At 47.5% G+C, this 144,179-nt stretch overlaps 3 protein-coding genes, 1 long non-coding RNA gene and 2 pseudogenes across 4 annotated transcripts; 4 read left to right on the top strand and 2 right to left on the bottom strand.

Moving 5' to 3' along the window:
* The first annotated feature begins 41,588 nt into the window (after window positions 1-41,588).
* LOC144128004 (uncharacterized) lies at window positions 41,589-47,000 on the top strand. Its single transcript, XM_077661049.1, has 2 exons — window positions 41,589-41,875; window positions 44,936-47,000. Exons 1-2 carry the CDS (start codon window positions 41,797-41,799, stop codon window positions 46,849-46,851), a joined length of 1,995 nt encoding a protein of 664 aa, XP_077517175.1. The 5' UTR covers window positions 41,589-41,796; the 3' UTR covers window positions 46,852-47,000.
* A 2,832-nt stretch (window positions 47,001-49,832) lies between these two features.
* On the top strand, window positions 49,833-52,595 carry LOC144129535 (uncharacterized). Its single transcript, XM_077663686.1, has 3 exons — window positions 49,833-49,953; window positions 51,762-51,888; window positions 52,035-52,595. Exons 1-3 carry the CDS (start codon window positions 49,833-49,835, stop codon window positions 52,348-52,350), a joined length of 564 nt encoding a protein of 187 aa, XP_077519812.1. The 3' UTR covers window positions 52,351-52,595.
* A 3,494-nt stretch (window positions 52,596-56,089) lies between these two features.
* LOC144128002 (uncharacterized) lies at window positions 56,090-84,699 on the top strand. Its single transcript, XR_013313655.1, has 5 exons — window positions 56,090-56,225; window positions 64,108-64,288; window positions 64,384-64,502; window positions 73,964-74,132; window positions 84,635-84,699. It is a non-coding gene; the product is annotated as an uncharacterized LOC144128002 (long non-coding RNA).
* On the bottom strand, window positions 57,031-58,282 carry LOC144127657 (uncharacterized; annotated as a pseudogene).
* A 44-nt stretch (window positions 84,700-84,743) lies between the features above and the next one.
* Window positions 84,744-106,365, bottom strand: LOC144129534 (coiled-coil domain-containing protein 102A-like; annotated as a pseudogene).
* A 5,784-nt stretch (window positions 106,366-112,149) lies between these two features.
* LOC144129533 (uncharacterized) lies at window positions 112,150-136,922 on the top strand. Its single transcript, XM_077663685.1, has 8 exons — window positions 112,150-112,228; window positions 118,268-118,502; window positions 120,409-120,574; window positions 128,088-128,191; window positions 129,109-129,271; window positions 131,107-131,307; window positions 134,988-135,137; window positions 136,716-136,922. The coding sequence occupies exons 1-8, from the start codon at window positions 112,150-112,152 to the stop codon at window positions 136,920-136,922; spliced, it is 1,305 nt and encodes a 434-aa protein (XP_077519811.1).
* Window positions 136,923-144,179: the final 7,257 nt, after the last annotated feature.

The following is a 144,179-nucleotide window of genomic DNA, read 5'->3' as shown; positions in this document are numbered from 1 at the left end:
TTGCTCCTGAGTCACACAAGTCCCACCGGTGGCACCACCTGCCATTGCGGGGCAGTGGCATATTCCTTAACAGCTGCACTGTGCCAGGAGTTGTATGAGAATTCCCAAGGGTCTGCGAATGTAAAGTATAGATGCGAAATCCAAAGTGATAGCGCCCCTAATTCGCATTTTGCTTAACCACGCAAATCGACCGGCCGCGCGTTTGTGTGTGTGTGTGGTGCAGAAAATCCCAGCGATGACAAAAAAATGTATGGTGACATCATCAAGAATCCGTATTACGCACATAGCAAGCCAAGCACCGCCTTTTCCGGCAATCTTATATACGTCATTCGTCGTGAGAATAAACGTATTCCGTGAACTCTTCCCTTACACGTGGTGGAGGTCCGCCTTGAATTCCCCGTATCCTCCCTCGAGCTGCGTTGCGGTCGCCGTTTGTCTACTGTAAACGTCATGTCACAAGAGGAGAACGCATACGGCCAGGGATCCTCCCGCTCGCCCTCTGCTGCTCCCGAAACTTGGACCGTGAGCAGCCGTCAACGCGACCCTCATATGTTTGCTGGCCTTCGCAGCGACGACGTCGACGACTAGCGTGACCACTACGGCCGCGTGTGTTCGCACAACGGCTGGGACGACTCAAACTCCTGAATGTGTCCTTCTATTTGACTGACGTCGACCGCACGTGGTTCTTAAGTCATGAGGCGAATATTCCAGGCTTGAAGTTTCAAGCAGCAGTTGCAACAGATTTTTGGCTCTCCGGCTGTTAGGTCTGAATTAGCCAAGAAGAAGCTCGCTGACCGCATCCAGCGCCCTGTCGAGTCTCACAATTCTTATATTGAAGATGTATTTGCTCTCTGCCGGTGTGTCAATGCCACCATGGTCGAGGCTGACCGTGTTCGCCACATCCTCAAAGGTGTCGGCTCTCTGGCGTTCAATTCCCTTGCCGTCCAAAACCATACGTCCGTCGATGCCATCATCGCGACCTTGTCGTCGTTTGGGCAGTTCATAAATTCCGCCTCTACCTTTACGGTCGCCACTTCAGGGTCGTCAGGGACCATCACGCATTATGGTGGCTGTCTAGCCTCAAAACTTTGACTGCCGGCTTGGCCGCTGGGTTCTTCGTCTCCAAGAATACAGTTTTGGTGTCACCTTCAAGTCCGGTCGAACGCACCGAGGCGCCGATGGCCTTTCTCGGTGCCCTCTTCTGGACTATTCGTGCCATTCTTCAACACCGCCTTTCATCTGTCACAGCGACTCCTCAACGTCGCAAGCTCTTGTGCACCTCGTCACCCTCCCCTGCTTCGCATCTGACGATTTAAACGATCTTGAGTCGGATCAACGCAACAATGCGTACTGCTGCTCCCTAATCGACCATCTCACGGGAGCTTCTTACCCTCGTACCGCCCGGTTGCGTCAGCAGCTTCGCCAGTTCAAACTCGAAAAAGTTGTGCTCTGCCGCTACGTTTACAGCCCTGATGGCACCCGCTGGGTTCCAGTGGTGCCATTCACACTTCGCTCCCGTATTTTGGAGGCCCTCCACGATGACGCGACGACCGGTCACTTAGTCTTTTACAAAACCTATTACCGCGTCAAGAGCCGTTTCTTCAGGCTGGGCCTTTCCTCCAGCGTCGCTAAATACGTTGCACCTTTCCCACTCTGCCAGCGCCGAAAACGGCCGACTTTACCGCCCACTGGACATGTGCAACCTCTACCATGCCCCACCACGCAGTTCACCGTCGTCGGCATCGACTTGTATAGCCCGCTTCCACTCTCTACACGAGGCAATCGATGGATAGTCACTGCCATCGACCATCTGACACGCTACGCCGAGACCGCAGCCTTGCCTGATGGCTCGGCACCGGAAGTTCCCACCTTCTTTCTCCAATTCATTGTACTGCGCCATGGCGCTTCTCAGGTGCTTCTCAGTGACCGCGGCCAGACGTTCCTTTCGACCGTTGTTGCCGAAGTTCTGCAAGATTCTTCTACACTTCACAAGATGACGTCCAGCTACCACCCCCAGACCAATGGTCTTACTGAGCTGTTCCATCGCCGCCTGTCTGATATGATTGCTATGTACGTCAAACCTGACAACCGGAATTGGGACGCAGTCCTTACTTTAGTCACTTTTCCCTACAATTCCGCACTGCAACGAACCACTGCTTAAGCCGCAGCGGTGGCTCAGTTGTTATCGCGCTCGGCTGCTGACCCGAAAGATGCGGGTTCGATCCCGGCCGCGGCAGTTGAATTTCGATGAAGGCGAAATTCTAGAGGCACGTGTACTGTACGATGTCAGTGCACGTTAAAGAACCCCAGGTGGTCGAAATTTCCGGAGCCGTTCACTACGGCGTCCCTCATAGTCTGAGGCGCTCTCGGACGTTAAACCCCCATAAACCAAACCAAACCGAATCACTGGTTACTCCCCGTCTTTCCTCGTTTACGGCCGTTCTACCCTTCTCGACGCCTCTTTCTTCTCGACGCCTGCGAGCTCCTCACCGTCTTTCCCCGAACAATTCAGCTGCCGCGTGGCCCGATGCCACCACCTTGCTCGCCTGAACACTCAAGCCTGCAAGGAAGATCGCAAGAGTCACTACGATACGACGCACCGCGTTGTATCGTTCAACCCTGGAGACGAGGTTCTTGCTTTCTACCCCCTGCGAACGCCTGGTCTTTGCTACAAGTTTCAGTCTCGTTTCATTGGTCCCTATTTGGTGCTCAACCAAACTTCACCAGTTAACTACCGCGTCACTCCTGTTGATCCTCCTCCGGACAGCCGTCACCGCCGTACTAAAATGTCCACGTTTCCCGCCTGAAGCTTTTCCTTCGGCGCTCTGCATCAAACTAATCGCTGCCAGACTGGCCGCTTCTGACCGCGAGGGTAGTTGTTGTTGCATTCGTGACATCGCACAAACCCACGACGAGGGATTGGCCAGGGTTCAGTAAGGAGAGCCCGAAAAAGAGGGTAAATTGGTGCCAAGCTAATGATTGTGCCTTGGGTGAAATATCAGAGTAATTAAAAACTAAAGAAAAAACAAAACATCGGGAGAGAATATCTGTAAACTGAATATATGAAAATTCCCAAACCATCTTTTAAGCGCAGAAATTTTGGATACAATTAGCAAGGGATTCTGCGGGTAGTTAGTGTTAGCACTTTATGCGCCTTCGTCGACGTCGCCTCTCTGGCTGCGTCTTCATTTTCTTTCACCTGTAAATTCCCATCGTCATCGCATGGCGCTGTTGGTTGGGACACGTCTTTGGCAACGGGTGAGCATAAACGTCTATAATATATATATATATATATATATATATATATATATATATATATATATATATATATATATATATATATATATATATATACGTCCGCCGCTATGGTCGAGGGTAGCGCTGGTGAACACTCTCAATATTCGCGTACACCAAATAAACATAAATACCCACGAGAGCAGCAGATTGGAAAGCCATCGCCGTAGCTCAGTTGGTAAGAGCAGCGGACGCGATATTCGGAGGTCGTGGGTTCGGATCTCACCTATGGCATGGTTGTTTTTTCTGCTGCTTTATAAGTAATTTTCTTTAAGCGATTTATTAATCTAAGTAATATTATCCCACTGATAAGCACAACACATAAAAAAAATTACGTTCCCCTATGCACCTTGGTTTCGGTGACTTTTGGTTCCCTTCATAAGTATATATATATATATATATATATATATATATATATATATATATATATATATATATATATATATATATATATATATATATATATATATATATATATATATATATATATATATATATATATATATATATATATATATATATATATATACTCGCCACTGGTCGGCCGCCTCCATTTGGCGCTCGTTTTCCCGACAATCGTACAAAAATTGAGAAGCAACCATATGTCGCACAACGTTCCGGGTGGTCTGATACGATTTCTCGTTACATACAGCTTCTGTGTGCTAGTACAATGTAAGGAAATATTCTTAGACCGTGGTGCTAGTCAAGTTGGAGGCTAGCTTGAGACAGGGATTCGAACAGACGGCAAATGCACCTGCAATTGTATGACTTCCCATACATTCGTATCAAAATTGTGATGCAACCGTTCGTCGTACAACATTCCGGGTGGTGTCATACGCGCGCCTGTATGTGTGCTTGTAGGTGGGTGTTAATGCACAAAAAGACAGTAATGCTTTCGCATTCACACACGTAAGCAGTCTTAAATATCTGTGCCGATTTTTTTGTTTTTGCTCTAAGCTTTGGAAAAATGGTCCTTTGCCAGAAGCACCAATCGCCAACTAATAGATGGCAGTTGCATCGATTGCATCGATTGATTTCCTTGACTTAGTGGGTGTCTACGAATCTGCACAAACCTTCTGTATGGTAGGCGACTTTGTTTTCCTAGTACCATGACCGCGATGACACTTCATAAAATTAAACTGACTGTTCCTGATGCTATTGTTAGTGAATTCGGTTTGTGGTTTAAACTAATCACAAATTTCACAGTAACTCAGATCGATTTGTTAAAGATATTTAATAATAATCTTTACATTGCGTCGCTAGTTACTTTGCGTTCATGAAATCTATGGCTTAAGTGCAAAAGGCTTGCATTGAGCAGGAAATTGCCCTTTTCCGAAAAGTTGCTACATGAACTGTTAGGCACCATTTGGGTAATATTAATTTTGGAGAGCCTCTCCCAACCAAAACCGCCGTGCTTGCACATTTTGGCTTTCTCAAGTTCGCGTAATCACCGCGTCAATAATTATCTCAACAACTTCTGGAAACAATCGATTGTTGCCTGCAACTAAAAATTATTTGCTATTAAACACAACACAAGAAAACTTTCATTATATATGAATAGAATTTAACGCGTCAGAACATTTTGGTCTATGGAACATGACATAGTGGAGGCCTCAGCATGAAGTTTGGTCATCTGCGGATCTCTGAGGTTATCGCTTTACGCCCCATTTTATGAATTTCCGCTTCCGCGGAGTGGGTCGAGCCCACGAGGTTGTGATCATCATCCGAACGGCATAGCCACTCAGCAGCCTCAGTGGGCAAATGATGATGATGTTTTTTTAGGACGCAAGGGCAGCTGTCGACAAAAGAGCGCCAGGACACAAGCTGTATTTTATTTACACAAGGTGGGATCGAAGATCCAACTTCCAAGCATTTCACCCCAGATGAACAGAGCACGAGGCCAGTGGAGAGCTTTTATCCATCGGAAACCGGTGAGGAGCGGTGACACTGGGGATCAAACCCCGCAGCTCCAAAATGCGAAGAGGACGCTCGACCGACTAGGACACCGCTGCACTACTGGGAAAACGACTATAAATGATGATCGAAAAGCACACGCATGCGGTTAGCCTTAACGAGTCCTTCGCTACTAACTTAACTGTAAGTGTGTGCCACCCCGAGGAAATTATAGTTTTCTGAGATTTCAGCGGTTGCCTGGTGAGGTCGCACGCGAGGCTTAATTCCTGATCTTCTGCAAAGCCTATACGGGTCCTTCAACACATTTTGAAGATTGTTATTAAACTGGCCCTCTCGTTAGAGTGCGTCGTTGTGAACTTCTCAGCCGAGTGTCACATGTCCCGCACGCTGAAGAGAACTCAAAATAACACTCACAACTTGGCTTGCCCCTTGCTGAGAATTTAAGAACTCCCGCCCTAGCTCCTTGTGTAACGCTTATACGCGCATAGGCTTCGCAACCTCTATTCGGCAGACACCTTCAAGGGCCACATGAACGTCACCCAGCAACTCCTACGACTAGAGAATCTAAGATAACTAGCAAGCGCAACGCTTCCGCGTAGCCTATGTAATGCCGGCCATCCGGCCAATCATGTCGGCCGTGATGCGAGCTAACACTGTGCGAAAATACCAACGACAGGGTGACTTTTAATTATTTAGTTTTGCTTATACCTACATCGACCGTGGATATTTATTGCAGAGGGATTACAAACATTATTTATCGTTCGTAAAAAGAAAAATAAGTACAAAAAGAAGTTAAAAACACGGCACAAACAAAAATAATGCAACTAATAAACAGTGAAAGTCACAGAAAGCAGACGTCAATCAAGGCTAAGGAGAACATGGTCAGTGGAACACTGATTACAGTTTCGGCCAAAAGGTTCCATTCATTTGTCACAAAGGGAAGAATGAATGAGCGAAAACACCTCTTAAAATATTTTCGACTGATCATTTATAGGAAAAACATAGTGCGGAGCCTTCATATAAATACTTTTTTCTATACCAGTGTCATCATTAAATATACTGTTGAAAAATTTAAACCTCCAAAAGTTTCTCCACTAGTAGAAAGGTTGCCATCTAAGCTCTGTTTTAATGTTTGTTATGCTGGAGCCAAAGTTATAATTGTCCATAAAGAAGCATGCAGCGCGGTTCAGAATACGCTATAGCTACTGAATACGATATAGCTAATGAGCTTCTGCGTATGCGGGTCCCTGATTGGAAATGGAAGCCAGCGATTACGTTTTATAATGAGAGAAAGCAGAGTGGGCATATGAGTCAGTTAGAAAACACGAAAGAAGGAGGAAATATGAGAAGAGGATGCAGAGTTAATTTCGATTTCCTATAAATTCGTATCTACAAAACGCATTCGGAAAATTGTTGCTCGAGGAAATTTATGAAACCGCGACTTTTAGAGCGCTCTTTAGAAGCATATTTCAGGGGCCCCTTTAAAGGCAGTAAAATGTACAGGCCATGGTTAGGGCTCTGGCTACTGAGCCGCAGTGCCCGCGTTCGAACCTGGGTAATCTTTCTTCTTTCATTTCCACCTTCCTCCCTTTCCTTACTGCGCTCTTCGGGTGTCCACCGAGATTTGCGAGACAGTTACTGCGCCACCTCCTTTCCTCAAAAACGAATTTTCAATATCAATTCTTTTCGTTTTTTTTTCGTGACCCGACCGCGGCGGCTGCGGTTTTATGGAGGCAAAACGCTAAGGCGCCCGTGTGCTGCGCGACGTCAGTGCACGTTAAAGATCCCCAGGTGGTCGAAATTATGCCGGAGCCCTCCACTACGGCACCTCTTTCGTTCTTTCTTCTTTCATTCCCTCTATTCCTTCCCTTACGGCGCGGTTCAGGTGTCCAAAGATATATGAGACAGATACTGCACCATTTCCTTTCCCCAAAAACCAATTATTATTATTATTTTTCGTAATGTACTCTCCACAGAAATTATAATAAATTATTATAAGTGTTATTATAAGTGTATTATGATAACTGTTTGGTTGGTTGGTTGGTTGGTGTTTTTTTGGGGGGAAAGGAAATGGCGCAGTATCTGTCTCATATATCGCTGGACACCTGAACCGCGCCGTAAGGGAAGGGATAAGGGAGGGAGTAAAAGAGGAAAGGAAGAAGAAGGTACCGTAGTGGAGGGCTCCGGAATAATTTCGACCACCGGTGGATCTTTAACGTGCACTGAAATCGCACAGCACACGGGCGCCTTAGACTTTTTCCTCCATAAAAACGCAGCCGCCGCGGTCGGGTTCGAACCCGGGAACTCCGGACCAGTAGTCGAGCGCCCTAACCACTGAGCCACCACGGCGGGTTAACTGTTTGCTGCGAACAAGGTTTTTTTTTCCTGTTTTAGTGAGTGAGTGCTTTAATAGCGTTGTTATTTACTTTTGCTGTATGTATACTGCCAATCAGCTTATTTCTTGTTATTTTGTCCTCATTAATTCACATCTCTTATGTACATTGTATTCTGTATTCTTCTCCTAACATTCAAGGTGTTTTTGTTCACTCATTATTTTGCATTTCCTGACGCTTTTACTTAGTTTTATATGTTGCGAACTGTTTGTGTTTGTTTTATGTTATGTAGAACTGTACATCGCCGGACCAAGTGGAAGCTGCGAATTGGTGAAATGGAGTAGCCGGAGCCTCTATGCAGCCCCAACCTCTCCTTTACTGTTCCTCACTGTTCTTTACTCTTACTAATAATAAAAAATACATGAGGAGTGCATCGCATGGTATCTATTGATAACTTGTGTTGTATTTCCGCAGTGCAGTAGTGCTGTTTCTAAACGAGCGGTCAACGAGTGTATTCTTTTTAGTTTGGTGCCTATTTAGTATTTCAAGTCCACTGCGGGCATTTCAGGGCAGGTAAAATATGTTATACAATATATAAAACTTACAGTTTCTTATCTTTAGGAACAGAGTGGGCATGGAACAGCAGCAGCAATGCAGCAACGACCAATGTTCTTCTGTTTCTTGGTGCAGATGCTATCTTGGAGCGGCCTTAGTCATGACTCGAGCGACCGGCAGCACGTTCCCTGCCTGACATCGACTGAGCGCCCCGTATCGCCTCTTCGGCTGCCTGTACAGTTCAAGCCCGACTCGCTACGAATGAGCGAATGTTGCCCGACGCCACCGGAAGAAGCCATCGCCTTCAAGTGGTCTGCACCTTTGGCCGCGCAATCCCCATCGTCACAGTCATCAAGTGTATCGTGCCCATTTAAGCACTGGCAATCACCGAGCGCCTTCAGTGGGCATGGAACAGCAGCAGCAATGCAGCAACGACCAATGTTCTTCTGTTTCTTGGTGCAGGTCAGTTCATGTCCTTCTTTGCACTGTAAACGCACAAGTAATGTCAACCTGCTGCTTGTGCCATGCCCAAGCGTATTCATGTGCATTGTCTGCGAATGTATATATGTGCTGAAATTATTGCTCTTAGGTGGCGACATTGAAAAGAACCCAGGGCCCCCTAAAAAAGATTCTAGCCTGTCCAATGATGACGTAGTCACTCTGTTAAAATCTTTAAACGAAAAAATTGACAAGAACCATAGCGAAATACTCTCCCAGCTCAATGAAGTTCGGCAAACACAAACTAAGCATGAGCGTCAGATGGCCAGTATGAACGATAGGCTTGTTGCCGTCGAAGAAAAAGTAGCTGCCTCGCAAGCCTCCAGCGCCTTTGACATTACCCAGGAAGTGTCTGAGGCTGTACAGAAAGAAGCAGAGGCGTTTCATGAACGACTCGACGACCTCGAAGACAGGTCACGACGCGATAATCTACTTTTTCACGGCCTCCCTGACACGCAAAATGAAACATGGGATGAATCTTAAAAGCTTGTGCGTGAAAAGCTTCTTTCTGAAATGGACCTTGAGCTACCCAGCGAGGCCATAGCACGCGCGCATCGGCTGGGTAAATTTTCGAAAGACAAATGCCGTCCTGTCATAGTCAAGTTTACGAAATTTAAGATCCGAGAAGCCGTGTTTACTGACCGAATCAAAATGAAAAATGCTGGGATAAAGGTTACGGAAGATTTCTGCTTGTCAACTCGCAACGCACGTAAAAAACTTTTTGACTTTGGACAAGCAAGTGGAGAGAAGTACGCTATTCGTCAGAACAAATTGTTCATAAAGAATAAGTGTTACATCTACATTTCGGTATCAGATAGCATCTGTGAATATCATATCAATAACCAAGCATCCCCACGCAGCCCTGATAGTAGTGCCTTGCCTGCCGATCTTTCTACCGCGTAGCTACCTGCTCGTGGTCATGAGCTTCCAAATGACATATGTGTTTTGTTCTCTAATATTCGTAGTGTTGTTAACAAGCGTGATGATCTGTGTACTATCATCGACACGTGCGATGCAGACATTCTGGTCCTCACCGAAACCTGGCTGAATTCAAAGATTTCTAATGATGAAATACTAAACTGCGAAAAGGATTTCATTACTTATCGATGTGACCGTGGAGACAGAATAGGAGGCGGTGTTCTGATAGCGGTCGCTGATCATCTGCATTCTTCACACGTGTCACTTGTTTCTTCACTAGAAATTGTATGCGCCTCTATACGCATTAATCATCGAGACGTAATCTTCTGCACATGCTACCGCCCTCCAAATGCTCCATCGTCTTTCTGTAGTGAACTTCATGATGTGCTCAATTGCATTTTAGTTAGGTATCCTTCTTCGCCAATCTTTTTACTTGGCGATTTCAACATGCCAAAAATAATTTGGTCTGGCGCATTCCCTTCCACTCTGAATTCGTCACCTGACACGATTGGCTTCATAAATCTGTGCACTGACTTCAATTTTTCTCAGCTCATTACCCAGCCAACCCGTATCACCACTACTAGCGCTAACATTCTTGATCTTGTTCTAACTACGCTTCCTGAGCTAGTTCATTCATTGGCATTTCTACCAGGCCTCAGTGACCACTCCTTCATCCAGTTTGACCTTAAAGATACTAGCACACGTGTGCGACCTAATCCCAAATATATCAGTTTATTCAAAGGCAAATTTTCCGTCGATTAACGCTGAACTCGAAATCTTCTTAGGAGAGTGCATGCCAAACTTTTTGTGATGCGCCACCAGCGCCCTCAGCTCTAGCGGCGGCCTGACGCTCGCTCAGGCGGGAGAAGCAAGGTGAAGAAAAGGAAGTGAGACGCGGGGCGCGGCGCGAACGGCACGAGGAGACGAGCTCGAGCAACGGAGCAGGCGAGGTCACGGCTGAACGGCTTCCTGAACCCGGGTGACCAGGCCTGGGGAAGCCGTCCTCGCCCAGTTCTGCTCAACCAGGAGCCTGCTGTCTCGTGTCTCCTGCCTGTCGCTCGCTGCCTCGGAGTGCGGGCGCCGTGCCGGGAACAGGCAGGTGCTGCCTGCCCGGAGATCCTGCCGGCCTTGCTGTGGGATCGTGCCTGCCGTCCCGTGGCTGGGACCCCCTGCCGTGAAAGGGTGCCTTCCTGGCCGTGCCCGGGTGCCCAGACCTGGGCGGCCGTCACCTTTCTGGTGCGTCGTCAGCGCCACCGGTGCTGGTGCTCCGCGCCCGGCTTCCGGCCGCAGGAAGAACAACCCTGCGGAGGTACCTGGCCCCGGCGCCTTTCCGGCGACGGGCCGCGGAACCTCACACCGGAGCCACTCATCGACCCTCGGCCGCACAGCTCCATACTCATCAGTGACTGCTCTCCTATATTAAGTAAACCATTTTTGTTACATCTACGGACGTGCACGGTCTGGGACGACTTTTCTGGATCCTCCGGGGCCCCACCTCGGAGGACGCTCGAACCTGCTGGGGGCCTTTTCCCCTCACACTTTTATAACCGTACTGTGGAAACGAACTGGCACCTTTTTAAAGAAAAAGTTCATTTTCTCGTCCAAAAACACATACGTTTACGCGTCATATCAGGCAAGCAACGTTGCCCGTGATTCACTGCCGCATTATAACGCCTTTTAAGTAAAAAAAAACGAATTTGTCGTAGAGCGAAAACCACCGGTTGCCCTGATCACTGGGATGTGTATCGTGCCATATCATCTGAGTATCGAAAAGCCTTAAGAAACGCCAAGCAGGTTTTCTTCCAGAGTACGCTTCCGTTTTTGTTGATTGATAATGCCAAAAAATTTTGGAACATCATTTCTGGTCCCAAGCATAAAGCAATAGCTCTGAACGATAGAAGCGGCGCAGCCATTCCTTCATCAGAATGCCCTCAAGTGCTAAACGACGCCTTCTCAAATACTTTTTTACAGCAATCATCTGTTTCTCTGCCCTCTTTTCAGCCTGTGCAGAATCCATTACTGGACCCAATTGTGTTTGACAGTCTTGGTATAGAAAGTCTAATTAATATTCTCAAAATTTCTTCGTCTTCGGGAATCGACGACATAAATTCTAAATTTTTAAAGAATACAAGTGTTTATTTTTTCATTTACTTGTGTGCACTGTTTTCGCAATCTTTGAATTCAGGAAAGCTACCCGGGGACTGGAAGGTGGGTAAGGTGGTACCAATATTCAAGTCTGGTGATGCTCATTGTGCTCTTGATTACAGACCCATATCATTAACGAGTGTCCCGTGTAAACTGTTTGAACATGTCATTTATTCTAATCTGGTTAAATTTCTAGGAAATCATTCGTTTTTTTTCCCTCATCATCATGGCTTTCGTCAATCATTTTCTTGTGAAACGCAACTCATTTCCTTCACCCATGATTTATTTGATGCATTAGACAAGGGATTTTTCATTGACTGTGTATTTTTAGATTTCTAGAAAGCTTTCGATCTTGTTAATCACCAACTACTTTGTTTTAAGCTCGGCAAACTAAACATCGACCCAAACATTCTTTCATGGATCGAGAGTTTTTTGCGTACCAGAACTCAATTCGTCACTGCAAATAACGCTGATTCCTCACCATGCTCTGTTACCTCCGGCGTGCCTCAAGGTTCCGTGCTCGGGCCGCTATTGTTTCTAATATACATTAACGATCTACCAATTTCTATTAACTCCACAATTAGGCTTTTCGCAGATGATTGCGTTATTTATCGAGTAATCAAATCCGCTTCAGGCTCATCCTTACTTCAAAGTGACCTAAATAAGGTATCTAGTTGGTGTAATATTGGCTCATGAGACTGAATACTAACAAGTGTAAGGTCATGCGTATTTCACACCGGTCTGCTAACGAAAATCTTATTCCCTACAATATCTCAGGTTCTCTCCTTGAGCAAGTAACCACATATAAATATTTAGGGGTTCATATAACTGCTAACCTTTCATGGCAGGCACATGTTGATTATATTGTTAACATTGCTAACCGCATGCTTGGCTACTTGCGTCGTAATTTTTTCATGGCTCCATCTTCTTTAAAACTGCTACTCTATAAAACCTTAGTTAGATCGAAATTAGAATATGCGTGCTCTGTGTGGGACCCGGGACTTGAAACTCTTATTAATCAGTTAGAGTCAGTACAGAATCGTAGCGCCCGATTTATTTTGTCTAATTTTTCCCGCACTGCTAGTGTAACTACAATGAAAAATACTTTGAACCTTCCTAGCCTTTCCCTTCGTAGAAAACTCGCGCGAATACTAACTTTTCACAAGATTTACTACCACAATCATCAGCTAAAACGGGATCTTCTATTTGAACCATCGTTCATATCACCTTGCATGGATCATCGCCACAAGGTACGTATTCCATACTACCGAAGCAATGCATATTTTAACTCGTTTATACCCAAGACGGCGAGCGATTGGAACCACCTGCCCACCTCGGTTGCCGACATTTCTGACACCTGTTTATTCAAAAATGCCGCGGAAAACTATGTGTTTGACTAGGCGGTTTTCTTACGTAATCTGATTTGTATTTTTTTCAAGCTTACGTTTTTTCATTCCTTGCTGTATTACATTACATTTTCCATTTACTTTTTGTTTTCATTTTGCTGCATTGTTTGTACTTTTTATCCACTCCCTTCTGTAACGCCCCACTGGGGCCCTGAAGGTATTGTAATAAATAAATAAATCCTGTTCTCAATAGTCATCAACACGGCTTCCGCAGAGGCTGCCAGTGGTCCCAACGCTATTGTAAACTGTACATGTAATATGCGAGGGCTTAGATGAAGAATGCTAAACCTATATATCAGTTGATACGCAATTTCAGCGGAGTGCAATTTAGGAAACACTAGTTTAGTAAAGTAGAATAATGATTTTCTAATGCTCAAGAAATATGAGAAAAAGCACTAATCATGAGCTGCTCAATTTTTCTTCTCCCTGCACCTACAGCGCACGCACGTCGCCCATTGGAGGCTTTCGCCGGGGCGCATCCCACAAAATGGAGAGCAGTTATTTCTATCCACATCGATCCAACCGAGTCGTGCGGCCGCCGATTCGTTCATGCGTTTTGTACTTCGATAAATCTTTAAAACAGTCACCGCTAAGTGTATCTTGCTCATTTTGACCAGTGACCTTAGCGCCATTCAGAGAACCGTACAGAGACAAACGGCTTCAGTCGCTCTTATCGCGCCTCTCGTTCAGCAGCCCTCATTTCCACGTGTTCGAATTGCGTCGTGCGTGCGATAATGCGTGAATATTTGCTTATGAAACGCTCCCTTGTCGAGCCATTCGTCATACACGCGCGAAAAGCACCTCCCTCTGCCCGCAGCTTTTTTTATATAAGTTCGCGTCATCATTTGCATTGAAAATGATGGATGGAAGGCGCCGCGCTACCGTAAATCAGCGCCTATGCATAAGCTGAATGCGTCATAAATCTCATGCTAAGGTTATGTTCATTTCGATGGAAGGCGGGCTTGTGCTATAGGTGCGGCTGAGGAGTGCGCCTACGTGATAATGACAGCTCTAATGACAGTGTAGAGTAACTGATGGCAATGCACAGAGTGAGCACCTTTATTAATACCTTTGTCACCGCTTTTAACATTCAACCGTTCACATTCTGAACTAAATCGTAGTTTCTTAATTAAAAGACTAAGAAAAATATTGCAGTTCATTTTATCTCAAAGGGGCTCTGGAAACCCTATGAGGAGAGCACATCTACTCGCTCAATCACTACACTATGTCGTCACGAACACTTGAGCCAAATAATACACTTCTACACGCAGAAGAGGACCCACAATCAAGCGCGAAAGTTGGCGAGCCCTTCCCGGCGACTTTTTTATGCTCGCACCCTCCTCCGTCACTCGCACCTGCGTATACAAGTTGAGAAATCGCTATTGGTTAGATTCGTTCATACGTTAGGCAGCTACCGTGGCAGCGTCCAATAATGCGTGTAGGCAAGGGCATCCGCAGAAATGTTTGCAAGCGGGGGCCCTCGTTGGTTTTTGGCGCCGGAAGGAAGGGGGGGAGGGGGGGGGGGCAGCGGTATGTTGGCTGCAAAAAGGCCCAATTTGCGGAGTAAAATACACACACGATTCAAAACATGATACAGACATGATTCAAAAATTCAAAGAGAAAATTAATGCGTGTCTCTGAGAGATACAAAGGAGTTTATTAGCGAACAACTAATTAAAATTAATGAACAATGCAAAAATATCCTATCACTTCGTGTAGAAGAGTGCTCAGTCTTGCTGCATGCGAGTTCTCGACTCACCCGAATTGATGACCAGCACACTGCACATCATGTTCAGAAACACGCTACTACAGTCACTCAGTCAGTCTTCCTTGAACAGCAACTGCAGATGCCTCGGATTTTTCTGGGCGAGTTGCTTGATGACAAGGGTGATAAAGTCATTTCTGTGCTTCATTACACGCTCTCGGTGCATGCTCATGATACAGAGGCATCCAGCTTGTCTTTCATCATCGTTCAGCGCAGTCATACTTTCACTCTCCTCATTCTACTGAAGGAGCGTTCGACCGTAAAGGTAGTCACTGGCAAAGCCAGAGCCACCTCAATAGCTTTTGCAACACCGGGAAGAGTGTCTTGGCCTGATGTACAAGCTCGCAGTAAGTTATTTCTGATGGGTCGCTAGTTTTGTTGCACCACATCTGGTACCAAGAGATGGCCTCTTCCTTGAAGTTGTCGATGCCGTAAAAGCAATGGGGTTCTTCGGCGAGGGCAGCGAACTCAACACGGCTCAAATCATTTTTTATGGATGCAGCTGGAGAAGTTTGAAGCTCCTCTCATTTCTTCCAGAAAAGCAGCGAGCTAAAGAAGCAGTGAGATAGTCCAAGCACGGCACATATACTGACACACGGTAGTATTGCTCCGCCGACCGAATCACGCAGTTGTCTCGGTTGGCCTGACGAGAGACTTGTCTTGTTACAGATATCAGCACATTTAAGTGATTGGCTGCCTCCCTTGCTGCATTCATGATGTCAGAGAACTCCTCTATAGCGTTTCGTCCGGTAGCCGCGAAAAATATGTTGCAGCTCAGTGAGAATGGAAGTCCATGGATACACCTTGCAGAACGTTCGTAACTGGTTCGAGCAGAGCTCTTTACATCGCTTCAATGTGCAAGCAGACGATGAAAGATGAGATTGTTGTTGCGCTGTGGAGGATGTGAACTTGTCTAGTTGCAGCGTTCGAGCATGATTCCGTTGACGCGAGCTCCTTGAGTGCTTCGACTATAACCACGTAATGGAGAGAGAAGATTCTAATAGACTTGCATTTTGCCGACCATCTTGTCTCACACAGAATCGGAATGTTGAGCATCAATTTTCTCCGGAGCACGCTCAGCGGAAGATGTTTATGGTTTGTTTGATTATGTCAACTGTTTCGAATTTCAGAGACGTCATTCTAATCGTTGAGGACGAGATTTAGTTTGTGACTTGTGCAGTGGAAAAAAGTGCCTTCGGGAACTGTTTCTGTAGTATTTTGCTCATTCCAGCTTCTTTTCCAGCCATTGTAGAGCATCCATCGTACCCCTGCTCAAAGAGGTTCGAAAGAATCAGCCCGGCATTCGCCAAAAGCTTCAAGATTGCTGCGGCGATGCAAGGGGAGTTCAATTGCTCCAGCCCTACAAGTCCCAAAAACTGTTCTAAAACGCACACTTCGGCTCCCGTTTTGTCAATAAAGCGAACGCCTATAGACGTCTGCTCTTTTCCTGAAATATCGGCCGTTTAATCAGCAAGAACAGAAAAAGCAAACGCTGTGTTAGCTTCGGCAACTATCTGCTCTCTCAGAATGTCGCCACAGATTGTGATCTCGTACTGGACGCGGACAGAAGTGTACTTAGCATTGCCAGGAGAAGAAGCGAAGTGCTCCTGAAGTCGAGTATCTCCAGCGTCTACCCGAAAGTCAGGGAGATCTTTGAAGACTCCACTGTAGGACTGCTTGCCGCGAATTGGCAAGTCATGCGTCGCGCAAAAGACAATGATGGAAACTGTTGGAAATAGTTTCTCACGATTTCTTTCAACTTGCTCGCGCAGTGCTCTGTTCAGCTACTGTAAAACGGGCAGCTGCTTGCCTTTCATCTCATCCATAAAGTTCTGTGAGGCAGTCATTGCCTCCTGGCGTCATTGGGATTTTACGTGATCCCTGCACCCCTCGTGCATTTTTCTTTAGTTACTGAAAGCGCGCTCGATAAAACTACCTTGAGTACCCCGGTGAACACGCGGAGGAAAAGCGACGCAAAAACGACAAAGGGCGCCTTTCGCCGTCGCTGAGTACGCAAGCCAAGAGGCGTAATCTCGCAGCCATTGGTGGCGAAAAGGCCCATGTCCATGTTTTACATCCTTCTTAAAGTCGTATGTAACATTTGGCGACCATGGCTTAGTACGAAAACGCAACTTCAAAAAGCCCGCAATGCCAGTGAGTTTAGCTTTGCCTAGAAACTCTCCTAAGTAATATTCTTGAGGCAAGTTAGTTGCTTTCTTGCTGTTGTCACCGGCCTTCAATCCCGAGCAAGAACAAAGCGAATCGTCTCGGCTTAGTGCGTGACTGGAGCTCGCTGTTGGTGGAGTTCCTTCCATGGAGTCGACGACATCAGCTACTGTCCGGTGATGAAAGCTTGCATCACTGTGGTCAAATGCTACACCGTTGCCACATATATCACACCAGAATCTTTAGGGGCGCAGTTGAATAACTCTTCGTCAGACAACCGCTGACGCTTAAGAAAGCGTCGGATGTCCATCATTCGGGACCGCGTGAGACAAAGCTGGTTATGGAGTTCCTCGTGGTTGATAGTGTTAGAAAATATATACACCTTGATTGGAAAAACAATTGAGCGCATACGTTGAAAACAAAACAATGGCTTTATATACAACGAAAACTTATTTACAGGATAAATGCGCGCTCGCGGCTTCATACACCTCGCTCGATCTTGCTCGCGCATCCGCACAGTCGAGAAACCGCACACACTCCTCGCCGCTTCTCGCTCTCTCGTCCACTATCTTTGTTCTCAGCTCCGTTGACAACCGGCCACTTAAAACACTGAACCACAAACAAAAGCTAAGGCGCCCGTGTGCTGTGCGATGTCAGTGCACGTTAAAGATCCCCAGGTGGTCGAAATTACCACGGAGCCCTCCACTATGGCCCCCCTTTCTTCCTTTCTTCTTTCACTCCCTCCTTTATCCCTTCCCTTACTGCGCGGTTCAGGTGTCCGCCGATATGTGAGACAGACACTGCGCCATTTCCTTTCCCCAAAACAACCAACCAACCACAAAACACAGAGGCGCGCACTCATGCAAGAGCTTACTTGCCGCAATGTCCCCGTGTGCGCACTTTGGGGGTGAAAGGAACGCCGCGTGACTTCCGAGGGAAAGGGACACTCGCCATTAGGGTCGCAAAATTTGTTTTGTGTGTTTTATAGGGTTTAGAGTCCCAAAACGACTCAGGCTATGAGGGACGCAGTAGTAGAGAGCTCCAGGTATTGTCGACCACCTGGGTTTCATTACCGTGCACTGACCTCGCACAGTAGATGGGCGCCTTCTGCATTTCGCCTCCATCGAAACGCAGCCGCATCGGCCGGGATCGAGACCGCGTACTCGGGCTCAGCAGTCGAGAGCACTACCCGCAGCACTGCCGCGCCGAGGCTCGCAAAATGTAAAGCAGGCACTCACAGAAACAAACGTATACGCACGGAAATGACGTCATGTAAAGGGCGCTCGATTGCAATAGCGTTCATACGAGGTGTATGGGTCGCGGATCACACCGAATATTAGAATAATGGCAGTAACGTTAAATGCCACATTGGAATGTTATATTAATATTGAACACTATTAAATAATATTATGTGCTATAAAGAAGGCATTAGTTCAGCATTGAGAGTAAACATTAAGATGGTGATTTTTTAATGTTAATATATTTCTAAATTTACCATCCAATGTTATATTATGTGCCAGAAAATTATTTGAATGTTCCAAATGATCACTGTTTTAATATAGTCCTCTAAACTTTAGTACAATGTGGGAATCATAAATATAAACAAAAGTGCAATATGTTTTTCCCAGACCTTTTATCACTGTTCCTATAGTAAATATAATATCCGACTAGCTGTACGCTGCAACTAAATCTCTTATAATATGCCTGCCAGTCATGCATTCTACGCACAGCTCAAATATTTTTTAGGAAGTTTTCATCGTTACCCATTCGTTAATATTACTCACCAGCCACGCGTTGGTAACGAGTGTGTATAGGCTTGACACGATAGTACCCGTTCGGAGGCGAATGCATGATTTGCATGCTGTGCTGCGTGTGGAGCTCAAGTGCCACCCCCGTAGTTTGTCTTTGAAATGTGTCAACTTGTGTACCGTCACAACTGGTGAACCCGCATGCTCGTGGGAGGCTACTTTAACATTTTCGAGAGCATTTATTTGTTATTGATTTTTATATAGTGTTATAAAACGTTAAATATATAACGTTGCAAAAATATTAGAGAAAGTACATCAGGAACTTGCAATTAGCTCTCGACTAAAGCAAAAAATAACATTGTTATAATGTTTCGGTCTTACATAGGATCAATATCAGTGGATATGGTGCAAAGGTGTGGCGGGCAGTAGCTTACGATTTTTTAGCGCGCGGTAGCAATTGCCTCATCTAGCTTGGAATATGTTTGTCCTTCCTTTCCTAGTTTTCTCCTATCATTTTTCTCGTGCCCTGACTTTGTTGATGATCATTTGTGAATTTTCAAGCTAGCATCAAAACATTATATAGCCATGTTACTTTTTGTTTGGTCGAACATTAATTGAATGTTCTTGATGTATGTTTAAGGCCGTTGCTTGTTTGGGCTACATTCATATGACGCCTACCCCGCAGTAGAGCGGCGCCACTTTGCCGGAAACGAGCCTGCCAAGGATCCACCCAAAGGGTTTCTCATTGTACAAAGATGCACGTGCTGGGAAACACGTGACCGTGTCGGCTCCTCTTGTGGGACGATGGCCGGATCATTTACTCGCTGCCGGCGCTCTGCGAGGCCTCTCACGCCGGAGGGGCACTCAGCCAATTGCACATTCATAACTGCTGCTGCTTCGGTGGCCGGCGTGCGAACGTATCCTGATTATAGCGAGCGACGAAGGCGAAAGCAAGATGCCCTGTGCACTGTCTGCCTCTGTGTCGCTACCTGTCTAGAGATGAAAGAAACAGACACCCATCTCACGGCTCGAAACACGTGGTCGCCCGTGCCGCTGTATGTCTGCGACAGGTCGCCCTTCAGCAGAGCTAACGACGGCGTCGTTTGAAAATGGCTTAACGACGCGTACCCGGACGCGGAACTTCGCAGGTGTGACCCAAAGTGTGGAAGCGGGGCTGCTTTCACCCTTTTGGCTGAGCGCGCCGCCGCCCCTGGCATGCGGCGCTTTCCCCTACATTTTCGGCATTGACGCAGCCATCACTCACGGTTCGAGTGATGAAGCAAGTCGCAGTAGCACTCACTGCGAGGATGACGGCGGTGATGTGCGGGGGGGGGGGGGGGTGGGAGGGGGGGGGGGGCGGGTGGCCTCAGACAGCACCATCTAAAAAACTTAAGGCCTGCTGGCTCTTCCTTCCCCCTCTGAGCTACGTCATCCAAAAGAGGCCTACTTAGAAGTACCGTGCAGCACGTTTCGAAGCTACAAGCGGTGTAGGGGTGTTGTAGTTGAGGCCAGGAAGGTATACAATGGTTAACCCCACTTATTCGGAGAAGTCCGACCGATCGGACTTCACCGAATAGGTGCGATCGGTTCCGCAAACTCTTGACACTCCTTTGATTACCTCAGGGGAAGCAAAGTCGTGGTACGTCGCGAAATGCTTCCGAACGCACTTTTTTCTGTACGCTGACCGTGCATGCAGAGTCTATGCATTGTGCTGCGCTTGCGACTGTGTGCCTGTCGAGATGATATGCTAGCGCCTTCATTGGAGCGGAATGTGGATTACGTTCTTGCCAGGGTATGTCTAACAAGTGCTGCGTGCCCAATTGCGGGATTAATTGCAAATTGGGGCCCAAACTTCGCGCTCTCAAGTTTTTTTCCAAAGTGAAGAACAGAACGCCTGGATTAGGGCGATACCACGAGCAAATTTCGATGTGTCACCGCACTCCAAGGTAAGATGTTTGGAACGTCTCCAAATAATAGCTAGTCTCTTCTGAGAACAGGATAGACTTAGCGCTGTATTATTGAAAATTGTCTGTAAACTAGGAAGCTTGTTACAGTTGTAAGCAGCGAATCCAGAACTTCAATAGATAGCTCTCTTGCTAAGTTACCGCTACTATTTAAACAAAATTGAACTGCCCTCTAGGTTTGCGAACTTCGCTCGTGCGAGAGGCCAGTCACATCGACGAACTTACAGAGACCACCACACCTGCGCTGCTTTCGCACAGCCACAATCCCTTAAAAGTTTCCCGAATGCCCGTCTGATCTTTCTAAGCCATGCACCTCAATAAGGGATGTCCTCGACTCGAAGCGAACGCGTCTGCTGCTTTGAAAAAAGCGCTTGAAGAGTCTTCCCAAGTATTCCGCAAGAGTAGGAAGTGGATAAGATTCCAAAATTGACATAATATGTAATCAGCAAGCTACATTCTGGCATATTATCCAAGGAAACGAACGGCTTACTTACTGCACATATTGAAGACCAAGCCCCAGGCATGAAATATCCGGTTGCAGTAAAAGCTGACTTTATCATGACAGTTTACTTTGTAAAGACGCCAATAATGAAAACGGGCACCAATTTCTCCACTCCATCTGTAGTAAAATAGCAAGAAATCGGTGGTGGAGCTACTTGTGAGCATTGAGAACAGCTGCGTCGACCCCAGTTGAAGTCCCAGATCTGCGAACGAAGACATCTGCTTTATATGTTGTAATTAGGTGGACGGCGGAAGTGTATATGTTTGTCTTGAGACCAAAATTATAATAAATAGTTGTGTCCCCAATAATACTACATATGCAGCTGTGAAGCTAATCGAGTGTGTTTCATTTCTCATTATAGCTGCGTTCCAAAAAATTGTAGGCACAGAAATAAGGAAGGTAAAGATTTTAAAACAGAGGTAAAGCTGTTTAAAGGAATGTGCAAGGAAAAACGTTTACTGAGAAAGACGAGAACGCGACCGAGTTGCTGATATTAGTATCTGTAAACAACCTTTACAAAGCTGGTTAATGGCTATTGCCTCTAAATAAATGCCTCGTAAAGTGCCCGCTCTTTATTCTAGCGTTTAGCAGAATGAGAAGTGTGGATGGATCAATGGAAGCTTATTTCTGCTTGGTGATCCCAGCCGCGATTCCACAAACTCCACCGTAAGTGGCGGCGACTGTGGGCCTCTTTTCGTGACGTCACGGGAGGAGTATTCAGGCCTCAAATTCTCTAGAGGGTGTTCGCTCCGATGCCTTTTCAGGAAAGAGGGGTCTTGTATTTTGTCACGGAGTACGAACATACTGCATCCTGTATTAGGTTTTACTTTGCTTTGTGTTATTGGCCGGGGTCTGGGTTCGAGGCTGTAGTGTGGCGGCCGCTTCGAAAGCAGGATCTGCTCGTTGTCGGTCCCCTCTCCTCCCTGTTAAGTCACTGACTCGCTTATCATTAAGAGAGTCCTGGTGTTTGCCAGCGCCCGTTCTCGAAGAGTGCCGGCTGTGTTTTACGGCCGTCATTTCCCCTCTTTTGCTGTTTCATACGATCTTACTCGTTTTCTCCGAAGCCTAGCTGCGGCGTTCCTTTATACCTGTTTTCACTACAGTGCGGAAAAAGCACGCGGGCCTCCATTTTTGGTGTTTCTCTCGAACACTTTTTATACATGAGAAAAAACGGCGCCTCCTTCCGTTTTCTACGGCAAATCATACCGCACACGAACTGCAGCCGTTTTCATGGCAGTGTGGCTCTCTGGGTGTTTACACAGTAAAAATTCGTCCGAAGCGCTTGACAATCGTGTTCATAACCAGAAAATGAAGCAAAGCATAGACTCCTACGAATTACACTCTTCCATTAATAAAAAAGCTTATTTAATGGACTACCCTGTATTGATAGGTAGCCATACACAAAATTTAGTTGCGGTTGCATTATTCTGGGACCAAAATAATTATGTGGTCCTATCTTAATTCGTTGAAATGGATCGCATAATGACACTACTGTCCTCGGCTTTCAGTGCGTTTCAAGCGTACAAGATTTTTGAGGGGCGGATATATATAGGCTATGTTTGGAAGGCGGGGTGGTTGAAATTTCGTAATTTCGGCAAGGAGTGTCTAAAGCAAATGTGACGCCACGGGAAGGTGTCACACTTTTTATTTTATTTTATTTTATTTACATAATACTGCAGACCTCATGTGGTCCAAGCAGTAAGGGCAGATAACAAGGCATATTTACAAACGCCATAAAGTTATTACATAGACAAAAGGTTTGACACGTGACACAAATGAACGAAATTAAGTCAAAGGAAATACATTGCACATCAATCTGCACTTCAAAATTCAATGCTAAGATTTCTTTCAAAACTGTCACTTCAGACAATCTGTTCAGGCAGTGCATTCCAATCGTTTATTGTGCGCGGAAATATGAGTATTTAAACAAGTTTGTTTTCGGAAAATATGGTGTTACGGCATGGGTATGTTGGTGACGGTTTTTTTGTGTAGTTGAAGGTGTAACATAAGGTGAAGAAGAAATTTCAAACATTCCCTGGATGAGTGAATGAAGAAACGTTAATCGAGCAATTTTCCGTCTTATATGAAGAAGTTTAATTTCGTTGGAGGCCATTAAAGCAGATGGGCAGTCAGTTCTCTTGAATTTATTGTAAATGAAGCGCACAGCCCACCTTTGCACGTTTTCTATTTTTGCTATATCTTTTTTGGTGTACGGGTCCCACACTATAGCCGCTTACTCAAGTTTGGGCCGAATAAGAGAGTTGTAGGCTAATAGTTTAACGTGACTGGGTGCTCCTTTGAGCTTGTGTTTCAAAAATCCAAATTTTTTTAACGCACATTAACAAATGTAATCAACATGGTCCCTCCAGTTAGGCTGTGAATTTATTAAAACGCCTAAATATTTGTATTTTTCGGCTTCCGAGATAGTGGTGCCGCAAGCAGAGTAACTAAAGTGGATAGGACGTTTCTTTCTTGTCTTGCGCAAAAGCACAGTCTTATCAGAATTGAAGACCATTCCTGATCTGTCACACCAGGCCACAATTTCGCGGAAAGCATCATTCAGTAATATTTGGTCAGCCACAGACCTTACTAGGGTGTACAGCATGCAGTCATCGGCAAATAAACCAATTTTAACATTTCTATCAATGGAACACACAATGTCGTTTACATAAACCAAAAATAACAGTGGACCTAGTACAATTCTTTAGGGCACGCCAGATGTCACTGGAAGCAACGTGGAAGAGATGCCACCAATATCCACAAACTGCGTTCAATTTTGTAGGTAGGAAGCAATCCAGTTTACAAAGGTCAAGGGCACGCCTATTAATTTCAGTTTTTCAAGAAGTTTATTATGGGGAACTTTAACAAACGCTTTTTGCTGAAGTCTAAAAAAATTATGTCCAGTTGTCCATATTTATCTAATACGGAACTAAAGTTATGGATAGCAGTAACCAATTGCGTGACAGTTAAAAACCTTTCCTGAAGCCATGTTGAAATGAAGACAAGCATCCTTTAGAGTTTAATATTCCAAGTGTGTGGTTAGCCGTTATGTGTTCGATTAGTTTGCAGGAGGTACTCGTCAAAGAAATCGGACGGTAATTGCTTAAACAGGCGCGGTCCACCTTTTTATGCACAGGCACAACTCTGGCTGTTAGCCAGTCGCGGGGCAATGAAAAAGACGATAAGGACAAACAGAAAATTTTTGTTAAGAAATGAGCTAATGAAACAGCATAACGGCTTAAGAGGGCGTTTGGTATGTCATCTGGACCATGCGAACTTTTGGTATCTAACTGGAGTAGGGATTCAGCAACGCCTTCGTAGGATACAGTGATTGATTCTTCAGTTGGAAGGTCAAACAATGTTCATTGGCACTTTCTTCAAAAAATATAGAATAAAACTAGGCATAGAAATGCGTAGCAATTGATTGAGGACACGTAATCACGTTGTTATGCACAGTGATTTGATTTATTTGCTTGTGGGAAGTTCGAAGGTGGTCCCAAAATTTATGGGGATCATTTCGCATAAATTGTGGAAGACTCTCTGTAAAGTAATGTTTTTTGCTGATTTAATGCTTGAATAAATCTCTTCTTCTAAAATAGCTAACTGACTAGAACTGGCGTTCCTAGCTTTTTTCAGCAGTTTAAACCTTCCATTTTAGGTGAACAATGCGCCGATTTATCCAGGGATTTGCTTTCTTTAAGCGCTTCTTCTTATCGGGTATGAAGCTATTGATACAATATTTACAGTGTTCCTTGAACTTGTTCCATAACTGTGATACACTGGTTCCCTCAAAGCTTTCATAAGCCAATTCCAAGTAATCAAGGGTGGATTCATCCAGTGCTTTTGAATAATCTTTTACGTTCTTTTTCTTTGCTTTTTCTATACGTCCGTAGACTACAGGTAAAGATACGACTACTAACTTGTGATCAGATATCCCGTCATAAACAGATACTGTGTAATCACAATAAAAGCGTTTTATGAATACTAAGTCTAAGATTGACTCAGTAGAACCATGCATTCTAGTTGGTTCGGGGATTATTTGCTGAAGGTTGTGGGACAACATTATATCATATATAGCGTCAGCATTTTCAGAACATCCAAGGTTTTCGTTAGACCAGTTTATGCTTGGCAGATTGAAATCTCTGCAAGTATCAAATTTTTATTTCTGTAGTTGAACAAAAACCCTGCAGCTTATGCAGATAGTCCAGGTCTGAATTAGGGGGCCTATACAGTGCACATAAGATGAAAGTAGCCAAGATACGAAATTTTCAGAGCAAGGCTTTCATGGTTTTCTGGTGAATTTAGAACTATAGCGGAAACATTCGCTTTTAATAAAATAGCTACGTCACCTCCTCGTGACCCCCTATCACGCCCAAATACAGTGTATGGTGAAGGAAAGATGCAATCATTAGTGATATCACAGTGAAGCCAAGTCTCAGTTATAACAACTATATCATGGCTGTGAGTAAACAGAGCGATCTCAAGGGCAGTTGCCTTGTTCACTATGCTTTGGGCATTTATGTTTAAGATACCAATGTCACGAAAAGCTGGGTTATCTAAGGTGGTCTGTCAATCAGAGTTACTAGAAGAGAGAGAAGAAAGGCTAATCCGTGGTTCAGTTGAATCGTTCCAAGCGTACATGCTGTTGCCGATTTTGAGCTTGTCATGAACGAGATAAGCCTTCTTTCTATCCTTCCTTTCGGTTTTGAAAGTTTCCCAGAGCAATTTTCGTTTTCTTAGTGTCTCCTTAGAATAATCATTTTGTATGGAAAAAGCCGAACCTTTAAGTTTACTAACATTTGCACGCAGGGCCTTTTGTTCATTAAAATCTTGGATAAATGCGATTACAGGACGGTTTGAGTTGTTATTTGCTTTTCCTATTATATTGATACGTGGAAGCTAGAAGCAACAGTAGAAAGAGCAGAGGTAACCTGCTACGCAAGGAACCGATGGCTTGGAGTAGACTCTCAGCACACAAGCGCGCACCTCAGCGTCGTCTTCGTTACCAACCACTTCGTCGTCCTCCCAGCGTCCGTAGCATGACCCCCCCTCGCGGCAAAAGCACCGTCCCGGTGCGCACTACACAGGCCAGCTAGACGGCGAGTTGTAAGGTTTGAGGCGGGACACATGGACGATGTCGGTGCGGGGTGCAGCGGCCGGAGATGGCGGATGTAGCGGGGTGATCTCGTACGTCACCGCGGTCACCGGACGTACGACCCGATAAGGGCCTGTATATCGGGGGAGCAGTTTTTCACAAAGGCCCACACGGCGGGAAGGGATCCAGAGTAACACAAGGGAGCCAGGAGAGTAGGTGACTTCACGACGGCGACAGTCATGTCGTTTCTGATTGACTTGGGAGGCCGACAGCCGCTGGCGGGCGACAAGACGGGCAGCGTCGGCGCGAACAATGGCGTCCCGAGCGTAAGGACTCGTGGAGGCGGTGGCGGGCAGTACACTGTCGAATGGCAGCAAAGGATCGCGGCCAAAGAGAAGGTAAAAAGGGGAGAAACCGGCTGTATCGTGACGCGTAGAATTGTAGGCGAATGTAACAAATGGGAGGCTAATATCGCAGTCGCGGTGATGGTCGGAGACGTACATGGAAATCATGTAGGTGAGGGTGCGGTTCAGACGTTCAGTGAGGCCGTTCGTCTGCGGATGGTAGGCCGTGGCGAATTGATGACGGACGGAGCAGGAGCGGAGGAGTTCGGCGACCACTTTGGAAAGAAAGCAGCGACCGCGATCGGTGAGCAGGTGACGGGGAGCACCGTGGTGGAGTAGGACGTCGTGCAGTAGAAAGTCACGACATCAGTTGCGCAGCTGGTTGGGATCGCTCGAGTAATAGCGTAGCGCGTGGCGACCTTAAGGCAGGTATTGAACAACTTGCTCCAATCGAACAGCATATGAATTCGATAAACCAGTCATTTTCCAAGCAAAATCAAAAGCTCACTGACCTAGACGATCGCAGTCGTCGCTCGAATTTGATTATGCATGGCATAATGGAAGATACCTCTGAAACTGAAGAGGAAGGTGGTTTCTGAGGTCTTTGAAAAACACCTTGGTGTCTCAACGTCATCCATTGCCCGTATACATATTGCTACGGACGCTGGGAGGACGACGAAGTGGTTGGTAACGAAGACGACGCTGAGGTGCGCGCTTGTGTGCTGAGAGTCTACTCCAAGCCATCGGTTCCTTGCGTAGCAGGTTACCTCTGCTCTTTCTACTGCTGCTTCTACCCAGCACCTCCACCTCTGCTACGGTGTGTTGGTATGGGGAACTTCGAGAACGAACTGCAAGTTCTACAAAACGGATCATTTGAATATACTACAATGGCTGCTATGTAAACCTTGAAACATCACCGTTATTGCAACGCTATTCTCTGTTTCGTGCTGACAAGATGTTCTATAACAAGCTTGTGGTTTCCACACATAAGCAATAAATATTCCCTATAAAACAAGCAGTAATGAGATAGCTCGTTACCTTCTACGGTGCAATATCAGACACGTTCCAAAAAAGAATAAATTATGGGAAACACATAATTATTTAAACTTCACAGAAATAATTAACAAGTTTGGTGAACTGTTGAACTTCAGTGCCTCAGAAAAAATCTTAAAAAAGCTGAGTGCCTTATTACTTGCCACCGATACTTGCTTTTGCTAATAACTGTTGCTATATTGCCTGTTCATCTCTACGTATGTTTATATACATCCTGATAATAAATGTACATACATTGCATTTTTGTTATTGTAAATGTGTTTTCTGTTTTGATTAAGGCAATCAACATATATCCTAATCATTTCGTTGCTCTAATTGTGCTCTGCTGTTCGCTAGGTGCCTTTATGTACACACAACTGAATGCACTATCACCGCTACTGTAACTGTGTACATAAGGGGGCTGGGACTTTTGTCAGCTTCTCTGCGCCTTTAGTCCCAGTCTCTCCTCTCTTTATCGGGAAATAAAGCTCTTTCAAAGCTCTTTCAAAGGTGCGCGTATCTTTACTTCCAGTGTGCTGTTGTGAGAACACGTGTATATCTTAACAAGAATGAAGAACAGTCTGAAAATGATATGCTTAAGTAGTTGGCTTTGTACTTTTTCCTCTTTTTTTTTCATGTCTGGGTTGCCGTATGTTCTCGTACTCGTGAAAGAACCAATGTGAGTTGTATGTTTTGTTATCCACACTTTTCATTCTTAGGTGTTTGTTGCTAATATTATGTCGGGCTTTTAATGGTTTGTTACCGTTTACTCTAATATTTTTGCAGTCTGGTTATTAATACTGTTTTTCCTAAAGCCTTCTACATAAAACTTGCTACTCTTCAATCAAAATTACTCACAAATGTTCACTGCAAATGTTCACCTCACTCCCAAATATTCCCCCCAATCCCCTCTGCAATGCTTCTGCGATTGAGGGTATTGTAAATAAATATTGTGAATAATTCAAACCGAAGCAAAAGTTTGCTGTAAGCATTAATCCAAACGTGTTGCTGAAGTTTGGGTGCTCCCATGAATGTATACCAAAAATTTTACAGCCGTTGGCCCAACAGCTCTTCCATTCATGATATCTTTGTGTGTTCTGTGCTACAGGCCTCTGTGCCTTCAGGAACATGAAACAACGTCTCATGACGAATATTCAATAAATACATGCCTGACGGGATACATACATAAACAAAATTACGATTATATCATGGTAAAGCATAAGAAATTTCGGAGCTATGTGGCTGCGTGGAGGAAAAAAATTGATTTTGACCCAGCAACGAAGGTGGAAAGCAGCTGCCCGGAATGCAGCTCTTATTGCACAGTTCTTGAAAAGCTGACTACGTGGGAGCATAGGGAGTACTCTAAGACTTGCAATAGCAGTTAGAATGTACGATTGGTGTTTTTTAATTGAGTAGAAGAGAAATGACCATCACATCGTACACAAAGTCTCACGAGGATATACAGATCACAGGATAAATGGTGCAAGGAGTGGAAACTGAACTAGGTGGACACGGACATAGGTCAGGTGGGGCGTCAGTTAGTCCGGTCCTAGTGTTATTACAATGAATCTCGTTCTTAAGGCAAGTCACTGTGTACCTTTGTTGCCACCCCACCATGCTCTCTCTCACTGCTGTTCATTTCTTCTTCACTCACTTCAATCTCACATGCCCACTTCATTCAAATGAACGAGTAAATTATCCTTTGCCACACCGATGTGCTCAAGTTATATGGAATTTTCAGTTGCGTGCCTCGGGGTGAAGTTGATGGTCTATGGTGTCATGAGAAATGGGTGACAGGCGTCGCCCGTACCTCGGTGCTTCTCGTACAGCATACGAGTACGTAAATTGTAAAGAATTCGCCTGTCATGGATGGATCCGGACTGCTGCCAACTCCATCATACAATTCAAGGTATGGTCTGGTGAATGCCTGTGAGTAAATTACCTTGACATGACATACAAGAAAACTATACATGTTAAAAACTAGCGAGAACTCTAGAAGAAGCGGGAGAAGAGGTTCGTGGCTGGGTTGTCTGTGTGCATTATACACAATTGGGACATAGACATATCACGACAAAAGAAGAGGTACAGTATACATGAATATGTGTGTTATACTGCACACATATGTATGTCTGCTCTGCTCTACTGTCTCTGTGCAGGGGTTGAGGATCTTTCAGGTCTTGATTTCAGCTTTTACCTCGGCTTCCACTTTTTTTATGGAAATGCAATACAGTGAATTAGGTGAACTCAAGCATTTTGCATTGCTAGTTGGTTTGGGCTTCAGACAATCGGGAAACATAATGCTTACTTACTAAATTCACCACTGCTGTAATGATTATACCTGTATTTAGCCTGTTGCCACTGTGGCGGCTGGATTCACAAATGAGGGAGAAATATAACGAGCCATAGATGAAATACGTCACTGCCGTTAGCAATTCCCATGCACCTCTTGTGGCTTCTCATGGCCTTATTGCTACGAAAGTGTTCCTTGTCTCATGAGGGGCGTTGTCACATATATTAAGGAGCCTAAATTAAATTTTAAAGGAAATGTTTGAAGAAGACGACGTGGATTAACCGAAAAATAAAGAAGATGAAGAAGAAGCATTCGGTGAGGTGGAGAGAGATGATTCGAAGAGAAACATTCGGTGAGGTGAAGAGAGATGTTTGGTAGAGAAGCATTCGGTGAGGTGGAGAGAGATGATTGGTGGAGAAGAGATAAGAAGAAGACGACAAGCCTTACGTGTACTAAGGCCAAGGCTATAAAAGGGCGAGGGAGAGCGAGGCACGGGGGAAACAGCAGTGAAGCGGAGGCTCCGGCGGATCAGGGACGCATCGGCTGGAAGAAAGCGATGCCGGCTACTGCTCCGGACCCGCCGCGGTGGCACAGTGGTTAGGGCGCTCGACTACTGATCCGGAGTTCCCGGGTTCGAACCCGACCGCGGCGGCCGCGTTTTTAAGGAGGAAGAACGCTAAGGCGCCCGTGTGCTGTGCGATGTCAGTGTACGTTAAAGATCCCCAGCTGGTCGAAATTATTCCGGGGCCCTCCACTACGGCACCTCTCTCTTCCTTTCTTCTTTCACTCCCCTCTTTATCACTTCTCTTACGGCGCGGTTCAGGTGTCCAACGATATATGAGACAGATACTGCGCCATTTCCTTTCCCCCAAAACCAATTATTATTATTACTACTGCTCCGGTGAGCTCGCGTTCTACGGATTCGTATCGTGGACTTCCTGCCGTTCCTGAGCCCGTTCCGGGCAGTCAACGGAGAACGCTACCACCTGCTATGGCCAGGGGTGTCTCCAGCGCTGTTGCCACCCATCCGGGTGGTGCCCCCAACACCAACAACACCGGCATCACCTACACGAGCGCTTGGACCTGGAGCTTATACGACGCAGCCAGCGACGCCGCCAGCGACGCCAGCCCAAGCACGTCGAACGCCACCTCGACGCCGGATACTGGATCCATACAGCGCCGCAACCGCACCGTACCAACCGTGAGCACGAACGCTGACCACGAATAGTAGAACGCTAGTAGTAGACGCTGGTAGCAGTGTGCCCGGGTCGTGTGTATTTAGTCTGTGTTTTGTGTTAGTTTTGTTAGTTTTGTGTTCTGGTGTGTGTGTCACGTAGGGTGTATTAAATGGGCGTTTGTGTGGGTGCTCCCGTCGCCTAGTCCATTCTTTCGGTCCGAGTGTCCTCCGGGGAGATCCGTGACAAAGATATGTGGCGAGCCTGTGCCAGGATTTATTTCCTTTTTTTCTTTTATGCGAAGCATACTAGCCGCACAATCGAGCTCTTCCTTGCTGCGCCGCGCGCGGCCGCGTAGCTACCACTTGACCTACATCGGCGCACCACGTGATATGACGTCACAACAGCTGTGAAAGCTGGGGCTCAACTCGTGCGCTCACTTGCGGACGCGCAGCCTCTGCCGGCGGCCTAACTCCCGCTCCTACCGCTAGGAGATACTGACGTCACGCAATTGTATAAAAGGCGACGCACTCATTGAGTCAGTTGAGCAGCGAGATGTCGGCCAGGGAGAGGGCGGCTCGCCAGACCGCAAAGCGCAAGTTACAAAGAGCCACGGAAACGGGAGAAGAACGAAAAGTACGGCTTGCCAAGCGACGTATGCTTCGCATCCTAGGCTTAACCATAAGCTAAGCCAGGCCATTTTTGCTTTGTCTCGGATCTTTCCGACTTCTCTACGGCAGAAAAGATGAATTTGGAAAAGACATTGGAACTGGCGCTCAAGCTGGGGTTAAGCAAGGAAGAGGCGATGTGTCTCTATGAGGAGGAGGGAAAGAGGCGGAAAGATGAGGCAGATAGGCAGAGAGAGGAAAGGGCGCAAGCACGCCCAGACGCTCGCGAAGCTGATGAAAGAGCTCGCGAGGCAGAAGAGCGAGAGAAAATAAGGATATAAATGGAGATGGAGTTTATTTTGTGGAAACAGGCGCATGTCGCGGGAGGAAATGAGGAGATCACGGACAATTATCAGCGTTCCTCAGCGGGTAGAGAATTTTCTAGACCAGCCAGAATTTCTCCAAGGAAGCTGATGGCTCCTTTCGATGACAAAAGAGATGATCTGGATGCATATCTGCAACGATCCGAGAGTATAGCTTTGGGGCAAGGCTGGGAGCGCAGTGAATGGGCCACGGCATTGAACCTGTGTTTAGTCGGAAAGGCACTGAATGTGTTTGGAAGGATGCCTGCTGCTGATTCCATGGACTACGAGAAAGTAAAAAAGGCACTCCTCCAAAGATTCAGGCTTACGGCAGAGGGTTTTCGTGAGAGATTTCGCACCGCGAAACCCGAGGATTCGGAAACCGCTAAGCAGTTTTCCTGCAGGCTGACCAACTATTTTGATAGGTGGTTTGATATGTCAAACACAGAAAAGAGTTTTGAAGGGTTGCGTGACAAGCTGGTCACTGAGCAATTTTTAGCGTGCTGCAGCGCAAAGCTAGCGCTATTCCTGAAAGAAAGTTGTGTTCATTATAAGAGTTCGCAGACACTGCAGACCAATTCCACGAGGCTCAAGGGCTCAGAAATTTGAGTAAGGCAAAGGAGGAAACCCAAAGGATCCTAGAGACAAGTGCGGCAAAACCAAGAGCATATGGCGGCGCATCTAAGGCGCCAGTAAGGTGTTTTCGCTGCGGTAAGGTGGGGCACCGTGCAGCTGGCTGTCGAACTAGTAGCGCTGCCCAAAAATCACAGGTTCTGTGTCAAGGTTGTAAGAGGGGGGGGTCATACTCTGTATGAGTGCCGATACAGAACGCAGGACCGAGCTGAATGCGTTGTCGACTCTAGGGTAGAACTTGTCACGCCACCCGACGTTCCACAGCTGAAAGGAGAGCAAACGCCACTGGAAAATGAGGAAGTGAGTGGATTACCCAAGTCGGTAGCAGCAATGCCGGTGGTGGTTGGGCAAATAGGGGACCGTCCTATATTAGTGCTTAGAGACAGCGGCGCTAACACAGTCTTGGTTCGGAGAAGCCTGGTGAAGGACGAGGATCTTACAGGGGAAGCGTCGGCCGTCACTCTTGTAGATAGCACAGTAAGGTACATTCCTGAAGCCAGGATTCTAGTGTCCACACCATATTATACTGGGCAGGTAGTGGCAAAATGCTTAGCCCAACCCATCTACGATCTGATCTTGGGAAACATTACGGGTGCAAGAAGTGTCGAAGACCCCGATCCCGAGTGGAGGATGCTCGACGTTGAAGGACACCCAAAGGAGGAAAAGTCCGCGAGAGCTCAGACGGGTGCAGTCAGATTCTCGTCGGTAGTGGAGACAAGAGCTCAAGCGACAGCCCGAGCAACGCAGCGTCCGCTCTCTACTCCTGTTACGATGTGCCTGAGCGTAGCACCGGGCGAAATTGCAATTAGGCAAAACGAAGACCCGAGCCTGAAGACCTGCTTCGAAAGAGTCGGGGAAAAAGTGAAAAGAAAGAAGAGTCGTAAGTCATTCGAATATCAATCGGTAAATGGTCTTCTGCACAGTCAATGCATATATTAAAGAAGGCGGGTCCAACTGCTGGTGTTACCGAGAGATATGCGATAGACCGTGCTACGCTTAGGACATGACGCCATTATGGCCGGACACCAGGATGTTCAAAAAACGCTCTCTAGGATCACCGAGGAGTTCTTTTGGCCGGGTGTTCAGAGTAACGTTAAGCGCTTTGTTCCCTCATGTGACGTGTGCCAGCGCACAGTTCCGAAGAGAAGAGTTGGTCCCGTACCTCTCGGAAAGATGCCAGCCATCGACCTACCGTTTCAGCGAGTGGCTATTCACATTGTGGGGCCAATCTCTCCAATATCCGCCAAAGGCAATAGATATGTGCTTACTCTGGTTGACGTGGCCACTCGTTATCCTGAGGCTATTCCACTGAAAACTATTGACAGCATCCATGTGGCGGAGGGTCTTGTGGAAATGTCTTCGCGTTCGGGTTCCCAAGGGAAGTTTTGAGTTACGGAGCTCGAACTTCACATCGGAACTAATGAAGGAGGTTAACCGCCTTTTGTCAGTAAGGCAGTTACTGATGACTCATTATCATCCCATGTGTAATGGGCTTGTAGAGCGGTTCAACGGCACCCTCAAAAATATGATCAAGAAAATGTTCCAGGAGAGACCTACTGATTGGGATAGATATCTCCTAGCTCTTTTGTTCGCTTACCGTGAAGTACCACAAGCGAGTCTTGGTTTCTCGCCCTTCGAGATGTTATATGAAAGAACCGTTAGAGGGCCACTTACAATACTCAAGGAGCTGTGGGCTAATAAGGAGATTGAGTCAGATCTCAAGACAACGTACACATACGTTCTTGAGTTGCGGGAAAAGTTGGAAGAAACATGCAGGCTTGCACATCAAGGCCTGGAAAGGGCGCGCGAACGCTATAAGGGCTACTATGAAAAGAAAGCCATTCACAGGAATCGGAATCCGGGCGACAGGGTTCTCGTCCTGCTACCCACGGATCATAATAAGTTACTGATACAATGGAAGGGACCGTACCTTGTGACGCGGAACAAAAAGGACAATGATTATGAATTATTGATAGATGATACTAAGCAGGTTTTCCACGTAAATATGTTGAACAAGTATGAAGAAAGGGGCCTCGTACAGTACGCGCCCAAGGTAGCGTGTGCGATAGTGGCCGACGAGACAGGTGATGTTGCCGAGGTGCCCACGTGCAGTGGGAAGAAAAATGCAGGAGGGGATGAGGTACTAACGAAGCCCAATATGAATGAAGACAGACGATCATAACTCTACTCCAAATCTAAGGGGAGACGTTTTCGGATGGGCCAGGCAAAACGGAGGTCATATGTTACAAATTAGACATGTATACAGATAGAGCTAACTGAGCAGCTGTAGGTATATCTGGGATGTATCTGTTGAAGTTGCTGTGTTAGTGTATCTCTGAAATTTATCTTGTCGATGTTGTTGCTGTTGTTGGTGTTATGTGATTATTCAAGGGAGTGTGTTGTGGACACCAACATGTTTATTAAGGACTCTGTACGGACAATGGCACTGATGTGTTAGTGTTCTGAAAACGCCGTTTGGTGTGCTATGTTTGTGGTGCGCTCTTGGTGTGTGCTGGACATCTGCGGTGTGGTGTGCGCTAGGTCCAGAGTCATCAAAGTTAGTCGGTTGGCTAGATGGCTTGAAGATGAGGATGACGTGAGCAGTTTTTCATGGAAAAAGTCTTGAGAGGAGCCTAATTAAATTTTAAAGAAAAGGTGTGAAGAAAACGACGTGGATTAACCGAAAAATAAAGATGAAAAAGCATTCGGTGAGGTGGAGAGAGATGATTGGTGTAGAAGAGAAGAAGAAGAAGACGACGACAAGGCTTACGTGTACTAAGGCCAAGGCTATAAAAGGGCGAGGGAGAGCGAGGCACGGGGGGAACAGCACAGAAGCGGAGGCTCAGGCGGGTCAGGGACGCATTGGCTGGAAGAGAGCGACGCCGGCTACTGCTCCGGTGAGCTCGCGTTCTACGGCTTCGCATCGTGGACTTCCTGCCGTGCCTGAGCCCGTTCCGGGGAGTCAACGGAGGACGCTACCACCTGCTACGGCCAGGGGTGTCTCCAGCGCTGTTGCCACCCATCCGGGTGGTGCCCCCAACGCCAACACCGGCATTCCCTACACGGGCGCTTGGACCTGGAGCTTATACGACGCAGCCAGCGACACCGCCAGCGACGCCAGCCCAAGCACGTCGAACGCCGCCTCGACGCCGGCTACTGGTTCCATACAACGCCGCAGCCGCACTGAACCAACCGTGAGCACGAACGCCGACCACTAACAGAAGAACGCTAGTAGTAGACGCTGGTAGCAGTGTTCCCGGGTCCTGTGTATTTTATTCTTTCTGCCAAGCTTCAAGCCCGACTAAACCAGGTCGCATTCCGCAGCCCGTCATGCATGCTGGTGTGATTGTGTGCGCCACGAAGGCTCGGTAGTCCAAGCGTGGTAGAGGGGCACGAAGTGAACGCTTTGTGGTATGTACGATTTAAAAAAATTATTTCCAAACTACAAGGTCTACGCAGAGCTTTAAAATTTGATTCAAAAACACACAAAGACCACCACCACAGATTTTTTGCACTCGAATATGCCCATCGAAATCACCTCAGGGTGCCTTTAAAGATTGGAGGGGACACTCAAGCGCCGCCTTGAGGCTGCGACGCGAAAGCGTAATGAGTTATGGATACCCTACCTTGACCAACTTGCTACTCTTGTTTATTTATTAATTCTTCGGGGATTTTTCGCTCACGGCCACCGTCTTCGACGCCGCGTTGGACGCGCGGAGCGGCAATCCACGTAGAAGCACTGCCAGGCGCTTTGCGGAACCCGTGGGAAACGCGTTGCAGTCGTAGTTCGACGGCACATTGTTTTCGACAAAACCGATGCCACGAACGCAAGCATAGCTGCCGCGCCGAACGAACGGGCAGCAAGCCGCAAGCTTCGTGGTGAATGCGCCTTGGATGTGCGCCGAGTTGATCGCGGCTCACCGCGTGATTCCCGCGTCCCCGCACGGCCCCACTGCGCCCGAACGAGATGAGCGGGAGGCGTTGCCTTCGCGCGCTGTGTGTTGGGACAGTGCAGTAATAGAGTTCACTAAAATGTCTAGTACACCTAGCAATGGTGTACATTGCGAGAAAGAGGAGGGAGTGGTTTTAGTGGGCGCCGCCTGATGGCGCTACGTGAGAGGCAAACGAAGATTAAAAGGAGCCGGAACGTACTTTGCTACTCGCTTCAGTGCGACTTCTGTAATTTGCATGCTCATAATTACTAATATGCGCCACACTACATATCTCTAAACCACCCTTCTAAGACAACACCGCATTCACTAGGCGCGTCTTTGTTCATTCCAAAATATGGAGCTGGCATGGCTGAGAGGCAACAAAGGCAAAAGAAAAAAGAGCTTGGCCAGCGTGGCGGAGCGGTTAGCGTGCTCGTATCGCACTCCGGAGGCCCTGGCTCGATTCCCCAACTCGACCAATTCCCTACTCGATTTTATCTATGATTGCTTCTGGGATTTTTCGCTAACGGCCAACGGCGCCGACGACACCGGCTTTTCTGCGACACGGGGCTGTTCACGCTGTCGCGTGAATATGGGTACGTATGTGTACAGCATAACACATAAATGAGAAAGCCGACAGGATAAAAACGTATCACGTCACAACAAAAACTCGGTGGCCAGTTTTATTGAGCCGTTCATCAGAAACAGCTCAGTAGTCATCACAATTGCCCGATGATTGTGATGTCTTACGTTATTGAATTTAATTCACAAACACACCACTCATTTTTGTGAAGCTTAGAGTGGGACGTGAGCGGCCCGGTGTCGTGTGCGTGCCCCAGGAAAGGGCCGAGAATGACCACACGAGGGTCACCACATGTTTGTTCACATTACCCCTACCCACCCCCAATAGTTCGTGGAGCATCTGGCTCGCCTCGGACCAGCTGCAAGATCAGCTGCCCCTCGTGCGAGAAGCCCGCTACCACAAAAGCTGCAAATACAGTGTTCTCTATCTTCCTCTCTTTTTGGTCATCACCCTTGTGCTCCAATAACAGGCGCCGCTTTCTTTCACTTTTATCCCAACCGTGTGCTTTTGCATTTCTCCGGAGGCAGTAATTCTCTCAAGGCGTACGCAGCCACTCCTGCGTCTGCTATAGGTTTAGTAGATGCATGACATGTTGGGAGAACATGAATCTATCCTAAGCGCTGAAATTGATAACACTTCTTATCCATGTGCCTAGATCCATCTGTTCCTTTGCATCTGCTGGTGACCATAAATATCAGGGACGAAAGAGACGCCACAAACTGATGTGTGGTGCCTGTTTTGTTGCTGCTCAACCATTGTAGCAGTAATGGTATTTCGTGGTAGAAGTGGCGCGAAGGAGGACAGCAGGAAAAACAACAACGCGACACGAGCACTGTTGTTCTTCCTGACGTCCTCCTCTTCCGCGCTGCTTCGATCACGAATCCAATTCAACTTGCCCAGTTTCCCACCTTGCTGCGGTAATTGTAAGCTGTGGTTTTACGGTACAGCAGGCATCACAGCTCTGATGTACAAAGGTGGAACCAGCGAAATGGACTCAGGACAAGAGGAAGTAGGCACACACACAACAACGTTATTGAACTATTCCTCTGATGCGCCAGACGTGGAAGCGGAAGAACTTGTGACATCAAATTTATAATCCCTTTAAAAAGCCACTGATTGAAATCTAAAATCGGTGAAGGTGTTTGATAAAGCGTCAGACATCTAAACCGTTGGCGAATAGACGTTATGGTGACTCGAGAAGAGAAGACATGAACACCAATGGTATTCCATGCTTCCAAAAACAATTTATGGCGGCAGTAGTCTAGGGGTTCGCAAGATGACAGTCTCTCTGTGTTGCGGCAAGTTCATCTCGGCAGTGAATGCACAAATATGTGTTATGGCTTTTCATTAAGTCGCTATGTGCCAGAGCGGTGTACCCTGTGTTGCTAGCTTTGTGCACAAACGATCCTTTACTGAGGCGATGCGCCCGTGGAGGAAGACCCTCGGAATGCGGTGAAGACTCTTGCCTGCGCAGTCAAGCTTAAACAGCGAGACCGCGGCTGTGCAGATGATCATCTCTATTTAGCTGGCTGACAGCTTAACAGTTAGCGCGTCAAGCTAACTGTTTTTCGTATTGAATGCAATACCGTCAACTTTTTGCCACTGTGCACCTCTTTTTATCAGCATACCGACGCCACGTCTGCCTCATCGGTGCCAAAGTGCCTCACCCGCGCTTTCTGCACGCCTTTTTCATTTACAAAGAGCGACCGCCGTTTCATGCTGAAGGATCCTGCAAATGTCCCCACAACTGCACTCGTGTCAAACCGCACTCGTTATAACAGACTCAAGGCTTTGTAGTGGACCAGTCTTGTGCCTCCTCAGGCGTCTCAGTACGCGTCCGTAGCATCGCCAACGTGTAAACGTATCCAACGTGTATCCGTGTGCTGCTAATATTGTATAATTTTATTCGTTTGGTTTTGTTTTTTGGTTTTATTCTTTTCGTTTATTCTTTTGGTTTAATCTTCTGGTATCCGTGTGCTTTTAATATTGTATGATTTTATTCTTTTGGTTATGTAACAATGTAAATTCATTCCTGCTTGGGCCTAGCAGTGGCCTGTAGTATTCTGAAATAAAGAAAGAAATAAATAAATAAACTAAGCAGTTGACATTTACTTGCACTTGGCCGTCCAGCGTTACATCGTATCAGATACAGAGCCAAAGTGCCGCAAGGGTGCAAAGTCGTGTGTCAACGTAAAGTCGGTGCATTATGTACATGATTCAGCTACAACAGAATAGTGCAACCCGCAAAGGCAAGCGGAGCCCCTCTCGACATTTTTGGAATGAGACGCTATAGAAAAGCTTGCTTTCGACTTTCTTAACCTGCTGAGGCCTTGCATCTTCTATGGGAAATCTCTTATGAACAACTGCAGAGTAAACACACGGTAGTGTGCCCCTAATTTCAGCGCCTTCGGTGAGAATGCATTTATGCAGCAGGGGGTGGCGCCCAGCGCTTCGCGGGTGCATTGTCAATTTCTTTATCCACAGGGATATTCTCGTTGAGTGGGTAGGCGTTGCCATCACTGTGGCATACTAATGTATACCACGAAATGACCATGAAGTCTGAACGGCATAGGTCGCGACCAACACGTTCTCCATCCCTGAGAAAGTGGTACGACCGAAAGCCCTTTCCCGAAATTGGAAGGAAATTGAACGCTGTTTTTTTTTGAAGCATCAACATAAGGCAACAAGCGACGGCGAAGAAGCCGGCAGAAAGCCCAACAGCGACCTCGAAGACCTGAACAACTTTCGACAGCCTTTAAATAATAATGTTCTTTTTTAAAGCTTCCAGCTTCCTCTGAGCTGCTGAAACGATCTTTGCTACGACAAGGGCGGCAGCGAATGAGCATGTGTTACCAAACTGGAAAGGATGGAGGGTGAGATGCACGATCTTTGTGCGCAGTTGTTTCGGCGTCCGTAGAAGAGAGCATCTGACTTGCTAAGTTTTGCATGCATCTGTGGCCGCGCTTTCGCATCCGAAATGTGCCGAGTGTTGACCGTATATCACCGGACGCGGCACGCCAGTGTTACGTTCCTGTCAACGCGGCTGCCCTGACTTCTTAGCATTGATTCGGCAGCGCGCAAAAGCCTTCCGGGCCGGAAGAGAAGTGGTGGCCGAGCAGCGTTCGTCGAACAGACGAGCCCCTCCGTCGTGGCGCCAAGTCGCCTCGCTTCCCGGAAAACGAGGCAGCGAAGGCCAACCTCGAGAGTCGCATGCAAATCTTCCCGTCGTGTAAGTAGTTGGGAATCAAGATGCACAACCGCCGGCTGCGAGGGAGTGCCGTTGGGCGAATGCGAAGACGCTGTTTGGCCGCCCCTAAAGAGAGCTTATGCCGGCCGCGGTCAAGCTCGCGATCGGCTTCAATGCAAACATACGTCCCCCAGCTGCGGTAGCTTACAGCGGCCAGGAACTACAGCGGGTCAAAGGACGTCCGGCAGCTCACGCCCGCCATCGGCGACGATGCTCGGAGGCGGCAGCGGCGCGTGAGATCGTTATGGATTGACAGGCTTCGTTCCCACTCGTGATCCGCGGCCGGAGCGCCTCGCGCGGTCGGGGTCCGAGCGGCGCTCGCTGTATTTCAATCAGCACCGGACCGCTGCCCACTGGCTGCTTACTAGTGTTGTTCACTCGACGCGTCACGACTTGCGAGCAGCGGCAACGAAACTGGCCGCGTGACTGGAGAGTGGCCACTTCCCAATACGCGCCGTACGTCTTAGCGGGCAGGGATCGATTGTTCTGCTTCCACGAGAAGAACAAAAGTAAAGAAAAACCATAAAACTTAAAGACACGAAGACACAGTGCAGCTTAGGAAAGGGAGCAAGAGCACTCTGGAGTCCCGAATGCACTGTCCAAAGGTTTACGCTGTCCGCACTACAATAGCGTCCCACCCACTTACCGCGGGGCGATAGCGGCGCACGTAAGACTGAAGCAAAGCCGCAATAAAAATGCGATGCCCAGGTATTCTCAGTCAAACGGTGATACCCCGTGGTGCATCTAATTGCCTCAACGTCCGCCAGTTTATAACCTATAGCGCCAGGGGGTCTGCTTGCCCCCGCCATCCCGGCCCGCTACTCGAATATTGAGCACTCAAACTCACGGCTCGTGCATGGTTCCAGAGTGCTGCACGGAACTGAAGGCTGCCTTTCTCAGAGGCCGCTGCTCTCGCCCACCCCTCGCCGTGTGCCTAACAGCAGGTTGCAGCGCAGGCTTGGCTTGTCAGCTTTGTTCGCGCTTCCCCCCCCCCCCCCCCCCCTCCCCCAGCAATCCACTTCGGCCAAGCTGCTTACGTGCCGGGTCGTAAATCGAGCTGCCTCCTCAAAAACAAGGCGCCGACCGGACAGCCGCTACGTAGTCCGGTGGATGCTGATTGAGCTTGGCAGGAGACGCTGCTGCCTGCGCTTCCCGATTCCATGACACGCCGCCCGGACGCCCAGTGAGACCTCTTGGAACGGCCGCTGCAGGACACGGAGCTGCGAGACCTTGTCGCCCACGGAAGCCCGCATCAGGCACGCGGAGGTTTCCGGACGCTTCGACAGCATGGCGACGTCTGTACGTCCGCTGGCCCTGCTCGCGGTGTTGGTGATCGGTGTCAGCTGGGACCGCCAGACGTACGCCAGTGAGTATCTCGTATGTGTCGCGCCGCTTTTCATCCCGGAAGTTTTTGTGAGAGGGAGATTTTTTTCTCTGTGTGCAGAGGGATAAGAAAATGATGTTTGTGGCTGATGCATAAAATGCAGGTGTTGGGCAAAGCGCGCCTTCTTATGCAAGCGAAAGAAAACGCCTCAGGTCAGGCGTCTGTTCGCGACCAGTGCCATCTGCCAGGACGATTTTTTCAGGAGAGGTGTGCAAGCCTTCGACCTTCGTTAACAATGGGTATATAACAACGCAACCCATAGGTATCAAGGTGTATAATCTTTTTTAATCACTACCTTAATCAAGACGATGGCTAATTGATTCGATGTCCTTCCACAGACTCTAGTTTTCCTGGCCGGTTCCTGCATTCTCGAAGTCATTTACTTCGGAAGCCATTGGGACACAAGCACGACTAAGGGGGCACAATGTTCAGATGCACAATACTCGCAATACATAGCCTGGTGACTGCGGATAAATAATAATAATAATAATAATTGTTTTTTGGGAGGGAAAGGAAATGGCGCAGTATCTCTCTCATATATCGTTGGACACCTGAACCGCGCCATAAGGGAAGGGATGAAGGAGGGAGTGAAAGAAGAAAGAGAAATAGGTGCCGATGTGGAGGGCTCCGGCATAATTTCGACCACCTGGGGATTTTTAACGTGCACTGACATCGCACAGCACACGGGCGCCGTAGCGTATTTCCTCCATAAAAACGCAGCCGCCGCGGTCGGGTTCGAACCAGGGAACTCCGGATCAGTAGTCGAGCGCCCTAATCACTGAGCCACCGCGGCGGGGTGCGGATAAAAGTCATGGTGCTGAATTCGAGCGACGAGACCAAACGAAAACACGCAACATGCTGCTTCTCTACTGTGATGCTCAAGACATCATCACTTTTCAAGACCTGCTGAGAGTCAAGGCGCGATACAAGATAACAGCCCCGCCCAATCATTTGTTCCACTGGTGACACGAACAAGGGAGAAGAAAAATTAAGATATAAAATTTTTCCACCAGCTGCAAAATTTTTGTAAGTTCATCTTCTGCAACATTCTGCTAGCTGTCGGACTAGCGCAATCGCAGATATCACCGCAGAAATTAAGCGAGGAGTGGAAAAGTGTACGAACAACAACTCTACATTTTTCCTCGACCTATGGTATTGCCCGTCTACTCCGTCCCTCCTCACTGCTGGAACATCAAGCAGAGTCTTGCCTTCTTCCACGTTATGCAGTCCGCAGAAACAGTGAAACGCGTAATCATAAGTGTTTTGCGTGCGAGCATAGGTGGCACTGCGTCCTCTAAATGATCGAACCATGTTCATAAAGTGTCCTTAGGACTTTAAGTTACGTGTTAAGCAGCGGCTCACCTTACAATTTCCGCAGAATCGTTTATTATTTATTTATGAAACAAGATAGGAATAGCACTAAATAGGTGACCCAGCAGCATAACTCTAGTGGACGAATTACACATATATTTCCGCTGTGTGAAGCCACCGCGGTGACTCAGTGGATATGGCTCTCGGCTGCTGACCCGAAAGACGCGGGTTCGATGCCGGCCTCGGCGGTCGTATTTCGATGGAGGCGAAATGCTAGAGGCCCGTGAAATGTGCGATGTCAGGGCACGTTAAAAATTGTCAGGTGGTCGAAATTACCTGGAGCGTTTCACTACAGCGTCCCTCACAGCCCGAGTCGCTTTGGAACGTTTACTCCATAAAACCAAACCAAACCTTAAGCTGTGTATTATTGCGGCCGCGTGTAAGGAAGTCTGAAAGTTTTCTTTGCAATAACCTTTTTCGGCTTCTGGGGACGAAAACAGCTGTTAGAATCGAAACGAAAAAGTTTAAAATCCAGTAGATGCCGCAAATGGAATGTTTTCGGTTGTCTACTCCAGCTTCTACTCCCCACGCGGCATCATCCTTGTGAGCAAAATGCAGTACGATGTGCGTCACTGTGCCACCTGTGCGGGGCTGAGTGAGCCCCGCTCGTGCGCGCTGTTGTGCAGAATTGATTCTAACCTCTTGTGGTTAGAATGCAAAACGACCGGAAAACTTGCTCTTCGTGAGAAATAGGACGTGGTGTTATGCATGTCTATCATCTCCGAATTTTGCTCATCGCAGAATTTCAATTCCAGGATGGTCATCGCTGTATTCCGCAGACGGCGAATGTTGACCACAACTAATATAAACTTTGTAGGCTTGGTAAAATATTTGAAGCTTTATGCACACAAGGCCAGCTACTTCTTTTTCTGAAAACAAGAATTGACGGCGCTGCTTCAGCACATACCAAATACTGTCCATACTCTGATTCTAGTGTCACAAACGTGAGGAGCAAAAAGACATACGCCCACGAGGTATATCGCTCGCGTACGTCCTTTGTCCGTTTCGCGGGGCGACTTGCCATGTGGCATAAATGGGCCTAAACTGCGGCTACAATATAAATCGTGGCACCAGTAGCGAGGCGGCCTTAATGGTGGGCACAGGACACGAACGAAAAGGCTCAATGTGCGCGGTTTTTCGTACGTGCCTCCCATCGTTGTGCAGCGGCTCATAGACCTTTTCAGAGCGATTCACAGAATTACCTTTGCCCTCCTGCAGGATAGCCAGTCTGAATACGCCTAGTTAAGCCCTCTGCGGGCCCTTTCTTATGTCTATCTCCATGCATGTGTGTTTATATTTCCCAAGAAGGAATACACCGCGTCGTTGGTCTACAATACCTACTTGTTTATTCTTGTTTTCATTGTTTACATCCCATTCAACCACTTTGAACATAGTGGTAACCCATGCAGGAACGAAAGCTAAGGAGAGGCCCTCGCTACCCGAGTTGTATGATAAAAAATGTACTGGAAGTCACGCACCATAGTAGCATTGGGCGCAGCGACCTCGTCTGCTTCATTCTCTTATCTGCGCATGCGCAAATGCGCTGAGATGGCGGCTAACTATAGGGGGAGCCCTCTAGGCCGTCTTCAAAAATGTGATGTAACTGCCTCTCCTTAATTCTTTCCTTCCTCCACGGTGGTCACCACTCGCTCTGGTTTGGCTTTTACGCAGGCGGCCAGTTCGTCAAAGGAGGAGGAGTCAAGGGTTCCGTGAAAGGCGGCAGCGGGAAAGGAAGCTCCCTGCTCCACAATGAGGAGCTCGGCGGTGGCTTCGCAGGTAGCGGAGGTACCAAGGGCTTCTCCTCGGTGAAAGGGTTTTTGGGTGGCACCAAGGGCGGAGCGGCCATGACCAAAGGCGGTCTTACATCTCTCGGCACCAAAGGCAGACTTGGGTCCCAGTCCCTAGAGAGCAGCATGGCAGGGAAGAGCTTTATGGCGAAACAGGCCCTGACCTCCGGTTTCAAAGGCATGCAGGCTTCAGCAAGCAGCCAACAGGCGAAAGGTTTTGTCAAAGGTGGCCTCGGCCTGAGCGCCCAACAAAGCCAACAGTTTACTGATTTAAAAGGCGGCAAAGGAAGCAGCACGTTCAATGGAGCCGCGGAAAGCCAGTGGAGTAAAGGATTCGTTAAAGGCGCTTCACAGGGCAATTCGAAACAGATCCAACAAAACCTTGGATTAAAGGGCACTAAAGGAGGCCGAGAACTTTGGAGTGGAGGGTTGACCAAAGGAAGTTCTTCGGCCAGCATTAAGCAAATGCAGCATTCAACTGAGCAGAGTGGTGCTAAAGGAAGTGGCGGCTTCAAAAAAGGCTCGGGAAGTCAGTGGGGAAGCAAAGGATTTGCGAAGGGCAGCAACTTTGGTAGCGCTGAGCAAAGCCAGCAGCTAGTCAGCTTCCAAAATGGTGGTACCAGCCTGAAAGGAGGCCAGCAAAGCCGTTTTGCTAAAAGTCCGTCTTTCAACAGCTTCCAAGACAAACAGCAGGCTTCCGGAACTAAGGGTTTCAAAGGTGGGAGCGCCAGCAGGTTCCTAGAACGAGAAACAAGCCAGGAGTCGAGGCGAAGGACCAGCAGTGGGGCCTTCGGTCTAGGAGGCGACACGCAGCAGTCTTGGATGCAGAAAACCTTGACGAAAGGCGGCGCCGGGGTCGCCTTCAAGAGCCACGCCTCCCGTTTCAGCAGCATGTCCGGTGGCGTGCAACACACGCAGCATTCTAGCCTGAAGCATTTGGCGCATCAGTCGCATCAGACTCACCAGGCTCACTTCTCCTCTTTCAAGGCGGCAGGAATCATGAAAGCCGTTCGCTTCCAGCATCAACCGGTTCAACAGATAGGCTTCGCGCAGAAATCGTTCAGCGGCCGTCGGTGGGGAAGCAAGCGCGGTTTCGGCACCTCCGGGCAATCATTCAGCAGTAAGTTTCAGCAGACCGGTGGCAACGGCTTACTGCAAAAACAGCGGCAAGTTCTGAGCTCGGGCCAGCAGAGGACGGCATCGTTCCAAGGCGCCAGTGGCAGCGATCCGTCGCAGCAGTTCCAGCTGGGAACTGGCCAAAGCCAGCAAAGAACTCTGCTACCGCAGCGTGGCAGTGATGGACAGCGGAGCAGCGTCGGTAGCGCGCTAACAGGCCAACAGAAGCGCGTAGGCCAAATGAGCCAAAGCACCTTTATGTCCCGCATCAGCAATATTCGGGAGGCAAGCCAGGAGGCAGTTGGCCAGCAAAGCCAGTCTGCATCTTTATTGAAAAGTGAGAAGTCGCTCATGGGACAGCTGAAGTCGCCGTCACAATCCATCCTCGCCAACGCTCAGTTGTCCCAGCAGAGGTCTTCGGTTCAAGCCAGCCAAGCTTCCGCCGTTGGAGCATTGAGTGGGCAGCTTTCCGGCAACCGTGCTTCCTCTCAGCAGTCAGCCGCCATTCCCGGCTTAAACTCCGCCGCGCTTTCGCAGCAGAAAGCCTCTCAGCAGCTGCAGCAAACAAAGGGGGCGGCTTTGAAAACCGCCTTTTCGCTGGGCTCATTAAACTCTGCGTCACAGCAGAAGTCGGCGAACGGATTCCTTCAACAGCAACAGCAGCAGCAGCAGCAGCAGCACTAACAGTAATGCCCATTATACGGGTGACGAACACAAACGAATGCGATCATTTTCTAGGCTGTTCGAGTGCGCCTCTCTACACCTTCTCCCCCACACCTCGTATCATAGAGGCTACCTTATTTAGAAATAAACTCCTGTTTTCAAATGTGCAATAGAGACTACAGTATGTACGTATATTTGTAAATACCTTATGCTAGCAGGCACACTGTCGCAGTTAAAAAAAGAATGTACAATAAAAGATGCCGTAACTTACCTTATTTATCTTAGAGTACCTATTAGGTATATATACGGAAAAATACTTACACTCTAATAACAATAAACCCCCAAAACCCACTAAATGGTGGTGCACACAGGATGCTATACCCATTATTTTTTCCGTATTTTACATTAACACGGTCTCTTACACTCATGCGTGATGGAGTAAATGATGTTACTGAAAACTGAGTTGAAATGTTTTATGCGCCCTAACATGAATGCGCCTAATGTGAGTAGCAAGAGAGTAAGTTCTCCTCTAGAACACTCCCGTTCACAGATTGTAGTGCGCTAGAGGACCGCTCACTCCATTTTTTTACTCCTTTCTGTTTACAGCGCACGGCAGAGCGCTATGGCCACTTTTCGTTAGCGTCACGGCGAAGAAATAAATGGCACTGGGCGGATCCAGGCGACGGAAAACATCGTGTTATCGACGTCGCAGCTCGGAGCCGATTCATTTGAGCTGACCAGGGCCGTGCTAATATTCAGAATTTTCGAATACTGAGTCCAATATCTTCTCAATTAGTTCGTCGAACGGATCAAGTCGTGAAGTTCAAATTTATTCGAAACGAATAGAAAATGTTCTCACAATTTCTAATACAGTTGCAAAGACTGTCATGAGTTTCGAATAAGGTAAGCCGTAGTTGTCTTTGGTTACTATTTCAAAAACAGGGCGCACTCCGGCGCTGCACGGCATACTGCATGCGCGATCGGTTTGCGCCGTGCGGGATGCAGCATTCAGCGCCGCGACGCCACCCATTCATGTTTTGTTTTGTATTGTACTGTATTTTATTGTATTGTAATGTATTGTATTATATTCTACTACACTGTGTTGTATTGTATTGTATTGGGATTTATGGCGCATAAGCAACTCAGACCATCATGCGCCAAGCGCATGGTATAATTTCTTTCGAAAACTGGGCGTTCTCAGCGGCAGTTTTTGTCCGGACAAGGAGCCCATGGAGCCCAACAAATCAAATAAAGACCTCAGCGTTCTTCTCAGGCCTGAGAAAAGGGGTGAGGTGCATGACGGAATGCGTCAAAGCATACGGTAAGAATTTTTAGAAGTTATACTTTGTGTGATTTTGCATACTTACTTTAATTTCCTGCAACTGTCTTTTCTCCTTCGTCTTTTTCTTCCCCCATCACTTGCCCGCGTGCAGAGTAGCAAACCGGCTATTTTTCTGGCTAACCTCCCTGCCTTTCCTCCTCCTCCTCCTATAGTTTGTGTGATATTATAGTTTCTTAAGATCGCTGCTTCTTTCAGGCGGCGATCATAATGCTCATATACGACCTTCACGTTTGGACGACGCGGCAGGGCTCAGCCAGATTTATCTAACCCTGTTTTGATGTCGACGCCAACGCCCAAGCATACGCCAACGAAGAGGCTTACAACTACGGTGAACTGGACACAGTCACTAGACCATATGAAGCAATATTGGAACTCCCAAGAGACCTCAGGATGACCTATCCCCTCACCACAAAGACCTCAGTAGAAAGTCGGTTGCCTGGAGACAACTGCAAAATAATACATGCCCCAATGCGAGTCTACTCAGCAAAATCTATCCGACAACATATAAAAACAAATGCTTGCTATGCAGGGAACACCCAACGCTTTAACCACGTCACACGGGCCTCTCAAAAAGCACAGGCAGCGCCAGTAAACAGCACACCAACACCAAAGCAGTGACTGGCTGCGCTGTCCTCCTCGATGCCTTAAGAACAGCTCAAGGTGATCGAAAGAGCTCGCAAGACGGCAGACGCCACTGAGGCCCTCGTCTGAGGGCCCCACTTTCACCGAGAGAATCCCTTCGCGACAATAAAGTTCTTCACTCACACTCACTCGGAGACCATGGTTCATGTGTAGCACTCGCCCCTTTCAGGATGTGGCACAAGTTTGTTTTCCGCATGCAGGACATGCGGGGTTCGATCCTAAGTGCCGCCTAGTACCCAGTGGTGTAAAAATGGGTACAAGTTTTCCCGTGGCCTAGTGCTCGGCTTACTTGGGGTGAAATGCTTGGGAAATAAGTCTTGAACCCCAGTTTCCGTAGACAAAAACACCATGTGTCATTGTGCCACGCTTTGGCCAAAGCTGCCCTCGCGCCATGAAAATTCATGTCATCGACAATTTTTATATTGTCGTCATGAGTATAGCAAATATACATCTAATGTGGTTGTTAAAGTTCATATGTATTGACTTTGTGTCGCGTACCCCCTTGTAAAGATCAACATTGCGCCTTTAGACAGCTGTAGTGGTTATTCCATAAGTTATAGCACCGTACCGAAACGCCGCCGATAGCACTTCTTTTTGGCAAGGCTAAAAGTTCTGTAAGAATGCTCACTACTTGTGCGAATATCCGTAAAAATATTCGATTTGGTTTCGCAAATATACTGTTGTCAATCCTCGCAATAACGAAACAGTTTATGACGAAATAATGAATATAACGAAGGAATAGCGATTCCGCTTAGAGGAAGGCCACGTATTTTATCTCATTTTTACGAAGTAAACTTTTCGTAGAACAGGGTATAATGAACCACAAATGAATCCTCTCTCCAAGCGACCCTGCCGATGCGATGTAGCTAACTGCAGTTCTCCCGCTCTCCAACCTCCTCACTGCACAAGGCCAACTGTGGTGGTGATGGTGAAAACTGTTTAGCGAAGGCCGAAAAGAAAAGAAAATTATGATGCAGTCGCTCCGTGAGTGGCCTTCTGGCTGCTGGCTGTGGCCTCCATGTCATGCCTGGCGGCGACTTCCGTATATAGCTCCGAGTTGGCCACTGCAGCCTCCAACAGCTGCGAACTGTTTAGGTGCTATGAAGCGGGGGAGAAAGTGCCGTACATGAACGAAGAATGTGAGCATAGTCTGCTCGGGGATGGCTGCAGAGCGTGCATTTGGGTGGGAAGGCACCGATGTGAATAAGGGCAAGACGGGCAGGAGAGAGGAAAGTGTGGGCCTGTAAATGTCACCACATGCTTTATTGGAGCCTAGAGAGGGAATTGTGAGGGGGAGGGAGAAATAGTGGGAGGCTGCGGTGATTAAGGGTGATGTCGTGGAAGGTGGTCAGGAGGTGAGGTCACGCGTGTCCATCCGAGTGGAGGGGGCCAGCTCAGTCTATCATCTCAGAAGAGTCTCTCAGAGTAGTTGGATAGGACGAGAAGGGGAGGAGGAGTGTTCAAGGATGCTGAGCGCAGAGGAAAAGCTTAGACCCTTTGCAAAGTTGCAGACTTTTGTCCTGGAGTCGCTGAATAACGAACTGGTCCGGGGTAGCAGAAATGGCCAGGACAATGGCTGTTTCCTCTGCGGCAGTGGAAGGGAGAGCAGGGATGATGCAGTAGTCCTGCCGTCCTGGACCAAATGATGTAGTCATGTTTTATAACTATCAGTTTGGATCAGTGTACCGCTGTAACCAGAAAGGCGGTGGTGTCGCTCTTTATGTAAAGAAAGATATAACATTCGCCGTCGTACCAAAAGACACGGTAGTCACAGATAATTATGAACTGCTCATAATTAAGAACACTGCCTTTACAATAGGTGTGCTATATCGCCCAACTTCTGGATCCTTACAAAACTTATATATGTTCTTTGAAGACCTGTGTGAGAACCTTATGTGCCTAAAGAGCCCAGTTGTCATAATAGGAGACTTCAGTATTAATCTGCTGTTAGCAGACTATTCACCTTGCAAATTAGTGCAGATTGCACAGTCTGCTGGCCTGGGTGACGTGTTCAATGTGGCTAACCGTATAACCGCAAATAGCGAGTCACTAATTGATTTGTGCTTTACCAGCAGTACATATCATGACTCTCGAGCCGGAGTTCTAAAGACGGGAATTAGCGACTACTTGCCAGTGTTCTGTTTAGTTCCGATTAATAACAAAGTTCCTGAAAAAGATTTTCTCCGGCGGCATGTCAATGATCATAGCATACTTGAATTATGTAGTCTGCTGACAGGTACAGAATGGAACGATGTTATAAACTCTGAAAATGCAAATGAGGCATATGATTTCTCTGACAAAATAACTAACTTATATTACAAAGCTTTTCCTATCAAGCCAGTAAGAAAATATCGAAAAGCCAGATAATCATGGATCAGGAAAAATATCTTTTTATGGAAAAATTATTATACAAGAACTCTTTTCGGTGTTTCGGACCTGCTTAGTGATGTCTGTTGCGCTAGGGCTGTTCTTACTCCCGATGCTTGGACCGCTGTATCAGCGATCATTTTCCATCGCGATTGAAAGTCGGACCTCGGTCGAGGGCTCGTTCACAATCGGAAGTGCCCACGCGAAGGGTTAGAAGAAAATCGTTGCGGATACTGCGATCTACGCAATCATTACGACAGTGTGCGATCGCTGCAGAGTGAAAGTTTATCACTGGTCCGTACCGCATATAGGTACGGCCTGGAAGAAAACCATGGAGACAACCATTGACAATAGTCAATGCTTTGTAAACAAAAAATTATTTTACGTCAGCTCGCTTCCGCAAGGGATTGAAGCTAGTTAAACAGAATTTTTCATGGACGATATGTTAACATGCTTGCCTGCAAACATATATATAAATAACTGTCATCAGCGAGTTTATTTTTCTTGTATATTTTTCTACTGCGATATATTTCTCTTTGCCGTTTTATGACTGCAACAATCTTTACACTCTGTACGCAAGCCCAGACTAATACGCCACGGAGCGGACTAAATTACGGGAGCTACTGCTGTGTTTCATGGTGCGGGAACAACGGGCGAAGACAAAGGAAGCCGGGGACGAAGCTCTTATGGATTCCTCGTGACAGCATGTGATTGACGCCTTTTATGTGTACTTTAAAGAAAATATAAAGCAGTGCTGCCAATCTCTTGTTAGAACCGGCTACTATGCGCATGTTTTTTTAGTCAGCCATTGAAGCGAATAATTACAGGTTATAATGCGTCATAATTCTTCCAGGTCGAAGGCTTGGATCGAGTGTGCCAAGAGGGGCGACCTCTTCGAAAAGTCGCCGACCCAGCTGTACGCCACGTACCGGAAGTACCGCATCCATTTCACCGCAGATGACTTCATGGACACCGGGATGACTTCGCTGAAGAAGGCGGCTGTTCCTACTATTCAGCCTACAGGATACTCGGATTGTCAGCTCGCTGAAGGTAATTTTCAGTGTGCGCTTGTGTATTTCAATGCTAGACAAAACCGCCAGGGCAATGAAGCTTTCACTTGTCTTTTTCTAGCTACGATTTATGATTACCACAGGACCCACTCGATGTAATCCCAGCGATTAAAACGTACATTTCTCAATAAAATATATAGAATTCGCCTTTTCTGGCATGTATGTACGTTTCATCAATAGAAACTTAGACAACATTCGCTTCGAGGAATCAGTGTCTGGCAGACAGCTGGATAAATTTAAAGTCTGATGTCTTAATGTTACTCATCGTTGCCAATAGAAAGTTCGTCTACATATATCCGTCACTAAGTTCATTATTGCGCCGATCATTCATTACATCCTTCCTTCCCTTTGCTAGTTTCGATAATTTGTAAAGATATAGGCTTAATTCTGTGCATGTAGTTCAATCCTTGTAGAAAGTTGTATTTCTTTATTGTTCTAGAAGGCAACTGCAGCCTTTTTCAGAGACAATTTACATTGGTTGCCATTTGTCCATATTTGTCTAGTTTTTGAACAAGAGCGTGCAGCACGAATGTAGATTTTTTTGCGTGGTGGCCACACCTTGACCAAAAAATCGCAATAATCGCCTTTTACGAAGAGTGCGAGCTTACTATTGTGTTACAATGATGTATTGAATATGTTGTGCTTGTATTTCTGAACAGCCTATGAACCTATCGCTTAAAGCTGCCGATGTGCAGGAATCGAGCCACTATACGCGCCTTTTTAATCCCTTATTTAAGTCTAGCTGTTGACTAGTCCTGTTGTGTTGTTCGCACGGGTGATGTTTTGGATGACAAACACGCAGAGCTTATGTGCAGTATTTTTTTTTTCTGTGACATGGTGCCACCGGCTTTACCAAGCTTCTTTCTTGTTGCTCTTCGTATTATGATGTATTTCATAAAATGTGTGTGATCCAGTATTCTTTTCTGTACAGTTCAAATTGTAAATAAGAAAAAATAAACTCTGTGTGAAACCACTCTCTTCCCTGTCGGCAACTGAAAGAGGCGGCTCAATGACGGCGCAAAATTAAATAACAGCTCTTATTGCATTATACAAACCTGCATGAACTAATTCAGCTTGCGTTAGACGATCAGTGCTCGCGTGGGTGACAGCGTATTGAAAAATGTCTCCGTAGCGTCGCTCTATTGGAATTTCTGCATTACGCAAAGTTTTCGATACAAATGTATATTGAGGTCGGGAAAGGAGGATAACAACTTTGGTTCATCCGCGGCCATGAAAACAACTGACAGCACAATTCCAGGTCGAGAACACTTTACTATAGTAATGTTCGCATTGCGCGGTCGTGCGCACACTTGTCTTGAGCGCTGAAACCGCGAGCTGCTTTTATGACAATCACCGCTGCCTGGTGGGCCCAACACGGCCTTTAAAGACGAGGAGTTGATCGTATTTAAATACGTTCCACAGTAATGCGCATGCGCGACAGCATCAGGTTTCAAGCCCTAGGACTCTCTTGAATGACAAAAGTGTTCTCTGCGCGGTGGGTCATTTGAGCGCTCCAAACAGGTTTGTGGACGAGTGTATAAGTATCAAAATGTGGGAACAGCAGGACAATGCTACTGTGCCGGCAGTGATCTCAAGACCAAGTAGTAGATTACAACGCGGAGATGTGTACCCTACTCGCTTCCCTTAAGAGGGCAGGAGCGCGCGCCACACTGTTCACTTCAAGACACGGGAAAGCCAATCATATAAGAAGGAGGCTTCGCGCCTCCTCCAAAAATTTCATGTGGACTGATCTCGACTTGTGGTAGTGACAGCAGCAGCGGCTAACTATCGTGGGCGATTGTGTGCGTGGCGACGTTGATCTGCCAGGCCATGGATCTGAAGATCAATAGTCCGCAGAATGATTGCAAGGCCAATCCTGTCAGTAACTTACAACAACCTCATCTCAACTCACTCAACCAAGCAGTCGAAACCACCTCCACGCCTGCGCTGGACAAAAAGCGGCTCGCCGCCTTGCATGAGCTTGGCAGCAGTGAATCAGAATTGAGATTTAGCATAGCGCGATTTGCAACCACGTTGAGGCCAGCCAATTGACTCCTTGACCCAACCAGCCGGCGGCTCATCACCACTCAAACGAGAAGGCGGCTGCCCGGAAGTGAGGCACATGTGCAAATGGCAGCCGCTGAAAGATCCTACTCTCTAGGGGGCACTTCCCGGCCACAAGTACTACAACCTGCCGACCGTGTCAGAAAGTATCGTTGTTTGCGAATGTGTCGATCCTTCAAGGAGAACTTTTAAATTGGTGCTACACGGGTATTAACAAAACTGCGCCATTCCGTAATACGGTCACTGGTGGCGGAAAACAAGCTTGCCGCATTCAGTGTCACACAAACAGTAGCTGCAAAACCAGTAATGTGATTCAACTTAGCTGTGAAACTTCAGCGCGCTTCCCTAGAGAATTTTAGGAGCAAGCAAACTGAATTAGCACCTAGAGAGCCCAAGAAAAACGAAGTAGCAGGCTCAGAACGGAAACTTGCTAGGCTGCGTTTTCGCAGCTCACGAAAACGCACTAACGCGCTCCTTTCAGTTTTAGCATCACGCACAATCTATTCTGTTTCAAGATTTGTAAGCTTTTATGCAGTGTGTATAAAATATTTTTTTCTTGAAAGCTGAATGCATGGATGGTGTTATGCGTGTGGGTAATTACGCCAGAAACTTAAATTTTTGAGCATATAGTCCTGCCTTCCATACTTGAACTAGAATTACTTGAAATTGGTTGTAGGATGCATTCCTAACTGACTGCAGCAGCAACTACAGGCATGAAGAGCTGTGTAATTATTTGTTTAAAAACTTTTAAATAGTTTCACAGATATTCTGGAATAAGAAAGAGTGCGTTAATTTAGAAAAATAATGCTTAATATTTCAAGTCATCATGTTGAAATACATGAGTTCTGAAAATTTTCAAAATACCACGCAGTAAGCAACAATTTCTAGCTTCAAGAGAACTCTTTAAAAGAGATTGCGGATTCAAAACAAAACCGTGCACTTATAGGAACAAAAAGCACGGAATTGTAGGCATGGAATTGTATAGGTTTACGTCTCGAACAGCACATAAAGTACGAAACACACCGTACTGGAGGGCTATGGCCAATATACACTAACTGAGCTTCTTTAGTGAGCGCTGCCATCGCACAATACACGGCTGCATTTTGCTTTCACCTCCTCTGAAATGCGGCAACCACGGCCTGGACTTCAACCGCCTTTCCTACGTACTATGCTTTTCAGTAAGTGTTGGAGTAATTGCTAATCTTCATCATCATCATTAGTTCTGATTACTCCCTCTGCAGGGTGAAGGCCTCTCCCGTGTCTCTCCAATTAACCCTTTCCTTTGCCACCTGCGGCGACCATATCCCCGCAAACTTCTTAATTTAATTCGCCCACCTAGCTTTCTGCCACCCCCTTCTATGCTTGCCTTCTCTTGGAATCCACTCCGTTACCCTTGAGGTCCATCGGTTATCTTGCCTTCGCCTCACATGGCCTGCCCAAGACCATCTCTTCGTCTTGATTTCGTCTATGATGTCTTTAACCCGAGTTTGTCCTCTCACCCACTCCGCCCGCTTCGAAATGTTGGTCGCATGTGACCCAGATGTTTCGCTTGTTATTACATCAACCTGTACACGGTGTGTTCTTGACACGGTTTGCATGCAGCATACATTTGTAAACATTGTAAACACTTTAGTGTCTATTAAAAGGCACATGCGTCAGCTACATCAATCCTGTCCTGCACTAAAACCCAAGAAAGAGGCTATTTTCAACCCCCCCACGAGCCTACTCCCTCACGTGCCTCGCATAACAGGACGACGAAGGTGAAGAACGCTAAAGTGCGCGTTATATTCTTTAGTCACTGAGTTGCAAGCTTCATATATCCCGAGGGAAGTTGATAACAAGCATTTCTCAAGGACTTGTGGTTGCCACCCCGTGCTCCGAAAGGAAAGAAGGACAGCCGCGGAGAACCGGTAAGCTTGGTGCGTCTTTTCAGGGACAGATCAACAGGGGACGTGGACGAACCATTGCCCCCTGCAGCGACCGATGTCATTGTTACAGAACTGATTGGACCGTGATTGTCGAAAAAACTGTTTCTTTCTGTTAGGCACGCCAGCCTCTGGTGACGATGAATTTTCAGTAATGGTGACAGTTTGAATGTGCATGTCTGTTAGCTCATGCATTTTGTTCTTGGACAAACGGCTGTTAGTTTAACCTATAGTTCTGAAAAATGTCGAAGATATTATGTGCAGAAATTAGCGAGTTCTGAGTTAAAGGCCGAGTAATTCTGCTTATATAGTTTTAATGTTTCTTGGCATTTTAGGTTGTGCGAGTTGCCATCAAAATGTGAATTGGCTTACTGAGTGGTTAATGAGTCCTGCTAAATGATGAATTGGCGAAACATTGTCAGAATGAAAGTAGGGCAAGGCCAAGTATGAGGAATGATCACTTTGTCTTGTGGGGTTAGATACAAGCTGCAATAAGACAAACGTCAGACGAGTGTTGACTAAGTCGCTCTCGATGTTACCTTTGGATGAGGTGGAAGCGAGTTCGGACGAAATTATTCCGGGGAAGTTAAAATCGCCAAAAAGAAGGATGTCAGTATGTGCCTGCGTGAAAAAAATTGCCGGCGATTACGTTACTTCCTAGCGCCAAATTTGAGCGCAGCTGTCTCAGCTTTTCGATAGATTGAGGCAAAGAATTCGAGCAAGACATGTATGCACACTTACAGACAACTTGTTATTTTTCACACATATTCCTTATTCAAGAAACATTCCACTAACAGTTCTTGATTGTCATGAAGGAAGCTTTGCGGTTGGAGAGATAGATGGAATATATGCTCGACTTGCTGCACCCATGCCTGGTTCCCTTAGATGAAGTTTATGCAAGCACTCGTATTTCTCGAGGTTGTTACAGCCGTGGGAGGCATTACGAGCCAGACGAACGGGATGTTCTCTCGCATAAGTGTTAAGAAATTCCTGTTTGTCTTTATATCTACATTAAACTCCCCCACTACTAACATTGGTGTGGATCGATGGGCGGTTAATGCGAGTCGCAGGAAATGCACGACGTCTTTGGTGAGCGCGGTAGGGGAGAAGTAGACAGCCACTACCAGCAAGCCGTTGGCCAACTCTGTGGCCTAGTTCGGCCTTGGGTTCACCATCTTCATCTGACGTGCCAAATATTTCGGTCGGTGTTGCAGAGGTAAATATGAATTTCGATCGGTATTGCATAGAGACCCGTGCGCAAGTAGATAGCCACTCCCGCCGCTCTGTTGTGGCCCCTGCGAGTGCCACAGCAGTAGTGGTAATCTATGATTTCGTGAAGCTCTTCGGTCTTTGCAAGGCAAAGTATAGAGGCATGCCGCAGAATGTGATCTTGATGTACGTCCTTAGAATGTGTGCCAAGGGCGCGTACGTTAAGCGCGGAAATCAACAAGTAGCGCGGCTGTTCACTCATGGCGAGGCATTTGGCGGTGATGGTGTCAAGTTTCTGGGACTGCAACCGACGAAATTCATCGGCTGGCTTTCTGTCCGGATTGGGTTTTTCGTGGTCGAAAGTGAAGTCGTTGTTAACATTGGTCAGGTAGAGCCCGTTGATGTCTGTAGCGCGACTCAGTGCCACGTATAACAACTTTTGTGGATTATTCTTGGCGTAGGAGTACACGACTTCATTGTAGGTGCCACGCTGGGATTTATGAATGATGATGGCACTTGCCTGCACAACGGGAAGCTGGCACCATCTCACCAATACCTTCGTCTTCTTATGGATAACGCAATTGACCGTGCGCCTTTCAATCGGTATCCCAGTTCGGTTGAATGTTTCGGTTGACCTTCCATAACTGGTGGTATTTTGCGGCCGCCACGGTTCTGATCGCAAATTCGCAGCAAAACTCCCCGAACTGCAACGATGTCCGTTGCGGTTTCCCATAGGTGTCCTTTTCGATGTATTGCAGTGTTCCCACCGATCCATTAACAAGGCCATCGGAAACATCCACGTTGAGGGTGATCATGTAAGGCTTAACGCAGCATTATATCTACTGGCAAATTTCCTAGTTCGGCCTTGGGTAGCGTTTCCACCTTGCGCATTGCCTCTCTTTCCTCTTGCGTAGAGCTACACCCAACGATTGTATCATTTTGCCGTGCATGCTACAGCATTATCCTCGGCTCCTATGGCCTTTGTTGAGTTATAGTAATCGGACTCCTTGTTGTAGTAGAACAAGCGTATGCCACCGGGGCAAGAAGCTTCTGCTTCCTGCTGCGGGACGAACCGACTCTCGATCAGTGCGATTTCCTTGGGGTCTGATTCGACACATCTTCAATTTTCGAACGCAACGTGGAGAACCCGAGATTCTTTTCTCGTACCACCTTCATGAGTGGTACGCAATCGCAATCGCATAGCGAGATGGTGTCATGCGATTTCTATGTTAAACACATCGTCTGTTTTGACGCGCTTGAACACCTCAGCTGCACGAACGGGGGGAAGCTGACGCAGGTCCCCACAGAGAATGACATCCAAACTTCCGAAGGGCTACAGATATTTACAGGTGATGGAGCGGAGGCGCGAGTCGATTCTTTGAAGTATGTCAGCAAACATCTTGCTAACTTCTTCGATAATCACGCATCTGACACTCCTGAAAGCATAGCTCACGGTGTTCAACTCGTCCCTGAGTCCGCTGTCTGTCTTGAGGCTAAGCTTGAACGCTGCGTGCACAGTTACTCCGCTTAGAGCCACCGCCGCCTTTCCTGTTGCAGCGCAGGCCACATTTGCGGTTAGATTGTATGAACCAGCGGGGTTGTAGACGTCAATGATCAGGCGCAGTACAAATGTTTCGCCGCATTCAGCCACTCCCGTGAAGAATATTTGCAGTGGTGGAGAGTCCGGAGTTGTTAGTCGGTGTACGACCTCTCGGACGATCTCGTACTGCTCTTCATTTGTCTTTCGCATGGTGTCCAGGTACTGATCTCTGCTCATGACATCTTGGCGCGTGCATACTGCGGGGCATTGCTTAAACGGGGCATTGGACTCGACTGCACCAACGTCTATGAGATCAGAGTTGGCTTTCTTCATGGCTGCCGGGTGCACTCTCACATCAGAAATCTCAGAAGCCGTAACTCGTTTCTCTTCATAGGGTCGTATGAGAGAATTACAAAACTCATAGAGTTCTTCAATATTTACATCAGTCTGGTAGTGTGCTGTGTGCTCCCGAAAGACGTCACTGTTTTCCTCGTATACCCGCTCGAAACAGTTTTGGTCTAAGACGTCTACCTCCTTATGTAACAGTAAGAAGTGTAGGACATGTTCTCTCTTGAAGTTAACTGGATCGTCGATGGAGTAACCTCGGTAGCGAAGTATCACTCGCTGAAATCCCTTCTGCCAGGTGTACATGTTGTAGTCTGTGGCGAACTCTGCCAGAGTGACAGCTTCCAATTCTGGTGCGTGGTCTTCGTAGCGCTCGATCATAGTCGTTTTCCAAACGTCTATGCTAGATTGGTCCAAGCATTCCTCCTCCATTTTGAGCGTTTGACTTCCGGATGCGCGTCCTTCCCTCAGGCCAGGCAGTGTTTACAAAGACACTTATGCGACTCGTCTCCTGCATGTCTTGTTTGAGGAAACATCAGGCGGCCTCCTGTGCTGAGAGCTCGGTCGCATTGAGCATCTTCACGCCCAGATGTCTCAGCGCCTGCGAGTAATCCATGTCCCCCTTCTGGTTTACAATTTCTTGCACTGCATGGTTCAGATTGTACATACCTTGTTTGGCCTTATTTACATATTCTACCACGTAGGCGGCACACGCGTACGTGTCGAGCACGATCTGAAGATCCATGTTTGAGTCTAGAACGGATGCCACCAATGGGTAAAAGTAAGGAGGGTCTTCTCCTGGCTGCTCTCGGCGGCGGCGATGAGCCTCAGATTCGGCGGCGCGAACGGCAGGGTATTCTCGGAGGCGACGCCTAGCCTCTGCTTGAGCGTCGCTTACTCCTGGCTGCTCTCGGCGGCGGCGATGAGCCTCCGCTTCGGCGGCGCGAACGGCAGGGTATTCTCGGAGGCGACGCCTAGCCTCTGCTTGAGCGTCGCTTACTCCTGGCTGCTCTCGGCGGCGGCGATGAGCCTCCGCTTCGGCGGCGAGAACGGCAGGGTCTTCTCGGAGGCGACGCCTAGCCTCTGCTTCAGCGTCGCTTACTCCTGGCTGCTCTCGGCGGCGGCGATGAGCCTCCGCTTCGGCGGCGCGAACGGCAATGTATTCTCGGAGGCGACGCCTAGCCTCTGCTTCAGCGTCGCTTACTCCTGGCTGCTCTCGGCGGCGGCGATGAGCCTCCGCTTCGGCGGCGCGAACGGCAGGGTATTCTCGGAGGCGACGCCTAGCCTCTGCTTGAGCGTCGCTTACTCCTGGCTGCTCTCGGCGGCGGCGATGAGCCTCCGCTTCGGCGGCGCGAACGGCAGGGTATTCTCGGAGGCGACGCCTAGCCTCTGCTTCAGCGTCGCTTACTCCTGGCTGCTCTCGGCGGCGGCGATGAGCCTCCGCTTCGGCGGCGAGAACGGCAGGGTCTTCTCGGAGGCGACGCCTAGCTTCTGCTTCAGCGTCGCTTACTCCTGGCTGCTCTCGGCGGCGGCGATGAGCCTCCGCTTCGGCGGCGCGAACGGCAGGGTATTCTCGGAGGCGACGCCTAGCTTCTGCTTCAGCGTCGCTTACTCCTGGCTGCTCTCGGCGGCGACGATGAGCCTCCGCTTCGGCGGCGTGAACGGCAGGGTCTTCTCGCAGGCAACGCCTAGCTTCTGCTTCAGCGTCGCTGAAGCTGTGATCCTCAGTCTGGGGCTCCAGCGGCTTCTGCTGTCCGCTTCGCCCAGTCGATCAGCCGCAACTGCTCTTCAAGGTTCGGGCTGGTAAATGCAGCCTCCCAATGCTCAGCAGTATGTTTGTGGTTAATCGGGCAGCACTCGTTTTGGGTAATGCCCATGTTGTTTGTGATTTATTACTGGGCATTTATTACTGCACACAGCTGGGTGGATTTCGTGTAGGAGACATAGGTGTCGGTAGATGTCTCCATGTTACCGCCTGTTCCTTTGTAAGTTTCCTGTGCGGTGTCGGGTGGGTTCGTCTAGCCTGTCTGTAGTGTTCGAGTATTGCACCACACTGCATGGGAGCCGTTTTCACCCTTTCGGCCCGTACTCAATACGCTCGGTAGACGTGCGCTCGAGCATTGTCGTTTGCCTTCAGATTTCCCTGAACCAACTCGTGTCGTGGTCTTCATTCACATCAGTGTGACGTTCCGGAGGCTCTTTCCTTTCTTCTTCAGTGTTTGGCTTGCAATGGTTGAGATTCTGTCCTCGCTGCTTCCTCTACACACGTCTTGCGAGTCAGTCACAATTTTTTTGCATCTAGTTTTCTGTTTTGAGTGTTACGGCTGGGACAGCTGCCCTCTCTTCTGCCTTGAGACTGCTATATTGGCTCTCACCGATACACTGCTGATATGTCTAATCCGTGATGTCTACTATGCTAATGATTGCTGTGGCGTAATCTTGATGCATTGCTGGGTCTGTATATCACGTTTGGTGCCTTCGCATTTCTGAGAGACAGGGCTGCTATTGTTGGTATCGAAGACATAAGAAAAAATCGGTTAAATACACTCAACAACAGTCCTATTCAACACCTGCATGGCATGGCTTCCATGGCTACTCAAACAGATGCCAAATGCCAGGCATGCAATATACGCTGATGACATTAGTCTGGATTACCGAAGGATCTCTAGGGGAGAAGCAGGAAGCAGTGAAGGATGCGAGTGTGTTTAGCGGGCTAGAAAGAAACCGGTAATGTCGAGGGGGAGGGGAAGATATTAAAAGCTAATGAATACGGAAGGGTAAAAAGCACGGCACTGAATAAACAATATTTAAACAGGGAATAAACACAGAATTTCGGACATAGCTCACGTTGTGCTAATTTGCCGCGGACTTGGGGCGGCCCGGAAACGACAACTTGCAGGCAGGTTTACCACCCCAGCCAGCCACCAGACTCAAGAATTTGCACCCATGCGCCTCCGCACCGGGCCTTGTTGGCGTTTATAGCCGGCACAGGCCTGCGTATGTTCATTTGCTCAAATAAAAAAAAGTGAGTGATGGTTAGCTATTAATACCCATCACTCACGTATTGGTATCCGCCTCCTCACACATTAGTCCTACCGCATCAAAAAAATTGCAGTTGGGGAATGCGGAAATCTGCTCACAGTGAGCTATGGACGACTTTAGCCGTGTTTCAGTTATATACGATAACGTTGCACTGAGTAGTATGCACAAGATTATCGAGGATGCCAAGCGTATGTAGTATGCTTCGAATATTGGCATAAAGGAGGGACACGGAGGTGAGGTTTGCGCCAGCGGGAGATGTATGGAAGAGCTATAGATTGCGAGAAATGGCTTTGGTTCAAGTATGGTGAAAAGTTGATGGTTTATGGGGGTTTAACGTCCCAAAACGACTCAGGCTATATACAAGGGACGCCGTAGGGAGTGGCTCCGCAAATTTCGACCACCTGGGGTTCATTAACATGCACTGACATCACACAGTACACGGGCCTCTAGAATTTCGTCTTCATCGAAATTCGACCGCCGCGGCCGGAATCGAACCCGCGGCTTTCGGGTCAGCAGCCGAGTGCCACAACCACTGAACCACCGCGGCGGCTATATGGTATGGTGAAAAATGTAAATAGCGCTGTCAGTATGGGGTTCATCATTTCATTGCTTCAATTTTTGCAAATGAAAATCCTAAATTCGACACTATGTTTTCAGACAAGGAGGTTGGCTTCTGAGTAATGTTCAGATATTTGGAGTCAGTGTTTTTTTGTCTTTTTACCAGAAGAAAGAACCTATTCCCTATTTTATAATGAGCATATTTAAATATTATTGGCGTAACTTTGTTTTATAACTTTCCAAATCTGTTGGTTCTTTCGATGTCCTGAAGATAAATATGGACGTTGAGGTTCTCATTAAAAAATTTAGGCAAACATTTCAGATCTAGCATATATTTCATTATTTGCATCTTTAAGGACAAATAACAGTAAATTGCGTCTCCCTGATCTGACATAAGATTCAACGATCTTGGAAACTATTTTTACTATTGCAGCCATAGCTACACTACGCCACTTCTTCGAGACTTCAGCGTGGCCACCCCTGGTCACGTGGTTGGTCACATGGCCAGCCACGTGATTGGTTACGTGCTGCAAAGCAGCTGCTCCTGCGGTGGTGCGGCGCGCCGGCGAAACCGAGGTGCAACAGCTGTCGCGTGCGCCGTGTCAAGTGGGACGAAGATGAAGAAGGAACGCCCAGCGAAACAGAGCGGCGAAAGACTTACTTTGCAATTCAACTGAGCGAGTTTCACCCTGACAGATGTTTATCGCGTCACTCCAGATTTAACCAGAGCTAAACCATAGCCATTTTTTCACCCGCTTTACGTCCCACAAGCACCCAACCTTCGCCGACCTCATTTTATATTGTCGCAAAGGATGCACAACCTTGTTAAATTTTGGCCAGCCTATCTCTGGTGTGTTCTAGAGCTTTGTCATTGTGTCTTTTTAACCGGCTGACAGCGAATAGTGCTTGTTTACCTGGCACAAGGAACAGGCAACGCAGGTCACTGCTGCTGTACTGTCGCGCCTAATTAACGTGATGCCCGGTGGTGCGGCCCTTATGTGCCACGTGCGTGTTGATGGCGTGGTTGTTAAATCGATTATCAGCGCTGGGCTGAGAAAATGGTCGGCCAAGAGCGCGCAGGGGTAGTGCTCAGGCCGGTAGCACAGTCGACGGCGGTCCGAGTACGCGGCCAGGTTGACGATGCGGCAAAACGAGGACATTGGACTTGTGCAGGTGGCTCAGCCGAAAACAGACCAATGAGAATGCATAACCGGGCGGTGGCATCCACAGGACTTGCAAGAGGCGACGGTGGAAGTGCCAAACCCCACACGTCTTCGTTGATGGGGGAGCCAACGCAGTACTGGAGTGGGATTAGCACAAGCGCCATGGCCTCCACAACGAAATGGCGAAGCAGGTGAGCTGGAGTAGGCATTGCTGCTGTGCTGTCGAGGCCAGTCATGTACATATTGCAGGACCCCTGGAACTTACATAAAACAATGCTTCTCTCAGTATTTTCAGCCGTGAAGGACGCTCGGCCACACATCTCCTAGCGGGCATTTTATGCGTCATCCTATTTTCCACGTTGGCTGGTGTCCTTCTTCTATCTGCGACCGGTCACCTGGATGCGAGTAAGGAATCACTTGATTTTCCTAACATTTCTGTTGAATGAGACCTATTTGCCGGAAGCCCCGTTCTCTTCCGAACGTCTGCATCCTGACGCAGTGACTACTTTCGAGTTCTGGCAATGCTTTACAGTTATGTTGCTTGTGCTATACGAAATATATCGAAAATTTTGTTCAAACAGTACTGCGTGCATTGTCGACAGGACTTTTATTTAAACTGACCTTGCTCAGAAGCGGCATAAGACGAGTAGGCTCCCGCGCCATGAAGGTATCAGGTAGGAGACATGGTCCACAATGATTGTTTTTCAAGTTCATTACTTTGCCCCCGTTCGATTATTGCTGCCTGTGACGATACTGTTAATAGCTACCAAATACGCTGTGTTGTCTTCATTACTGGAGATATGGCTGACCAATCGTAAACTCTAAATAAAACAAATAAGAGATAAAGAACAAAGTAGTAGTACAAAACATGACTGCAGTCTGCACAGTTGTGTGAAGCGCACAGCGGTATAAACAAATTCCACACTTGTCTCTTTCTTATGGCTGATACTTACGGTCATCATAGCCTAATAGTGTAACCGACTTTTGTACGTGGGTGAAGGAGGGGGAGTGGGGGGCACAGCTGTCTCACAGTCCCACACTCGAGCTCGTCTGCTTCGTGAACTGTCATTTCAGGCTACTCCCTAAGCATTCCCATGGGCGGACGCAGAAGATTCGGTAGCACTAAGTTAGACATAGAACCAGGCATGTTCCACCTCACCAGCTATCAACAACCACTGTGCCATATTATCTTTTTTTTCCTAAACGATAAGTTTTGCTTCATGTAGTGGACCCAGTTTTTGTGTGATTTACCGCTTTTTACACGATTGTTCTTGGTTAGAACACAACAAGCAGCATTTGAAGAAATAAGCATTGGTGAAAGCTCCCTTTTTAAGCGTTTCCTCTTTGAGTTTGTTTAAAACTGTCTGTGATAAGAATTTAGTTTTTTTAATAACGTAATTTCATTTTTTAATTTCTGGTCAGATCCGGTAAGCATTACGACGGCGTTGAGCATGTAGGAACCAATTGACCCAAATCATGCTTCATCGGTTTTACCACCTGCCATCAGTGTGTGATAAGTACAGTACAAAAATAATATATTTATCCGCACTAGTCCGTTCAGTTCGTTTTTAATGTCCAAAATATCACCGAATGGCATTATTTCAGTGGCTCATGTACAGGCAATTGCGAAGCAGAGAAAATTCGGTGAAGAGAAAAATACCCTCGCGGCAGTAATAGTACATTACCATCGTTTGGAAAAAGAAATGCTAAATGCTATGAATAACAGACCACCAGAACCTTTAGAAACTAGAGCTGTGCTCATCGCACGAAACCAACGCGAATTCTTTATTACAGTCTCCTAACGAGGTTCCCTGTCTTAGTTTATAACGAAATGTATAGATTTGAAGACTCTACCGACAAATACGCTTTTTTTCATCAATTATTGGTAAAATAAAAATAATTTACCCATGGTTTATTTTGTGAAAGTAAATGCAGCGGAGATTCTCTAACATAATATGCATGGACACTTCGCACAGGCTACATGTGACGGCTTTGCAGGCAATGTAAGCAACAGTTGGCGCGACGAAGTTTCTGCTTTTCCACTTGGCTGTAGCTGACGCGAAAATAGCTGTAGCCTCTTTTCCACTTGGTTGCAGCTGGCCGGTTTTCGTACTTTCTTTGTGGTTGCAGTTTCTGCGAAACCGTCTCTCCTCCACTTTTTTGCTAGCGCCCCATGTAGTGCTAACGCACCGAGAGCAAAGGCGATTTCTCTCTCTACTTTGCCAACCGCAACTGGTCACCTGTAACCCTCTCTTCGCCCTTCCTCTCCCACTTGCATTTCCCTCTCCTCTGAAAGTGGAGTTGGGTATTACCCGTTCCCCACTTCGCCACCCGCCAACCGCGGCAGGTGCAGCTGGCAGGTGAAGGCTTCACCAGGACATCATCAGCAGCTTGACTACGCCCACTGCAGTACAAAGGTCTCGTCCATATCTCTAATTAACAATGTCATTTGCCAGCTGCAGCCATTGTATCCCTGCAAACTTTAGTCTCATCCGCCAAAGTAACTCTGCCGCCCCCTGCTACACTTCCCTTCCCTTGAAATCCAGTTTGTTCCCGTTTAACACCATCGGTTATCTTAACTCCACATCACATGCCCCGGCCAAACAGATGCCTTGGCCAGGACATATAACGGCTTTTGTAGCGAGCGGTACACTACGCCAGCCGCTTTGCGAGGTCAGCGTGGTCGCACCGTGACTTTGAGCCGTTGCCTAGCAACCGCACAGCTGGCAGCCGTCGCTCACTCCGCCAGCTGTGCGCACGCGCGTGACGTCATAGCAGGTGCCGCCGCCGCGGCGCGCCAGCGAAACCGAGTTGCAACAGCCGTGCGCATACGCCGTAGGAGGGAGTGGGGTTGGCGCAGCTGTATATATCGAAGGCGGCTCAGTGAATAAGTCGGTAGAGATGGCAGAGAGACTGAAAGAAGCCAGGCTTTGTCGTCGGAATGAAACCAAGAGGAGGCAGTGAGCCGAAGAAACTGAGGAAGAGCGCGCTAAGCGTCTGGATAAGCGGCGCAAGGAAGACGCGGCTAGACGGTCCAGCTTAGCCTCTGCTAGTGCATACACAACGGCCGGAGACGATGAATCGAGTTATGCGTTTCTGAAAGAAGCTAGACTTATGAGGCGAAACGAAACAAACAACCTCTCGCTACTCTACCAGGTTTAATCAGAGCTAAACCACAGCAATATTTTTTAGCCAGTGATCCACCTAGAGTTAGCTCACTCCGTTTGCCAACCATGACAAATCAGAGCTGGCAGCTGTAGGGTTCATCCATACGAATGCCGGCTATTTAACTAGCTAGGCCTCGGTGGCGGGAAAATTTCCCTGCAGTAAGGTTTCATTGGGCATGTACACGCATTTTATGGCGGCACTCATGTCTGTGTTACAGAAGAAAGTGGCTTAATGAAGGCGCTTAGCCGGGATAATCGGTGCTCTGATAAAATTACGGGAGCACAAAAATGAACACTCAAATGCCCCATTTCAATGTTATCAATTCACTGAAATCACAGGCATTTGCAATCTGGCAGTTAGCCCGCTTTCTGGTCTGTTGGTGCATTCCAACAGTATGGCTGTTCGCGCGCGCCTCCTCCGCGTGATAGCTCGTCCGCTCAGCTTCTTCGCGTTACGCTGATGATGATAGCGTCCACATGGATCTCGGACACAACTCCCTTCCCCTCTTAGATAAGGTCTCCGTATACCTAAGGTGGTCCCCTTGAACGCTTCTATCTGCAGTACACTTGCTCCTCTGAGGTGTCGGCAGCATCAGTCCGTAAGGCTTGCTCAGTCTGTCATGCAGCGGCCACAGATATTCCTTCTACTCGGCTCGCGCATTCAGATCTGATTCAGATGACGCCGCAGGATCTTTCTAGTGGACGGAACCAACCAAGAACGTAGGCCTACTGGCTGCATTAGAATTCCTGGTATTCATTTCGCAGCTGAAAGAAACCATTGGACCGTGACCATCCACCTTGCATGCAGCTGCCTGTTCTTGGGTGACTCCGGTGCCGGTACTATATGATCCAAACGTATTGGTACTTTGTGGCCAAACGAAGGTGCTGCAGGACTGACGTGTTTGGTGGACTGTGCAGTGCTGACGGCACAAAAATCGTGTCACTACCGTATGCTCGCTTTACTCCGCTAATCTACGCAAAGACGTGTAGGCTTCCACTTTCCTTGCGTACCACCTCCAGTGATGCAGCACAGTCGGAATGCTGCGTTCGCTCCGAAATAACCTAGATTTCCAAACGACCGATTTCCTCTTGAACAGCCGAACGGAGCGCAAACGATACAAGCCGGTCCTTGAGAAATTTAGGCGTTGCTTCCTGTGTGATCTCAAGATGGGCTGGTGCTCCAACATGCATCATGATCTCCTAAGACAAACCAGCCTCAAACTCCTGTGAAAACTTTTGCGATGTCAGACCCATGCGCTGCCAACGTCTGATGAATGCAGCTGATGTGAAGGCCTATTGGATGAAACCAGTTGCGTCCCAATAGGCTTCATCCTGAACTATTAACCGGTAGCAATGGAAGCTTGCATGCCTTGTCTCTGTAGCAGACAGTAACTGTTCCTGTGTCCAGCTCTTCTGTTGCTTCTCCAGACAACGAAAGCAAGTTCACATCGTCTTTTGCCGACTTGGGTTGGCCCGCAGTCCAAAGGGATCGATATTGTTCACTGCTGATCATTCTAAAAGAAGCACCTCAGTCCACATTGAATGCCACACGTCTGCAATCTACAGTGACTACCTTAGTTATTTTATGGGCATTGAACTGACTTCCAACAGAGTGATAATAGTGAGGCGTTGAAACTTTTCGCTCAACGTAGTCTGTCAACTGAGGTATACTTATGATGGCCTCAAGTAGTTTCTTCGCTATCCTTCTTGGCCGCTTTCTGCTGTAAATGCAGGCTTTCTCGATGTGCCCTTTCTTCCAAAAGTTGCTATCTGGAATATACACGCTTTTGGACTGTGGGCATCACCACAGAGCCCCTGCATCACCCCTGCTTTTTCTCGGTCTTGCAATGATGTACGATGCATATTTTGATCGTTGCTCCATTGGATTCCGCATGCTTGGTCTTAATACTTTGGTGTTCTGTACGGCACTTCTTGCGGGCTTGGAAAACGTCAGGTCACTCTCCGCGAAGAGCCCTTGCTGGAGGTTTTCTAGGCCTGGGCCAGCCACGAACCTGTGGCGGAGCAACGTGTCTAGCGGTAAAAGCGTAGGGTTACTTGTACCAGCCGCAGCTGTCGACGTAGCCCCTACCGCGTTGCCGCTTGCAAAGTCGCTAAGTTATAGCTCGAAGCCAACTTGGCAGAGCCGTCGTGTATCCATGTATACCTGTTCTGCAGCAAGATTCCTCTACATTCTTTCTAAGCCCTAAATTGTTTATCATCTTCTTCTTTGACAGTTTAACTCATTTCCCTCATACATGAATAAACTACACTTAACTCGCACAAGGCCACTGTTTCTACTCGCGGCCCAATGCTTGTGGAGGAAGCTGTGGGCCCAAGAGAGCCGACGTTTTGTAGTGAGAGCTACTTTGGACTACCAGTCGAGCATTTCGCGGTACATGGGAGAGGCCAGTTGTGCGCATGCGCCGCTACCATGGCAACCGGAGAGGAGCAAGGTGCGGCGTGCGCTTCGCCGTCGCCGCTGCCGCGGCCGCGCGCTCGCTCCACCTTCGGAGCCGAGTGTAACGTCACGCGGATGAGCAATTGTGCGCATGCGCCGATACCATGGTAGCCAGGAAGACCCCACAACTGCTCCGCGTTCTTAGTCGCCGCCTCGCCGCACGCCGCTCTATTCCCCGAACCGCGGCGGATATGTAGTGGGCGTCTGTATCACAACGGTTGACATACATGCAGAGGAGAATCCAGCGCGGTATAGAAAAGAGAAGAGTAACTATTCCGATCCTGAGGTTGTCGCCTGGCAGTTGGCTTGAACCAAGTAAGGGCTCTGGAGTCTGTGTGTAAGTGAAACAAGGTATCACCACTTTCAAACATCTCCCTCTGATCGCAGTGAATAATGGTGAAGCCTGCTGTGTTCGGCTTCTAGACAGCGGCATTATCATCCAAGGAGTCTACGTGGCGCTGGGAACATTTGTGAAGCACACGATTGATGTGGTTGCCACGTGTATATCAACCTACGGCACGGTTTCACAGTTGTGTGTGCCTTTGGGTGATTTCAACAGGAAACAGGACTCTCTTAGTCAGTGTATGAAAGAAAATTTGTCTTTAGCTTCAGACCCTCACGTCCAGACTACACAATGGGGAACACTACAGACCTTGTATACTAAAGAGACTCTACCAAATCGAAATACTGTATAGACAAAATTGAGACCGCTGCATGCTACTTCACAGATCATCGGGCAGTCTTCGTCACAGTCAAGCAAAATGAATAAAAGATGAGTATACCCAATGTCTCTCATTGCTAAACACAGTGACCACAACGCGCTCATCCAGGGAAACGGACCTCTCGCTACGTATATCCTGGCATAGCCGAGCTAAGCCACTGCCAATTTTTCGCCTTTTTTGGAAACGAGAAGGCCTTTTATGCGGTCTTAGTCTACAGCGCCAATAATGACAGCAGTCCTACCAATTTTTCCGCAAATCTCTCCTCCGAACCTGTACCAAAGAGAGGAACGCGGTTGTCATGAGTACATCTGCTGCAGTCTATCTATTATTCTAGCTATCCAGAAGCATCCCTCTAGCTATCTAGCTATCTGGCAGTATCGTGGAGCACGCGGGTCGGGGGAGAGCTTGCGAAGGGTGCAGGTATATCGGCGGCGTGAGTAAAAGAAAAAACGTGTTTTTTTTTTCACTTTCCGCGGTGGCTTCGATTCGGTCGGCTGTCCCGCTCGCGACAGGACACTTCGAGGCGGCGAAATCAGTTACACCTTACTGAGAGTTACTTGAGTTTCCAGCGTGGATCGATTCAATACACATCACACTAAGCCAGCGCAAGGGTATAGTCCTAATGAGAGATAGCAAGCGCGAGTCCATTATTGACCATAAGCGAGGGAAGTGAAGCGCCACCGCCTGATGTTAACAGTGAAAAATATTTACAGGTGCTCTGAGTAACTATGGATTGCGTTGGTGCGTTTTGCTGCAACAACAACAAAAATTAAGCATGAACTGGGTTGGACTCTTTACAGGAATAGCCGAGGCATATATTTTTGAGGAAAAGAAAATTTTGCATACCATAACGAATAAACATGTTTGCCAAATTAGCAGCTTATTAGTCATGCTCGATGTTGTAAGCATCCACTCACCTTGGTGTTTAGTGATACGGACAGATTCAAAGTGATCATATATTAGTTTCCGTCATATTTGGTACCAAGCTGGTCTTGAAATCGATACGATGTACAGTCATATTGAATATATTGATATTTTGAAGTTGAACGTATATAGCGAAAGTTTGCTCGAACTACAGATATGTTGATCCAAACAAACGGCTCGTGCAATGCGCTGCACCGGTAAGGTTGCTGGAGACGTGCCAGCTAGAGCCAGGCCTTTTTCGCGGAGACATCCGCTCTGTACTGAGAGCAAGTAGTGCACTTCTAGTGCCATCTTATGCGCGCCTGCGCCTCAACGCTGCCACCAATCCGCCGATTTACTCTTCCTCTCCAAATTAACTGGCACGCCGCCGCAACAGGTGCTCGGGATTAAGGAGAGAAGTGACGAATGCCGCGAAGGTGACGGCCGCACCCTAGCTTGTAGAGCATGAACTTGGCTCACGATAAGCGGCATGAGCCGCTTGTGTGTAATGACAAGCATGAAATTACACATTACCCGCGCTAACCGCGCTCTTTCCACTTATTAGGTAGCCGAAATTCAGGCTCATTTTAAATGTGCTCGCATTACTGGCCGCGGTGAGCGATTTCAGTAATCTGTGTGCTGTCATGCGTCAGGCAAACAGGAAAAAATTACAGAAAAAATACCTCTGACAGTTTGTATACTAACCCAGTAATTTTTCGTGTGAAGCGAGTACAGAACGTCATATAGCCTGGACCAGTGCCGTGTTTTTGGATACAGGTGAACATAAGTCTGTGCGGCAAGGCAGCAGCGGGGGCAACGGAACTTTCCATGACATCATCCTGGGTGGCGTGAGCAAAAAGAAAGTGGATGACGTAATCAAACTCCGCCTCCGTTCATGTCATGGAAAATTATCGCTCGTTCGCCTATAACACCTCAGCATGTCGCCCATATTCGCATCGGCCTCGCGCCAGACATGGAACAGGCAAAATGGGCAGTGCCTTGGCGTGCCTTAACATCATCATACACAAGTTTTGCTCGAGCCACTACACTAAATTTCATCTTGACATGACGAAGAAGAATGATGTGGTGTGAACAAGATGGTGGTGGCAGTGGTTCAGCAGTAGTTAAAAGCGAATACAAGAAAGTGCTTCCAATAACTAACAAAAGTTGTTTGCCGTGGTTTGAAAAATAGCCAAGAAGCGGTTACTGTGGTCAACCATTTTCTAGCGCATTCAAGCCTTGCTCTTGAAGAGCATGACCTGTCATTTTTTGACCTTCGTTTAGCAGGGCGCCCCAAGGAAATTTTTAGCCCGCCTTCCGCTTATACTTCTGTCAGTGGTCACAAATTTATGTTGACCGCTAAGGGCAAATCTTTATGGACTGATGATTTTATGACGATCTTTGTGGAGTTTTTTCCCTTACATGCAATTGGTAATGTAACTACAGCACAACTAAAGTAATGTGTGACGGACACAGCGATATTAAAGATATGCTACTCTAAGCGCGGTATGACGAACACTGCAATCCACCTGGCTTTTCTGGCACTGAAATTTGTCAAAACACCCTACGCGGAGAGATTGTACGACGAGACCAAGTATGGAAGTGAACTCTTGCTGATCCACTATTATATCATGAGTCAGAGAGTCAAGGTTGCCGCTGAGTAACCATCTGACCCCAGTCCTCCTATGTCCAGCGTTCTTAGACAAATATTTTGAATATTGCAATATTGTAAGTTACTCTTATGGAAATATTGAAGGTAATAATCCATTCTTCGATGTGCAGCAAAATCTTTCCAACGCCTGCACCGAGCAGTTAACACTGCCATAGAAAACCGATTGGGAACGTTTTTGACGATAGCAAAAACATTAATATAAAAATGCGAGCCTCCCGGCGAGATATCTGCGTTTATATTGATTCTTGTAATGAGATCTTAACATATACGAAAAAAAAACTCAGTTCATAAACACCTTCCGGTTGGAAAAAAGATTTCGTCCAGAAATGCAGGGTATGATTTTCTTTTTTGTGTATGCAAATTGAAGGCGAGTAGGGCTCCATTGAGACTTGAAAACGTTCAAAAGGGCAGTCGCGGAGGCTAGGATTCCTAGTTTGTCACGAAAACGTACTTGTAACATAGCTATTGACACATTTATAGCTTTGCAAACGGTACTGCCGAGAACTTCGTGTGACCGCCGCCGCGTTGGCTCAGTGGCTATGGCGCTCGGCTGCTGACCCGAAAGACGCGGGTTCGATCCCGGCCGCGGCGGTCGAATTTCGATGGAGGCAGAATTCTAGAATCCCGTGTACTGTGCGGTGTCAGTGCAAGATAAATAACCCCAGGTGGTCGAAATTTGCGGAGCCCTTCACTTGGCGTGCCTCATAGCTTGAGTTGCTTTGAGACGTTAAACCCCCATAAACCGTTAACCATTGAGAAGGGTTCCGCAACGACGGGTGGAGCAAGCATTCTCTCCGGTGCCTCTTCCACAGAGGTGGGCCAAGCAATCATGAATGGACTCAGCACACCTGTAGATAACACCTCCGCTGATCTCCGAGTAACAAAACGCGAAGCCAGTGTCACTGCGACCGCCTCTTTCACTGACATGGATCAACCAACGGCAGGTACCACCGCCAGCCCTGATGATGCCTTTTCCACTGACATCGGCCAAGCAACGGTGGGCGGACCTCGCGTTCGTCCCAGAGCGACTTCCGTTAGCAAGGGTACTGAAGCAGACACAACAGGCATCCCTCCCGGTACATCTTCCACTAGCGAGGCTCAAGAGGTGACCAGGTAACAGTGCACATTTAACCGGTACACCTTTTTCTAAAGTTATGGTGTCTCCCCTAGTTTAGAAATTTACCGTTTTTCCTTTACCAAACGTAAGCCACACCACTCCAGCCGGCCGGGACTCGCTTGGACTCAAGTTGGAGCTCTTTGCACGCACCTGCACCAAGTTGCATTTCTGACACCCCCATAGCATGTTTTTTTTTTTTACTACTGACGGAGAATTGCTACACTTTCAAGAAACGTCTTTGCGCATTCATCAAACGACGTGCTGCGAAGCCATATGTAGGATGTTTGTTCCAATTCTTATTCTCACATACTACAAAGAGAAGGTCATTCATATCGATCACGAGGTTCAAAAATAGCGTCGTCTTGAGGAGAATAAGAGCTCAACCGTGGTGAAGAATAGTGGCCATAGAAAATTGCACACCGGGTTTATTGTCGCCCTATTCCAGAAGTGACGGCGATAAGCAGTGCTACGCGTTTTTCAGTGGCGTTTTATATTAACTATGCTGGGAGCAGAAAAAAAAGGAGGGGGGGGGGGGGGGTAAGGGGCGCATGATGACGTCTTCGAAGGTATCTGTTTACTTCCAACGCATAAACAAACGCTTGCTTTGAAGGAAACCCAATGCTACCGAAGCCAACATAGCTCACCGAGCGTTGTTTGGCAGCATCCAACGGGGCACGGCAGGGTGTTGCTGACGGCAGCGGTAATTTGAAATCTTAGACCTTCCGCACCAAACTTCCCCGCACCGCTCTGTTGCTTTGAGAAGAAGCGCAAAATTCAATCTTGGATAAGGTCACTATTTTAAAAGGTAGCGCTGGAACACTTGGCATGCTTCACCTACAGCCTGTATAGATTTGAATATCGCGGAATTCTCAAAAAGTAGTGCAGTTGCCCTTTAACAGCCCGACGCGACAGTAAACAACACACTGATGCATACCACTGAATACAGGATAGTTATTCTCTTCCCACTATATTCATCCGCAAGTGGGGACAAGGATCTTGATAGATTTTTTTAAAAAGGAACATAGCCTAAACAAAAAAATAGACATTATGTTGCAGCACGATTGCCTTGATATAACCCTTCATGACGCCCGGTGTCTTCACAAGCGGATTGGTAAGTTACGTGTCACTACGTGATGTATACCATGTGTTTCAGGAAAGACTAAGTAATTCTCAAAAATAGGCTTTCTGAGTTAAAAATATCGCACTTTCAGACTAGTATTCTCAGTTCTGGCGGGCACTAGAAAACCAGTCAATCGTTTTAAGTTGTAAGCTGGTTAACTAATTTTTAGTAATTAACTTTTTAGCAATTGAAGTTCGGCGCCTAATTGCAAATAGAGATTTGTAGCCGGTTGTTAGTAACAGCCATACCTGTTTTAGAATTTATAAAAAGCGATTACCCTTAGCGCTGTGGTTCAACAAAATTCCGCTTTTTTGACTAGCGATACCCGCCGCGGTGGCTCAGTGGTTAGGGCGCTCGACTACTGATCCGGAGTTCCCGTGTTCGAACCCGACCGCGGCGGCTGCGTTTTTATGTAGGAAAAACGCTAAGGCGCCCGTGTGCTGTGCGATGTCAGTGCACGTTAAAAATCCCCAGGTGGTCGAAATTATTCCGGAGCCCTGCACTATGGCACCTCTTTATTCCTTTCTTCTTTCACTCCCTCCTTCATCCCTTCCCTTACGGCGCGGTTCAGGTGCCCAAAGATATATGAGACAGATACTGTGCCATTTCCTTTCCCCCCAAATCCAATTATTATTGACCAGCTCCATGCACTGGAATTGTTGGTTTGCCTGCATGCTTTTCGAAAGCGCAAGTACTTTAGCACGACGTAGCTAAATTGTGTTGAGCCACAGAGGCGAGAATAATCCTGTTTTAGAAATTAACAAAAATGATTAGGCTATTACTAACGGCCAGCTACAAGTCTCTAATTGCAACCAGTTCCCTGTCTGTGATAGTGAAAAAGTTAATTATCAGAAATTAGTTAACCAGCTCCACCACTTATGACAATTCACCGGCCTTCCGGTGCCCGCCAGCACTAGTAATACTACGCCTCAAAAGACATATTTCCACACTAAAAAGCCTATTTTTTGAAAATTACGTCTCCCCTTGCACACCTGGTATTAGGGAGGTGCCTTAATAAGCAGCTTGGTTAAGTGTCTATTGGATGCAATAGACACTAGATATAATCGGGGGTCGGCGAAGGAGCGCCTACCTTTCAGCGTGCAAAAAGTGACGAGAGGAGAAGGAAAGGCGCGAAGACGCTGAGATCCAAATTTTAACTACAGATAAATCAGCTTCTACAAAGCACATTTAAAAAATCCTTGCTGGACAATATTCGTGAAGCGGCGTGCTTCAATATCCCAGGCATGCCGACACTTTATTAGAGCCGCCTTCACAGCCCCTTTAAGGATTCCGCGCCTAAGACCACACAGATTAGCCGAGGTTGGTCATTTTGCTTATGTTGGTCTTGTGGCAGCATCGAATGTCCGACAGGTAAGAGGCAAGTGCCACCTGAGCAACACGCAACGACGGCTTGCGACACCATGCCGCGCTTGCCCACTACTGTGACTTAACATTGCGCCAGCGGCAGTCCTCTATAATGATCGTCGCCTCCAGTATTCATCTTCTAGAGAGCTGGAAAGAGCGCTGTCACATAGCTTGGCCTGCGCCGTGTGTCTGAAACACATGCGGTACGTACCGTTTTCGCATGTGGCTTACGGGGCCTTCTTGTGCGGTCCACTGGCCCTGAAGATTTAGGCCTTTATTCCAAAAGAGCAGTGGCTCTAATATTATTGCTTCTGTTTCATTCCTCTCGTGCAGCTTTATCGCCGCAGGCTCATGGAAACCAGCTCCCCGTGTCGTAGTTGCATGTCACTAGACAGACATACTTTTTGTAGAAATCATGCTGCAGTTACCTCCTGCCTTGACGCTGTTTCTAGATGAGCTTCGCTCATTAGCGTTTGCTACAATTCATGCGGCAGAACTCAAGCGGTCTTGAGGGTTTCGCTGCTCTCTTTATGAGGGCACTGGTAGTCTAAAACTTGGCTTATTTTTCACCTCCCCGACTTTCACCAGCTAATGGCCCCGAGATCTGCAAAGCCACCAGCTGCAGGCGGAGAGTGAGAAACCGCGCTTAGCGAGGATCGCTGCTCGCATTGTCTCCTGCAAAGCGCTGTGACATGCATCGCTGTGCATGGCGGTTTGGTCTATGCTTTGATGAGCTCATGTTTTATGTCTGCCACTTCTGACCAAAGCAGGCCTGCCGCCGCATCTTACTGACTTTGTGAAGGAAGCAGTGATTATTCATGTAGAGAGATGACCGCACTCTCCTTCGTTGTAGGCAATTCTGGTTCTTTGTGCGTGGCGGTGAAGCAATTAGCTGCCACGTTGACACAAAGGCCTTATCAATGCTGCAGGTATGACCAGATGCAGCCATCCAATGCAGCAATCAGTTACGCTTTGAGAGAACTTTTAGGAACAAACGACATGCGCTACACGGAAACTGTCGTCTTGTAGGCTACGCAGACAAGGAGAAACCAAGTGAGAAGGCAATTGTCGTCGTCTCCTAAAGAGCTAAAATGAGTTACAAACGTTTTAGTCGCCACAGTCGGCGTGGATGTTTATATCGAAACCTTATAGCCGGCAGTGTTTTAAAGACTATTCTGTTTGGTAGAATCCTCTTAGCGCTCCGAGATATCCACCTCCAAAGTTCCATCTCTGTCCGTGTAATTACCTATGTAAGGTGGTGGTTATCAACATACTCTCCCCAGGGTGACTCGTGTCTTGCTTGTGGCGTTTCAATACGACGGCAATGTTCAGAAACAAGTTAAACTGATATAACTTCCTTTCTCAGTTACGGTGATTGAAATCATATCACACGCAACGGCCGTGCCCCACCCGGGAAGGTGTTTCGCGACGATCGTAAGCGCATTGCGTGCTGCGCAGCTTGAGTTGGCAATGCGTGGAAAATATAATGGAACACCTGCGTTTTACGAGTATTGTAAAAGATGTAGTATATAAATATTATCACCTATAAATGTATTATAACACATCCTACGCTGACTGCAGTATCCCAAAGTGTTGTGATTGTTTTTTGTTGATGAGAAGACTCGCGACGACAGTTATCTTCTCAATATCCGCCTGGTCCCGTAACCTATGCGCAGTGATGCTGCTGATGCCTTTACCGGAAGGAACCTCACTCTCGCTCTGCTGGCGTCACTTCGTGTGTGGTGCCGTTCTTTCCCTGCAGCCAGTGGGAATGATCCGTTATGATGACGTAACTTAATTCCAGCCAATGGGCGAGTTTTATGGCCGGCGACGCTTTCTGAACCTACACTCTAAACATGAATACGCCTATATGAGAGCAAAAATGGAGTAAGCTTCCCCCTAACTCACTCCCTTTTATAGAATGGAGTATACGCTAGAGAACAGTCTACTCCCTTCTTTACTCCTTTCTCTTTAGGGCGTATGCGGCTTCTAATGCAATCGCATTGCGACTGGAGTGTCGTTGGTTATACTTCTGTAGCACATAAAGCTGGTCGAGTTGGTTTAAATTCGAGATACTGTAACAGCGCGAAAGACGAGAGACCGGAAAATATTCCTCTTTCGTGGTATAACGTCTTTTGCGCCGTTACAGTATGTCTTTGGTTGATTGCGAGCCAACATGGACCGCCACCACACGTGACATTCACACGTGCGTGATGCTCTAAGCTGCGCATGCGCAAAAATAGCAAAATAGTTGTTATAACGAGTAAGAGCGCAATCAAATGAGACATATGCTTGCGCTTCTACGGCACATTTTACGCGGGAGGTTTTATTTATTTATTTATTTATTTATTTATTTATTTATTTATTTATTTATTTATTTATTTATTTATTTATTTCTGCTACCCTCATGGCCCACAGGGCATTATTTAGGGGAGTGGTACATAGATATAAAATGAAACTCTTACAAAAAGGGGGTTAACGCATACATAGGCATGCCTACAAAAAAAAAGAAGCTAGCTGCAAGAAAATACATGATTCAAAAAAGCGAAACAATACAATAATTAGGAATACCAACACCAAAACGAATAAATTCACAAAAACAGTCAAAAAACATTTCATGTAAACACAAAGATATGAACTAGAACATCACCCTTCGTAGAAACATTGAACGGGTACGATGGCAGAAGGCTATTAACAGAACAAAGTGCATGCGAGAAAAAAAAAAGGAACAGGGCTAAATACACAATATACAAAACGAAGTGAACCAACTGAGGCTATGGTAAACCATAATGTAATGACAACAGTGCCCTAAACTCATCAACGTCCTTTGCAGCTACAATATGTGGTGGTAGGTGGTTCCACTCCGACGATGTTTTTGGAATAAAGGAATTTATGCAGGATGTTGTCCGGCAACGAGGAACGCCAACTTTCCGTGAGTGATCGATGCGAGATGAAACATATGTTGGTGTTGTGATCAATGCTTCTTTCAGAGTAGAGTTCATGCTGTAAATTTTAAAAAACAGACACAGACGGGACACTTTTCTGCGCAGAGCAAGAGGGGTTAACGATAAACTATTTTTTATTTCTGTGACACTGGAAGCACGATCATAGTTGTGCACAATAAAACGCGCTGCTCTATTCTGCACAGCTTCTAGAGCGTCGATGAGTGTGTTAGTGAAAGGGTCCCATACAGAGTTAGCGTATTCTAATTTTGAGCTCACAAGTGACTTATACAGAAGAAGCTTGACAAGGGTTGGTGCTAAGTAAAAATTGCGCTTAAGGTATCCAAGCATGCGGTTAGCGGAAGCTATGATAGAGCTGACGTGTACTTTCCAAGTTAGATCTGATGTTAGAATGACGCCGAGATATTTATAAGATTCCACGGGTGTTAGCAAGGAAGAAGAAATAGTGTAGGCAACGGGACTTGAATTTTCGCGACGGGAAAAGCGCATTACTTTGCATTTAGTGGTATTAAGAGTCATTTGCCATTGTGAACACCAGTTAGAGATAGTGGTTAGGTCAGCCTGAAACAATTCAACGTCATTCGTATTTTTTATTTCGCGGTAAACGACACAATCGTCCGCAAAGAGTCCTACTGAAGATGTTACATTGTTAGGCAGGTCATTAATATATACAAGGAACAGCAAAGGACCTATGACAGAACCTTGTGGGACGCCGGAGGTCACAGGAATGGATGACGAGTTAAAGCCATTAGCGTGTACATACTGCAATCGGTTAGACAAAAAGCACTCAATCCACCTTAGTACATTATGATCAATATTAAGTTTACTTAGTTTGTAAAGAAGTAAGTTGTGCGACACTGTGTCAAATGCTTTGCGAAAGTCTAAATAAATACAGTCAGCCTCATTGCCATGATCAAGTATGAAGTTAATATTGCTCGTAAGACTTATTAATTGTGTTTCGCAAGAGAAATATTTTCTAAAACCATGTTGTGCACAGTTGAAGAACGAAGATGACTCAAGAAAGTTAGCTAGGTGAGACAGGATGACATGCTCCATTATCTTGCAAGGAATGCTGGTTAATGATATTGGTCGATAGTTGAGTGAAAGGTGTTTGTCGCCTGATTTGTGGAGTGGAACCACCTTACCCAATTTCCAGTCATCTGGGAGTTCACCGTCTTGTAGGGATTGCTGAGATAATTTTGACAGTATTATGGCAGAATATACTTTAGTGTTTTTCAGAATTTTACTGCTGATATTATCTGGACCGCAAGAAGAGGATAGTTTCATGTGATCTATGATAGTTATGATGCCTTCAAAATCAAAATGAATGGGATCCATTGGGAATGTGATGTGACCATTATAATCCAGTAATGATGTGCTTGAGGAGAGATAAAATGCCTTAGCAAAAGTTTCATTAAGTACCTTAGCACTGTCGCTAATAGGGATGGGATTTGATTGCGCATCGAGAAGAGAAACTGATGGCTGGACTGAACCGTTGACAACGTTCCAGAACTTTTTTGGATCAGTTAGTAAAAGTGATGGCAGAGTGACGTTAAAATATCGCTCCTTGGCTATCTTTAACGCATTTTTGTACTCCTCAACCACACCTCTGAGTGCTGTCCAATGTTCAGGTTTTCCCGATGACTTTGCCTTGGAATATAACCGTCTTTTTTTGTTACCAAGGCGTTTTAATGACCGGGTGAACCATGGTGACCTGACATTAGTAGTGATGATCCTTCGAGGAACATGCAATTCAGTTAGCTCATGTAGTTTGTTCTTAAATAAACACCAATTTTCATTAACAGACCTTTGGTCAGACTATATGAGAAAGTCATCCAAAAATAGCTTAAGGCCATCATTAATTGACGTAAAATTTGCCTTAGCATAGTCGTAAATGGTTTTAGTTTTATTTCGCGATTTGTTAGACGGTAAGCTTAATTCGATAAGGAGTAGGTAATGGTCGCTTAAACCTGGTAAGTAGCTTACGTCGGAAACAAGGTCTGGGGAACTAGTTAGCAAAAGGTCTAATATGCTTGAGCTTGTAGATGTCACCCTTGTAGGTTGTGTGACTACCTGTGTTAATGAGAAGGTGGAGCAAAGTGCTGAAAAACTTGTTGATTCTGATGATTCATCGTTGCCTAAATGAGTGTCTGACCAGTTAATGGCAGGAAAGTTAAAGTCACCAAAAAGAAAAATAGGCCGATTAGGAAACCTTCTTTGAATTATGTTAAGAATGTCATGGAGGTAATTACAGAAGCCAACGGTAGTAGATGGTGGACGGTAACATGCACAAAAGAGGAGAGCTTTGTTAATTTTGATCGTTTAGTGTAACACGTGAACATCTGTATATGAATGTCACTGCTAATTTGTTGCGAGCACCCTTCTATAGGGCCATGTACTCTGAAGACCAAAGAAATGACGTGCTCAAACGCGTTAAACGGATGATTGTTAACTTCCGGTGTTAAAATTTGATTTCTTAATTTACAAACAGGAACTCTACTAGCGATAAGATCGTTAGAGGAAATAGGCATTTTCATTCCTTGGAGGCCACAATGTTAGCTTTGTAAAGAAACGGAGACATTAGAACATGTGTCCCTCTACTGTTTGGATGCGGATTTTAATGCGAAGTTTTGCAGAGGACGCTGAAAAAAGAGTTGCGTTTTAAGCCACGTGGTATACGGCACCTAACTGTTGTAAGGGGATATCCAGTAAGACCTTATCATGTTGTTAGGCCTTCATAGCACTTGGCGAAGCAGGATAGTTCATTGTCACTTGGATGCGAGACCGGTGTGCAGTTACTTTGTTGAAGGTGCACGAAAATGGAGGAAAGCTGTGAAGCAACAAGAGTGTGACTATGCTGGCCTAGGTATTTCAGTAGAACACGTTCTTGGGCAAGTCGGTTCATAGATTGAGTTGATGAAGCGCACTAAAACACAGCACACAGGAAAGGAAGACACAAGACAGGCGCTACAGAGAAAAGGGCCCACTGTAGAAGTAAGGTATTTCAGTAGTCTAAGAGCACTTGCTGCTGGGCTAGTTGGTTTTGGTTCATAATTAAATAATTTAGGCGCAAAAAAGGACAAGACACATAGGGTAGGTGACAGGACGAAGCGCCATCGTCCTGTCACCTACCCAATGTGTCTTGTCCTTTTTTGCGCCTAAAAACTATTTAAGTATTTCAGTAGAACACGTTCTTGGGCAAGTTGGTTCATAGCTCGAGCAGATGAAGCGCACAAAAACACAGCACACAGGAAAGGAAGACACAAGACAGGTGCTTGTCCTAGGTATGTGGGTGCGAGGTGCACAACAAATCGTCGGGAGGTTTTTGAGTGTGGAGCGTCGCCAGTGGTGCGTCGACCGCGACGCGCTACACGTGCCAGCCCAGCGTTGCGCGTGCGAATGGTGTTTGCAAGGCGACGACGACGAAGAGCGCGGCGAGCACGGTGAGCGGAGAGCTGACGTGTGAGAGAACCGAGATGTGAAGAGAGATAGCGTAGCGGAGGTCGGGTCTTTCAAGCGTGGAGGTGGTAGCCATCGGACGTCGGGTCCGTGCTGCCGTGACCTCCCTTGGATCACCGACGCAAGCCTCCTTATTGAGGGTCCATGAAGTGAGGGTCCGTGAGAGCCTCTTGGCAGCCCATGGATTGAGGGTCCGTGCTGCCAAGAGGCTCCCTTGGGTGGCCTGCATTAGGCCTACGGCGTTTCGGGACGCCATCGACGGGTCCTTGCAACGCTTCTCCTGCTGCTGACAAATTCTTGGGGCTGCTGGTGGGAGTCCACCGGCGGCTCCCTGTGGTCCTCTCCGCTTCTACAACCACCTGGCTCTCTTCCGCCGCTTTCTTCGACGCAACGCCAGCGACGGGTCGCACTACATCCACCCGCGTCCACCATGTCTGCAAGGCATTCCTGCCTCACCTGGGACGCTCACTATCTGGTGAACTCTTTCTTTTAACCTGTGGTGTTCTACGCGTGTTCAGTGTGTTTTTCTTGGTGTTTTCATTTCTTATTGGCTATGTTCCATCCGCCGCGGTGGTAGAGTGGTTATGGCGCTCGGCTGCTGTCCTGAAAGACGCGGGCTCGATCCCGGCCGCGGCGGTCGAATTTCGATGGAGGCGAAATTCTAGAGGCCCGTGTACTGTGCGATGTCTGTGCACGTTAAGGAACCCCAGGTGGTCGAAATTTCCGGAGCCCTCCACTACGGCGTCTCTCATAGCCTGAGTCGCTTTGGGACGTTAAAACCCCATGAACCAAACCATTGGCTATGTTCCTTTAAATTATAAACACGGCTTCGTTATGTTTTGTCTGATCTGTCTGTTGGCTTGTTCGAAACAGCACGTGATAGCGTTCCCCTTCGGCAGGTGGGGACGCGTTTCAATTCGCGACAGTGGGACAGACTTTTATATGAACGTCCGTTAGACACGCTTGTCTGTCAAGAGGCGCGACAAGCACGTTGTTTTATCTAAGATGCCTGTGTAATTATGCCAAGTAAGTCGATAAAGAAAGAAAATCGCTTCTAAGGCGCAATCGATTAGCGTTGTGTCTTTAACACATAATACAGCCGTTGGAATCTCCCTTCCACTGACACGCCTTTTTTCGTTTTTCCTTAAACAAGAAAGGCATTAACATCTCTGAAATAATTTGTCGTTTTTCCATCGGAGTGTTCTGCTTTTTAAGTTTCATTTTCAGATGCTTTTGGGTTGAAATCATCGTTTATACCTGTTATTGAAGAGGAATTGTAGAGGAATTGCCTTTTAGGTTGCATTCTAACATATCCTGAGGCCAAAATCGCCGTTCACAAAACTGAGATGAGTCTGGATGTGAAACCGGAAGTTGGTGGACTCTATCGATGTTGGAACGAAAATATGCACTTTCTCTCCTTTGCGCATGCGCAGTACAGTAGATCATGCACAGGTAATCAAAAGCACCTAATAGATGACAAGAAAAACGTTGTGCTGGTTGCGCGTCTTTTCCTGACTGTTAGCGCTCCATTTTAAGGTGTGTGGCGAAATTCCGCTATGTATAGTTACTCATTTTCTATCCGCATCAACAGGGTCAGCGAAGAGGCCTCCACACAAGAGCCCACCATGACAACTGCGTCCGCAACAAAAGAACCTGGTAAGCTCGCTAGGTTCTTCACTTCAGCGGTACTTCGTTACGCTTTATAGCATGACACGCTTGACATGCGTCCTGCGCAGCATATGGTGTGTCAAATCGTTTTCATCGTCCTCGCTGCCAGTCCAGCGAAGATCACTGGTATGTTGCGCCGGGGGACGCTTTGGGACGTTCTGGACTCCATCTTTGGTTAAGGTACACTCATGATAATGATGACTTGTTGAGGAAGATTGGGCCTTGCACTGTTGGCAGTGCTGCCTTTCCTGCGGGGACGCTCGCTGAATCTTCTCCCGGTCCAGTGCTAATTTCTCTCTCTCCAGACGCTTCCGGCGAACCCATTCAGCAGAATTCTCCCCTTACAACTGCACTATTCGAGCCCAATTAGTTCAGTCATTCTCTTGGATACACAACTGCGGCCACTCGTTTCATCTTCAAAGTCACTAAGGATACGTTCCAGGTCATCTTGATGTTCTGTTCTTACTTGACTGAGTTCTTTGAGAGTGTCCTGGCGAGATTTACGAAGCTCAATATATTTTGCTTGGATTTGTGCAAGGCCTCTAGTTTGTCTCTCAATTTGTTTGGTCACTTGGCTCTAGCTTGATTGTTTCATCCAAGCGGAACTGCATCAGTGAGGCCTGCTGGTCAGCAGGTTCAGATTCAAGCTGACGTGAGAGGTTACTGCTTGCCTCCTGGTCAGGTTGGTCATGCTGAGCATGGGATGATGCATCACTAGGTGATACCAGCAACTCTAACACCATGCTGGAAGCTCCACTCTCAGAATTCCGCAGATCAAACTCTCGGCGTAGCTGGTCTAGCTCAGCCTCTAGTCCGTGCTTTTCCCGCTTGAGAGCTGCAGGCTTCTTTGTTGCCACAGCTACAGGGGCTCTCAGCAGAGGAGCTTGCCCTCGTGCCTTGTTGCGTTCGGTGAGCACCTTGTTCCACTTGTCACACCAGATATCTGTGCAGCCTGGCCATCAACGCATAGCATTTTCTATCTGAGCTGCTAAAACACGTGAAGCTTGCAGCAGGACGCATGACGACGATCCGACTTGGAAAAAACACAAGCGTCGACGACTTTTGGGGAGTTGCCATGAAGGACAGTCGACGACGGTCGTACCACTCACCTGTACTGGCTGGCCGGTCACTGTGATCAGGTCTCTGATGGGATTGCCCGATCTCTACTGTTTTGGCAGTCAGTCCTCTCTAAGACGTCGATTTCAATTGCCAGAAACGCCAGAGGAAACTAGGCATAGGTAAAAACAAGATGTATGCATTAAGAGACAAGCAGGACAATGTCATTAGCAATATGGATACGATAGTTAACGCAGCCGAAGAGTTCTACACAGACCTGTACAGTAGCCAATGTAATCAGAGCGTTAATGAGAAAGACAGCAGTACACAGCAATGCGTCATCCCGCCAGTAACGAAAGATGAAGTAAAGAAAGCCTTAGAAGCAATGAAAAGGGGAAAAACAGCTGGGGAGGATCAGGTAACAGCAGATCTGTTGAAGGATGGAGGGGACATCGTGCTTGAAAAACTAGCCACCCTGTATACGCAATGCCTTATGACCTCGACTGTACCAGAAGCTTGAAAGAATGCACACATTATCTCAATTCATAAGAAGGGAGACAGCAAGGACTTGAAAAATCACAGGCCGATCAGCTTACTATCCGTTGCCTACAAAGTATTTATTAAGGTAATTGCTAATAGAGTCAGAGCAACGTTAGACTTTAATCAACCAAATGATCAGGAAGGCTTTCGTAAAGGATATTCCACAATAGATCATATTCACACTATCAATCAGGTGATAGAGAAGTGCGCAGAATATAACCAACCTCTATATATAGCTTTCATTGATTACGAGAAAGCATTCGACTCAGTGGAAACCTCAGCAGTCATACAGGCATTGCGTAATCAGGGGGTAGAAGGGTAGAAGAGCCTTATGTCAAAATACTTGAATATATATATATAGCAACTGCGCAGCTACTATAGTCATCCATAAAGTCAGCAATAAAGTTCCAATAAGGAAGGGCGTCAGGCAAGGAGACAAGATCTCGCCAATGCTGTTCACCGCATGTTTACAGAAGGTATTTCGAGGCCTGAATTGGGAACAGTTGGGAATAAGGATAAATGGAGAACACCTAAATAAACTGCGAATCGCTGAGGACATTGCCTTGCTTAGTCACTCAGGAGGTGAACTGCAAATCATGATCAATGAGTTAGACGGGCAGAGCAGATCGATGGGTCTAAAAATTAACACGCAGAAAACCAAGGTAATGTTCAACAGCTTAGCAAGGGAACAACAGTTCACAATTGGCAGCGAGAGCCTAGGAGTTGTGACGGAATACGTCTACTTAGGGCAGGTAGTGACAGCTGATCCGGATTATGAGAGGGAGATAACTAGAAGGATAAGAATGGGGTGGAGCGCATATGGCAAATTCTCGCAGATCATGAGTGGCAGTTTACCAATTTCCCTCAAGAGGAAACTGTATAACAGCTTTATCTTACCGGTACTCACCTACGCGGCAGAAACGTGGAGGCTAACGAAAAGAGCTTAAGTTAAGGACCACGCAGCGAGCCATGGAAAGAAAAATGATAGGTGTAACGTTAAGAGATCGGAGGCGGGCAGAGTGGGTGAGGGAACAAACACCGGTTAATGACATCCTAGTCGAAATCAAGAGAAAGAAATGGGCTTGGGCAGGGCATGTAATGCGAAGGCAAGATAACCGCTGGTCCTTAAGGGTAACGGAGTGGATACCAAGAGAAAGTAAGCTTAGCAGGGGGCGGCAGAAGGTTAGGTGGGTGGGTGAGATTAAGAAGTTTGCAGGCAAAGGGTGGATGCAGCTGGCAAAGGACAGGGTTAATTGGAGAGACATGGGAGAGGCCTTTGCCCTGCAGTGGGTGTAGTAAGGCTGATGATGATGAAACGCCAGCGAGCGACCCAGCTCGGACGCTCACGGTGCGCTGTCTTGGCCATCAGTTGCTGCGCCAGCTGCACGTGATCGATGGTGCTGAAGGACCATGGCACGCAGTAGCATCCGGAAAAGAATGTCACAGAGCATCGCGAGAAATACTGTCTAGCGCACACCCAAAAGTTCTGGCCCTCTGCTGTTGGTCAATACTTGGTCGTGTAGCTTGCGGAGTGCCTTTGTGTCGGTCGGCAAACGAAGGGGCAGCAACATGCGAAGCCTGGAGAAATACTCCCGCTCCAAATGTGTCTTGTCTCCGAAGCGTTTCTTCAGCATTTAAACTGCGTCCTCGTAACATGCTTCGGTTCTAGGAAGAGCCGCTATGGCTGAAGCAGCGTTGCCTTTCAGGAACTGTCGCAAATACTTTAACTTCTCTGTGGCAGTGAGACCAATGTTTCGCTGGATAATTTGCTCAAATTGTTCCAAGAACTCGCTCCAGCGGCTCAAGTAACCAGAGAAAGGAGTGATGGTCAGCTTCGGTAACTTAGCTCCGTGTCTTTCTGGAGATGCGGTGACAACGCGAGCACAGCTCCGGAAGGCGAGGTCACCATGGACGAAAGACGGTTCTGATGACTGAGAAGTTCGGTCAGGGTGTGCGTCGCGTGGTCTTTATACTCGATGACCGTCGCGTACTCGCCTTCATATGTTGCGTCATCGCAGATGTGCAGTTCGAGCTCGTCAATAATCATCACCTCGTCGTTGTTGGCCTTCAGGGGCTCGTTGAGGCACATAAGTTGCCTAAATGTCGGAGTATCGGAGGTCAGAAGAGCGCTTGTCTCGTTGATAAGTCGGGTGTTCTGCGGCCGTCGAGCCCTCCGCTTGGATTTCAGCGTTTCGTTTGGGAAGCCACGCTCTGAGCCCTCGGAAGGTTCAGGATCCGTTCCCGGTTCTGGCACCAGATGTTGAGGATGAGTCACTAGCAGGTACCCAAAGACAGGTCCCTTGAACGTCAGTTAAAAAAGGGACTTTACAGCGTGTGCGCTAACCCAAGATGGAGACCAGGACGTCCCAGCGCGTCCCCTGGCGCACCCTACCAGCGGTCTTCCTGTTCTTCGCTGGCTTGGCAGCGAAGACGATGAAAAATATTTTACATGGTGTTCGAGATTTTCGCCGAGACAATGGCGATGCTTTCTAAAGAACGCTTTGTCACTCATAATTCAGATGCAGCAGCGCCTACTTCATGTGCCTCTGTAATTTTCGGTCGTCTCGGTAGGAAGTGTTGGTTTCTCGAGGATTCCCCTTGAAAGTGGAGACATCGAGGTCTGTCACCGCGTTCGAACTACGGGGAATACAGAAGCGCCAAATATAGTGGTGCAGTTTGTTCGCAGATCAGTTCGTGACTGCTTTCTGGAGAAAGCTCGAAAGCTGAGGATAACGTCAGAGGACATTGAACTTGAACCCAAAACCCCCATCTTCGTTAATGAGCACTTGAGCCCTTCTATGAAAAAACTGTTCGGTGCGGCAAATGCAAAGAAAAAGGAGTTGAAATCGAAATATGCATGGACTCGGAATGGTAAAATATTTGTGCGCAGAACGTATACCTCAGCAGTGATGGCAATCACCAAGTTTGATGATTTGCGTCCAATTGTGTAGTTATACCTGCAGACACCTAAAATTTGTTTCTCGACATGGGTTATCAGCCATACGAAATTAAGCATATTGCCGCACTTAGTTTAGCCATCACGCTACCGGCTCCCCCGTGCGGTCTGTCTTCGACCTTTGTCGCGCGCTGGACTTCGTCCTCTTCTGCTCGGTGCTAGGCCCTGCCGGCTACGCTCTGCGCAGTGTGCTCGCCAGGTACTGTTCTGCCAGGGATTGAACGTCCTACCGGCGTCCGTGACATTTTTGGTGCAGCTGCTGGGTACGATCTATGTACGAAGAGGTCCCAGGAACCTCCAGCGCTCAGCCACACCCCCTGGACACGACACCTGTCCACAAGTCAAGCCGCCGCTTGAAAGGCTTAGCTCCCGAGTACAATCCCCTCGCCGCGCCATCCCGCAAGATGACCTCTACGGTGGCCAGCCAGACCTTCCAGCAAACTGTGAGTTCGCCACCGCTGCTTTTTCATTCGCCTCGTACGCCCGCGCCGTTTCATGGTGACAAGTTTGAAGATGTGGAGGACTGGTTGGACGGGTATGACATGGTCTCTGAATTTAATCTGTGGGACGAGGACCGCAAGCTTCGGAACGTCTACTTTGCCCTCCAGGACGCCGCCAAGACGTGGTTCGAAAACTACGAGTCCGCCATCCATACCTGGCAAGACTTCCGGCGCCAGTTGCTGGATACGTTCAGCAGCCAAACGAGAGCGTGGCGATGTTCGTGGAGGACATGACCCGGCTTTTCAACCGCGCTGATCCTTCGATGTCGGAAGCCAAGAAGGTGCGCCATTTGATGCGGGGCGTCAAGGAGCAATTGTTCGCTGGGCTCGTGCGCGATCCTCCGGCTACAGTCGCCGATTTTGCAAAGGAGGCGGCAGGCATAGAGTGCGCCCTGCAGCAGCGGTTTGCGCACTACGGCCGTTCCTCAAACATCACTGCTGTGGAGTGCCACATGCCGAGGCCCGGGGATGAGAACACCTCCCTCCGAGAGCTCATCAGGAGCATCGTTCGCGAAGAGCTGCAGAAGCTTCGCTCTGTGGAGCAGCCTCCTAGTGTCACCGCCATCTCGGAGGCTGTCCGTGACGAGATACGTTGCACAGTGCAGCCCACTCCACCGCCGCCACCGCCAGCGCCCTATGTGATGACATACAGCGAGACGTTGCGAAGCCCTGCGCCACCACCGCCGGCGTTCTACTCTCCTGCCCCTACCGCGCCGTCCCACCGATTCCCGCATACGACAGCGCTGCCAGACGACCGCCCACCCGTCACGAAGGCAAACATGTGGCGAACGCCGAACAACAGGCCCCTGTGCTTCCATTGCGGCGAAGCAGGCCACATCCGTCGTCACTGCCCGTACCGCCGGATTGGCCTGCGCGGCTTTTCGCCCAACGCACCCCTGCCGCGATATGGTGAACGACCCCGCGAGATCGATCAGTACCTAGCGGCCAACGTCCCACCTGTACCCACTGCCCAACGTCAGTCCAGGTCACCGTCGCCTCGACGGTTTTCTTCACCAGTTCGCCAGTCCTACGTCCGGCAGTCCTCCAGCCCGCGCCGGGAAAACTGAGGACGGCGACCCCCGGAGGTAGGGCCGCCGTCACCGGACATAATGACGAACATCCTCCGCTCACCGACGTTAGCATGCGACCCGACCTCCGTCCCCACGCCGCGACGACCTTTCGACATCCAGAGACGCCTTCTTCGCTTGACGCCTCAATTGGACAATCTGAACGACCCTTAAGTCCGACGACTTTTCGACGAACGGAGACGCCTCCGCTTGACGCCCCAACCCGACCGCGAGAACGATCCCCTAGTCCGACCTCCCTCACACAGCGTTTTTCTGACGGTGATCAAGCTTCGGCTGAAATCTCGGTCATCGTTTATGGCCGCCGCGTGACTGCTCTCGTAGATACCGGCGCCGATTTCTCCGTCATGAGTCGTGGTCTGACGCTTGTCCTGAGGAAAGTACTGACGCCTTGGCCTGGAACACACATCCGGACAGCTGGAGGCCATCTGGTGACACCGCTTGGCGTCTGCACCGCTAGAATGGAGATCCGCAGTGTCACCTTCACTGCCTGCTTCGCTGTGTTGGCTCATTGCTCGAAGGACCTCATCCTCGGGTTAGATTTTCTTCGTGAACACGGTGCGATAATCAACCTCCGCGATTTTGTCGTGACGTTCTCACCTCATTGTGCCATAGCCGACAGCAGCGAGCCCGACAGGCCTGTTTTTCGCATGTTTGATGACAATGTCACGCTACCACCACGCTCCAGTTTGTTTATTACGGTGGAATGCTCCAACCCACGCACTCCTCACGGGGTTGCGGAAGGTAACCTGTCGTTACTGCTGAGTCAACAAGTCTGCGTTGCGCGGGATGTTACTTCTCTCCGCGGGCTGCGAACGCAGCTTTTTGTTACGAACTTTAGCGCCGAATACCGCCACTTGCCGCAAGCAACCGCCATAGCCTATTTCGATGAAATTAGTGACTCAGTCTCCCACTGCGCCTGCTCCCTCAACGATACCCATGCATCGACATCTGACGCCCCCGTTATGACTGACGTGAACCCCGACCTAACCGCCGATCAGAAACACCGCCTCCACATGATCCTCGTCTCTTTTCGTGACTGCTTTGCGACCACTTCTAAAGTTCGACAAACATCGGTCGCTAAACACCGCATTGTAGTGGATGAAGGCGAGAGGCCTATACAACACCACCCCTATCGAGTGTCTGCGAAAGAACGGGAGGTGATTCGGAGGCAGGTTGAGGAAATGCTCCGCGACGAGGTTATCCAGCCGTCAACAAGCCCGTGGGCTTCGCCCGTTGTGCTGGTCGCCAAGAAGGATGGCACTCTCCGATTCTGCGTCGGCTATCGTCGCCTCAACAAGATTACTAAAAAGGACGTTTATCCGTTGCCCCGAATTGATGACTCGTTCGATCGCCTGCGTCATGCCCGATACTTTTCCTCTCTTGATCTACGCAGTGGGTACTGGCAGATCGAAGTCGATGAACGTGACCGCGAAAAGACCGCGTTCATAACGCCTGACGGTTTGTACGAGTTCAAGGTGCTCCCCTTTGGCCTGTGTACCGCTCCTGCCACCTTTCAAAGAATGATGGACACTGTCCTGGTTGGCCTCAAATGGCAGTCGTGTCTCGTCTATCGTGATGATGTGGTTATTTTCGCTGCGACCTACGAAGAACATCTCAAACGCTTGAGTGCAGTATTGACGGCCATCCGATCAGCCGGTCTATCTCTAAAACCCTATAAATGCCACTTCGCGTACCAACGGCTTAAGTTTTTGGGCCATGTTGTGACACCTGAGGGTGTCAGCCCCGACCCCGACAAGACGGCTGCTGTAGCTGCGTTCCCGACTCCCACTGATAAGCGAGCTGTGCGCCGGTTTCTTGGCCTCTGCGCATATTACCGACGCTTCGTGCAAGACTTCTCCAGGCTGGCTGAGCCTCTCACACGGCTGACAAAAGACGATCAGCCTTTCGTCTGGGCACAGGAACAGCAGGACGCCTTCGAAAAGCTCCGCAAACGCCTACAAACAACGCCCATTCTTGCCCATTTTGACGAGGAGGCGGATACAGAACTTCACACCGATGCCAGCAACATTGGCCTCGGTGCAGTCCTCGTCCAGTGGCAAGATGGTGTTGAGCGTGTGATTGCTTACGGCAGCCGCACGATGTCTCGGTCCGAGGCCAATTACTCAACCACTGAAAAGGAGTGCCTAGCTGTTGTGTGGGCGATAACGAAGTTCCGGCCCTACTTGTATGGTCGCCCGTTTCGGGTCGTGAGTGACCACCACTCACTGTGCTGGCTCGCGAATCTTAAAGACCCCTCGGGCCGGCTAGCTCGTTGGAGCCTTCGCTTGCAAGAATTTGATGTAACAGTTGTCTACAAGTCGGGCAACAAACACAGCGATGCAGACTGCTTGTCCCGTGCTCCTATCCCGTCCAGCTCTGATGACCTCGAAGATGACCCCCTCTTTATTGGTGCTCTGACCACGTCCGACCTCGCTCAACACCAGAGGGACGACACGGAATTGCGGCCACTCATCGATTATCTTGAGGGTACCGCCTCGTTACCGCCTCGTTTATTCGCGCGTGGCTTGTCGTCGTTTTGCTTGCGAGATGGCGTCCTCTACACACGAAATTACGCCCCGACGGACTCTGGTTACCTGCTCGTGGTTCCAACGGCGCTCCGCACTGACGTTTTGCAGGCATGCCACGACGAGCTTCCTTCCGGCCACCTCGGGTTTTCTCGAACGATGGCACGAGTTCGTCACCGTTATTACTGGCCCAGGCTTTCTGCGACTGTCAAGCGTTATGTACGTACTTGCCGCGAGTGTCAACGTCGGAAGAAACCACCTTTCAAGCCGGCTGGCTTGCTCCAACCCATTGCTCCGCCGAGAATTCCTTTCCACCAAGTCGGCATGGACTTACTGGGCCCATTTCCCACGTCATCATTGGGTAACCGGTATATTGTGGTTGCCACCGACTACCTCACCCGGTATTGTGAGACGAAAGCCCTTCCCCGCGCCACTGCTGCTGAAATTGCTGACTTTTTCATCATCAGCATAGTCCTCCGCCATGGCGCCCCTTATGTTGTTTTAACTGACCGAGGCACAGCGTTCACGTCCACGCTTACTCAGGAAGTTATGCGGCTCAGTGGCACAAGTCATCGTAAGACCTCAGCTTACCATCCTCAAACCAACGGCCTAACCGAGCGCCTCAATAAGACTATCGCTGATATGATTTCTATGTACGTCGACGACGACCATAAGAACTGGGACGAAATCCTTCCGTACGTCACGTTTGCCTACAATTCTGCCCTTCAAGAGACGACGGGGTTCACGCCATTTCGTTTGGTACACGGTCGTGAAGTCGTGACTATGTTGGACACGATGTTGTTGCCCGATATTGCCCGCTCATCCGTTGCCGAAGCTGATGCATTCGTTCGCCATGCAGAGGCTGCCCGCCGGCTGGCTCGGCAACGAACCTGCGTGCGGTCAGAAGTCGATGCTCACCGCTATAACCTCCGTCACCGCGAAGTCATTTTCCAGCCTGGCGATCAAGTATGGGTTTGGAGCCCCATCCGTCTGCGCGGTCGCTCCGAGAAGCTTTTGCGCCGTTACTTCGGCCCCTACGAGGTACTCCGCCAACTCAGCGACGTTACGTATGAAGTGCGCCCGCAAGGGAGTGCTCGTTCTTCCAGACGCCCGCCAGCATCCGAAATTGTGCACGTCGCAAGACTCAAGCCATACCATGCCCGCTAGGACAACTCTCACCACGTTCGGTGCCTGGGATTCTGTTAACACCAACACGTGGCTCCCCCTCACTGTCAGGCATCGAGTCGATGCCTTTCCAGAGGGGAGGGGCAATGCCGCACTTAGTTTAGCCATCACGCTACCGGCTCCCCCGTGCGGTCGGTCTGTCTTCGACCTTTGTCGCGCGCTGGACTTCGTCCTCTTCTGCTCGGTGCTAGGCCCTGCCGGCTACGCTCTGCGCAGTGTGCTCGCCAGGTACTGTTCTGCCAGGGATTGAACGTCCTACCGGCGTCCGTGACAATATAGTGAAACCAAAAAAATCTGTTTTGTCAGCTTTTCATTTAAACGTCCGATCCTTAACAAACAAAGAAGATGAATTAGCTGTTCTACTCGATACTTTCGGAGTGTCACTAACAGCGATCATGTTAACTGAAACCTGGTACACACCAACATCAATTGTTTTTTACCGTCCTGGTTATCAGTGCTTCTATCAAAACCGCGAAGATAAAAGGGGTGGCGGTGTCGCGCTTCTGCTTAGAGAAACATTATCGTGCGAAATAGTCGTAGAATACACGACGACAACTGCTGATTACGAAGTGCTCACTCTACGAAGTTCTAACAAACTTTTCTGTGTTATTTACAGGCCACCATCTGGTGCCATTAATCACTTCTTTGAATTTCTGGAAACGATTTTTAGCTACGCAACTGATCAGTCTATAGATATGGTTCTAGGTGGCGATATTAACATAAATATGCTTTCATTGAGTCAATCCCAAAAAGAACTCCAGTATTTAATTGTTGCTAATGGTTTTTTTAGCGTAATAACAAAGCCGACACGAGTGACTTTAGAAAGTCAATCATTATTAGATGTATTCATTACAAATGTTGACAGTAATTTAGTAACTGCAGACGTAGTATATACCGACATTAGTGATCATCTTGGAATCGTCATGACTGCTGATAAAGCTGTACATGTTAATTACAAAAGGCAAATAATTTAACACAATCTATAACGAAAAAACATCTGGAATCCTTTTTTGCTGCGATTAGCCAACAGACCTGGAACCACGTTTTTGAGGAAGATAGTAGTGATACCGCTTACCTTAACTTCATCACTACATTCAAGTCTATATATGATGCACATTTTCCGCTAAGAAAGACAACCATGTCATCAAAAGCACGGAAACCCTGGATAACGTCCGACTTGCTCCAAATTATCAAGCATAAGAACCGATTGTACGCACAGTTTGTACAATCGAAAGATGAAGAGTTGCTTTGGCAATTCAAAAATTACAGAAATAATTTAACATCAAAACTAAGAATGGCTCGAGACGCCTATTTCACAAATGTATTTTGGAGCCCTGAAGAACAGCGATCGGATGTAATCTGGCGAAAACTGAATTGCTTATTGCAACAAAATACCCGTGATACTTCCGAAAACTTTCAGCATGAAGGTAAACGAATATATGGGACCTGTTTAGCTGATGCTTTCAACAACTTCTTTATCTTACAGGCATCTCAGAGTCAGGTAGAGTGCAGCCAAAATTACATAGAATTCATGAAGGGAAGCAGCTGTCCATCATCCCTTTTCGTTGCGCCCACGAACTACACAGAAGTTTTCTCGTGCATAAGTAATATTAAAAATAGCAAGTCAGTAGATGCAACTGGTCTCCAAATAGCACCCATTAAACATGTTCTTCACCTAATATGTCCCGCTGTTACTCACATTTACATTCTCATATTATCCACCGCTGTATTTCCAAAGGCACTGCAAATGGCTCGAGTGATACCGATTTTTAAAAGCGGCGACAAGAATTTGATTCGTAACTATCGTCCAATTTCTATACTGCCAGTGTTCTCGAAGGGTATAGAAAAATTAATGCATGGTAGGGTACTATCTTTCTTTGAAAAACATAACCTGCTCCTTGACTTTCAGCACGGGTTTCGAAAGAATCGATCCACTGAAACAGCATCACTGACTCAAAAAGAAATCATTATAGATATGTTTCAAAATAAGGAAATAGGTGCAGGCATATATATAGATTTTACTAAGGCTTTTGACTTGATAAACCACAGAATTTTACTACATAAACTGGCAAGCTATGGTGTCCGAAGAAAAGCTCACGATCTTATGAAATCGTACTTGTCGAACAGAACACAATATGTTGACTTTAAAAATTCGTTGTCCTCAATACAAAATATTTATGCAGGAGTCCCCCAAGGAAGTATACTGGGACGGCGCTTGTTTTTAATCTATATAAATGATATTGTGCAATGTGTAACTGATGGAAAGATTGTATCCTACGCTGATGACACTTCGGTGTTCATAACCGGGAGATCAGAAAGTGACATTGAAGAGAAAGCAACCAAAACACTGAGTGCATTAAATACATGGGCAAAATCAAATTGTTTGAAGATTAATTCTAAAAAGACAAAAATAATATTGTACTTTCCAAAAGGAAAGATAATTTCTAGGCCGTTGAACGTGCTCTTAAGCTCTGATATTGTTGAAATTGTAGATTCTGTTAAAATCCTTGGCGTTATATTCTCAAAGCATTTGACTTGAAATGATCATGTTGACTATATCAGATCAAAAGTGTCTTTAGCTGTCGGTGTCATGTTGCGGCTACGCGGTACTCTTCCTGTCAAAGTTAGGCTATTGCTAACAACTCATTAGGTCTTTCTCTTTTACAATATTGTTGTACCGTTTGGGGCACTACGGGTGTCACAAATTTATCCAAGCTTCACCTTCTTCAAAAAAGAGCAGTAAGATGCATTGCTGGTGTTCCTTATTGTTCCCCCACACATGACTTGTTTTTAAAATACGAAATCCTGCCAATCTATAGCTTAAACAATTATAGACTTTTAATGATATATAAACGCTCTTCACAAAGTGATGAACATTATATTAGTTATCTGGCAAAACTTGAGAAAAACACGCATATCCTGCAGACTAGACATAAAGAAATTTGGTTAGTGCCGACGCCTAGGGCATATTATACCGAGCAGTCTCTTTCTTATACTGTTCTAGTAATATTAAATAAATTGAACAAAGAATTGTTTGACCCCTTTCAGCATTCAAGTGATGTTATTAAGCGATTTTTTCTTAGCAAGATTACGTAATATTGCACTCAGTTTAAACCTATACCTGTTATTATTATTTTTTCGTTTCCCCGTGACCAGTTATTTGTTTTTCTAATACCTATGTTTGTGCTGCAATGCATAGCGCTGCTTTTTTACAAAGTGTTTTGTTATTTTGTTTCAGTGTTTATTTGGAAAATTGAAAATCTCTGCCTGTGTACTGTACTGCCAAGTTGATAAAGGGGGCAGGACCTCTGTCAAGCTTACGAGCTTTTAGTCCTGTCTCCTTCTCTGTCCAAGAGAAAATAAAGGCAATGAAAAAAAAGAAAACGTGACATCAGTGACAAAATAAAGTAGAGAAAAAGATGTAAATGTAAAAGCAATCGAAGCGATAAAAACAAGTGACTTCCGTTGGTGCAATTCTATTTGTCGGCCTAAAGTATTCTTGCCCCAGCCTGCACCCAAGAGACTCAGCCTGTAATGTCACCATTAAAACTTGGGTCCTTTGAAGGCCACGCAAGGGGCTGCCGAAGAAAGGGTACCACATCTGTAAGGTTACGAGCTGTAACCTATATGCGAAAATAGAAGTGTTCAACGAAGCAGTATTGAAAATTTCTGAGATCTTTCAAGTGTGAGGTGTACACCACAGGAATGGAGAGCAGTAAGCAGCAACAGGAGTGAGTTATGAGGCTCCTCTCACCTATGAGGTAGATAAGGGCAATCAGCATTGCGCGCAGCCGATGCTCAGCTGGCATTACTAATGCGAAATCATTAGATGGCTCAGTTCAAGGTCATCTGTCCGCAGATCTGTGTACCGCAAATTGTACTGATTATAAATAATCAAAAAGAAATAAAATTGGTGCCTAGGTGAATACTGAACCCAGAACACCGGCGTGCGAGACAGGGACGCTGCAACTCCGCCACGACGTTTCGACCTTTGAAGGTGATTAAAGGAGCGTACGAGAGTACGTCGCGTGAATGCACAGCTCTTAAAAATGTATCTTGGAAGTATGTACTGAGGCCTACATGAGCAATTATGAGCATGTTAATTACATATGTTCCAATCAAGCGAGTACCTAATTTCCTCCGTTTCTGGTCAATTTCCTCTGTGGTTGGATGCATGGGCGGATGGACGGACGGAAGGGCGGATGGATGGATGGATGGATGGATGGATGGATGGATGGATGGATGGATGGATGGATGGATGGATGGATGGATGGATGGATGGATGGATGGATGGATGGATGGATGGATGGATGGATGGATGGATGGATGGATGGATGGATGGACGGACGGACGGACGGACGGACGGACGGACGGACGGACGGACGGACGGACGGACGGACGGACGGACGGACGGACGGACGGACGGACGGACAGACGGACGAACGGACGGATGGATGGATGGATGGATGGATGGATGGATGGATGCTGAACCCTTTGAATCAGATTTGGTGTCCACATTTCTCGTGTACAGGTACCTGGAAACGTTCGTAGCCCACTGCTTTTCCCCCATTTTTCTTAATCGCTCCTCAAATGCTATCTTACTACAAGCTTCTCTGCTCTCGAACGACGTTCATCCCATACCAACCTGTAACCCCTGATTAGGCGTTTTGCCATGCGCTCCCAAAGCTAGCCTCTCCACGCCGCGTTGTTTGAGTTCTAACCTTGCTTGAAGATCTGGTCTCATGCACAGTACCGCATTGCCGAATGTCAGACTAAGAACCATCACCCCTTTCCAGATCCCTCTTACCACTTCGTACCACTGTAATTCCACAGTGCCCTGTTTTTCATGACAGCTACATTGCTACTATCTTTTTTTATTATTTGGCGTGCAATTTTAGCGCCATCAGGCGGCACTCACTGAAAACCCCCTTCGCAATGTACGGCGCTGGCCCAGCAGATGGCGCACGTGGCGAACCGCACATGGGATGGATGGAAGGTAGGAGCGTCCCCTTTGAAAAGGTGTGATGGCGGTTGCCACCATGCTTAGCTTTTTTGCTTTATTTTTGTTTAACAGTGTTATAAATTGTTAAAATTCGCCATTTTTTTAAATACGTCTTCCTGCGCTTTTAACCTTATGTCACCTCTTTTTTGTTTGAGCCACCAATCTTCCAATCGCTTTTTGCTAATTTTCACCGCAGATTTATTTACATGGTCATTGTTATCTCTAAACCCAGGGCACCATGAAGAGTGACTATGCGTGCATCGACATCGGGATGGATACCATCACATTTTAGTGTGAGGTGTTCTATTGTTTCTACAGATTTACCACACAAAGCACATGCGTCATCTTCTTCGTTAAATTTCTTTTTGTAGCTGCGCGTTCTAAGACACCCTAACCTAGGTTCAAAGAGTAGGGCACTGCCTCTTGAGTTCTCATAAAAAGCTTCTTCCCTGATCAGCCTTTTCCAGTATCGATAGAGTTCTACATTATGCTTCTTTTACATTGAATTTATCCAATTTTTGCCTTGCGCGTTTTTAACCTCATTTGATGCTCTTTCTTTCTGCGTCCTCTTCTTTGACATACTTACTGGTTAGCTTTATAGTTATTTTCCGCCAATTTGAGTCAACGCTCTTTCTGTAGAGGTATTTAAATACCTTAGCTGCCCACCTATTATTGTCGAATTTCCTCAGGCGTTCTTCGTATAGTATTTTACTCTGAGCTTCCCGTGCTTCGAACGATGCTGAGCCGATATCCCCCTACACTGCCTCGCTTATTGTTTTCCCATGGGCACCTAGTGCTAATCTTCCAACAACTCTCTGATTTAGTTCTAATCTCAACTGAACATCTGGCCTTAAGCACAGAACCGCGTTCCCGAAAGTAAGTCCCGGCACCATTATTCCTTTCCAAATACATCTCAGTACTTCATACCTGTTGTACCCCCACAATGCCCTATGTTACGTTTTCCCGGCAACTGTTCGCCCTTTTGCCATGAGAGACCGTCCGTGCTTCTCCGTGTACATCTGCCTTTCGTTTACCCATACCACGAGGTATTTGGGGGGTCGCCGTTGTCCTTAGGCCAATGGGAGTTAGGCACCGCAAGACGTCAGTTGAATCGTTACTAATCACTAACACCTGACTTAGTTGGGTGGTAAAACAAAAACCTAGAGCATCTGCTTCGTTCCCGCAATGCAATTAACCAGAGTTTGCAAATCTTCCTGGATATACTGCTAACTCTACAATAACGTCCGCATACATTAAACCCGGAGTCGTTGCGCAACAACCTTTCCGCCTAATCTATACGACAGATTATAACCTAGGTTGCTTCCTTGCAGCCTTCTTTCCATATTTATCAAATAAAGCATGAACAGCAGAGGTAATAGAGGACAACCTTGCCTTAATCCTTTGTGCACCTCGACAGTTGTCGAATACTCTTGTTTCCTTCCCATGTTATTTTAACTTTATTTTCTCGATATATTTCCTGTAGAAAATCAATTACCTCATGGCCGATAACTTCATCTTTTAATGTGTTCCACACGAGTTCCCTGTTCACGTTGTCGTATGCACCGCTTATGTCCAAGAAGGCTAAATACAGAGGTCTGTTTTCCGCCTTAGCTATTTCTATGCACTGGGTGAGCACGAACAGGCAATCATCTAAGCGCCTACCACTTCTGAATCCGTTCTGAAGTTCTCCGAGTATTCTATTACTTTCCACCCATGACTGCATTTTTATTTTCACCGCCTGCACCGCCAGCCTGTATGTAACTGATGTTATCGTAATCTATCGGAAGGATTTTATGTTCATCTTATCGCCTTTCTCTTCATAAATCAAATTCAATTTTACTCTGTTTCCAGCTGTGCGGAATATGCTTATTTGTTATGACTGCCTTCAATGATTTTATCAGCGTTTCCTTGCCTCTTGGGCAGAATTCATTAATTTGTTTGATTGGAATTTCGTCTATCCTTGCGGCCGTGCATTTTGGAATATTTACTTCCGCTTTTTTCTAGTTAAGACTGGTCAGTTCTAAGCTGTTTCCTATTGTTCTGTCGTGTGTTGCTGCCTCATTTGGGGCGATCACCCTATCGTCTTTCCTAAATGACTCAGCTATAACTGATGCAATGTAGTTCACAGCGTCAGCTCTAACATTTTCCCTCGGCAATGTCAATCTGTTCCTGCTTTCTTTGATTCGCTTTAACCAGGCAGCTTATATGGTTCCAAAATTTTCTTGACCCCCTTTTAGTTGCATCGCGAACTTCAGCCAGCCAGCGATCAGAGGACTGCTTTATTTTAGCTTGGACGAGGACCTGCACTTGGTGTTTGGTGCCTCGATGCGCGCGCCCCCCTCCGTCGCTCCGTGAAGGGTGGGGACATCCTTTGAAAGGGCACGGCGGGTCTCGAGGGGAGCGCGCGCTCTTTCATGCGGCCTTCGCATTCGCCGCGGAAGCAATGCGAGTTTTTCTCCGGAAGTTACGTCGCCCGCCGCCGCTAGAGGCGGCACGACCCTACCGCTGGCTCCACGCCTGCATCTGCTGCGGCGGGTGGCTTTTGCCTGGTTTCGCGCTGCAGCCCGCTAGTTCATGGTGAGCGCAGCACCGAAATCAAAGAAAACAAAATGCAGGTGCTTAAGCTGCGTACCTTCAACACAGTCCACATGTGCATAGATTCATCATCACAAACTTGGCTCGATGAAAACATTTAAAATGAGGAATCACTATCCCATTCCTCAGAATTATGTCCAGCATTTGTAGTTTTAAATCCAGGAGGAAATACTCTGCTCACTTTAACTCGTATGTGTCACGGTCCGTGATTAAATGAGAAGTTAATGTTAAGGGAAGAGAATGAAAACTCAGAGAACGAAAGTTTTGTGCTCGTCCCATAGAAATGTAGTATATCACGGAAAAAATTGTCTACAACGCGTGAGCCGTAAATCCGATAGCGCCGAAGCTGACGATACTTCTAGAGTTGAAAGTAAGACTCATGAACACTAATTTTGACCTGCCAAATAAATTGATTCATATATATATATATATATATATATATATATATATATATATATATATATATATATATATATATATATATATATATATATATATATATATATATATATATATATATATGTATATATATATATATATATATATATATGTATATATATATATATATATATATATATATATATATATATATATATATATATATATATATATATATATATATATATATATATATGATGGACGGTCCACCGTCTGAAACCGTTGGTGAATAAACCTAGATAATCGAACCAGTTGTGACCTTTTCACTGTGCAAGTTTTCACTGACCCGTTGAGCAACCCTGACTGCTTCCACTATATATATATATATATATGAGAAAGGGCAGGCTATGTCCAAAACGTCGACTCAAAATAAATCTATGGCTAAATGAAGCGTCTTCAACCTTGAATATATATATATATATATATATATATATATATATATATATATATATATATATATATATATATATATATATATATATATATATATATATATATATATATATATATATATATAAACTTATGAAGGAAGCCAACAGTCACCGAAACCAAGGTGCATAGGGGAATGTGTATTTTTTTATGTGTTGTGCTTAACAGTGGGATAATAATACTTGGATTAATCTATCGCTTAAAGAAAATTACTTACAAAGAAGCAGAAAAAACAACCATGCCGCCGGTAGGATCCGAACCCACAACCTCCGAATATCGCGTCCGGTGCTCTACCAACTGAGCTACGGCGACGGCTGTCCAATCTGTCGCTCTCGTGGGTATTTATGTTCATTGGGTGTAAGCGAACCTTAAGAGTGTTCACCAGGGCCACCCTCGTCCAAGTGGCGGACGTAGCATTTCCTGTAATACCAGCATAAGTTTGTCAAAAACGAGCCCCTCATTTCCTTTATATATATATATATATATATATATATATATATATATATATATATATATATATATATATATATATATATATATATATATATATATATATATATATATATATATATATATATATATATATATAGAAAGATCAACGTATTTGGTTGCTAGAGGCAAAATGCAAAGTTGAGAACGCTTCATTTAGCGATAGATTTATTTTGAGTCGACGTTTCGGACAGAGCCTGTCCTTTCTCAAGTCTTCAGAAAGACTTACCTTGTCTGATAATATATATATATATATATATATATATATATATATATATATATATATATATATATATATATATATATATATATATATATATATATATATATATATATATATATAACGAACCTCTCATTTCTCTTACCTTGTCTGATAATATATATATATGTATATATATAGTACTTATTGTATATAATTACGGCGATATCGCTTTTCGCACCTCCTTATTGTACTTTTGCCTACATATACGCCACAACTTCCTTAAACGAGAGGCATTCATCGATGGCTCAAAAGAATACGAACTACTAATGTGCGTGCAAGTGTCAAGAAGCATTGTAATGCATTGTTTTCTGCTCGAAGACAATGGCACGCAGCATTTCCGCTTTTGTTTGTCAAACGAGAGACCCCCAGATTTCTCTGGAATGAGTGTAGCCGCGCGCAAGCCTCTCTTCATTTTCAAAGTTGTTGTAGGCCCATTAGGGGTCTAAGGTTCCAAGTTCCTTGTTACCTTTAAATTTTTCGAGGCCGAGAGCGACCGTCCTTCTGACGTTAGTTGACAGAGCACTCGTTTTATCGCTGCGCCGCCGAACTGCTTTCTGTCTGAGAACACGAGCTCACCCAGTAAACAGTTTTGGAATTGGGCGCAAGCTTTCTTGTAGTCATTCTGGCCTGACTAACGTTATCAGAACGTAACAGAAGCAACCAGTACAAGCTGCGTATGCTGCTATTGACATTGACGCGTACTGAGTATTGCAATTTCAGAAATTATGCACGTGCAATGAGTGACTTCAGGTACCATGAAGAGCGCAATTTTTTGTTGTCCACGTATATTCAACCTGTGGCGTGTCCTGAAGCTCACCAAAAAATGTTTGGTTCAAATATCTCAGTAAAAGATCTCAGATTATGCACTTGAATGTCCAATGCCCTCTATTTTCTTAAATTCGGGGACTGTTATTAACATGTAGGCAACGCAAATCTAATTTTTAGTTCCTCACATTGTAATCTAAGACAGCTGGTATAACGCGCATTGCTGTGATGTTTAGTGGAGCTCCGTTAGGTTGCTTGCAGAAAACTTTTCGGGTGCTACTTCGTTTCCTGAATGACGTGAGGTAAGGTCATGCTCTCTGGAGGTTTATCGAAAGCGATGACGAGGCTACAGAAATGCAGGAGAATGACGCAAAGCTTGTAGTCATCGCCTTTCAGATAAGTCTGTTCGCTCGTGAAGGCCGATTTTATGGAGACAGAGCTAACTTCCGACCTAACTTTGCTTTTCTGGCAGTTCGTGCTTGCAGTAACTGGAAACAACTGATTTATTTTTTGCGTTGCATCGGGTGGGACGGGCGGTCCTTAGATGCCGCCAAACTTCAAAATGACTTTCCAAGAGGAGATCTTGAATGTCGCGTGCGTGCAAAGTGCTCTGCTCCTGCGGCCAGAGTTGGGTTCCGTCTATACCCATTCCTTTCGGGAATGACATGATGTGTTTCCCTGGGGTGCACCATGAATGCTTAATGCCGCTGTTGTGTAAAATTAAAGCAGCTGTGCTTGAAATTTCAGGAGCTATATTTATAAGCTGCAAAATCATTTACTCCTTGAAACTTGCCATTCATGTTTTACACGTCGCATATCATTCATTCGCTCATTAAGGCCTGCCGGAAGACGAACTACAGGCTGATAGCCTCGCTTTTTAGCCAAATATAAGGGTAGGACGAGTTGACACCTGTGCTGGAAGCATACATTCGAGCGTACACAGTCATGTTAAAGGAGAGCGCGCCAACGCTCATCCATTCTTTCAAATTTCTGCCGTGGCAAAGGGGCTGGCTATGCGGTCTTTGCGTTAAGATGTAAAATATAAAGGCTTAACGGTTACCACTGACGCGGGCCGTAATGGGACAGCGCGCGCTTTCTCATTCCACGCGAACGGCGGCCGCAGCAGCGGAGCGGTGGGGCAGTGAGGACCCCACCGAGGTGTGGTGGGAGGTGGAAACAGATCCCATTGCGAAGGCCGTAAGAAGAAAGCGCGCGCTCCCCTCGAGACCAGGAGTGGAAACTGTCATTGCCGCCAATGACGGCAAGAGAGTACGCCATACTTGCGCCCGCTCCCTGCCCCGCTTGCGTCGTTGCACGTGCGGCAGCCTGTTTCCCGTCAATTGCATTTTTTCTTGTCCTCAAGGAGGGGAAGAAACGCCATGGTGCGTGCCTGCGTGCTCAAAACATCCTTAAATGCCAGTTTTGTAGCGAGAGCTACACTACTGTAGCCGCTTCGCCTCTTCAGCATGGTCGCACTTTCGCCCTGGTTGCACCTCGGGCTTGGTCGCACCATCCGGCAACTTCAACTCGCACGTGCGACTCCAAATGTCTCCTGTGCGGTGGCTTTTACCTCACGTGGTCCAAAAAATCCAAAGTCCGGTTTGACCGCGCTGGCAACCCGAAATCCAACACCAACGCTACAACCGCCACAGACAATCCCGCCGGGTCTTCATCCACCGAGAGCACGGCTCGGCAGTCCCGGTCATCACGCAGCCGGCTTCGGACCAACTCAAGAACCGGTGTCAGGTCCGTCTCAAGCAAAAGCCAGCACAGGAGCCGGTCCGCCTCCTTCCCACCACTACCGGCACCAAAAGCCCAGCCCATGGATAAACAGGTGAGCTGGAAGCCGGGATCTCTCTCGCTCGCTAAATAGAATGAAGAGCTCAGAGTATACAACTCCGACAGCAGAGTTTAGAAATTGCAGAGCTCCGCCAACAGCCTACAAAGAATTCGGTCTCCCCCCCCCCCCCCCCGCAACCCAGTACAAACTATCACACCCAAGCAACTCACTCGTTCCCCAGCCTCCACCTCCTCCTCACGTGCTGCGTCACCTACTCGCAACCCCCCAGTTAAGCGCAAGGCGCAAGCTGAATATGACCTCCACAACTCGGTAGACACAGCTGCGCTCACTCAGCTAACCTCGATAATTCAAAGCCTCGAACAAAACATGAACGCCCTGCGCACTGATACTGCAGAATGGCTGGCAAACATTGCAGGCCGGATGACTGCCCTCGAGCGACGCCAAGGCGCACATGAACAATCTACGGCTCAAATCCAGCCCCACATACAAGGAACATTCATCACCCAGAAAAATAGTCCAAATCTCATAGACCCGTCAGTCGCCCCCCGACATGGCTGCACAACGTAGCTACATTCGAGTGTGGCAGTGGAATTTGTCACGGATCTCTCCGGAGAACACTCGGATCGAAAGAATGGACTAGGCGTCAGGTGTATCCACACAGACGCACATTTAATACACCCTACGTGACACACACACTAGCACACAAAACTAACCTAGCTAACACAAAACCCAAAGACTATAAATACACACGACCCGGGAACACTGCTACCAGCGTCTACTACTAGCGTTCTACTGTTCGTGGTCGGCGTTCGTGCTCACGGTTGGTTCGGTGCGGATGCGGCGTTGTATGGATCCAGCAGCCGGCGTCGAGGCGGCGTTCGTGCTTGAGCTGGCGCCGCTGGCAGCGTCGCTGGCTGCGTCGTATAAGCTCCCAGCCCGTGGAGGTGATGCCATTGTTGTTGGCGTTGGGGGCACCACCCGGATGGCTGACAACAGCGCTGGAGACACCCCTGGCCGTAGCAGGTGGTAGCGTCCTCCGTTGACTCCCCGGAACTGGCTCAGGCACGACAGGAAGTCCACGATGCGAAGCCGTAGAACGCGAGCTCACCGGAGCAGTAGCCGGCGTCGCTCTCTTCGAGCCAAAGCGTCCCTGACCCGCCGGAGCCTACGCTTCTCTGATCTTCCCCCCGTTCCTCGCTCTCCCTCGCCTTTTTATGGCATTGGCGTTAGTCCACGTAAGCCTTGTCGTCGTCTTCTCCTTCTTCTCTTCTCCACCAATCATGTCTCACCACGTCACCGAATGCTTCTTCTTCTTTATTCTTCGGTTAACCCACGTCGTCTTCTTCACACCTCTTTCCTTCATAATTTTTTTAGACTCTATTATATGTTACAGAATTGCAGGAGCTTCCGAGCGAAGCGTTACAACCTGCAACTTCACCTCCAAAACCTCTTAGCAGACGAGACACCTGCCCTTATAGGATTGCAAGAAACTCTCTGTAATGTCAAGCTTCGAAACTACACAGTTCATGAGTCAACCAGCGCTGCCACGAACGCGAGTAGCGACACTGGTTCACCGTAACTTTACCGCAATTGAGCACGCTTCAGAGCTTGAAGACATAGACGGCCTCCTAGTAGAACACTTACCCCGCGCATGCAAGGGCAGCAGCTTCTACATACTAAACATATATAGCCCGCCAAAAGGCCCTCCGGCACCTCTCATTGCAGCAATGCGCAAGGCACTCACGATCAGTGTGGACCGCCCCGTTCTAATAATTGGTGACTTTAACGCCAACCACACCAGTTGGGGCTACCGTAAAAACTGTCGCAAAGGAACCTCGGTTTCGACTTTCATTCAAAATGAAGGCTTATCCCTGCTCAACGACATACACCAACCCACAAGGATCGGAACAAGTATTCAACAAAACACTAGCCGGGACCTAACCTTCTCAAAACACCTCTCCAACAGTGCTTGGAAAAACACGCTGCACTCGTTCGGTAGTAATCACTATATACTCAGCACCGATCTCAACCTCACAACCTTAGCCCCGGTTAGAAAACCACGTCTGGAGGTGGTAGACTGGGACAAGTTTCGTCAAATCCGAAGAGACGTCTCAGACACCATCACAGATCTGGACACCTGGACACAAACCGTCGAAAAGGATATGGCTGGGGCCACATTCACAATCCCTGGCACTACAAATGCAGACGGCAGATAGTCGCTTACGACATCTTTGGGAAGCGCATGCCATCCTTCAAAAAAGGTGGCTCGCTCACAAACACAATCGCCCACTCAAGCGGCGCATAGCCGCGCTCGTAAAGGAGATTGAAGCACATGCAAGCCAACTGGCACACCAGCAATGGCGCCAGCTGTGCCATCGTGTCAGCGGCAACATCGACCTCGAAGACACGTGGACATTTTTCCGTTGCTTGCTCGAACCAGGAGGCACAACAGCAACGCAAAGGAAAAATCTCAACCGCATTCTGCACAAGCTCACTCTACAGGACGACGTCTTGTTAGATGCTCTTAAAGCACAATACCTTACCACAACTCCACCTACCCCGTTCCCTACTTACACCGGCGGCCCTAATCCTACACTAGATGAGGACATTTTCACATGGGAAGTTAAAGCCGCCGTGCAGGGCCCTGTTACCACCGGCCGACCTCTCCGCCTTTCTTTCATTAAAATTCCCTTTCTTCTACGCACCACTTCGGCCCCGGGGCAGACTAAATCAACAACAAGGTGCTCAGGAATCTGGATGACTGCTCCATACAGGCTATAACAGACCTCTTCAACCGATACTGGCAAGATGGAGCGCTACCAGCCCAATTTACGCACGCCGCATAAACTTTTTTATTCCGAAATCAGGCAAACCTCTAGATCAAAAAACCTACGCCCAATCTCCCTCACATCCTGTCTAGGCAAACTGTTCAAACATGTGGTCCTGGAACGCCTACAGAACCATATGAACGATCACGACCTACTCCCGCACATAGTGATTGGCTTTCGCAGTCATCTGTACGTCCACACAGGACGTTATGCTTCAGATTTCGGAAGAGGCCCTCCACCCCTGAAATGCAAAACGCACGCGAGCAATACTAGTTATGGACCTAACCAAAGCCTTTGACAACGTCAACCACTCCGCCATCCTAGAAGCGCTCTCGGCACGAAGAACCGACCCGCGCACCTTCAAATACATTTCAGCTTTCCTAAGACACCGCACAGCAGAAATCTGCTTTGGATCTCTCTCCTCCCCAACCTTCGCACTCGGCAGTAGAGGCACCCCGCAAGGGTCAGTTTTCTCGCCGCTGCTCTTCAACATAACTCTCATTCCCGTGGCCAAGGCGTTAAACGCCGTACCTAATCTCTCGGACTCCTTCTATGCCGACGACATTACACTTCGGACCACCACAGTAAATGCCGGAGCCTTATAAGAAAGATTGCAGGCCGGTGCCGACCTGGTGGCAGCGCATGCTGCAACCGTCGGCATGGCCTGCTCCGCTACCCCATCCAAGTTACTCATTCTTCGACCCCCTAGATGTAGGACGGACCTAGGGCCCCGCCTCCAATACAGCTCACGTTGGACGGCACCCCCCTCCCAGAAGCGGAAAAGACCCGAATCCTAGGCTTCCTACTCCAGAGCAACGGCAAGAGCACGGCCACGATAACCAAACTCACAAACAGCATCCATCAGACCATGCGGCTCATACGACGAATTGCCAACCGACATAGGGGCATGAGAGAACATGATGCGTCGCCTAGTTCAAGCATTCGTCATCAGCCGCATAGTGTACTCTCTCCCATATCTCTTCCTCACAAGAGCAGAAGACAAAATTAACACCCTGATTCGCCAGGCATACAAGACCGCACTCAACGTCCCTCGACACACCTCCAACGAACGGCTCTTACTCATGGGCATACATAACACACTAGCCGAGATAACAGAAGCTCACCGGACGGCACAACTTGAACGTCTCTCCTCCACCCCTACTGGCCGCAGCATCATTAAGAACCTAGGTCTTAACCCAACCAACACTCTCCAACCTACATACCCCACCCCCGGGGCCACCCAAAAGCTCCTAACAGAGCATCCACTTCCAAAAAACATGTACCCAGTCCACCACCAAGCTCGATGCACAACAAGAGCCCAGGCACTACACAAACATAATAACCAACACACAGAGGCTGTCTACGTAGATGCCGTGGCATATACACCACTCAGCCGGCCATTGCGATTTGCGCAATCACCTCAATCTTTCACCTCTAGAAGCTGTATTGGTCCTAACACACACCGCGCTAGAAGCCGAAGAAGCTGCAATTGCCCTTGCGATCTCCCCCACCACTGCCACTCTCGTATTTAGCGACTCAAAAACCGCGATCAGAAACTCTGCAAAAGGGCGGACGCATGCCGTCGCCCATAAAATTCTCAACTCCTCTCAGCCCCCACTGGGCCCACTCAACTCATATGGGTCCCCGCGCATGCGGGCCATCCAGGCAACGAAGCCGCCCATGACACCGCTCGAGTATACGTCAACCGAGCAGAGCAAGCCGTCGTGCCAGGGAGCGCCCGTGACCGAATGGTCACATACAACGAAATTTCACTTCACTACAGCGACCAACGACTCCACTATCATACGCCTCACAAATCACTCACTAAAGTAGAGCAGGTGACGCGGCACCAGCTACAATATCGCACTTTTCTCACCCCCGCCCTTTTAGCACTAATGCATTCAGGGCTGTTCTCTCCAGAGTGCACCCTATGCGGAGCCTCAATAGCTTACTTTCATCACATACTATACATATGCTCTGAGTTCCAGCCGCCATAAGAGTGGCAACTCACTGAACTCGAGCGATGGGAGGCCGCGGTGTCCAGCTCCGACCCAGATGTCCAAAAGCAGCTGGTGGGCTGGGCTTCGGAAGTCGCCGGACGTCACCGACTGCCGACCACTTCACGAGACCAACATCCAACCCAAGATTAATTTAAGATATGGCACAATGTTTATAAAAAGCTTATCACCACCACCACCGCTCGGCGCGCCATCTGGCATGACGTCACTCCGCCGGTGCGCTCGTCGTGGAGCAGACGCCGCTCGCCTCGCCAGTTGTGCGCATGCGTAGTATACGAAGAGGGGCTGTCGCAGTGTGTATATAGATACGGTTCGGCGTAGCGGGAGGCGAGACGCAGCGTTTGTTCGGCGTCGCGTCAGCGTCTCGTCTACCGGCGTCGTAGCTCGGAGCGCGCAGGAGAAGGCGACCAAACACATGAGGGCATACGAACTGGCGTCTCCACACGAGGGCGGGGAGACATCGTGGGTAAAACCCCCTCAATTATCCCCGGTCCGTAGCTAATCGTCCCATTCAGCGGCGAACGGAGCCTTATGCGGGGGCAAGGGGGACAATAGCAAGGGTACAGAAGGGGCGCTGCTTACTTGGCGGAAATGAGCCTCGGCTTTTTGCCCCACCAATCCCCACCTACGATGTATTTGCGGCGCCGACGCTGAGATCTGGCCTCGTCAGATATCTGTGTCTTCCTGCGTCGCCTCGCTACAAGCGCAGAATTTTCGCCTCCGGCGACGCCAGTAGCCCACACGCTTACGCGGTGCCTAAGAAACGCTGCCTTGTGCTCCAGCCGTTATGGACAACGATGAGTCGGCTAGGCTGAAAGAAGCCAGACTTCGGCGTCGGAACGAAACAAGGACGAGACAGCGTGCCGAAGAGACCGAAGAAGAGCGTGTCAAACGTCTCGATAAGCGTCGTAATGACGACGCGGCTAGACGAGCTCGCTTAGCCTCCGACAGTGAATCCGCGATGGTAGAAGACGACGTGCCCAGTTTGGCGTCTCTGAAGGAAGCCAGAATTCAGCGTTGCAACGAAACACGCATAGACAGTAATTAGCCAAGTAAATGATCAGTAGCATTGCATTGCCTAACCACAGCGAAGCCTAAGCATAGCCATGGCCTGTAGCTCTCGCTACCTACCAGGCTTAACTAGAGCTAAACCACAGCCAATTTTGTTTTTGCACGCGCCGAAGACAACCAGCTATGCTGTCGGTGATTGGTAGTGATCTTCTAACACATGGCAAGCGCGAGCTAGCTCAGCCAGGCTCATATGAAATTGAAGACTCCGAGATACTCTTAATTGAAGAGCTGACATCTGCAGAATGTGGCATGCTGTTTCATACTGCCGGATTCCTCGTGAAAGGCATTATCAGAGAGATAAACAGTTGAGAACAGTGCAAAGCTGCTCTGCTAGGTTCGACAGATAGTCAGCATTCATAACTGACAAGCCTTAAGGGGTGCGTCCGGGGCGAAACAGTCCAGGAGGGCGAGAACAAAGCGCGCGGCCACCGCTGCCCGGGGTGCTTGACACTAAGCGCGTCCCGCCGCCGCCTGTCGCCGGGTTGGGGGAGGGGGAGGGGGTCAAAGGGAGCCTGCAGCGGTGATGCGCCGAGACCGGCCAACCGGTCCTAATGACCCCGCGCATCATCGACCCCTTACACCCAGTGCTCAAGTAAAAACTATGCTAAAGTCGTGTGAGGAACTTTTCAAGGGGATCACGAAATGGACCGAAAGCTTTCTTACTGTACAATCCCATTTACAGGCTGTAGTAACGTACTTGAGTAAAACGGTGAAGCTCAACGTGAGGGTTTTTCAAGTACACAATGGAACCTTTCAGAAGCTTCTCATTTCCACCTATGCCCGAATGAGGTTACGCATCCACCTGCGTCAGCTTGCAAAAAGAAAAACGGCCGCGGAAGCAAAACGTGTGCTGGAGTCAACTTACAGTGCAACCACAATTTTGATAGTGTGCATGATACTTGTGTGTAATTTATATAACTTTTTTCTAGAGCATTTGCATATTGTTTGCGTATTCTAATGAATTGATGGAGTGGTGTCGCAAAGCTTTTATTCACTACACTACACTTTTTGGGCATTATTTCCGTGATTTCCACATAAGTGGTTTGCTGTAATGGAAGAAAAAGATTTAGTTATCGTGGAATTGTTTGCCAAAGTGAGCAAAAGAGGAGTTTTTACGGCTGTGCTTCCAACAAACTTTTTTTGACACGTTAACAAAATGCTGTGGCAGTGGCTCAGTGGTTAAGGCGCAGGACTACTAAACCTGAGTACCCTGGTTCGAACCCGACTGTGGCGGCAACGTTTCGATAGAGGCAAAATGCAGAATGAGGCTGTGTGCTGTGCGATGTCAGCAAACATTAGCTAAATATTCCCAGGTGGTCGAATTTATTCCGTAGCCCTTCCCACTACGGCACTTCTCTCTCCTTAATCTACTGCTTCGTCAACGGTGCGGTTAAGGTGCCCTTCTAGAAGAGAGCAATAGTTACTTTGTGTAACAAAAGTAAAACAGCGCTAATTTTGACACAAACCACACAGAAAGACCAGGCAGGACGGGCGCTGACTCCAACTATGTTTATTGAAAGCCACATGTTGCATATATATAGCCCGAAGAAAGTGAACGCATGCGCATTTCTTACATGGTAAAAAAGGGAGAAAGAGAAAAAAAACAACAAAAAACACACTCATACTCCGACCAAACCTACTCATTATCGCGTATTCTTTGTCAATCTATGCTCACTTTCTCGTAGGGAGATAGAAGGGGTGCTGACACACATGCCACCTCTCTTTTTTATCTTTGCTTCTAGCTAAAATTTTAATCTCGCCAAGTCGTAGTTCACAGTTTTTTTTTTATCAATGCAGGAGCGGCAATGGGCGGGTAGGTTTTCGGACGAATTTGATGCGTTTCCTAATGACCTTTTATGTTCTCCTGCACGCTTGTTTACGCAGCGTCCAGTCTGGCCGACGTACACCTTGCCACATGCAAGGGGGATCTCGTAGACCACTCCCGTGGCACACCTTAAGTAGGGCTTCGAGTGCTTCTTTCCACACCCAGATGTAGCTTTGGCACCGCTGCTAACCTTGGGGCACATCTTGGCCAATTTGCAGGGGGCGGAGAAGACCATGGGCATTCCGTACTTGTTGCCAACTCCTTTTAAATTGTGGGACACCTTGTGAGTGTATGGTATCACCACTGGTTTGGCTTCGCCGAAGTCTTCTTTACGGCGTCGCCACTTTGGCTTATCCTTAAGTTTTTGCAGCAGTGCCTCGGTCACGGCAGCCAAGACATGGTTAGGGAACCCTGCTTTACGCAATCTATTCACCTTACCCTGGAACCTCACCCGCATCATGTGAGGGCACGACTTGAGGAGTGCTGATTCCATAGAATGGGTGGCAATAGCCCTTTTAAAGTTTTTGATTGAGCCGAATCAAACGTTAAAAAATCTTTCTTGGCCCCAGGAAGATAGCGCCAGCAAACACTGCCGTCCCCCAGCTTAATGTTAAGGTCCAAAAACTGGAGGCAGTCCGGTTCAGGAAGCTCAAATGTGAAAGAGAGCCGCTTCCTATATTGTGCAGACATTTCTAAAATTTTCATGGCAGTCTCCTCATAGCGCCCTGTGTCATGTCTCTTTAACATCACTAAAAATTCGTCAACATATCTATCCTGGCCAAAATGTGCCCCATGGTTAGCAGCGGTGCCAAAGCTACATCTGAGTGTGGAAAGAAGCACTCGAAGCCCTACGTAAGGTGTGGCACAGGAGTGGTCTACGAGATCCCCCTTGCATGTGGCAAGGTGTACGTCGGCCAGACTGGACACTGCGTGAACGAGCGTGCAGGGGAACATAAAAGGTCATTAGGAAACGCATCAAATTCGTCCGAAAACCTACCCGCCCATCGTCGCTCCTGCATTGATAAAAACGAAAAAAAAAACTGTCATCCACGACTTGGCGAGATTAAAATTCTAGCTAGAAGCAAAGATCGACTATAGCTCGGGAACTGGCAGAAGCCTTTTTTATCAAAGAGAGAGGTGGCATGTGCGTCAGCACCACTTCTATCTCCCTACGAGAAAGTGAGCATAGATCGATACAGAATACGCGATGAATAGGTTTGGTCTGAGTATGAGTGTGTTTTTTTGTTGTTGGTTTTTCTTTTTCCTTTTTTTTACCATGTAAGAAATGCGCATGCGTTCACTTTCTTCGGGCTATATATATGCAACGAATGGCTTTCAATAAACATAGTTGGAGTCGGCGCCCATTCTGTCTGGTCTTTCTGTGTCGTTTGTATAAAAATTAGCGCTGTTTTACTTTTGTTAAACAATGTTACACCACCTAGCCCTGCAAAAGGTACTGTTAAGCGATAGTTACTGCGCCTTTCGATAGTTACTGCGCCTTTCGTTTCCTATAATCGCAATCAATATTTTTCAGGCTCGATGAAATACCGACTTTACACGAACAGGTTTCGCAAAATATGGTGTAATAATGGACATCGCAAATACATCCCAAATGCCTCACCTTAGCATCGTTTGGGCGTGTATACTCCAGAAGAATATAATAGGCAGCCAGAGAGGTCCCTGACTTCACCAAAAGTATGACATTCTATCATTTGATCATCTGCCTTCTATTTATATTGATAGGTGTCGTTTCGTGAGCTAAACAGCTTACCTTCAAGGAAGCGCGTTCGGCACCATTGCGCGCTCCCGCAGCGCGATGAAAAGAGTGGGCACAAACATGTCAGACGCCGTAGCAGACGACCCCATCCTCCGCGGAGCGGCGGAGGGGGGCCAGTGCATCGAGGAACCCTAACCGCACACAGCTTTCGCATTTTCTCACGTAAGGAGACTCATGTACACCACGTAATTTTTCAGCTGTAATTGTGGAAGTGCTCGCGGAGAAGCTAACGTAAACATGCTATTAAGTACTTGGCGATCACATCTATTTCGGCATGCCGTGAAGTTGAGCTTAATGGGTGTAGACATACTGGAGACAAGTTCCGCAGCATGAATAAAACGCACACAGAAGACAAGGAACAAACAAGACAGGACTGTGCTGCTTGTTCCTTGTCTTCTGTCTTGGACTGTTCCTTGTCTTGGACTTGTTCCTTGTCTTCTGTGTGCGTTTTATTCATGCTGCGAAACTTGTCTTCATTATGAACTGCAACCAACTAGCCCAAACCACCGTGTTACTTCAACGTATAGACATACGCTGCTGTGGACTGAAAATCCGGCTATAAGAATAAGGTTCTCTTAGAACAGCTTTAATCGCCTAGAATTTACTCTTCGCACTTTCCAGTCACTACACAACTTAAGCACTGGTGCCGCTCGACATTCATGCACGAACCAATCGGCGTTCCCATCTTCTGTCCTATTTCTCACTCATGCATTTGAATAAACTCGTCGCACCCTCTACGGAAGCCACATATCTTTCGGTCCCACTTGGCTCCTACCGGGAGAGTAGAACTGGTACCGTTGCGGCGTTGCACTTAGTGAGCACTAACGCGATAGCATTAAGGATGCGTTTTTACAGAAAATCCGATGCCGGCAATGTCATCGTTCTGAGAAAAACGCAGGTGGCCCATCTGCTACCGAAGTGACGTTCCCTTGTGACTTCATCACAACCTGCCCACCCAATGTGAGCGAACTGCCCACCATGTAAGGTGACAGTTAAAATAGTGATTGGTATCGAGAGGTTGCTCGGGAAGAGTGACCTGGGTTTCACAAGCTTCACAAGGGGCTGTGTTTGAAATAGCCAGCTGCAGGAGCAATAGTGCATCGCTTAATTCCGCTGCACCACTGCAAGAGGAGTAATATGAAGAGTCCCAGAGATCCATGAATTTGAAATAGAGAATGATCAGTTGCGCTTATATGGGCATTAACACTATCGAGTCACAACCTTAGGCAAAGCTTAAATGTACCCTCAAGTTTATAGCTTTTCTACTCATTTAAAAACTTTTACTAACCATCTTGCCGCCTAAGGTAAATGGGAAAACCTCCTGCTTGAAGACGGTTCGGTGGCAAATACCTGCCCGTGGCAAGTGGCACGGATCAATAATCACAAATTTTCTAGTCCCGTGAAACATGCCTTAAATAAAAGCGTAGAGCCTGTGTATAAAATGACGCTTTTGAATTTTTGTCTCTCAGACACGTTTCTATGCTACATGCATATTTGTATTCTACTGTTGGCCTAATCCTAGTAAAGTCGACCATTTTGAAGGCATATACGTAGTACAGACATCAATTTCAATTAATTTCGCGGATCTGCAAGATCTATATTTCCGTCGTAAAGTTGCTCGCTTATCACTTTCTCATAAACTGTATCAATACTCAACGCTTCATAATGACTTTTTTTCTTTGCGTTCCTCCATTTTTGACCGCCGCGACCATCCGTTTAAAGTTAAGCCCTTGACCTGCCGTACATCATGCCCATTCATTCATTCCACGCATTATAACCAACTGGAACGCTCTCCCTTCAGATGTTGCTACCACCACTGATCCGGAGAAATTTTATAAACTCATATCTGCCCCTACTTATGCGTAACATCTCTTAGTACATTGTTAACTTACCAGTGCATTAGGTTTTTGTGTTTTATTTCTGTTATTGATGATTCTCGTTGTTTTATTTTCATGCCGTTGTAGATAGTGTATAACTTGTATTAACTTTACTTTGTTAATGTTTCTGTTCCGTGCCATTTATGTTTCAATATTTAATTATGTCGGTTTTCCATTTTTATTCCAACGATCCATACACTTTTATCTGTTTTTTGTTTGTAGTTTCTTGAATTTTTGGCTTATTTTTTTCTTTCTTTTGATTACTTGCCTGTAATATAATACCCTCAAATTGAGGGCCTTTGGGGTATTTTGTATAAATAAATAAATAAATAAATAAATAAATAAATAAATAAAAAGTATCTGCTATCAGGTCAGTGGGTAGAACGGCGACTCCGCCAATCGAAGCCTGCGCTCCTCACCGTACCACGGTCTGCGGTTCTTAAAAGACCCTTGCCGCCACCTTACGCCATCAGCGAAAAACTGTGTCCTCTAAATTATTTCCTTTTCTCTGCGTTTTCTTCTCCCAAAGCCAACCCCGAGAAGCTGAACAAGCCTCTGGCAAACTACTCTATGATCTGCACCGTAGACTGCCACGCCATTTCGAACGTTCCTCCCGATGGCCTGTGTGACTTCATCCTCTTCGACTCGCTCTACTCGTGCGGAGACGAGCCAGGAGCAACGTCGTCTCAAGGCCGGCTGCCAGGGTTTTCATGGCTGGCGGCGAGAAGCAATGACACGCAGTACGGCTGCTCCATCGACGTCTTGTGAGTCTGCTCTTGAGCTTGCCCCGCTCCTTAAAACGTAAAAGAACACCCACTTCAAAACCAAGAGGGGTGCACAAGGTATTGTAATCAGCAATGCCATGTTGGGTAGGGTTTTGCCCTCAAGGGTTTGGTCAGAAGCTGCATGTTTGCAAGCTGACATGCACTTTGCGGATTGACTGGCGCGTCTTAAGAATACTCGGGCTATGCGACGACTAACATTAACAAAAGAAAGGACTCTCATGAGACGTAAGTTTTCCAAATTTAATGTAATGGCGCGGCGCAGCTGCTGAAAGATGAGGCGTTCTGGACTCGTTTGCAAAACTGAACATGGCCGAAACGGCGACCGGAATGATATGCCTATGCCAGATGCGATAGTCTCTAACGCAGTGGGTCAGGCAGCAACCGCGTTCAGTGCAAACCGCTAGACTGTCGCGATACTCAGCAATCGGACGTAGAACGGACGTCGTTCGGACAACCGTCAGACAATCCTGATGCTTTGCGAACCACTGGAAAAGGCGGCGGTCATTACTGGCCACAACACTCTCCGCTTACAGAAACAAGCGAGAATAGATGCAAGCCACCGGTCTTGCGGCTGCCACTGCTACCCCTGCTGCACTGCTACATGCCTGGTATGAGACACGGGTAGCTCCGGGTTCGCTCCGTGCGTGACGGAAGCTGTACTTTTTTGCAAAAACATTGGGGTGGCATTGCATTGCTTGCCTTGAGGGCAGTTAATCAATACCTCAAAAATAGTCAAACTGAAGCTAGTAAAAACTCCTGCGTTCAGTAGCATTGGCCTTGTGCGAAAACATCCCAAGACATCAAATGCTACATGAAAACATCTTGCAGTTTTTTACAGTGTTAGCACTACCACCCCTTTCGGCGAAAACCCTTTGTCCGTCCGTCCGTCCGTCCGTCCGTCTGTCTGTCTCTGTCTGTCTGTCTGTCCGTCCGTCCGTCCGTCCGTCCGTCCGTCCGTCCGTCTGTCTGTCTCTGTCTGTCTGTCTGTCCGTCCGTCCGTCCGTCCGCCCGTCCGTCCGTCCGTCCGTCCGTCCGTCCGTCCGTCCGTCCGTCCGTCCGTCCGTCCGTCCGTCTGTCTGTCTGTCTGTCTGTCTGTCTGTCTGTCTGTCTGTCTGTCTGTCTGTCTGTCTGTCTGTCTGTCTGTCTGTCTGTGTCAGTCCGTCCGTCTATGCGTGTCCGCCTGTATGTCTGTCCGTGCGTCTCTGTCTGTCTGTCCGTCACGGACCTCCACCCACCAGAATCCCACTGCATAAGCAAATCCAGTGCCGCTGTAAAATCGAAATATCCAACCAGTGCTAACTCTGATATGTTGCAGCACAATGTATGATTGCCTATGGTTTTTGTCTTACCTGATTACTGCGAAATATTATTTCGATTATTTAATAAATACTCTCTGCAACAATAAAGTAATACATACTGGACACAAATCTACTTTTCTTGACTTCCCGACTACCTTGCTGGAATTTTGTTAACACTCAGGAACCAGAGACCCTGAAAATGACAAGCACCAGAGAAAATCCTTTAGAGACTCCCAGAAAGACAGCAACTTTCTTAGATGCGGAAATACATGTACAGTTCGCATCGCAACTTCTTTGCTCTCTCTCATGCGACTCGCAACAGTTACGCCGATGATACTTAAAGAGCTGGCAATTCGCAGTCTTGTTTCCCCAAAAGGGAACAAAACTATCTTCAAATCAGGCCTGTAATTTGTAGCTTTTTATTTTGTTTGTAGAAGAGCAGTCGCCCTATAGAAAAATTTTGCTAAATCTTTTGCCACTTTTATTATTTTTTGCTTGTCCTTTGGTTTGTGCTCTTTACTGTGATTCTATGTCGCAATATAAACTTCGTTTCGCACTGAAGATTCTCTGAAATCCCTTCTGTACAGGGCGGTCTCAAAGTTTGTTGACTACTTAAAGAAGCAGCAAGCGAAAGAATGGGTGCAAACCGAGCTGGTGAACAAGAAAGTGTACCACTGGGGTGTCATGAACGCTCACAAAGTGTACCTGGACGCAAATCAGGGTTTGCTCAGGCGTGCACTGCACGCATTGAAGGTTGGTCTCTCTCTGTCTTCCTCTAGTTTTACAGTTATGATAAAATTTCAAGCTAGAAACCTCGCGCACTAGGTGCATAACTTGATTCTAGGAATTCGCGCCACGCCTAGCTGGTAGAGGACTGAGCTTGTAAGACTTAGCGCTAGCACAAACACACAACAAGGAAAACGCCACACACACGTAAATGCGCCTGTCGTGTGTCTGTGTTCGCATTAAGTTTTACAAGATCAAGATATACCAGCTCGATCAAAAATAGTTTTTGCTATAAAATATTAAAGTAAGTTCAACCTCAAGCAAGGCACAGATATGAGGGGTATACTATAAGTAAGCCCTGCGCCGATTTAACATAAGACGAGAAAACTACAGCTGGCACGTGCTGAAAAGTAGCGTATTTCAACATCGAATTATGGCCCCCAGAACATAAAAAAGTCCCCATCAGGATGCTTTGCTGATGTCATGTATGTTCCGACTTATTTTTTTATCAATTTTCGCAATGCCTATATGATCACATCTATCTCGCCACAAAATGTGTTCAATCAGATTTTTTCTCTGAAAATGAATATCAACTGAAGGAATCCGCGAATTTTTAATCATTTAGTAAGCGTTTGCATTGTAACAAGTTGCTGCATTTGAGAGAGTTGAAATCCATAAATATCGCAAAACCGCTCAAGTAGAAGAAGGGAGGGCATTATAATTGAAAACAAAAAGACAACAACGCAAAGGGTTCGAGAAACAACCACGACCACTTGTTACCGTTAGCGACCACAGTTTCTGTCATTACAAAAGAGGGAAGCCCGACGCGCATCGCTGCCTACCTCAACGCATGCTTCTTGCCGTGTGTGCCACTACTGCGCTGCCCTTACGGTTGAGTTCCGACTCGTGCAAAACTTCCTAAGTGCAAGTACCGTCACCGGTAGTTGCCGCTGGTGTTATAGAAACTTTCAGAAAAGGAATTTGTGGTTGGAGAGACGCTCTAGTGGACGGCTCCAGATTAATTTACATCACCGGGGGCTCTTTGTACACATGCGCCAACGTCGCACAGTACGCGGGCGTGTTTGCATTTTGTCTGCGTAAAAATCCGAGCTCCCCGGTCAGGTTTCTAATCCGCAACTTTCGGCTAAAGGCACAGCCACACTGGGTCCAGATTTAAATTGAGATGCCCGTTCTTTACATCAGCAGAGTTTCGAGAATGGGTTAGAAAAGTCAAGCGCCGACCACCAGCACGTGGTTTATTGTATCGCGCAGCATGGGAGAAGTCGCGGGAACAAAATTAAATCACTCTGCAAACCCGATTCTATACTAAGCACCGAGAACAGGGCCTCTCAGGCGCGTAATTGTGACAGAACCGTGGGACGTTAAATATGACTGCAAAAAACAGCATGCATCATGTCTGACACTCCGCCATGCGCAAAATTTTAACCTGTTAACATTTATTCTGGAATATACTGCACATTAGTTCTTTCAGTGTTCAGGGCTCCAACTGGTTAAGCCACAGGTCCCTCAAGTTTTTTTCGCCAAAAGAAATGGTTTGAAATCGTGCCGACCAGAATTTCTTCTTCTTTTTTGTTTGGGTTGCTTCGCGTACAGTTTTCCGCGCTTGTAGCTGCAGCAGGGCTCACCACTCGAGGCGTGGTTGCCAGGTGAAAAAAAGATCAAGGTGTTAATTTGTCCCAGGCACTGATTTCTTGCAATTTATCTTCACCACGAGTGCGCGATTGGTACCACGACGTGCTCCCCTGTGCTGCGGATTTTACCGAGCACCATAGAAACCTTCAGATCCTCTCTGGATAACATAGGTCTTGATTTGATGTTGGGCTTCGCCGTTTCTGATGTCTGTATAAGCATATGTGTTCTACATTTCACTGTAAGCGTAGCAGAGTAATGCAAAAAGCTAGCAAGGTTTCTGCCCTCTGCTACAGGAGGATAGTGTGATGGCAGTCGCCCTGTCACATAACGTCAGCCGTTGCCTGAGAACGTCCAGATGAAAGCCAATATTCGCCAGGCTCACAAGAATTACGTGACAACTGCAGGCCACCGACTGCTTCGCCAACCTTTACATTTTCACTAACGGACCGTAGAATGGGGAAACTTCCAGTGACGGAATATCGCGCGTAGGCAACACCGCAGCAATTCCTTCAATGTGGCTGCGTGAAACAGCTATCTGTGTATTCAACTCGGTTGAGTTTAGGACATTTTGAGTTGACTATCGCAATATGTTTCTTCGACCTCCCTGTCGTAGTTTGGGGGGTAGGGGGAAGTCCGACTTTAGGGCCTGCTCGAGGCCATGAGGTTCGGACAAACGTGATTTCGGCTGCGGGGCTTTGTACTGCTGCAGCGCCAGCGGTCGGAGTGGGTGTGCCGGACCCCACCCTCTCGGGGTGGCAAATCCCCGGGGAAAGAGGCGGTGCCCTCCACGCGGCATTGTGAGCGGTTAGCCCGTGTGTGGGAGGGCAGGCTGAGCTCGTTATGTAGAATCCGGTTCAGGAAGGCAAAACAAATTAAAAAAGCGTCAAAGATAAAGCTGCACGATTATCCTCTCCGCATGAAGAGCTTACCACTAAGCCGTGGGCGCATGGGTTTTCGAATCCGAAGAGCCTCGTGGTCAGCATGCGAATGGGCAAACGAAGTCTAGGTTTGCGAGTGGTTGCCCTTGGGCCGGAAGCAGTGGAAACGGGACAAATTAGCCCAATCGGGATGCATTAAGCCCCGGAACTGGGGAAAGCCCGGCGGTAAGTACCAAGTAACGCTTAGTAGACCTGACGAAATAGCAGAACAACACATAGGCTTAAATAATGCGGGGGGCTCGCAAAAAGACCTTGTGGTAGCATGAGGTGTGAACTGCGGACATAATATGAGACGTCAAGCCGTTGGAGATTGGAGGTAGGCGTCTCAAATACCATACCTTGGAATAAGAGCCGAAGCATCAAACGGCAGGCGCGATACCTCTGTTCTCTTATAGGACGAACGGAAGTTCGGGGTGGCGGAACCTGGCTCGGGAGAGTGGGTCTTGGTCGTCACCCCTGTTCGGTTAATCTATGTCGGAGACCTCGGCGAGCGTTTCCCGTGGTCTGGAAGTGCGCTTGGACGCCGGGGACCGCACATCTGGCTAACAGCGAGTGCTAATCCTCTAAGAACGTCTGAAAAGAAGCTCCACTATAACAGGATTATTTGGAAAAAAAAAACGCATGCTGTCCCCACTCCCCCCCAAGTCCCAAAACATCACCATGATAGCCCATGTCCGTCTCCCACATCCGTCTCCCACATCCCACGTTATCCATCTTTTCCCTCGACAGATCAGGGGAGTCTGCCCGGGCCCGCGACCCGGCGAGTTGTCTTGCTGTACTCGTAGCATTTTCCAACATTCTTTTCTTTTCGCCTTCGGTTACGAGAGGATCATTTGTCTTCTTTGGAGGCATTCCTTTATGCTTCGATTGGATTAAGCCTGCTGTGCTTATGCGGTGCGTGCTGGGGCCTATTATTTTATAATTTTTGGGAAGACCCGGACTACTGAATGTCATAGTTGCTGTGAATACGTTTTCAAAAGAATGAGCAACAAATAAGAAAACGAAATCAAAGGGGGTATCAACCAAACTATGACGTCACGCTAAACCAAAGTATCACGCCAGGTTACTGCCCAAGAACCTCCCTTGTGTCTATGACTGGCTAAAATGCCGACTCAAGTGAAGGCTTTGAGTATTATTTGTCGGAAATCATCTACAAACACTCGAAGTTTTTGCTTTCAGCCAACGCAAAGCGAATATCGACAGGCGTACGGCTCGTGACGTCACAAACCGGTCAAACCCGCAGGAACTACTCTGATTGAGGGCACAAATGGGGAAAATTTAAAGTTACTTTCGACGAAAGGAAACGCCATCCGATTGCGAATTTAGTGCAAAACTTAAGCATGAAAACACTCAAGAAAAGCTACCGTTAAAGCTTTCGTAAAATTCCTGGTGGTGAGAAAAAACAAGTGCGTTGCGCATGCGCAGTTGGGAAACAGATGCGCGTCATTGCTCGGCCACTTTATAAACAGGGGGTGCGAAGCGCTCGCTCTTCAGATGAACGATGGGTGAAGAAACGGAAAGTCCGTGTGTATGCTGAGACCGACATCAACGGCGACTGCAGGAAGCCACGTCGACGGATTCCGAAGATGCGGCATGGTATAAGGCGAGTAGACAACGAGCCCAAGAAGACAGGAATGCCAAGCGCGCGGCCAAGACGCCGAAACAACGAGCGGAACGGCTTGCCAAACGACGCCGTCGAGAAGCGGAGAGACGGCAGCACAAGCCGCGAGTGAAGCCACGTCTTCTTCGGGTCAGCTATCGCTTACACACTAGATTTAACTGGAGCTAAACCATCGGAAATTTTTTCCCGGCGTTTCGTACCTCACTGTGCAGAGTTGCTCCGCCCGCTCACCGGCCTCCTTCGGTCAGTCGGTGCCCCGTCCTCTGCCATTTCTTGGACAGCCTCTAGCGTGGCTTCCGGAGCCGTCTTACAGCAGCTCATTAACTCCGAACGGCAGCCTTTGTCATTTTACTCTGAAGCTGCTTCCTGCTGAGACCCGCTGCAGCGTCTTCGGTCGCGAGCTACTCGCCAATTACGCTGCGATACGGCGCTTTCGGCATTTTCTGGAAGGATGCAAGTTTCATGTTCTCGCCGATCACAAGCCACTGGCGTACGTTTTCGGGACCAGCTAATCGAAATACGTGTCCCGCGAACTCCTTCATCTCGCTTACATCTCTGAGTTTACAACCGACATCCGTCACGTGAAGGGTGTTGACAACAGCGCCGCTGATGCCCATTCCCGTATCGCTGCGGTTGACTCTCAGTTTCAACCATCGACTGGAGCCGCACAGCAGGATGACAGCGAGCTCAAGGCTTTTCGGGAGAACCCCCGTTACCTCCGACTACGGCTTCTGCCTCATCCGTGCTCGCCTGAGCACTTGTGGTGCGATCTCTCGGCATACCTTCCCCGCCTTTTAGTTCCGGCTGCACTTCGCCGCACCCACGACATTTGTCACCAAAGCATTCGGGCTACTCAGTGCCTTCTCGCCCAGCGCTATGTCTGGCGCGGTATTAACGGCGATGTGCGTGCGTGGACGCGCACGTCTCCCCTGCCAGGTGACAAAAGTCTTCCGTCATACCAAGACTCCTTCCCAGGCCTTCCTTCCCTCCCGGTCGTCGTTTCGACCATGTTCACCTCGAGATCGTGGGTCCCCTACCTGTGTCACAAGGTTACCGTTAACATCCTCCCCATGGCCAACCGTTTCACACGCTGGCCGGAGGCTGTTCCCATTTGTGACATCACCGCTGACATTGTTTTTCGAGCCTTCATATTTTCGTGGGTGTCTCGCTTTGGTTGTCCTGACACCGTGGGCGCCAATTTGAGTGCACCCTGTTTGCTTCCATTGACCACATTCGCGAAGCCAGGCATTGCCGCACCCCTGCGTACCACCCTTCGCCAACGCCATGGTGGAACGCGTTCACCACCAATTGAAGGCCGCCCGAGCTACCCGTTCCAATTGCTCCCACTGAGTTGATGCCTTGCCCCTTGTGCTCCTGGGTTTACGGGCCGTTCTCCGAGCAGAACTACAGTGCTCTGCAGCAGAGCTGGTGTACGGTAGTTCTCTGCGTCTCCCCGGAGGCTTCTTCACATCAGCGCAGCTACCTGCCCAGCCGTAACAGTTCTTGCAGCGTCTGATCGACTCTGTTAAAGACCTCCGGCCTACTCCGTCTCGCCCTCACCGCCGCAACACCATCTTTTTTCACCCCCACCTCGCCACCTCCACCCACGTTTTCGTTCGCCGCGACGCTGTCCCTAAAAACTGCCACCCTCCTTCATAATGACCGCGAAGAGACAGTCAGTATGAGGTTTCGACTTGTAGTAGTCTCGGGGGGGGGGGGGGGGGGGGGGGGCGGCTGTAGCGCCCTCCTCTGGCTTCCCTGCTTCACGGCCAAAGCATGTCCGCGCGAGAAAGAAAATAAAGATGGCGCGGCGCGGTGGCACGTGAGGCCACAGCGAGCTATTCTAACTTTGCCCAGATCCGAGTCAGCTGCTCGTTCCTTCACTCTTAAGGCATAAGCCTACAGCCTTATGGTTGCGCTTGGGAGGACGCTAAGGAGTCACTACTCCCTCATTACAAATTTACTCAAGCTTGGGGATTTCGGCTTCAAGGGACACTGAGGATAAATTGAACTTGGCTTGTGTCGCTAGAATGCCAGCTCCTAAGCAAAAAAACACCACTATTTCTGAAAGCAAAGCTCTTGTAAGGTAGAAAAGAGCAAGAACTAAAATATAGCCATCGCCGCCAAAGGCCAATCTCGCAAGTACGAGCGTGATGATTAAATACTAGAAAGAGACCTCCGATCTCTGAGGTTGAGAAACGTGCATGAATGTTACGTGTTTCATCGATATTGAAGTATATAAATTGTGTTTCGAAACCACTAGTGACCTTTTGTAACACGTGGAAGACGAAAAGAAAGACAGCCTGAATGCTGGAAGTCAAATAAAACCTGCATTTGAAGGCGCAACAGGCGGCAAGCTAAGTTTCGGTATACTTTGGGGTGCTTCGCGTCTATGCGTTCTGTGTGCCCGCATGGTTTCGTTATGCGCCTCGATATACAAGGGCGGAGCAGCATAGGACTTCCAAGTGCCCCTCATAGTGCTCCTCGGACGAAGTTCGTGCAACGGCACGCAACTGCGACAAGAAAGAGCTGTATATATAGCCAATGTTCAACGCGCATCCACGTTAGCAAACGCACCGCCCGGCCGTGTTCGCTTCGTCAACGTACCAGAACGCTGGGCTGCATAACCCGCCCTACGAGGACTATTATTACGGAACTTAAATATGTCCGCACGTACCAGCCGCTCCACATCAGTCGTGACAGTGGCTGAGTGGTGAAAGCCACGCTGTCAGACCCGCCGCCTCAGGTCGCTGAATGCAGGCCGAAATTTTTGCGAGAACTTTGTCGGAATCTGGAATGTGATCCGTCGTGACGTTGGTGTAAACGTAAATGAAGCGACGGCGTCTGGTAGAGGCCTTCAACGTCCGGCTGGCAGTAGTTATCATTTCGGCTGCTGCTAGGCGAGAGCACAGCGCTCGCCGGCATCAATTACGAAGTCCTCGCATCCGTTTCCTGCGCTTTACGTCACTCTTCTCCTATTTCGTCATCAGAGAGTCCCAAGTTTTAATTGTAGCGGCGGAAAAAAGTTTTTCAACTTCGAATCCAAATCTTTTAGCAATAAATTCACCTTTCGCTGGCGGACAAGCGGCAACAAAGCCACAAAATGCCTAACTATCGGATTTTACTAACAAAAAAAATTTTGGTAGCGTTGTCCTCAGTGTCCCTTTAAGTAAGTGGACTGATGTAAATGGAATGTAGCCTTTTCGGAAAGTCCACATTGCATATTGGATAGAAGTGTCGTGTAAATATCGTTTGCGTTTCGTAACGCCACAACCTTTTTTTCGGTGTGTGTAGGGGGTCCTGACGGAATGGTGCCTTTCTTCCATAGGAGGCGGCAAGGTTCTCGCAGCCTTTGACCGAGGCGAGAAGGATTGCATCCTACACTTTTTTCGGCTGCTACGGCGACTGCCAAACTATCGGCCAAGAGATTAAGTGAGTATATATTGGCCTTCCAAAGCGTTGACTAGGATCATGTAATCTTTTTGAGCCTGCAGAAATAGTAGCAAATTTCTTTATGCAGAACGAAAAATAAACCATGAAAAAGGCTCTACAAGAGAGAGAAAAATAACTAATGTCTTAATTGCTCACGATTGATGAGTCTGCGCGCACTATATAATCATGGCGTTTCACCTAAGACTTTACAGAATTTTGAACATAGGCATTTCGAGTTAGAAGAGCGCCTTTTTCGTCCTGGCATTGTCAGCGGTGTAGTACATCAGAATACAGCTAAGGCGGGCTAACTAGCACTCTGGTGGAGTTATATTGAATAGTTAACTTTTTTTAGCTATTTCTGTTAGGCTCCTTGATTACTGAGAGACGCGTAGCCGAGCGTAAGTGATATCCATATTAGTTTTTAGAATATCGAAAATGCGGCTACCCTCGGCACTGCGGGCCAACAAATTTTTGGCTACATCCCGCTAAAATACATGCGCTTTCGAGAAACTTGCAGGCAAAGCAACCTCTCCAGTGCACGCAACTCATCGAAATAAGCCAAGTGGCGTCAAACCTATCGAATAGCGTAGACATTATTTTGCCAATTTTAGCAGGCAGATTTTGCCGCCAGTAATAACATTCCGTTCTTGGAAACAAAAATTGCATCCACGAACTCTAAAGCGGTTATCTGACAAAGCTTGTTAATTCAGTGTTACAATTTCCCGCCATTTTAATGCTTCGCACACAATGCTATGCATGCGATTAAAACCTAACAGCTGGTCCTTCACGTCGTTAATTTAAGCGGCTTTCTGGAGGCCAGAATGCGTAATATTTGTTTTGAATGCAAAAATTAGGCGAAATCTGAAAGGAAAAATTCATCCGCTGTTCTCATCAAAATTACATTCGCGCACACACAGGTCCGTGTTCACACCCGACGCCGTTGTTATTCTCGGCCACATCTCCTTCCAGCCGTACATAATTGGGAATCAGATTGCCGGTTTCAAGTGCCTAATGTTGCCACCAAATATCTACAAGATACCAGATGACGTGCGCCACCTTGTCTCTTACGCGCACACTTATGTAAGTGCCCGGGTCTATTTTTCACTTTCTTTCTGCGCGCCTATTGTCTCTACTCGAAATGCAGCAAGGTGACGATCTCCATGTCAAAAGGTGACCTCTTCACTGAAGAAAAAAATTCAGTATATATGCAATTAATTAAGAAAGCTGCGCAAATTGTTCACATTACGTTCACCTTTGTAGCAGTGCAGCTTTGATTGTTTTTGGCTCGTTTGTTTCGTGAACACTTTTATTATTTCGTGTGCAACATGATTTACAAGTGTAGTCTGCATCTTGTACCATCCAGTGGCTTTTGCACGGTTTCCAGCGACGGTACTGTTATTTTGGCTGTTCTATAAATACCCCCCCCCCCCCCCCCCCCCCCCCCTACCGCATATCCTGACTTTAGTGCCGGAAGAGCTGCTCAGCAGGACTCCTTATTATAGGGATATTATGGTTGGAGGTCCCTTCAAGAGTTTGGCGGTTCTTGGTCATGTGCCGCTATTATTTTGTTCCGAGTGCGGATATGTGATTTGTGAATTTACTTCAGAATCGGTATATGCTTGCAGGCATCTACAAGGCTGAGGCAAAGACTTGGCCCGGCACATCTCCCTCGTGAGGCGAGATCTAGTCCCTCACTTTTGAGTGGAGTGAAATGAAAAAAAGGGGGGATAGCGACGCGTTTTTATTTTACTTATGCTTGTGCAACCATTCACGTAGTACTTGTTCTTATGTGTACAATATTGCTTCAAGTCTCACCAGGTTTTTTTTTAATCAAGAACAAAGCTGAGTATGAAATTCGTAAGTGTTACAGGCGGGAATAGCTCGTGCTACTTTATCATTCTACAAAAAAAAAAAAAAACGCTTAGGCCTAGCACAAACACAGAATTATACGCACACGGCTTTCATTTGCCATTTTATTTTCGACTAAATTCACAAATATGAACACAGCTACTTCAATGCGACGGTCACTCCTCTAGGAACAAGTCTCCACTAGAATGTTTTGTCGGCGGGTTTTGAGCGAGCCTCTGAGAATCGCCAAAAACATCAGGAGTCCGACCTTGCGCCTGATGCCTGGACACAGTGTTGCCCTCATGGTTCAGAGCCAGAATAAATACGCTGTGCATGCTCCTTGCAACGTTTCAACCAGTGATGATCACCCTGTGTTCTGCTGCTGTCATGCGCACTGAGGGGATAAACTGAGTGCAGTGCTAGGCCAGTGCTGCCGCAGTGCACTTTTGGGGTTTCACTGCAGCCGGTCAATGCAGTGGCGCCGCCCATGGAGCACAGGGTGCTGGGTGAGTTTGTGAGACAAGTGTCTTAACCTGATCGCAGCCATGTGTAGTGTCAGTTATGCCGACCAGGATGCCCCGGACAGTGCGTTGTTTTGAAAAGAAAGAAACGTCCCATGTGGGAGCGTAGAAGCAGGTCAGAAAGGCAGCTGGACGAACTTGTCTTCTGCGTGTTTAGCCGCTTGTGCCCTCAGGGCATATCAAGTTCGCGCAGTATAAACATTGAAAATATTAAGCGTGGCACTACAAAGTAAATTGCCTTCTGCGTGTCGTTAGGTTCCGCTGAAGGCACACAAATTTCAGGAAATTTAAGCCGCTGCAATTGTCACCTTCCGGCTGCTTTATCCAGTTGCGTTCACTGCTATTTTTTTTGTGCCTAATTTCAACGTATCACAAAGCACAGCTCAGTCCTGAAAGTCACGAGTTAAAAACTTTAATTACTAAGATGGACGCTTCCGATTCGGGAGGGCATCTTTCCAACTTCCTTCCCAGTCGTTGGTTACTTACACACACCGCTCTTGTATTTCTTAGCCACTTGACACTGTTTGGTGTCTGCCCCTCACGCAGTACGAAGGCTGTAGGCTGGCCGAGTGCCTCCGGATGCAGCACAAGCTGCAAGTCCCCATCGGCGTCTCGTTCACGCTTAAGGGGCGCCTGTGGGTGCCGCGTAGCCACGACGACTCAGCAACGCCATCGGCCATGGGCAGCTTCGGGCTGTTCAGGGAGTGCGATCACGTTTCGCTCGACCAAGACATGTTTCCAGCCCTGGTAAGTACCAGGATGCGACGCAAAGAAGATATGGGAAGATATCCTCTACTAACAGTTCTCCGCTCAAATGAGCCGGATGCCGCCATACATTCGTCGCCTGGGCGAGCCGGAAAGCATCCTTAAACCTTCGCACGTGGAGAAATGCCCACCTTGTGCTAGGGCTCGAGCTGCACATCTTTGGGTTGCTTTCCGTGGATTGGAAAAATGTTCTCACGAAATACAGGGGAAGAAGGACACGACGCTGGTCGTATGGGTAGGAATACACCCGTTCCTATCCGCCGTATATAGGGGATCGCTACACCGGGATCCTGATTCGCGGATTCGCGTCACCAAGAAGGGGATAACGGAAAATACGATGAGCTGCATTGAATTCTTGCAAAGAGCAACGCACATCAGTCTAACCGGCTCCAAATCAACAGTGCATAGTTGGCCGCACTGCTGGAACCGAGGTGAATCTGGCTTGATGGTAACTTAGGCATATTGCGCGTTGAGCAGCATATACCGCGCCGTTTAAAATGCGGCAGAAGATATCAACTGTCGTAGTAGATTCTATGTTTATTCAAACCGCATGAATAAGTAGATTCTGTGTTTATACAAACAGCATGAACACTACTCTCAGCGTGCGACGCACAAGTTATGGTTTGGTTTTTGCTGTCGTATGTCCCTCAAACTTGTGTTCGCTCATTTTGTTCTAATTCCACACAGAATTCTTTTGTCGTGTGAACTTAATATATTGACATCTTTAGACCGGGGACAAGCACCGAAGTGAAGCTGGTTGAGGAAGGAAGGTGCTTAGCCAACCAGAGAAATCCGAAAAAAGAGAATGGCATTCACTTCCAACGACCAGTGCGGCTCCCCAGTCATGTTTTTATCTCTCACAAGTTCTACGGAGAACGTCATGAACGTGGATCATGAGGGATAGTTAGACGTGTTCGAGTTGTCTTGTTGACGCTGCGAGCAGACCCTCCCAATAGGCGGTCAGCAAGATTCTGGAAAGGTGGTGTTAAAGTTCTAAATATTATTAAAGCTCATATTTGGGGGTGGGCCCATACCGAATCCAATCAATCTTTTTTTAATCATAGCGATGTTGCGGGGCACGCACCAAAAACCAGAAACAGGCTTGGCACGGATGTGCCTTCTGTATAAGGCATAAGAAGTTACACCGGTAGGATAAAATCAAGGTTAAAACTACAAAATTTAATTTCAAAACTAGGACAATTTGAACGAAATATAGGGCACCGTGTTGCAGCATTCTCTAATGTTATAATAAACATATAGAGGTATTGTGCATGCGTCTCAGTGGACAAGAAAAACTTGGGAAAGGTAAGGGTACCCATTCAAACTCACCTAGACGGTCATTTAACCAACGCGCAGGGATTGTACATACTCTTAAGCATTTGAGGAACCATAACTTGATGCATTTGGCGACCACAGTGCGCAAGCGAGGTAGGGTAGAGTGGTGTAAAACGAGACAAGAGTTTGCAAAATGATACTGTCTTTTTATTTTATTGTAAATTCAGAACACGTTGTACAGGAGCCTTCCTTGACATGTTGAATAAGCGGTCAGTAATACTGAGAAGTTTTACAAGATTATACCGATTAATACTCAAGAACTGTATAAACCTCGTCATATTTTGAAAAACGTAGCCTAAGGTGGGGCACAACGACATCCTGTCAAAACAATTCTCTTCTTGAACTCGTAGCACTTCAAGTGCAGTCAATGGGTCCTTACGCAGTCTTCGTGAGCCCACTCGTGACATATCGTGCATTGGATACACACAGAACGAGGCGCTGTGTGGCTCCATAATTTTTTGCACTCGAGGCACTCCTAGTCACGTTTGTTGCTTGCCGAGCGCTTTGCAGAACGTTTTCCTTTCGCTTAAGTATCCTGCACTTGGTGGTTTGTCGCGAACAGCCTCCTCTTTCGATTTCCCGTTTCGTTTCCTTCCAATCACACGTGACTTCTTCGCAGCTTTTGCTGCGACTACATTTGTATTGTAAGGGGATGAGGTCCAACACCGGTGCTTGAGTCCGACTTCTTTTTTTTTGTGTGTTTATCTACACTGCGTACAGGAGGAGGATCTTGAAAACTCGTGTCACTGTGAGCTGGCTGCTCACTCTCTTCACTAGAAGTGGGCGGAGAGCAGTTAGCGCGGGAGTCTCCTCGTTGACCGCTAGTCGGCTCTCTAGTTTTGGTATGCAATGGCGCTTCATCAAGCTCGGGATCATTCGGCGGCGGGCGACCAAATGGCCAAACACCACTCTTTCGGAATGGATTACTAATTTTACTGACGTTTCTTGACCATTCAAAGCCTTTATTTACCAGCCCACCCACATTCCTCATCGTGATGTCAATTCCAGTGGGACTCACCAGCCACTGACGGCATGCGTTATTGTAGGCAGTTTTGGATTCCTTGAAAAAGCATACGTCAAGCGGCTGTAGCTGGTGTGTCTTGTGTGGAGGAAGAGAGCAGAATTATTGCATTAAGCCGCATGATAGCTTCAGATGCTTATGCGCCACTAAACCTCCCCTTACCACCATCCGAGATGTTCCCATGGCAACGCATTCATTTGTTACGCCGACGAATACGACATACTACTGCTACTGCTGCTACTACTACAACTACTACTTCTACTAATGATACTACTAGCATACTATTACTACTACTACTACTACAATAAACCGCTCTACACTACTGCTACTACTACGACTACTACTACTACTACTACTACTACTACTAATAATAATAATAATAATAATAATAATAATAATAATAATATTACTGTGGCACGAAACTCAAAAACATATGCTTAAAAGCTGTCGCTGTACAAAAACAGAGCATTGTTCACAAGCTAAAATTGTAATAGCTTCTTCATAGCGACTAACTCTCGCGTTTTTTCCGTTGCATAGATTCTTAATTAACCAATTTTATCCTCATGGAAACTACAACCTAGCGCAATTTAATTTTGTCCGCTGTTAGCCATAGAGACGCAGTAGCAAACTAGATACGTACCTTGTCGCAGGAGCTTACAGTTGCTTGGCTGCATGACTAAAAAAGAAACGGAACGACAAAGTTTACAGCTGGACGTAAAACAAGAATTTGAAAAACATACAAGATAGTCGCGCATCTGACACCGAAATTTCATTTCATTTTTCTGGCTTAAGTCTTAAAGCGAAGTGAGATACGAAGAAGTTTTCAGTTTTTGTCTTCATTTCAACAGTCCTGATCATGATGATGATCACGATGAATTTTTATGGCGCAAGGGCAGCTTTGGCCAAAGAGCGCAATAGCACAAGGTAGTTTTTCATTGCACAAGGTGGGGTCAGAGACCCATTTCCCAAGCATTTCACCCTAAAGAAGCCGAGCACAACGCAGGGGAAAGCTTGTACCCATTGTGTCACCGGTGGGTACCCGGCGGCACTGGGGATCGAACCGCGCACCTCCCGCATGCGAGGCGGATGCTGAAACCACTAGGCCACCGCTGCGGTGATTTTAACAGTCGTTCCAATAATCCCACGTAGAGTATTTTTTTTTACAAAATACATTTGAATTTTATTTAATTGGTTAATCTAGAATGCTTTTGTTCTGCTTGCTTTTTGGAGCATCCGAAATCCTGCAGTGTTTTGTAGACATCGCATTTCCGATTTTTTTTTGTTTCGTATCTCCCTTTTATTGAAGGTTTGCCTCCCGCCATACACGAGATTTTACATGAACATTGCACTGGACCAAGACGCTCAGACAATGGTCACGTTTGACAGGGATTCCTACATTTTACCCTTCCCTAAAGCGACGTTCGCATTCGACAACCATGTGACATACCGTCGAAAGGTGGGTATGCGTGAGAACCCTCTATGTAGTCTTTTGTTTGTTTAGACAGCTCAGGTCTAATTTTTAAGTCCTAGAAGAATGAAGTGTGTATTTCACATGTGTCTCATGGCATCGAATACGCACATTGTGAAGCGTTTGCGTTATTGTACACCCGCTGCCAAAAGTAAATGGTAGGAGACAGTATCGAAAAAATATATGATTTCTTTGAATACAAAGCGTAACGGGCAATATTTATTAACGCGATAGCGTTAACTCTCCCGTTCCACAGAAAGCGCGGCGCCGTCGGGGTCGGCGCTGTGAGCGAAAAATGCCCGAAAAAGCAACCTAGGTGGTACAGCTAGGTCACGCGACCTGACAGGTCTTGACTGATCACCGCGGCAGTTAAATTGATGATCGGTCGCGAGAGGAAGCTCGGGCTCTCAAACCCCACCGGTGGCAGCACCTTACGTCGCAAGGCAGTGGCGCTTCGCTGAACCGCTGCACCACTGACCCAGCAGTAGTATGAGCACTATCGGGGACCGATGAATGTGAAGTCGAAAATGACCAATTCCGCATATATGCGCACAAACGCTGTCGCGTCATACCCTTAAGGCGGAGCTTAAGTGTCTCCTCCAATTTTTGATGCACTGTGTAAATTGCGCAACCTAAATTCGGCCGCTTTCAAGGCTGCATGAGACGAGGGTGATGACATCAAAATTTGTTCCACAGCACCTGTACAGGAATATCACAGAGATTCATCTATATTATTCGGGGAACGATTACGTCACACACTTCACTCAAGGGATGCGGATCCGAATTTACGATTCTCGTCTCTCATATATCTACCCCTTGTTTTTCATTTGCCACTCTGTTTACGGATAATTTTCCTGTCACGTTTATTGATGTGCACAGCACACATTACCCAAGAATCACAATTTCTGCGCATGCTGCTCAAAATCAAGCCATTTAACCAGCACTTGAAAGCCAGCAATCGGTCTCTTTTACGGAAAGCTGAGAAACATTTAAGCTCTGACCCTGCCACATAATCTCTGTCTTTTCAGCACAGAAATACCCTTAATGTGGACGACTCGAGTTACAAACAGCTTTTCTAACCACCAATTTTTTAAAAATTAATACAACCCTCGTTAATATGGAAGCCCGTTGTCAGGGCAATGAAAAGGGTGAAAATTCACAAAGCCAAATGGGGCCCTTGTGTTTTCACCGCATCGATATAGGCAACGACGAGGCCAAACGTAAGGCTGGTTCACATGCAAGCGATTGAGCAGAGCGTCGCGGCGCAAATCTCCAACTTGTTGGAACCTCTCCGGTCATCGCCGCGACGACTCAAAACAGGTTTTTGCACCGTGGCGGCAGGATTCGCTAGCGTTTTCGCTTCCATGCGAAACAGGAATTAATACGCAGTAATAGTATAGCGTTCTCCTCTACTGTCAGTGACTAATACGCATGGGCTGTTAATTGGCAGATGGCGGCCCAGGGTATTGGTCTGCCCTCTGCCAAAAGGCTCTAACGTCTGAGAACACAGCGCGAGCAGACGGCGGGATGGCTTACCCCTCTCTCCTCGCACTCACGCCATGGCAGGTGTGCGACGCCAAGTTCAACCTGACGCAAGTCCACTTTACTCTCGCCGCCTACGACGTCAACTTTGACGCCACCAACGTAAATTGCCCCAATTCTCATTTCGTCGGCAATTACACGCGGACAGCCATGCTGAAGAAGCTCTCGCTCTTCCTCAGGGACAAGTACACCGACTGGGCCAAGCGCGCTGCCTGCCTCGCGGTCAAGTAAATTTCAGCGTGTATGATTTTTAGGATTTTTTTGTACATGAGCCCTGCGTGAATTTTCATGGAATCGGGATATTGACTATAACAGTGAATTTTGTTAGCGAAACACTTTCTGCCTGCGACATGTAGTGTTCGTGCAATCGCAAAAAATATGGTCTATAACGCAGTTCTTTGTCTGTGCCCGTCTGTGTGTTTACGCGTATTTTCTTTCAATAATTGTATACTCGTTATCGTGGTTTTAAACAGCTACAGCAGCGTCGTCTAACGAAATAGCATCATGTTGCTTGTAAGCACTTGTGAATTCGTTTTCGTGGGGTGCATACACAACACAGCGCATGTTTGTGCGTATGGCAAATAAATGTCCTTGGTTATACAGGAACTTGTTTTCCTGATCCTGAACTTGCTGTACGAAACATTTTTGCTGTTTGTTTTGGATACGATATTTTATTCATCGTAATAAAGAGCGCTGTTTTGATATTTTTTTCTTCATCTACGCGGAATAGCAGTAGCTGACGCCAGCATCAAGCCTGCAGCGTGCAGAACGATTATTGTGCAGTGCAAGTTTGATGTGGTCCCACCGTGCTCTAGTTCCTCGATTTTTTGCTGAACAAATCGAACAAAATTTACGGGAGCAAAATGAGGGCTACAAATCGTATTTCAAATATCTCCTAAACTACCCGCATTTGCATCGAAAAATCTTCCTGTTGCTCATTCTTAGACTTTTTTTACGACGTTTGGAAGAGGTATTCTGCAGACCACTTTAAGAAGTCGGCTGCACCTAGAAGACGGAGTCTGAAACGTCTTTTGACCCGGACATTTGACGAGCTGTATGATTGATTTAAGACGATAAACAGGAGAAAACGGAGTTTTTTCACAACGTTTCATAGCCGTTTGTTTCGTTTCAGATAGTTGCTTTGAAGACGTCTTATACAAGGTGTCCCAGCCAACTTAGACCAAGATTTTAAAAAAAGCCTAAGCGTTCTTTAGAACTGAAATCGCGTGGATGTTGTTAAGGTTTATCTACAGTTGCAGTACCATTTTTTTATCGTCCTACTTGAATAATCATTCTAGATAAATTATTTTTTAAAATATAGCTTGAAACGTTCAGGCGTCAAAGGGAAAGTTGTGGAGGTCAATAAATAATGCCCAACCCAGGCACTACCAACGGGATAGCCTTAGCGTGGCCGTTTTTATTCGGGAAAAACGAAAGCCCGCGGAGTTCAAAAAACACCACGTGACAGCGCGCCCCGTGCGCCAGAATGCGCCAAGATTACAGCGCTCTCATCCGTGATTTGTAAAAACCATCGCCAGCGCTTCGCCTTCTCTTCCCTTACGAGAAAGGGCTTCCATCTTTGCTCGGCTCTCACGTTACCGGCAGCGGCTGGTGACGCATTGCGCAATCATCACCGCAGAAACGGGAGCCGGCTATCTTTCAACCGCCGCCGGAACCCACTGGCGCTTATCTTGGAACCAACCACAACGCCAAGCTCTGTCGTGTGCACAGCGCTGGATTAAGGGGGGGGGGGGGGGGGGGGGGGGCTAAGGGGGCTGCTGCAGCCCAAGGTCGCACCTCGGACAGTAAGAAAAGGGGGCCCGTTTATTCTAACCTGCTTAGTATATGGAACCATGGTCAACGGAACTTCGAGCGACATATATGAAGCGAGAAAACAAGAATGGGCAGACGGGGCCCTCCGCCTATTGTTACAGCATGCGTTTAGCCTGATCATTTCGGGAGGGCTTGTCGAGCTGCAAAAACAGGAATCCCCCGTCACCCCGACGGGGCCCTCTTTCTTACGAAGCGAGGTGCGTTTGCTTGGAAGAGTTTTCGTGGTTTCCTGTCAGTCCGTCTGTCCAGTGCTGCCTGGAGAGGAGGGGCAAGGGGGAAACACCTGGAACATGTAATGTGGGATGAGGAGCTAAATCTCACTTGCCGCTCGTCACCAACACGCCACCCTCCACCTCTCAAATAGTTCCGCCGCTGTCCTCCTCATAGAAAGGATGTGCTGCAGTACCCAACAGTGCCTCCCATTCGACTTTTCTTTACCGTGATGGTAATTTGGGCGGGGAGGATGAGTCCGATAGCAGATGATGAGTCTGACGGCAGAGTCTAGGCAGGAAAGGAAAGAAGACGTCAGACGTGCTTTTGTCCGCGTACCGTGGGGCATGAAATGTTCACTGTTCGGGCTAGGGTTGTAGAAGAGTGAAGGGGGAAGTTGGAGAGCTGGACACAAAGGCCTGTCTCCAGGGCCCATTCCTGCCTAGTGGCTGCGCACCCTCGCGCGCGCTCGACGAAAAAGCAGGTCAGACTGGCCGCCGAACTTTCCAGAAAGAAGAAGAGAAAGATGACTCCGAGGCGACGGAGGGCGCGACTTCGCCCGCGCTAGGAGTCGCCCTCTCCCCTTCGTTCTCGCGCTCGGCGTCAAGAGGCGAAAGAAAAATCTAGAACCTCCCAGAACAGACCTTAGACTCCTTGCCAATAGGAAAACGAGGCCGGAACAGGAGAAGGAGTGAGTTTGTACAGAGGAGGGAATTTGTACAAGGAACTCTAGGCGTATGCGAACGCCTGATTTGGCGCTAGTAACTGACAGACGCGGCGCGCTTCTATGAAAGGAAGTTGATCGCGGGCTGCGATCCAGCCCCGAGCCGCCGGTTAAGCTTGCATAAGCCCGCCCGCTGAGGAGCTCCCGGGGGACACACCACTCCCAGCCAGCCACGGACCATCCAGGCAGCGTGCGCAAGTCTTCGGGAGGGCCACCGTTGGACACCTGCGGTCACGTCGGACTGACGAAGTACCCGGTGCGGTGAACAATTAGCATCCATTCATGCGAAAATGCTCGGTCGGAAGCATCAAAGAGGTGCGTCTAAACGAAAGGCGAGGTTAGAAAGAGAAGAGCGTGAAAAGAAGCTACCAAAGATGACAAAGTACCTACTGAATGCAGCTTGCGCGGAGCAGTGTGATCGCTCTACCCAGAGTCCGTGTCAAACTCCCAATAGTACCGACTGTGCTTCAATGGAGGACTTGCCAACTCCATCACCACGGTTTTCTGGCAAGAAGCAAGGTTTGACTCATCTTGGTTGTCTGGATCCTGTGAAAACTGTGCCAACCTCAGTCGTCCATATTTCTGAGATACCGACGCTAACCGAGCTCTGCCCTGTTCCTGAGTCAGCAACGTCTATGCTACTCGGCCGGGCCCCTGCCACAGAGCTCCAGGTGTCCGGTCCGCCACCCCCGATTTCTACTACTGCTGATCAGCAGGTGCCAAACCTCTCCGAAGAGCCTCCTTCTGCTGACGAGCACCAGGAAACAACACTCCAAGAACCGACTCACTTGCTTTCTGTTAGTTTGGCTTCAAATAATCATGTTTCCACCAACAAAGTGTTCATCGGGAGGATGAATGAGACGGCTCCTCGTTGCGGCAACAGAGAAGTACGGACACCCCCGCAGCAAGAGGTACGTTACGAGATTCTCCGAAGTGACCCTGCTAAGTGGCCGGACGTTATTACTGACAGCTTTCGGAGTGTGTGTCTTGAGAAAGGGCCATTGTATTTTCGAAATCGGGCAGAAAATTTTCCGTCTTTCGAAAGCTCAGAAAACTCAGAAACGCTATATGTCACCTCATGTTTTCTTGCGAAAGGCTGTAAATGGGGAGGCGTACAAGCGACACTGGTTAATGTACTGGGAGTCCAAAGGTTCCGTTTTCTGTTTCATGTGCAGACTATTTTCAATTTCAGGCAACCCCAGTGCTTTCACCACGCATGGCTTTTCTGGTTGGAAAAAAGCAGAAGAAAAGGTTTGGTCACATGGAAATAGCGCCGAGCACCGGAACTGCGTGGCAGCATGGTTCGCCCGCTCTAACTCGAGCAGCACAATTAACAAGGAGCTGGTTAAGCATCTTGTCACTGAGACCGCTTACTGGACATTGAAGCGCGTAGTCGTTGTAGTTAAGCTTCTAGATGAGCGCAACCTAGCGTTTAGGAGCAGTGAGGAGATTTTTGGTTCACCGAGAAATGGCAATTATATGGGAGTGCTTGAGGCCATTGCTAAGTTTGATCCCTTTCTAGAGGAGCACATCAAACGCTACGGAAACAAAGGACAAGGTCACCTATCGTATCTGTCAAAAACCATTTGTGATGAACTTATCGAGTATATGGCAAAGGCTGTCAAGGAACGTCTCGTTAACGAAGTGAAACGCGCAAAATACTTCTCTTTAATTGTTGATTCCACTCCAGACCTTACTCACGTTAATCAGCTGTCAGTTTTACGATGCTATTTAAATGGGAAAGTGTACGAACGCTTTCTTGGATTTGTTCCATTCGAATCGCATCATCATCATCATCATCATCGTCAGCCTTACTACATCCACTGCAGGGCAAAGGCCTCTCCCATGTCTCTCCAGTTAACCCTGTCCTTTGCCGGCTGCATCCACCCTTTGCCTGCAAACTTCTTAATCTCATCCGCCCACCTAGCCTTCTGCTGCCTTTGCTACGCTTACTTTTTCTTGGAATCCACTCTGTTGCCCTTAAGGACCAGCGGTTATCCTGCCTTCAAGTTACATGCCCTGCCCAAGCCCATTTCTTCCTCTTGATTTCGACTGGGATGTCATTGACCCGCGTTTGTTCCCTCACCCACTCTGCCCGCTTCCGGTCTCTTAACGTTACACCTATCATTTTTCTTTCTATGGCTCGCTGCGTTGTTCTTAAGTTAAGCTGAACTCTCTTCGTTAGCCTCCACGTTTCTGCCCCGTAGGTGAGTACCGGTAAGATACAGCTGTTGTACACTTTTCTCATGGGGGAAATTGGTAAACTGCCACTCATGATCTGAGAGAACCTGCCATATGCGCTCCACCCCATTCTTATCCTTCTAGTTATTTCCCTCTAGTTATTTCCCTCTCATGATCCGGATCAGCTGTCACTACCTGCCTTAATTGACGTATTCCTTTAGAACTTCCAGGCTCTCGCTGCCAATTGTGAACTGCTGTTCCCTTGCTAGACTGTTGAACATTACCTTGGTAATGTTCAACATCGCATATCGGCCTCTTCTTTTCGATACCGTGATGTCTCTCTTGACGACCAATGGCATCTCAATTGACGATTACAGGAGCCAAGCTTATGATAATGCGAGTAATATGTCAGGAAAATGCTAAGGACTGCAAGCTCAAATCACACACCCGAACAAATTAGCAGTCTATACGTCCCGTGTGTAGGTCATTCATTGAACTTAGTTGGCGCGTGTAGCGTTGACAGTTGCCTTGAGGTAGTCAAATTTTTCACTAATTCAGAGACTGTGTATGTGTTCTTTGCTGCCTCACCTAAGCGATGGAGGTATCTTTTCTTTTGAACAGCATGGGCAGAAGTGGCTAGCAGCTTGTTTTGAAAAGTCTCTCTGAGACCAGGTGGTCAAGACACGCTTAATCATGTAAGACCATTCTGAAAAATTTCAATGCAGTCTTGTGTCGCCTTGGAGCTATATCAAAGAACGAGGAAGAAAACGGTGACACTAGGAACGAAGCGCACTCTCTCTTCAAGAAGATGACAAAACTAGAGACTGCATTAATGGCGATTTTCAGGAGTGAAATCTTGGAGCGCGCGTGGCCCCGCCGCGGTGGCTCAGTGGTTAAGGCGCTCGACTACTGATCCGGAGTTCCCGGGTTCGAACCCGACCGCGGCGGCTGCGTTTTTATGGAGGAAAAACGCTAAGGCGCCCGTGTGCTGTGCGATGTCAGTGCACGTTAAAGATCCCCAGGTGGTCGAAATTATTACGGAGCCAACCACTACGGCACCTATTCTTCCTTTCTTCTTTCACTCCCTCCTTTATCCCTTCCCTTACGGCGCGGTTCAGGTGTCCAAAGATATATGAGACAGATACTGCGCCATTTCCTTTCCCCAAAAAACCAATTATAATTATTATAAATCTTGGAGCGCTTTGACAAAACCAGCGTAGAACTTCAGAAACCAGGCCTAGACATTTCAACTGCTGTAGACCTGCTGAGATCTCTAGAAGGCTTTGCTAATTCATTGCGACCTCTATTTGATACCTTCGAAGAGAGAGCACGCACGCTAAGTACCAATAAATGTTATCAGGGTGAGGGCACACGCATCGTTTTGAGTAAGCACCCAGGCGGAAAAACCGATAGTGCTCTACAAGGTAGAAAAAAGTTTATCGTACAGACCTAGAATGATGTACTTGACAGTCTAGGCTCTGCTTTGCGAGTGCGAAAGGCTGCTTACACTCACTCTGCGAAGGGTCCAGATTCTTAAAATTGCTGACAGAAGTTGGGAGCGAGGACTCTCTGGCACAGCAGGCTGAGAAGTTGGCGAAAACCTACAAAAATGAACTGGAGCCAGCATTTTCCGCTGAAATTGTTCAGTTTGCGAACTTTCTGCACAACTCTGTGTGCCAGGACACGAGTCCCCTGGGAATAATGAAGTTGCAGCACGAAAGAAAGTTTTTGATGTGTTTCTGAACACTTCTATTGCTTTGCGAATGTACTTAAGCATACCCGTGGCAAACTGCGAGACCAAACGATCGTTTTCCAACTTGTCGGTGATAAAATATCGCCTTCGCTCGAGCCTGCTTGACGACAAGGTGAACTCGCTTGCTATCATGTCCATTGAAAGTGACCTCCTCCGCGATCTATCCTTCGAACAGACAATATCTGATCTCACCAAAGCGAAGGCGCGAAAGATGACATTTTAAAAGAGGACTGTTTGCGCTATACATGAACAGTTCAAATAAGTTCGTTGTGTCGTCTGACAGCCTCCACGTTTCCAATGAAACGCCGAGCAGTGTAATTCAAGATATGAAAATCTTCGTTGTTCGTCTCTTGTTTGTTCTTGTGATATTTAGCGTGCTTATAAAGAACTGTATTTTTGTTGTTTTCGATAGTGCCACGTTTATTTGGTGTCGTCCTTGCTTGTCTTACCTTTAACGAAAATATTTTCAAATAATGTTTTGTAATTACAGTTGGGAATTTTCATCTTTCATTCTAGTGCATTTTTATGGTGTTTGTATTTCCTTAAGTATTGTATATATCTATTGCATATTTATAGAGTAACGTGTATAATGGTTACTGAAGTCTGATGCTTGAATTTTAATAAAGAATGTTTTGGATACAACCATGCGTCTCCTCACGGGATTAAACTTAGTGATGCAAACAAAGCCTAGCTCCAGAAGGATCGACACCTGAGCTGTGTTGTCTTTTCTACGTTCTTGTTCGTCTTGAGTGCACTAAACTTTTCCTTAAAGCCTAGGTTTTGCTGA

This window comes from Amblyomma americanum, chromosome 4 (assembly GCF_052857255.1).
Source record: "Amblyomma americanum isolate KBUSLIRL-KWMA chromosome 4, ASM5285725v1, whole genome shotgun sequence".
NCBI classification, from domain to species: domain Eukaryota; kingdom Metazoa; phylum Arthropoda; class Arachnida; order Ixodida; family Ixodidae; genus Amblyomma; species Amblyomma americanum.
The sequence above is the reverse complement of the archived record's forward strand: the minus strand, read 5'-3'. Positions and strand labels throughout refer to the sequence as shown.

What these genes read in the sequence shown, in the direction of transcription:
- LOC144128004 (XM_077661049.1), top strand. Translation starts at nt 41,797, where the DNA reads ATGGCGACGTCTGTACGTCCGCTGGCCCTGCTCGCGGTGTTGGTGATC. An exon ending in GGACCGCCAGACGTACGCCA is followed by an intron (nt 41,876 to 44,935) that starts GTGAGTATCTCG and finishes GCTTTTACGCAG; the next exon opens with GCGGCCAGTTCGTCAAAGGA.
- LOC144129535 (XM_077663686.1), top strand. Translation starts at nt 49,833, where the DNA reads ATGTCATGCCTGGCGGCGACTTCCGTATATAGCTCCGAGTTGGCCACT. An exon ending in GCCGTACATGAACGAAGAAT is followed by an intron (nt 49,954 to 51,761) that starts GTGAGCATAGTC and finishes TCTGTACGCAAG; the next exon opens with CCCAGACTAATACGCCACGG. An exon ending in TGGATTCCTCGTGACAGCAT is followed by an intron (nt 51,889 to 52,034) that starts GTGATTGACGCC and finishes TAATTCTTCCAG; the next exon opens with GTCGAAGGCTTGGATCGAGT.
- LOC144129533 (XM_077663685.1), top strand. Translation starts at nt 112,150, where the DNA reads ATGGTAGAAGACGACGTGCCCAGTTTGGCGTCTCTGAAGGAAGCCAGA. An exon ending in GGCTGCTCCATCGACGTCTT is followed by an intron (nt 118,503 to 120,408) that starts GTGAGTCTGCTC and finishes CCTTCTGTACAG; the next exon opens with GGCGGTCTCAAAGTTTGTTG. An exon ending in GTGCACTGCACGCATTGAAG is followed by an intron (nt 120,575 to 128,087) that starts GTTGGTCTCTCT and finishes TTTCTTCCATAG; the next exon opens with GAGGCGGCAAGGTTCTCGCA.